This window comes from Epinephelus fuscoguttatus, linkage group LG15, assembly GCF_011397635.1.
Source record: "Epinephelus fuscoguttatus linkage group LG15, E.fuscoguttatus.final_Chr_v1".
Lineage (NCBI taxonomy): Eukaryota > Metazoa > Chordata > Actinopteri > Perciformes > Serranidae > Epinephelus > Epinephelus fuscoguttatus.
In genome coordinates, this window is record NC_064766.1 from 30,392,080 (window position 1) to 30,536,258 (window position 144,179).

The 144,179-nt window shown below is 41.0% G+C and overlaps 7 protein-coding genes across 17 annotated transcripts; 4 read left to right on the plus strand and 3 right to left on the minus strand.

Annotated features, from left to right (window-relative positions):
• Positions 1–220: 220 nt before the first annotated feature.
• Positions 221–4,978, plus strand: LOC125902412 (midnolin-like). The gene is made up of 7 exons (XM_049598730.1): positions 221–667; positions 751–838; positions 930–992; positions 1,996–2,517; positions 2,663–2,771; positions 3,717–3,965; positions 4,304–4,978. The coding sequence occupies exons 1-7, from the start codon at positions 432–434 to the stop codon at positions 4,465–4,467; spliced, it is 1,431 nt and encodes a 476-aa protein (XP_049454687.1). The 5' UTR covers positions 221–431; the 3' UTR covers positions 4,468–4,978.
• Positions 4,979–8,715: 3,737 nt separating this feature from the next.
• Positions 8,716–14,079, plus strand: cirbpa (cold inducible RNA binding protein a). 4 transcript variants are annotated; one of them, XR_007451093.1, is made up of 8 exons: positions 8,716–8,853; positions 9,587–9,698; positions 9,830–9,936; positions 10,429–10,564; positions 10,644–10,779; positions 10,875–10,933; positions 13,511–13,597; positions 13,703–14,079. XR_007451093.1 is itself a non-coding variant. In XM_049598732.1 (7 exons), the coding sequence occupies exons 2-7, from the start codon at positions 9,599–9,601 to the stop codon at positions 11,495–11,497; spliced, it is 552 nt and encodes a 183-aa protein (XP_049454689.1). In that variant the 5' UTR covers positions 8,716–8,853; positions 9,587–9,598; the 3' UTR covers positions 11,498–12,438. The 4 variants fall into 4 exon arrangements, 3 of the variants coding, with proteins under 3 accessions (XP_049454689.1, XP_049454690.1, XP_049454691.1); XM_049598732.1 differs by lacking the exons at positions 13,511–13,597; positions 13,703–14,079 and adding an exon at positions 11,484–12,438; XM_049598733.1 differs by lacking the exons at positions 13,511–13,597; positions 13,703–14,079 and adding an exon at positions 12,156–12,438.
• A 1,293-nt stretch (positions 14,080–15,372) lies between these two features.
• ndufa13 (NADH:ubiquinone oxidoreductase subunit A13) lies at positions 15,373–22,844 on the minus strand. The gene is made up of 5 exons (XM_049598735.1): positions 22,699–22,844; positions 18,036–18,114; positions 17,871–17,942; positions 17,688–17,757; positions 15,373–15,610 (listed from the first exon to the last, which is right to left on the minus strand). The coding sequence occupies exons 1-5, from the start codon at positions 22,790–22,792 to the stop codon at positions 15,491–15,493; spliced, it is 435 nt and encodes a 144-aa protein (XP_049454692.1). The 5' UTR covers positions 22,793–22,844; the 3' UTR covers positions 15,373–15,490.
• Positions 22,845–23,533: 689 nt separating this feature from the next.
• Positions 23,534–53,714, minus strand: LOC125902410 (transcriptional repressor p66-alpha-like). 6 transcript variants are annotated; one of them, XM_049598724.1, is made up of 11 exons: positions 53,533–53,714; positions 37,204–37,736; positions 33,899–34,028; positions 33,381–33,509; positions 33,183–33,260; positions 32,967–33,086; positions 32,467–32,664; positions 27,648–27,909; positions 26,831–27,243; positions 25,240–25,495; positions 23,534–24,786 (listed from the first exon to the last, which is right to left on the minus strand). In XM_049598724.1, the coding sequence occupies exons 2-11, from the start codon at positions 37,731–37,733 to the stop codon at positions 24,647–24,649; spliced, it is 2,256 nt and encodes a 751-aa protein (XP_049454681.1). In that variant the 5' UTR covers positions 37,734–37,736; positions 53,533–53,714; the 3' UTR covers positions 23,534–24,646. The 6 variants fall into 6 exon arrangements, with proteins under 6 accessions (XP_049454681.1, XP_049454684.1, XP_049454683.1 ...); XM_049598727.1 differs by lacking the exon at positions 53,533–53,714 and adding an exon at positions 48,598–48,771 and having other exon boundaries at positions 25,375–25,495; XM_049598726.1 differs by lacking the exon at positions 53,533–53,714 and adding an exon at positions 48,598–48,770 and having other exon boundaries at positions 32,467–32,640.
• A 2,498-nt stretch (positions 53,715–56,212) lies between these two features.
• mau2 (MAU2 sister chromatid cohesion factor) lies at positions 56,213–65,863 on the minus strand. The gene is made up of 19 exons (XM_049598782.1): positions 65,500–65,863; positions 65,325–65,342; positions 65,098–65,163; positions 64,798–64,893; positions 64,333–64,427; positions 64,214–64,241; positions 63,952–64,107; positions 63,554–63,700; positions 63,324–63,414; positions 63,140–63,243; positions 62,817–62,894; positions 62,453–62,518; positions 62,201–62,284; positions 61,787–61,836; positions 61,630–61,707; positions 61,403–61,514; positions 61,217–61,307; positions 59,301–59,428; positions 56,213–59,213 (listed from the first exon to the last, which is right to left on the minus strand). The coding sequence occupies exons 1-19, from the start codon at positions 65,731–65,733 to the stop codon at positions 59,139–59,141; spliced, it is 1,797 nt and encodes a 598-aa protein (XP_049454739.1). The 5' UTR covers positions 65,734–65,863; the 3' UTR covers positions 56,213–59,138.
• A 459-nt stretch (positions 65,864–66,322) lies between these two features.
• On the plus strand, positions 66,323–72,139 carry armc6 (armadillo repeat containing 6). Of its 2 annotated transcripts, XM_049597750.1 has the most exons (8): positions 66,323–66,467; positions 66,712–66,844; positions 68,288–68,373; positions 68,460–69,030; positions 69,126–69,271; positions 69,358–69,489; positions 69,633–69,770; positions 69,872–72,139. In XM_049597750.1, exons 2-8 carry the CDS (start codon positions 66,724–66,726, stop codon positions 70,082–70,084), a joined length of 1,407 nt encoding a protein of 468 aa, XP_049453707.1. In that variant the 5' UTR covers positions 66,323–66,467; positions 66,712–66,723; the 3' UTR covers positions 70,085–72,139. The 2 variants fall into 2 exon arrangements, with proteins under 2 accessions (XP_049453707.1, XP_049453708.1); XM_049597751.1 differs by lacking the exon at positions 66,323–66,467 and having other exon boundaries at positions 66,481–66,844.
• Positions 72,140–72,267: 128 nt separating this feature from the next.
• slc25a42 (solute carrier family 25 member 42) lies at positions 72,268–88,912 on the plus strand. Of its 2 annotated transcripts, none has more exons than XM_049597752.1 (8): positions 72,268–72,708; positions 76,949–77,127; positions 78,224–78,335; positions 78,570–78,595; positions 78,788–78,954; positions 80,098–80,214; positions 80,785–80,936; positions 81,048–88,912. In XM_049597752.1, the coding sequence occupies exons 2-8, from the start codon at positions 77,035–77,037 to the stop codon at positions 81,371–81,373; spliced, it is 993 nt and encodes a 330-aa protein (XP_049453709.1). In that variant the 5' UTR covers positions 72,268–72,708; positions 76,949–77,034; the 3' UTR covers positions 81,374–88,912. The 2 variants fall into 2 exon arrangements, with proteins under 2 accessions (XP_049453709.1, XP_049453710.1); XM_049597753.1 differs by lacking the exon at positions 72,268–72,708 and adding an exon at positions 76,763–76,846.
• Positions 88,913–144,179: the final 55,267 nt, after the last annotated feature.

Below are 144,179 nucleotides of genomic sequence, written 5' to 3' on the forward strand. Positions count from 1 at the left end.
TGACATCCTGTAGATTACAACATGTAGTGCTCTGCAGATTGCATCATTTATGAATGGTGAGTGGGGCACAAAGCAGGGAGGAGCCATTTTGAGAAGCAGGTGTTTCTGATTGGACGGTGCAGGCGGACTGGGCTCGGGGCTCTCGCTGATTGGCTGTGTGTGTGAATGGGGCGGGGCTTTCGCTGAGAGGGTTGGGGTGTTTTACGCTCGGTCGGTGAAGTAGTGCTGCGTCTGTCACAGCCAGAAAGAGGAGCTGTCACGGGCTTCTGTGGTTAAACCGTGCGGTAATTTAGTCTTTTAAATGTTGAAAGCTGCTTCACGTTGTCCGCTGAGGAATGAGGAGCAAGACTGAGAAGAAAAACACTGTCGCATCTTTCTCATTTTAACCGAGCGACTAGAGTCTGGTTTAAATTTCACAGTAGATCAGCTGAATGGAGCAGCAGCAGCAGCAGCGGGGCCTCTGTAGCTTCACACCGGGCGAGCGGGCAGGCTGCGGGGCTGCGGTCTCCACCGGTCAGGCCACCATGCGTTTATCCATCACCTCGACCACCGGCAGCCCGGTGGAGCTCACTGTCCCCAGAGGAGAGACTGTGGAGGGACTGAGAACACACATCTCCCACAAACTCAGGCTGCAAACAGACAGAATCGTCCTCCTGTACAGAGACAGGTGAGCTCCCTGAGACTCAAACACACTTCATCTTTAGTGTAATTTAGTAAATGTATTCTGAGTGTATTATGTGCATGTGGCAGGCAGCTGACTGCAGGCAAACTGGTGGACCTGGGTGTAGCAGATGGGAGCAAGCTGACCCTGGTCCCTGCTATTGAAGCTGGTTTAGTGGTGAGTGAGCTGATGTACATCTAACACTGGGGAGAATGAGATTTAATCACACTTCATGTGGAGATGACATGTTCTATTTTTACCGCCACAGTGCTCCACTGCCAGAGCAGGGAGGACAATGATGGACGTCTTGGAAAGTTTAACAGAAGTCCAGGTAGGTTTAATGTCTTAAGTGTAATGAAATGGACACTTGTTGAATGCATGAATTGGTGAGGGGAAATATCTTGTAAAAATGTTAAACTACGCACTGGTATGTGTTTCCCACTCATTTTGTGGAGTAGGATATAACACATCATCTCACAGCATAGCCCCAGAACCTCACTTTGGTGTCTGTGCAGTGCCGGACATAGCACATTAGGTGCCACTTGCCCCCCCAGCCCTCCACCCCAACATGTAATCTTGTAATCTGTGTAATATAATCTTTAGGGCTGTCAAACAATTAAGAAAAAATAAAATTAATCACATGCTCTGTGATTAATTAATCTAATGAATTTTGGCAAATGTGTTGTATTAAAGCTGCTTGATTTTGGACACACTTGTCCCCCTGTCCTCACTGAAACTGATCTGCAGTCCATTGCAAACCATTTTGTAAGGGAGTTAGTCAGTCACAGGTAGACTCACTCAGTTTGCGTCTGAACACCTGGTTGATTGTGACTTAACGAGGCTGTATGCTAGCACTATCATCAGAGACTGTGCTAGCTGCTAAATGTTTTACATTGAGGTAGGCAGCTAACAGTGGTAGTCCATTGACAGCTCTAAACAATGGAAACAGTGCTGACAGAGCTAATGGTCTTAACCAGGGGGAACCGGAAGGTGGGCGCTATGTTGCTGTGGCTACATTCCCCAAGGCAGCAGTAACCGCTGTATTAGCGCATTGCAAAGTGGCGGCGATGGGCTAGCAAGTGGGATACACACATGTACTAGCATGAACGCACAGCCAGACCATCTCACCACAACAAACCACAGTGAGGCTCAGATTACAACACACACACACACACACACACACACACACACACACACACACACACACAGCGTGACCATGAGGACTCCATCACTCCAGTGTATCTTTTCATAGCTGTAAGTTAATGCTCTGAATGTCGCATCCTTTAAGGAATGTAAATTTAATTCTGAGCGTGTCTTTCCTGACTATCCTGCAGATCAGTGACTTCCTGTCTGGGCGCTCGCCTCTCACCATTAACCTGGGAATTGGTGCCCACATGATGTATGTGCAGCTCCAGCTGTCCGCACAGAACGTGGCGGCGTTGCAGCAGCACCAGGAGCTGAGAGCTGGGAGCAGCAGCGAGCTTCAAACCAGTCTGCCCCCTGCTACCAGGATGAGCCACCCTGACTCCAGGGGATCCACCATTTCCCAAACCTCTACTCCAGCCCCGGACTCATCGGACTGCACACCCTCGATCCGACTGAGCGCTCAAAAGCACAAAACTTCCTTCAACTCAACAGCTTCCACCACCCACTCACACACCTCTGCCCCTCCACACCGACCCCGTCCTCCCCACTCTACGAACACGTCCTCTCCTGTTCTTTCGCCCCCTTCCTTTCCTTCTGGTTGTCCACATCCCAGCTCTCCACCACCAGCAGCCACACCAGTCTGTTCAGCTGCTCCCACCGGCGCCATTCCTGGTCCCCGGAGTCCAGCACCAGCTTCAACCTTCAAAGAGGTTAGCATCACATATTCTACTGCTGTGTTAGTGACTGTATTAGTAACATCACCTGCATAACAAGATTAGAGTTCAACTTGTCCAGTTTTAGCACTTCTATGAGCTTTTATTCCTCTTGAATAATCTTTTCCTTCTTGTTTTACAGAGTAATGTTCATACCTCGTCGTCTACTGCAGGGCTGTGCAAGAAGCCAGGAGCGGTCATAGAGAGTTTTGTGAGCCACTCGCCAGGCATCTTCTCTGGGACTTTTTCTGGTGAGTGTGTGAGCAGCAGAGGCCTGGAGACTAACATAACACAACCAGAATACACTACTTTTCACAAAGAGCTTTAAGATAGATAGATAGATGGATAGATAGATAGATAGATAGACAGATAGATATCTGTTTATATTTACATATGGAGCAGGTCCTCTCTTGTTTCTACAGTAGCTCCAGGGTCTGTATTGGGCCATGTGCATTTTTGTGTCAGCCACTGTAGTTCTCCTACATCCTTGGCACATAGGAGACGTTTCAGTTCTGCAACCGCACCGCCAAGCCACCGCTAAATTCTACGCACTAGACCCATAAGGGGAAATTGTGGTATTACAGTGGCCAAGTCACAAGTAACTGCACGGAGGACCGGTCTTTAAAGGGACAGTAATCGGCCGTAGAGATGTCTGCCTTCTCCCAAATATAACTGAACTAGATTCCACTCGGCTTGTGGTGCTCAAAGCAATGTTTCCTCCCAGAGATCATGACCCGGTTACTCAAGATAATCCACAGACCTTGTTGCGAACATTTTTATGTCAGAACTGTGTTCTCACAACCAAACTACACCTGCTAACCATGTCAGTGGTTGTAATGAATGACAGCAATGAACAGTTATTTTTATTTTTGATGAATCTGCGGATCATTTTCTCAATTAGCTGATAATTCATTTTGTTTATGAAATGTCAGAAAATAGTAAAATGCCTATTACAACTTTGCATAGCCTAAGTGGACGTGTCCTGGTTGCTTGTTTTATTCAACCATCAGTCCAAAACTCAAAGATGCTCAGTTAATTTTTTGCTTTAAAAAAATTATTTAAACCATTTACCGATTATAAAAGTAGCTGGTTTTAAAATAGGTCTCAAATTTTATTGTTGCAGCTCTAATGGCTATTGTCTCAGTTTGTAGTTCTTCCCTCTCTCATTTCCCCCCACTCTCTTCTTATTCCATCAGGCACTCTGGCCCCCTGCAGTCAGAGCGCCATCAGCCATCCTCGACGTGGCATTAGCATCATTCTCCAGATCCTCAACGACCTCCTCAGAGCCGCCTACCACCACCAGGGGGCTCAGCCTACCCCTCCCCATCTCCACTGTCCTGACTCGAACCCTGCAGCCAGCCCACTGCTCACACCAGAGGAGCTGAACAAAGCACAAAGCAAAACTCTTGCGACCCAGAGGCCAGAAAACCTCAGTAAAACTCCAGGTGAACGCATAATATTAGCACTTCAGGGGCAGATGGCATGTGTGGAAGGGGTTTGTGCCTGCTACTCTATGTCCTTTCCTTTATTACATCTGGCATGTGTTTCCATTACTTTGCTTTCTCTTTTGATTTAATCTCACTTTTCCTGTTATCTTGTTTTTCTGGAGTTTCCTGTTTACTAAGACCTTTTGACCGACAATTATAAACTGCATTTCCCATGTGCACTTGCACGAAAAAATCATAAATACGTTGCTTACAACAGAGTTATTAACGACAGAACACAACAAACATTTCACTGTGTGTCGTGTCTAATAAGTTGTTATTCCTCCCCTCTCCTGCAGGTGAGGACAGTCCCCCCATCTGCTCATCCACACAGGAAAATCAAACTTTACACTGTAAGCTAGAGCGCCTGCAGTTTTTGATGCATCAGAGGCGTCTTCGCAGGCGGACTCGCAGGAACTCCCAAACTTCTCACCCCTACCAGCAGCATCACCATCGTCCCTAGTGTCGTGGACACAAAAGATCCGCTCACTGTGACAGCAGTGGCAGCTGTCTGGTGAACAGAAGGAACCATTGTGGAAACCAAAGCTGACCTCTGAACTGCAGAGTGAACTCAGGGCCACTGAAGGTGTCTGAGACGGAGATGTTTTGTTGCTATTGTAGCACTATTTCTGAAGAATGTAAGCTGAAAACGTCAGAGCAGTCTGATTCCTGTGGCTGTCACTGTGCTGAGCATGTTATTACATCTGTCCTTCAGTGACATTGGCTCTCATTTATGTAGCAGAAGGTTCCAATGTACATTTTCATGTTATACATCTTGTTGTGTTGTACAAAGATCTCTTACCGTATGTTTCTGTATTCCAATGCCTTAAATGTACATGTCTTGAATGTAAACCGTATGTTTTGTTCTGTGCAGAGGATGTTCCTCTAAAATATTTAACTTATGCAATATTAAAGTGTAAAAACAAGGAAGAGAAAAAGAATAAAGGGAAACGTTATGAGTCATTCTTCATCTTAAAAACTTCAAGCATGGACTTTAGGTATGGCCATGGGTGATCTGATGAGGAATCTTCATCTCCTTCTGCTGCTGTAGCCATAGTAACACTGCATAAGTACAATAATTGTCTTTCAAATGTAGTGGAGTCAAAGTAATATGTTTCCAAGAAAAAAAGTGCTCAAGTTAAGTACAGAGAGCCAGAAACTGTACTTAAATACAGCACTTAATTAAAAAAAATAAACCACTGTAAATAACAAACAGTCCCTTATCCCACCACTACACCACTGATTGTGACGACATGATCAGTGTTACTCACTTCACCAGCCAGTGGTTTAAATGTCTTGGCTGATTGGTGTACACTGGTCACTGAAGATTCTCAGTCATCCAGGTCATGGTAATCCTAAGTGCTATATCGTAGGCTACTAGACTTGTTTACGTTTCTTGAAGACGTTTCGCCTCTCATCCAAGAAGCTTCTTCAGTTCTAAATGAAACAGAGGAGGGTGGCTTACGACACCACTTATCACCCACCTACTGTACAATGCAGTCTTGGGATCCCTCCCCAGACGACTTCACACCCATTCATCCCTGACCCTAACAACTCACATGGTGCCAGGAGGGTCAACGAATCACATTGTGACCTCAACGACTCTGAAACTAAGAGCTCACATGTGGCCCCTACGACTCTGCAAGGGTTGACACCCATACAGGGTCCAAAGCCTACAACTTCGTACCAGTTATTTAGAACTAAAGAAGCTTCTTGGATGAGAGACGAAACGTCTTCAAGAAACGCAAGCAAGTCCAGTTGCCTACGATATAGCATTTAGGATTGGCTTACACCAAAACACACACCCATTTGTTCTCTCTCTTAATATTTAAACATTCAGATCCAAAATGAGTATATAATATATGACATTAATAATATTCTAATTCACTGGCACCTCTTAGAAAGGAAAAAACAAGTAGTCAAAGTTGTCCTCCTAAGATGAGATAAAACTTTATTAATCCCACACTTGGGAAATTCACGTCACAGCAGCTCAAAGCACAGACAGAAAAAGGAGGGTGGCTATGTTACTTGAATAAAAGAAAATTAAAGATTAAAAAATATAAAATATGTGTTTACAGTATATGAATATATGTAGCCTACATATAGACAAAAATATACATATATATATATATAAAAAGTAAGGCACTAAATTGAATTACTGTACACACAAGACTATTTACAATATATACACAGTATAATACAGATTTACTACCTAAATAGTGAATAAGAGTTTGTTTTTTTTAAAGGCACATTGCTTATAATATAAAAGAGGTACCTATGAAGTACCAGGGCCGATTAACATAATGTGACGAAATCCGCATATTGACCAGTCCACAGTGGTTATTGAACAAGTCCTGGATCTTTAACAGGGTTTTTGGGCTCTTGAGAGTTGGTATATCATATCCATACATACACTGAACAAAAATATAAACGCAACACTTTTGTTTTTGCTCCCATTTTTCATGAGCTGAACTCAAAGATCTAAAACATTTTCTATACATACAAAAGACCATTTCTCACAAATATTGTTCACAAATCTGTCTAAATCTGTGTTAGTGAGCACTTCTCCTTTGCCGAGATAATCCATCCCATCTCACAGGTGTGGCATATCAAGATGCTGATTAGACAGCATGAATATTGCACAGGTGTGCCTTAGGCTGGCCACAATGAAAGGCCACTCTGAAATGTTCAGTTTTATCACACAGCACAATGCCACAGATGTCGCAAGTTCTGAGGGAGCGTGCAGTTGGCATGCTGACTGCAGGAATGTCCACCAGAGCTGTTGCCCATGAACTGAATGTTCATTTCTCTACCATAAGCCATCTCCAAAGACGTTTCAGACAATTTGGCAGTACATCCAAGCGGCCTCACAACCGCAGACCACGTGTAACCACACCGCCCAGGACCTCCACATCCAGCATGTTCACCTCCAAGATCGTCTGAGACCAGCCACCCGGACAGCTGCTGCAACAATCAGTTTGCATAACCAAAGAATTTCTGCACAAACTGTCAGAAACCGTCTCAGGGAAGCTCATCTGCATGCTTGTCATCCTCATCGGGGTCTCGACCTGACTGCAGTTCGTCGTCGTAACCGACTTGAGTGGGCAAATGCTCACATTTGATGGCGTCTGGCATGTTGGAGAGGTGTTCTCTTCACGGATGAATCCCGGTTTTCACTGTTCAGGGCAGATGGCAGACAGCGTGTGTGGCGTCGTGTGGGTGAGTGGTTTGCTGATGTCAACGTTGTGGATCGAGTGGCCCATGGTGGTGGTGGGGTTGTGGTATGGGCAGGCGTATGTTATGGACAACGAACACAGGTGCATTTTATTGATGGCATTTTGAATGCACAGAGATACCGTGACGAGATCCTGAGGCCCATTGTTGTGCCATTCATCCACGACCATCACCTCATGTTGCAGCATGATAATGCACGGCCCCATGTTGCAAGGATCTGTACACAATTCCTGGAAGCTGAAAACATCCCAGTTCTTGCATGGCCAGCATACTCACCGGACATGTCACCCATTGAGCATGTTTGGGATGCTCTGGATTGGCGTATACGACAGCGTGTTCCAGTTCCTGCCAATATCCAGCAACTTGGCACAGCCATTGAAGAGGAGTGGACCAACATTCCACAGGCCACAATCAACAACCTGATCAACTCTATGTGAAGGAGATGTGTTGCACTGTGTGAGGCAAATGGTGGTCACACCAGATACTGACTGGTTTTCTGACCCCCAGACGCCGCCAGTAAAGCAAAACTGCACATTTTAGAGTGGCCTTTTATTGTGGCCAGCCTAAGGCACACCTGTGCAATAATCATGCTGTCTAATCAGCATCTTGGTATGCCACACCTGTGAGGTGGGATGGATGGGATGGATGATCTCTGATCAAGAAGGCCAGCTCTGTTGTGGGATGCTCTCTGGACTCTGTGCAGCCAAGCTGTCATCCCTGAGGACGAATGACTCCCACCCCCTGCAGGAGGAGATAAAAGCTCTGGAGAGCTCCTTCAGCGATAGACTGATTCACCCAAAGTGTGTGAAGGAACGCTATCGCAGGTCCTTCCTGCCTGCTGCTGTCAGGCTACATAACCAGCACTGCTCACAGTAGACTGCACCATGGACACTTTATTGACACTTTATGGACACTTTATGGACACCACAGCTGTCTGCTGTTTTGCAAATACAATCACTTGCACTAGATGTGTTCCCTTTATCCACTGCTCATTTTCATTCACTGCTGCTCATTATTATCCACTTCCTATTATTTTCATTATTATTATTATTGTTATTGTTATTTATCGCTGACTCTTGGATTTTTGTACTTATTTGCATGCCTAGTTATTTAAGTTTTTTAAGTCTAATTTTGAAATCTTTAATCTTACTCTTTTTCCTTGACTGCTGTAACACTGGAATTTCCCAATTATGGGATCAATAAAGGTGTATCTTATCTTATCTTATCTTATCTTATCTTATTATCTTGGCAAAGGAGAAGTACTCACTAACACAGATTTAGACAGATTTGTGGACAATATTTGTGAGAAATGGTCTTTTGTGTATATAGAAAGTGTTTTAGATGTTTGAGTTCAGCTCATGAAAAATGGGAGCAAAAACAAAAGTGTTGGGTTTATATTTTTGTTCAGTGTAAGTCAATAGAATGGACAAGAGCGACCATGGTGTTACAGTAACAGTACACGTGGTGGCGCTGTGGACTCACCATGTCTCTCTGTGACCGTTCATAAAGCAAAAGAAGAAGACGTCACCGCGGTAAAAAGCGTAGCGCTCCTTCTTCACTCCCTCATTCGACCTGCAGCTCCGCGTGTCAGCTTCAGACTCCTGCCAGTGAAGAGGTAATTATTTTCAATACTGTTTTTCATTGTCTTTAATGGTTTATGTTGTTTGAAATACACGTGTTCGCTTACATCTGTATTTACAAGGCATTTTCAACATGTTTGCTGTTTTCCTGACTTTACATTTTTAATGCTACCCTTTAAAAATCAAGTCGCGAACACAATAATGAAACCGTTATACAATGAATTGCATTGTGTTTCTGTTACGATGGAAAAACGTTTAAAACAGAGTGGAGTTTAGCATTGTTGCATTTGTGTATCGTAACAGTTACCGTTATGTAACCAAGATTAAAAGGCACTCAGTCGCGTATGGAGCTGTTGTCGATGTCGATCAGCGAAACAAAAGTGAGCCGAATGAGCTCGGTGCTACAAAATGGCGCCGAAAAGAAAAATGCTAGCTACCTAATCCGTTAGCTAACGGTACCACGTTTGTAGGCCCCAGGCCATAGCTCGATTTGTGTCGACCATTGGCGGCAGTTTGTTGTAAATACATGCAGAAAACACACTTATAACAAAATACCGAGATGTTTCTAAGTTTACGTCTGATTAATTGCATCGCTGAACCACGCGGGGGAGGGGAAACGGTTTTGATCAAAAATAACCATACGCAGGTTGTGATGGCCGCTGACCTACTTTTCGTGTTGCGTGTGCGGACGGTATTTGTTGTTTGTTAACGGGGGCTGTTTTCCGGATGGAATTGTTAATTATTTTTTCTGGTTTTGTTTGTTCCTAGCTATATAAAAAGATGTCGGACGAGGGTAAATTATTCATCGGAGGACTGAGCTTTGAGACCAACGAGGAGTCTCTTGCCGCGGCCTTCGGCAAATATGGAACCATCGAAAAGGGTAAGTCCCTGAACGCATCTGCGTAATTTCGGGGGGCTATAAATTATTGATGTCCTCACACTGATTGTTTTAACCTCTGGAAATGTTTGTAATAAAATTAACTGTTGGCTTTTTTTTTTGTCCTCCACCAGTGGACGTGATCAGAGACAAAGAGACGGGGAGGTCTCGCGGTTTCGGCTTTGTGAAATACGACAACTCCGACGACGCTAAAGACGCACTGGAGGGCATGAACGGCAAGGTAAATCAAAACACGATAAAACATAATTTCGTTTTATTTGAACACTTACGTTTCTAATTTATACCGAAATTGTTCATTTTAATCCATTGCATAAACATTAGGTATTCACATGTGCTCGTCTGTGCACATTAGTATGTATTTGTCCAGGGTGTCTGCAGGTCCTTAAGTCCACTAAATGGTCTTTAACTAGAATTTAAGGGCTTAGTTGCTACATTTCATCTAAATTCATTTATCCTTTTTTTTATTTCTTTTTTTGGAATCGTTAATTGTAGACACCCTGTCATTTTAGTTAGTCCATATTATGTTAAAAGAAGTGGCATATTAATGTTTTGCCTCGGTTTCAATTCTTTCTCTTTAAATTGGCAAGGACTGTATGCACAGGCTAGGTGATCCTTAACCCTCAACCCTTATGATAACTAAGCCATTGTGAGAATCATGTCTGTAAAAGTAAATAACAATGTGGTGTTTTTTTTTTTTTTTTTTTTTTGGAAGACTCTGGATGGACGGGCGATCCGTGTGGATGAAGCAGGCAAGGGAGGGCGGTCCAACAGAGGGTTTGGGTCAGGCCCAAGAGGACAGCGAGGTGGATTCGGCGGGCGTGGGAGAGGTGGACGAGGTTACTCCAGAGGTGGACACTAGTGTCTGCGTTTGCACCATTCCACTGCTTCATATAAATATTTTGCTAAATAATATCTTTGTTGTCTCAGGAGGTGGATACAACGGAGAGAGGAGTTATGACAGGGGTTATGGCGAGAGAAGCTTCGGTAATGAGGGCAGGTTTGGCGGCGGTGGCGGCGGCCAGTACAGGAATAGCGGTGGCTACTCCAACTACAGAGAAAATAGGTAAGGATTTGTGAAGCCACATACAGGACTCCCTGACAATGTTGCTTGCGCGAAATGTGATGCAATTATATTAAATCTTGTTGCACTCTTTCCAGGGGTCAGGGTGGATATAGTGAGCGCTCTGGATCCTACCGAGATGGATACGACAGCTATGGTAAGCATGAATGATATGCATTTGTACTGTGTATGTAGACTTATGTTGGGGCTGTCATTTTCAAATTTTTTAAAAGACATCTAATAAAACTTGCATTCAGATTTTAATGACTTAAAATGCGTTAAACAGACATACCAAAGTACTTGTAACATTACATCTGATTCAGTTAGACATATTGTTGTTTGTGGTACATGTCACACTAGACGTCATACATTAAATTAGAAGAACTTTACAGCCCCAACATACAAAGACTTGTATAATGTATGTCCCTCAGTTTTGTCCCAGAGCCCAACTTGATGCCTCTTTATGCGGTTTCCAAATTTTGCTCCCCCCTCCCCCAGTCCCACTCTGATTAAAGAGGCTGGCAAAACTATTTTAAACAAATGTAACTTAATCTGATGTTGCTTATGTCTCCAGCGGATGGAGCCCCTTGTGCAAAAAAAAAAGAGGGAGGGTTTATGGACTGTCTGGTGGGTTGAGGGGGATGTTGTGAAACTCCAGTGTTGGAACTTTCAGTGTCTTTACCTGTGTGCCCACTTCTTATCCTCAGCTACACACGAGTAAACATCTCCCTGATTCAAGATCATCACTTGGCTGGCTGTATTTCAAAGATGCGCTCCTCAAGAAAAATGTCCACGTGTTATTGCTGACCTTAGTTTTTGTAGTTCTGTTGTAGTAGCTCAAGCATCTTCAAAAAATGTAGCCCTGAGTTTTGGTCATTCCTTAACAAACCATGTTACAAATTATAGTTCAAGACTCTTACCTTGCTGATTGGGCATCTTTATTCCTCAAAGGTCGTTTGTTAACTAAAAAGGCATCTGTGTAATCTGATGAGTACTGTCAAGTCCCACTTTGGGGATTGAACAACGGCTCTCCACATGGCTTTTCGTTGAACAGCTACTACCATCGCTGTAGACTTTTTATCCAGCACGTTAAAGTGTTTCCTGAATTTTTGATTCCTTTAGTTTTTTTTTTTTTTCTTTTATACTGAAATATCCGATGGGGCTTGTTTTGTTGTTTTTTTTTCTTTACTTATTTCCCCTCTCAGTCTCTGTGGCCGACCTACCTCTTGCCAGGTTTTAAACTGAGTGAGGAAAGAGATCCAGTTACTCTTAAAACAGACTTTTGGGGGATTTAATGCTAAATTCCTTTTACTAGTAAAAACTTAGTCTAGCTGAGGCTCCTGTATGTTCAATTTCCCAAAAGAGTGAATTCCTTTCAGACTGGTGAACTACACATCCGAAGTGGCCGGCTGTTCATGAAGTTGCAAATTGCAGCATGCTACAGTCTGTCCAAGGTATCTTCTGTGCTCTGCTCAACATCTGCATTTTCAATGTGCTGTAAAATGGACTAATCTTGTTTAAGTGATCGAAAAATGTAACTTCGTTTCCCCAAAGTAATATCTCAACCGGGAACAGTTTTGTACTTTATGTTCTTTGTATGATCGTTTTTTTTCTTTGTCAGTTTGGCTTCATGGAGCCTATTAAACAGACTGTGGAAAATAATCTTGATTCTTTTGCCTTTCAAAATTACCGCATGGGGGATTTAAGCTGAGAGCTGTAGGCTCATATGTTACTGTAATGCTGCGTGAGAACCACGTCAACTGCTCGAAGCACTGAGATCACACATAGATTTCTGTGGTGGGCAATTATAAATTGGCAGTTTAGTCTAAGATAGCCTGATAAAACAATGGAGGAATAAGCTGTAATTGGGTGTAGTTTAAAGTCCACTTCCAGTCCACAAGCTGCCCTCTAATCTAAGATTTCAGAATTAAAGATGGTTTTTGGCCCAGTGTGATGTACATGTCTAAAAACCATCAACTAGCCAGATGTGTCAGGCATCTTTTTAGTGTATTGAGCTCCAGCCTGTAGTGTCATTTGACTAATGAATCCCTAAAGTGGCACATGGTCATGCTGGGAAAACAACAGCCGGTGTCTGGTCATGTTAATGCTTCATTACGTTCAAGAGGTCAGCTACTTCAAAAACCAACAAGTCCTTGGAGAGTGAAGTGTTGCGCCTTCCAACAAGTGCTCATCAGAGATGAAAGCTGCTCTCTTGCCTAGGTCATATGTGGAGAAAGTAGGCCAATGCACGTGAGGTAAAAATCTCCTTTTGCTTTGCTCACATCCTTCAAACTCAGTTCTCATTGTTTCCATGAATACCTTCAAGTTAGTCGTTGTTTTTAGTCCCCTGCTTCAGATGTCGCCTACAACATGCCATGGCCTCTTCCCCGATTGGAAAGTTCATTGAGAAAATGTTTCTGTGAAGCTCGTCTGGATTGTAGTACTCCACTTCCTGAGTCCACCAAAAAAAAAGCATTGGCCTCTAAGTCATGGGTAGTATTGTGCTCAGTCCACTTCTGTTCACTGCATTAGTCCTCAAATTTGCTCCAGTAATGTCCCACAGCAGTCCTAATTGATGTGTAAGGTGTCTAGACTGTACTCAGTTTTTCTTTGTACCCTTACATATGAATAAGCGGTGAGTTTCAGACTCAAATAGTGTTGCATGCATTTTGTGATTGACTTGTGTCAGATGTTGTTTTCCAGGTTTAACCCACCTCTTTATCTTTTTCTTTAGACTGAACTGGCTGTCTGAGGCGTCGGTTGATCTCACAGCTTAAGTATCCGGCTTTAGATGGCAGATGGGCGCAGATCCAGTGCTCAGGTAAACTCTTATGTAATTATTACAAAACAATGTCGCCTACATGTTTCGTTAACTGGTGCAGTCAAAATTCGCCCAGCTGATTACAATCTCACTGCCTTGTTTCAGGTCCAACGTGGCGCAGCTGTAAGCAGTGGCTACATGGGAGGAACCTGCCACGATCCTGCCAAGTAAAAGTTCATGGCCTTTGAATATCAAACATTAACTTGCCTGTAAAGCATATTTCAAATGTAAGGGCCACAGTATTCAAAGGTCCCAGAGAGGAGGAAAAAACAGGCAAAATGAGAGCTGCACAACCGTGACTGAACATTTCTTGACTGTTCTCTTGTTTGAATGTGACAAGATGTCCTTTTCAAGCAATGGGCCCACATCAAGTGTGTAGCACTGTTAATCATTTTAATGTCATTCAGTTGACACTTCAGTACTACTCTGCTGATTTATCTGTTTGAATTGCAATTTCAAAAATAAAATTTCAGCAATCATAACCCACGTGTTTTTGTTTTTTTTTACTTTTATAATTGTCAGAATATGTGACTTGGGTAATAATTGTTCATGTCTTTAATGCTATTTAATTATTTGGGAATGTTACAAAGTGTTTCACAGATAAAAACAAGGTTGAAGATGTAACGGTGCTTTTAAAACTTCAGTGTGCCTGCTTTGAAACATTTTCAGACACTTACCTCCGGACCAGTGCAAAACACTTAAAAAAACAAACAAAAAAAAGCCTACATTGAGGTTCAATACCAGTTTTGGGGTACTGATACTTGAGATACTAAGGATTAATCTGAAAACTGTTGGATGTGTAAAAGGTGGTTGTAAATTTATAATACAGGCTGGTTTCCTTTGGCACATCTGGCACTTGTGGAGGTCTTTGTAAATTTGAAAGAGAGACACTGGACTTTTCAACATCTTGTTAGTGTATCTGTCAGCCAAAATACAATGTTGATGCATAGTGGATCATGTTGAAGTACTGTTAATATACAGTCTATTTGGGGTAATGGTGTAGAAATAGGGAGCATTCATATACCTATTTGGAAATTGACTGCCATCAAAGCATTCATGTCACCCTTAGAAACATTGTGAAAAACACTTGCGTGCCACATTTCAAATGTTCAGTATCCATCACTAAATTCATTGCAACCAATTTTTCATCATCCCATAATACCTCTAAGCAAAATTACCTTGTATATTTTTCTGAAAAGCCCCTTTATGTGTAATATATAATTACTGCATCCCTATTCCTGACCGTTCATGTTAACAGCATTTTAATACAGCTGGTCAAGGTGGAGCTTGTTTTGTGTGATGTAATTTTGGATAGTTTGAGTTTCCCAACTGGTCCAGATTTCTTCAGTCATCAGTTCATGGTCCACACAGTTTAATAAGTTCAGCGTCATACTTGTATTTGGTCATGTCATTGAGCTAGTTTGCTTTCTGTCATGTATCTGTCTATTAATCACTCTCCCCAACAGGAAACGGTACTTCAAAATAAAAGCTTGTGCTGGAAATTCACTACTTCAAAAATAAGTGTATTTTTACAACTTGACATGTTTGCGAGTCACTTGCGGTCCATTCAGAACACACCTGCGACCCACCAGTTGGGAACCACTGTTACAAGCTCTTTTGTTACAGATGAAAATGTGAACCTGAAAAGTATCTACTAACCATAAACACTATAGCATAAGATGCAACTCTAAAAGTATAAATGTACGTTCAACCACTGGGAGGTAGATGAGCTGTGACATTCAATCCAAAGTGAAACAAAGCCAGAAAAACCAGGATGAGGTACAGAAAAAAAATTACTTTAATATTGAACATTTACAAGCTGAATTGAGCGGGGGCTCAGGTCCACGTGGTGCCGGCTGTGGAAGGTGGTGGAGCTCGGGACGACGTATTTATTTAGACGTACGACAAGAAGCCGTAACGCTTGTGCAGGAGCTCTTCGCGGGGCCGGAGGTTGAACAGCTCCTCTGTCAGAGGGGCGACCCAGCGGTCTGTGTGGAAGGTGCTCTCACCGACCTGCACGGGTGTTAACGAGACAAACGGTTCTTATCAGTACAAAGACAAATGGTGTTGACCAGCATCTGGATCTGATATTTAACTTGAATTATTACTACCAATACATAAAATAGAAATAAGTTCCAAGCGCTCCTGCTGAAATAAAGATTGCATGTGTTATTGCCATTTCAAACTGAGGGGCAGCTTCAGTGTGTAAGGATTGTTTTTATACAGTTATATTCTCCACTCATGGACAAGAAGAGATTATATCGATGGCTAAAGAGTAGTGTTTCAAAATAAATATTGCTACCGTAGAAGTTATCATTTTACAGATTTTAATGCACTCTTATGGCTTCTATCCTGTTTTTTAACATCAGCTGAATCCTAATTTTCAACAGCTCATAGTAAACTATTATGAATTGTTGCGATGTGGTGACTCAAACCTACACTCTTCAGTAAAAGTGGGTTGAAAATGTTCGGATCAGTGCTTTTTGATAATGAGACACGAAATAAACATCCATCAGCCACAATATTAAAACCACTGACAGATGAAGTGAATAACTAATCATCTTGTTACAATGCGATGCTCTGATGGGAGTCTTTGAGTCCTGGGATTCATGTGGATGCCACTAACATGCTTCACCCACCCAAACACAGCTGCAGACCACTACACCCCCTCATAGCAACGGCACTCCCTGATGGAGAAAAATGAGCCATGCCACAGCTCAAAACACTCAAGGCCTCCACCTGGTCTCCAAACACCCCAGATCCCAATCTGATCGAGCATCTATGGGACACTCCCGCACTACTCACAACTGCCAACACTCAAAGGATCAGCTGCCAACGACCCAGTGCCAAGACACTAAAGCAGAGTCAAGTGCGATCCATGGAGGCCTCACCATGGATCAGGGACACCTCTTGGCTACCAGCACGCCCCATGGATGCTCAATCAGACTGGGATCTGGAGAATTTAGAGGTCAAATTGGCACCTTGAGCTCTTTGTCACGTTCCTTGGGCCATTCCTGAGCAGTTTTCATGATGTGGCATGGTGCATTGTCCTGCTGGGGGGCCACTTCCACTGGGGAGTACTGTTGCCATGAGGGAGGGTACTTGTTCTGCAACAGTGGTTTATTGGGTTGTGTGTTTCATGTGGCGTCCACATGAATGCCAGGACCTGAGGTTTCCCTGCAGAACACTGTACTATAACAAGACAATCAATGTTAACCACTTCATCCACCAGTGGTTTTAATATAGTGGCTCGTCAGAGTATCTCAGGGTTCCTGTGGATCCTTAAAAATTCTACAAGGCACTGAATTCATTGAGCTATAAATAAGGCCTTAATTGGTATTAAAATGCCTTAAATCAATGTTTCAAAAGTCTAAAAATGCTAAAATGTCAAAATATTTGTCTGCATCTTTCTTTAAAAGTGTTTGCCAAATGTCTGTTGCACTGACATCACCACATCATGATGGTGGAACCGACAACACTCATATTTTGTTTCTGGCCAGGATGCTCAGAGCAGAGGTTACACTATATGCTAGCTAGCTGTCAATGTGCCCTACATGACATGGGGGAGAAATAATTCACTGAGTACTGGCTATTGAATTTTGGCTGTGCATGCACAAGGCAATGCATATAACGCTTGGCGTACCTGATGCAAAAGGTTTTCAAACTCAGCAAGGTTAGAACCGAGAGGAGTGAGAATCTTAAAAAAAAAAAAAAAAAATCGCTGAGAAAATTTTGCCGTATTCACCAGTTCTGTTCTACCCTCATCACCACCATGCCATGTCCTCCTTTTTTCTTAAATTATATTCCAAGTGGCATTAAAAAAGCCTGTAAAAGTCTTAAATCTAACTCGCCATAAGCTGAAGGAACCCTTCATATGCTGTCCTTAAACTTTAGCTCAAAGCTATTAATTCAATTCCACACGAAAATAAAGTTTGCATTTCTAAGTCATTTAAAAAGCTTAAGGGTGCAAATGAGCAATAACATAAGCAATAGCGGGTGCCTACGAGGCTTTTAAGTAAGCCAAAATAAGCGCGTGATAACAGCAAGTGTGTGATGTTGATGTCAGAGTGTAGTCACAGCTTTTCTTTACCTTCCAGCCGGGAACGTCCTTCATGATGACGGCCTCCTCTTCTAGATTTTCCCTCAGCATACGCAAGGCCCTAGACAGAAGGGAAATTCAACTATTTACATAAAGGCTGGAATGAGGGAGTTACAATAATGTTTAAAAACTAAATATGTTCATGTGTGTAGATTTTTTATTTTTTAATGTTACATTCGGTCATGCTCAGCCTGCAGCAGGGGCATCAGAGCTATCCTGGCCTCCATCTCCTCAATCTGCAAACGCCTGCAAGCACAAACACATCATTGTGAATTATTATTCGGTCTCTGACTGTGACCAACATTTAAACCTAAAGCGCAATAACAAAAATCATCCTACTTCCTCTCTCTGTTCCAGCTAAACAGCCTCCAGTAACCGAACACCATGATGCCGATGCCGATGCCAAACATGCTATATCCTGTTGATTAAAGACGTGATTAGAGACAGTTTAAGCAACATTGTTATTTACAACAGATGAATCAAGTTTAAGTTCTCAAGCATGGGCTCTTCCAAGTTTATTCTTTGATGTTACAAAGCTGGAATAAATCAATCTTTAGTTATCTGTATTTAAAAATGGCTGAATAGCTGAGCCTTGGCTTGCACAGAAAGGCATCCAGATACTGGCAATGGATAAAACCAGCCTGTTACAATATTGACACAAACAAAAATATTTTTCTGGCAGTGCAGCTCAGCTACACACCCATTTATTGACAATGCCAGAACCCGATGCACCAGATGAAGTGCTGAAAAGAATATCGGTTGAAGATTATTGACATTCAACCACTGACAACTTTTTGAACCAGGTAATGAATCCAAACAAATTAGGGGTGTAACGGTACACAAAAATCACGGTTCGGTACGTACCTCGGTACACAAGTCACGGTTTGTTTTTTTTTTTTCTCGGTACAGTAATGAAAAAAAAATAGACAGCTATTAAATATCTTTTACTTATTGGTAACCTTATTAAAACATACCACCACAGCAGTTAACTCTTTTTACACAATTTTTGAATGAAACAAATATATATAAAATCCTGCTTTTTCACATTGTTTGAATGAAAATAGAAATATAAAAGTGAAAAATAAAATCCTGTTTTTTAACACATTTTTTGAATGAAAAATATAAATATACATTTCTGCTTTAACAGTTTTACTCAATTAAAATAAAAAGTATAGTGCAGCTGGTCAGCTTTAAAGCCTGCTCAGATTCAGTTTTATTAGAAACTTACTTAGCTTTCCCACTTTGTTAAAGTGCAGTAAACAAAACACGCTTATATCTAAAGTGCAGCTTAAACAATTTTACTCGGCTCCAATGGCGTTGGTTATTTCTTTAGCGCGATGGTCAGGGAAACGCTCTTTCTTTTTAAACGACGACGATATCGTAGTTTGCACCAGATTGCTTTTTCTAGTCGTGCCGGTTAACGTTCAAACTCGGGTGGTGTCGCTTTAGATGCGTTAGCATGTTAGACGTGTTTCCAAGTACATACCCGACCGCTGTTCTGCAGTGTCGGCACACTGCTTTTGTCTTGTCCACTTGTTTATTTCCATCTTCGTATTTTACCCTGAAACCAAAGTAGGGATGCACCGAAATGAAAATCTGTGGCCAAAGCCGAAGCCGAATATTATTAAACGCTTGGCCGAATACCGAATATCATTGTTTAATTTTTCATTAGTTTTTGCAGATGAACCCCCTCCAGATTAGTGTTGTCACGGTACCATTGGATCCCACTGTACGATACCAATGAAAATATCATGGTTCTGAGTAGTATCAGGATACCACAGCGAAAATGAGGCAGATGTGCCTTTTGTCATTTATAAAAAGATAAATCACTTTTCTATAATACATCAATGATATTTCAATGGAATAAATTACTTATTGACTTATTCATACTTCAAAAACAGCATCAATAAGTGATTAACATAGGGGGGATCAGTGCGGTGAGGTTTGTGGGTCGTTACTGCCGGAAAGAGAGAAATGTGAACGGCTTGTTTCTCCTCTGACACATCACATACCTGTGTTCGGCTGGCTCGGCTGTTCAGGTACTTCTGGGCAGTCATGACACCAAAAAGAGGATATTATTGGAGCTGACTTCTCCGTCGCCCGGTAAGCCAATGGCCGCCGTATTTGACAGGAATACATAACTGTCTCTGTCTGTGACCCCCGTTCAACCCACAACCGATGGGATTCGCCTTTCGTTTCTGCTGCTGGTTGAAATCTGTAGGCTGCTCGCACAGCATGCTGAATGATTTACGCCTATTTTGCTCGCTCAAAACTATTTTTAGTCGCAAATGCGAGTGCGGTAACAGGCGGATCGCCACACTGCCGACATTTTATTCCGCCCGTCACCGCACGCTGTTTGATTGCGTTATCAAAACACGCCACTATTATTCAGCCTTGCTTTTAACTTATTCCACCGAATGTGTGGTTTTTTGCAATATTCGGCCGAATATATTCGGTTACCGGTTAACTAGATATTTTAAATGGTTCGGCTCGCAAAAACGGAATTAAAATAAAACAAAATAAAATAAAATAATATCCTGCGCCCAATAATTCGGTACAGGGTCGTGCCGAACCGAAAGTCGCATACCGAAAGGTTCAACACAAATACATGTACCGTTACGGCCCTAAAACAAATAACTTTAAAAAGCTGGTGACAGCTTCTCGTGTGTAGGATTTGCTGTGTTTCGGTTTCAGGCCTCACATTTTCACACTCACGCATGAACTCTGTGGTCTCTACAGTCTACAGCAGAAAAATGCTCCTGTTTACAAAAGTCTTGAATATTTAATGTTTATAAAAATCTAAAATTTAGAACACATACTGTATATTTACCTTTATATTGCTACTACTTTTTATATACTTTAACACATATACATTTCCTACAATCCTGCTTACATTACACTTTATTCATTTTGCTTTTACTGTCTACTTAACAAATGTAATTTTGTACGTGTAATTTGCACTTTATCAGTCTCAGATTCCCTGTTTTTGCTGGTTTTCTTTCCATACATACTTAGCAGGCATGTGGGAGGGAGCCTTAGATAGACTCAGCGACTGCTGTAATTGTTTTGCATATGACAATAAATTACTTCAAACTTAAAGGCTCAGTATGTCAGATTTAGGGATGTATTCTGGTAGATATGGGATATAATATTCATTGCTATGGTTTTATCAGTGTATAATCACCTAACACTAAGAATTTATGTATTTTCATTACCTTAGACTGAGCCATGTAAATCCACATATGGTGTGGGTCCTCTAAAGAATCCATTATGTTGTTTCTACAGTAGTCTTGAACAGACAAATCAAACACTTGGTGCTTCTCAAAGTCAAGCATGCTTTCTTGATAGGATAGGTCCCGCAGATGTAAGGCAAGACTCCTTCCTAGCATTTAATGAACACACATTGTAACATGCTAGTGAATGCCCAGGTGTGCATCACTGCAGAGGCCCCGCCTTCAATTTTGGCAAATCATGTGCAAAGAATTGTGGGTACACACATGCATCCTTGAAGTTCCTTTGAAGGAAGGACTTGGTCCTTGGTAGAATTTGAGAGGCCATTCACATGCTGTGTCTTAAACCGCCTGGAAAACACGTTTAGTGCTACTCTTGTGCCTTTTCTTTGCCAGCTTTTAGGAGCACAGTGGGAGGTTATGTCTGGGTTGCTAAGCAACTGTCACAAGCGCAGCATCATAACCTGTTTACCTGAAATCATGAGTGCACAACTGATCTTCTTACAGGTGCTTTTGAGTGTAGGCCTAATGTCTGTGGGACGGATGTGAAGCTCTGGTAGCGCTGCACTTAAATGATTAACTTCTCCTTCATATCTACCACAGACTGGTATTTACAGAAGAAGGGAATATCTGTTGGCTGTGAGTGTTTGTTCCTCGTCACATGACATGCTGTGAGCGCTGCTGCATTTAAACAATGGATTTGAGGGTGCCGAAAACGCTACAAGTGTACAGCCCCTGAAGGATCCTTGACATTGGAACAGTCGTTCAGCCAGAGTTGATGATATATCCTCCTAAAAAATTCAGCCGTTTCAGGATCCTTCCTTGACTTTGAGAAGCACCAACAGGCTCTAGATAAAGACATTTGCATTTTCACCTTGGCCACCGTAATTCTCATACACGTTGGCACACAAGACATATTTCATGACCTCACCGCTAGATGCCACAAAGTCTTACACACTACACCTTTAAATGTTTGACTGCAGAAGCAATAACCTGCCTCTGACAGGTTTGATCACTGTTAGTGACAAGCCCTGTTCACTAGCTCCAAGATCTAATCCAGCTCTTTGTTGACTTACAGACTGGCTAAGTTACAATTTGATTTTTCTTTCCCTACAACATTTTGTCATTAATATACTTCCATATCGGAGGCAGTGAGTACCAGTGCAGACCTGGTGCGTATCAACTTTGCAAAAAATATCAGTAGAAAAAAGTAATGTGTTCATCTTTGGTCAGCACCAGCACAACATTTGATGGAGCAGATTTGGGTGCAACACCAGTTCCAGCCAAAACAATAAGTTTAACAATAAGTCTCAAGAATATCACGCAACAACTACGTTGTATGCTTTAGTAAAGATGTGGAATTAACTGCATTACATCAAATATAAAGCTAATTCCCCTTTAGAACAAAGTAACATAGTTTGACCGACCCTGTCATAAACAAGGTAACCATGATAGCTAGTTAGCATGTAGCTAACATCACTGCCGACAATTTGTACGAAAATGATGTTTAGCCACTTAAACATTTCCTGACTGCCATGTAATACTGTCAAACGACACATATATTGTTCCATCATATCACAGACACGACTAAGGAGACTCCAAAAACATTAATATTTACATTTTAGTAGATTAGCTTTTGTGTCTAACTGACGCTAACCTGTTAGCATTAGCCTCCGTTTACCTAGTACTAAATGTCATTCAGCCTGTGCGTATTTAACAGCTAGTGCGTGGATTTGCGTGTGTGTCGCTAGCTGTATGTGTAATGTGAGTACCAGAGAGTCCCCGTTTCGGCAGATTTCTCTTATAATCAAACGCAGCATAGCCTCCCGGAGGAGGCATGTCCTGCTTCACCTTGGACCCCGCCATCTTCCTCCGGCTTTCTCCCAAACACGCTGGTGACGTCACTGTAGAACGCTTCTTCTCGCGTGCGGAAAAGCCTGTGTTGCTCTCTACTGCCCCCACATGTCCGGACGACGACTGCTTAATTTTTTTTTTATACATTTTATGGCACTTGACAGTTTATTTTAAAGAAATTTACTACCTTTTATATTATATTAATAAAACCAACTTTCAAGATTTTATGTATGTGAATAAACACCACAGGGTCAAAATACTCGGTTACATTTTAAAGTCCTGCATCTAAAATTCTAAACAGAAGTACAGAAGTATTGCACAGTTGAAAAAAGATGGAAACATCAAAGTGCATGTACCCCGTTTCCAAATTGTACTTGAGCAAATGTAATTAGTTGCATTCTACCACATTCATTTTTATACTTTAATGTTTAAAGGACATGACTACTTGTGAGACAGAGGTTTGCCTTCTGGCAGATACACATCGTCTCATCCGTGCACTGTGTGTTCTTTACTATTTATCTGTGATCTCAGCAACCTGTCTTTCCTGTTTTCACCTCACTTCCCAGCTGTTATCTGATCCACCTTTATGATACATTTTTGCTTACTTAAATTTTTATTTTGCCAGGGGGAAGACTCAACAACCCATGCCCTGATCATGAGGACGGACAGCACTGAATAATGGCATCCCATAAAGTTTTGTTTCAACACAATCACACAATCCACACACAATAAATAAATAAAAAAAACAAGTCTTTAAAATGTATATTTTTTATTATTTCTTTAGGAGCTAGGAAAAAAAGTAAACCAAATAAATTTTAACATGTTTGTACAATGCAGTTAAGATCAGGAAGCAGAGAAATTATGTAATATGGTGAGGGGTAAAAGATAAAGATATCTTGTGTATTCCAGGCTCTGGGTAGCTGGGAGATAGTCCCTTTAACAACTGATTCAGGGCTACATGTACGTCGCGTAATGTATGGATTATAGTTGAATAAATCTGAGGCAAGTTCTCTGGCTCCAGTGTGGCAAGTTCAGCTCCTTCAGAGTTTGCATTTTCTCAGCAATGACATAACACTCAAAATAATCTTACAATGTTGACATTGATATAAAATAAGCAAATTACGGATGGTACTTACAGATGAATTAAGCAATGACACCATGCTTCATCAGCTAAGGTGCAAAATGAACAGAGGGGTTACGGGAAGGCATGCTGTTAAACTGGGAGAAAGAAAGCGAGAATAAAGTCTTCATTTGTGGAGACCACAATATACTGAAATATAACAAAAAAGAAACAAAATAACTTATTGTAAATACAAAATAAATTCAAAACCTTTAACTACAGGAGTGATGTACTGAACATTTTACAACTCAGTTATTCTTGTTTTTGCTTAAAATAAATGTGTATTTTGTTGAATGTGAACTCTTGGGTATGACTATAACCATTCAAGTGTCAAAAGGTTGGGTCAGTTTGACCCACATCATGGCAGATAAAAGGCTCACAAGCCCAGAACAGAGTACTTATCTTTATCAAAGTGCTCTATACACACATAACCCTCCTTACACCATCATTTAACCACCCAGTCTAGAGGACAGAAGTACCCCGGGGGAAGCCCTTCAAGTATTCGTTTTTTCTTAACCCCGATCAAAATGGTTTCTGCACAATTACCAAAAAAACAACAGCGATTCTCAAAATAAACGACAGAAAATAAGAAAACTAAAACAATCATACAAAGGTAAGGAAGGAACATTTCTTCACTTTGAGAGATTGTATTTGCTGAACAGTCCTCCAGGGGTTGCTGTTGACCATATTGTTGGAGCTGAGGAACTTGAACGAAAAAACTAAGACGTACTAGAGTACTGTTGAAATTATTTCCATGTGTTTGCAGTCTGCGAGATCGACGAGCGCGAGGGGATCATGTCCAGCAGGTACTCCCTCTGACGAGCGTCGACGGTGGCTGACGTCTTGTGACCTGTCAGGCTGGGGTTCACGTAGGCCATAGTGACTCCTGCAAACATGCAACAGAGCAGCAGGTCAAGGTGTGGAGCGAGCTGAATGCTGGCAGTTTTGAGATAAATAAGAAAAAAGCGATATGATTGGACAAAGCACCTGAGTATAAAGCCACCCGTGTCCCCACAACACACAGACACACAAAGGAAAAACAACAGAATTTCTACTCCAAGGTTTAGAAGTGACACCCAGGGAAAATAATAAACCACCAAACTGAGGGACTAAAGCAGGAAGACTGAGATCACTGGCAGAGGGAGAACTGGAGAGTGGGATTGCCTTGTCCGAAAACATTTCCTCCTGTGTTTTATTTTCAACTAGTGTATAAGAAGGTATTTTTTGTAAAACACTGGAACAATTTGGACGTAGGATGTTGAAGGATTGCTTTTGGACCAGACAGAAATTTGAAAGAGAGCAGATGTCAGTCGGCAGACTGGTATTAATGTGAGTCTACCTGTGTTGCTGTTGCTCTGCTTCTTCCATGCAGTGGATGAGTCACTACCTCCGCTGATATTCCTGCGGCCGCCGATTCCACTGCTGCTCACCTTTGAACTCTGGACAGAGCGATGGGAATGGTGGGCATGCTTACCTGGTCGGCTGACCAAAGCTGCAGCCGCCACTGCACTCTGCAGCTGGGAGGAGGAGGAGAAGGAGTGGGGGACGCCCCTCACACCCAATGAGACACCATGGGACAGCTGGCCTTGGGAGCTCTGAGGGGAGTTAAGAGTTACAGAGAGGGACCTTGAGTTACAGTTGCATGGACTGCACAAACGCTTCCATTTACAGGATTCATATGGTCATGAGAAACCTTGAAAAATTTTATAATAGCAATTTCCAGGCCTGTTGTGGAAAAATAAACCCCATAATGTTTGGAAAAGTCATGGAAATTTGCTTCACAAATACCTGTATAAAACATATATTTTAATGTTCAGACAGATCAGTCAAGTCGCTTGATGTTATGTTGTTCTCTGCGTGGGTAAAGGTCTTTGCACACTGAGTCAGTTGTTTTCATCCAAAATTGTCACACATCTAAAAATAAACACGACCTAATGTGTCACTCACAATTTACACACTGACTCTGAAACTTTCCTTCGTCATTCAGATAGTAATACTCAGGTGGATGACAAAGAGGAGGATGTGGGCCGCACACAGACAGAGAGAGATGACAGTGTGGAGGCAGAGGGAGGACAGCTCAGCCCCTTCAGCCACAGCGCCTAATGCAAGATGCCAGCAGAGAGTAGTGACAGACAGGAAGGAATTCCAGTGGATAGAAGCATGGGAGCAAATGTGTCTAAAAAATTTGTCTTACATTGCAATTTTTTGCAAAGAATAGAACAATAAAACCCACTGGAGTCAGTGTGCAAGGTTCCTGTGTGTCTCTGGCCTGAGCTGCAGCTTGTTCTCTAACAAGAACTAAGTCTGTGCAATGACAGGAAAATGCTGATTTATTAATGTCTGACTTTACTGGGACAAGTATAACGCATGGCTTGAGGAAGACATGAACACAAGAAGTGCAAAATGTGGACTGTGTATTAAAGGTTCCACATTTCAAACATGGGACCGGCTTTTTCACCCTGGTGACCAATGTGACACCTGCTGCCAGCTGCAGTGCTTCTCTCTTGTCCACCATCAAACAGGGGACCATGTTGGATGCTGTGTCCACAATGAAACCCTAACTCCAGAGGTACTCTGGGCTCAAAATGTGGGCAATGCTAACTGTTCCTACCTGTGATATGTAGATACAAGCCAGTTTTTTCAGATCATGTTCCCTGACAGCCAGATAGCTGCAGGATTTGCATGTGGTGAACACAAGTGCTCAAATACAGTGTATGTACTTTTGGACTGGCTACTTACTTTTAGAAACTGACTGGTAATTATGACACTGATTTCTAATCTTATTTTTCATGTATACACGGACATTGCAGAAAATGTACGGTCATAAAAATTTCCCTCAAAGGCATGGAAAAATCCTGGAAAAGTTATGGAAATTTATTGGCAAAATAAAATGTATAAACCCTGTCTTTGAAAGAGAAACTGATTCCAACCTGCTTGATGGAGTGATGGTGAATCATGTTGGCTCCTCGGCTGGCCTGGTGGAGGTGCTGGAGGGAGGACGCTCTGGCGTGAGCCTGCTTCAGCTGCTGAGACACCAGCTGCTCTGCTTTCATCGACGAAGAGGATGAGGAGCTACTGTGGGAGACTGGTGAGGACGTCTGCTGAAAAATGCGCTGCTCGATTTCCTGCTCTTGTTGCAGAGCTTTGACGAACGCAGCTTTCAGCCTATTGGTATGCTCGGCTTTCAAAACCTTTTTTTGATTGGATGACATGCACTGTTCGCAGAGGATTGCTCCACCTTTTGTCTTGTCATGCCTCCAGCGGCAGGTGAAGTCAGTGCTGCACTGGGTGCAGGAGAAGGGGTCTCTGGATATGGTCTTGGATAGTCCTACACCTGTCTTTCCTGGATGGAGAAAGATGGCAGTTTGAATGATTGAAAACGGACAGGGGTGCTTGTATAGTGTCAAAGAAGTAATCAGAAACAAACAGACAGATTAATAGTTGTTAACAGATTAGTTGTATTTGTTGCGTAAAGTGCACATCAAAATTTACAACAGCCCAAGGAGATATTACATAATGTCTTGTTTTGTCCAACCAGCAGTCCAAACCTGAAGATATTCAGTTAACTGATCATATATACCAAAGTAAAGCAGAAAAACTTCACAATTTAGAAGCTGGAACCAGAGGATGTTTGGCATTTTTACTTGTAAGTACTGGCAACTATTTTTCTGTTCAACTGTTTTATTAACTAATCATTTGACCTCTACAACATGTAAACAAAAACCATAAAAAAGAAAAGGAACACACCTCTGTGGAAGGTATCCAGCAGATTCTGTACCACTTCTTCCAGTCCCACCAGGTAGATGAACTCATTATTGGCTGCAGAGGGCAGGAAGTTAAACTCCGGGGCAGGGGGCTTGGGTGGGGGGATCTCCAGTAGGGTCTTCTCCAGTTGTTTCCGCAGGGCGAGCTTAGCTGCAGCTTGGCGGCTGGCTGGAGAGTCATTTATGCTAACCACGGACACGCCGCTGCTTCCTGAGGAAGAGCCCTTCAAACTGGATGTCGAGGCCTAAACAAAGAAGCAAAGATGGGAGGACACAAGACAGGTGTAAACATCCGGTCAGGCTCAGATTAATCTGTGGCTTGTCTGAGAGATACAGAAGTATCCAAAGGGCTGGTAGTGTTTGATGTTGCAAGGTAAACAACACTGATCAGACAGTTAGAGCCCTGTGCAAAGCTTCTGTGACCAGTGCATATATTTAAGACACTTCTAGACTGTACACGTGTAAAATTCATTGGCTACTAAATGATTATTAAAGCTCGTAACACATTTGATCAGTTTACTTTGTTTTTCCACTGTTATAGGGGTTTGTTACAGCTTCTAGTCGTGCAATGCGATGCGTTTTCAAGGTCAACGTAAAGTAATAGCCTCCAATGATTTTAAAGGCAACTATTTAGAGGAAAGCATGCATTTATTTCTCAAGTCAGCTGTTGATTTTATGCACAGGCATGCACCTACCTGCCGAGTGATCGTCTTTAGCTAAACCACATGCTCAGTAGACCAGCATCAAGCTAGCAAAGTCAAATCTGAACTCACTAAGGTTGGCTAGCTGCTTTATTTCACACATTACCTTAGATTCAGTTCTCCGAAAAAAGTTGGTTATGGGTAACTGCCATGTTTACCTCTAGATTAGTTCATTTGTAGCGTGAGTCTTTAAGCTATATTTAAATAGGTATCAACCGCGCTGGGCGTGAAGATAACGCCCTTGAAATGTTTCGTTTCTGATTGGCTGGCGTGTACCAGCTGATCCACAGTCTAGCCCACAAGCTAACGTTAGCATTACGAACTACATAAACTAGTAATTAACATTATATTTAACTAAATTTGCAACGTCGCCTTACGTTTGTTTGGTGCTAGTTACAGACAGTTTAAGCCCCTTTTTTAATAGTAAACGGAAACAAATGTCATTGTCACAGCTTCAGTGATTTCTAAAGTTAGCAGCACATCACAATGCTAACCCTGGTTAGATTAACGTTACTGTTAGCTAGCTGAATGCAAGCAAAATATTGCTAATAGTTTTATCATGGGTAAAATGACTTGGTGTCTATTGTTTTCTTGTCGAGTTAAATATTTTCATGACCCAAAATGATGCACCAGTTAATGTATTATATAATATAATGTTATATATGTGTATAATCGTGCACCTGAACAGTGGTGTGACCGCTCGAGCGGCGGACGTTAGGCGCTCTCTGTCCTTGCCTCCAGCGCCAATATAAAAGTAGAAGAGCCACAACTTTCCTTCTTCTGTAATCCATTTCTCCAGTGTATTAAGTCTGCTTTCGCTTTTTATGCTGACAGTGTATGTACTATGCTAAATCTCCCATGGTACATTTAGGTTCAGCCCCGTCAAAAACGTAGCGAACACCTACCTGTATTTAAACGGACACGGTGATGCGCTGATCACTTTGTCGAGTTACGCATGCGCACTAAGCCTTCATGAGATTCACCACACAGCTGTCTCTATTACATAAAAAGCTCAATGTCCCCAAACTTATAGTAATTTAGGTTCACTCTGACAAGAAAGAAGTTCTCATTATCGGCCCACTCTCAACATAAAATCAGCTACAAAAATATCTGGGTATTATCCAGGATAGTAACTTAACCCTGGAGCAACATTGGCAATTGCTGTTTTTATTAACTGAGGATTATCTCCATAATTAGATCACTTCTGTCCTTAAGAAATACAGAAAATTATACCTGCTCTTACAGTACATCCCCCTGCCTCGATTACTGTAACCATTGTCGACTTGCCCAAATAAATTCAACAAAATTGTTCAAAATTCAGCAGCTAAATTATTCACCAAATCAAAGCTATTCTCACACATCACACCAATGTGGCTTCACTGTACTGGCTTTCAGTTTTTAGAATTCACAGTCACACACAAGGCTCTGAAATCGGGCATGTCCAAAATACGGTGGCCCATGGACCAATTTTAAACGCAATATTGGTTAATCACAAGTTCACTTCACTTTCTTTTCTTCCCTTTACCCCATAATGGCAGGACTATCATACAGTTTGTAGAAATGCACCAAGTAGGAAGGCGGCACTGATGTGTTTTTATAAACAGACAGTAAACAAGCAAATGAACGGTTACCTAGCAGCAGACATTTAGAATAGAATAGAATAGAAAACTTTATTGTCTGGAACCAAAAGGCAACAGAAATTTGTCTTCCTGCATTTGTCTCATTTGTATGCAATTATTTATTTATTTTTTAATAACTCATATGATGCAAGAAGCTACTGGCCCACATGATCTAATCTGGTCCCCATTCAAAAAAGTTTGGTCACTCCTGCTTCGAATGATCTCGCGCCGCAGTAAATGACTGAGCTCAAGGCCCCTCAGGTCTGCCAGTCTGGGTCTTGGAACTATTCCAGAGTCCAGGTTACAATCAAAGGGTGATTGAGCTTTTGCAGTACTGGCTCCTCCTCAGCTCTGGAACAACCTTCCACTGAGCATCAGATCAGCTGACTCTGTTAGTGCTTTAGTCTCAAAACTTACTTTTATAGAAAGACTAACAGACTACTACTACTGTGGTCATGAGGTCTTGGTTTGATAGTTTTTTCATTGAGTTATTTTGTGTGTGTGTGTGTGTGTGTGTGTGTGTGTGTGTGTGTGTGTGTGTGGTTCAACTGCCTGCCACTGTGGTAGGAATATTTCATATTTTAAGATCACTTAAAACCACAGACTGTATATAAAGATGGACGACATGACACCTCCCATAAAGTGAAGCCGAAACATCTTGATCGCCCCCTGGTGGCTGGCTGCAGTACAGGTCGTAAAGTCAATCCACTTCATGTTAGTGGATGGGACATGGGCCAAACTAATAACTAAAAGTACACATCAAGTACATTTATCCCAAAAAAGGTTTCAGTCATTTCAGGTGGTTTTTAAAGCACTGCTTCATTTTCAAGTGTTCGTTTTTCGGATTAGTTTGGTTTTAATTAGTTATTCAATGCTATAAAACAGGGATTTTACAACATGATTGACAACTGTGTGAGCCAATTGGTGGGCTAATATTTAGTGGTGCTGCTCGTGACTGGTCAGATGGGTGTAAGGGTGGGAAACTTGTAACCACGGAGATTGCTACTGTGCAGATTCTGGCTCCAAATGGTGTCACCAGAGCAAGATAGCAGCGGCCGTATCCAGGATATTTTAGCTTACCTTCTATACAGTTGAGGCAAGTGGAGACGGGTCGTCCATCTTTACATACAGTCTACATTAATGTAATATTTTGAGGTCACTGTGCTCTTTAGTTTCACCTCAATTTTGTAGAATTCATAAAGGACATTGAAATTGCAAAATGGTGATCAAGGATTTGGACTTGTTCGTATAATTTCTGCAATTGTACTTCAAAATTATGACTGAAATGTAGTCAGTTAACTGAAAATGCTTTTTGTACATTTTCTCAGTCTGACTATCAGTACAATTAACTGTATACAAATACAGACAAATTAAAAACACCTCTTCTTGAGCAGGATATTTTAGTATGTCTTCCACCCTGGATGTAAAACATAGGGACGCACCGAAATGAAAATTTGTGGCTGAAGCCGAAACCGAATAATATTAAACGCTTGGCCGAATACCGAGTACCGAATACCGAATATTGTTGTTTAGTTTTTCATTAGTTTTTGCAGATGAACCCCCTCCAGATTAGTGTTGTCAGGGTACCAATGTTGGATCCCACTGTACGATACCAATGAAAATATCATGGTTCTGAGTAGAATCACGATACCACAGCAAAAATGAGGCAGATGTGCCTTTTGTCATTTATAAAAAGAAAAATCACTTTTCTATAATACATCAATGATATTTCAGTGGAATAAATTACTTATTGACTTATTCATACTTCAAAAACAGCATCAATCAGTGATGAACATAGGGGGATCAAAATAAAATAAATAAATAAAATAAGAATCAACCAGCCACCCTCCTCCCCTGACAAGTCCCTTCATAAGTAAGGAATAGTCCCTAAAGTGCGGTGAGGTTTGTGGGCCGTGAACGGCTCATTCCTCCTCTGACACATCACATACCTGTGTTCGGCTGGCTCGGCTGTTCAGGTACCTCTGGGCAGTCATGACGCCAAGAAGAGGATATTATTGGAGCTGACTTGTCCGTTGCCGGTAAGCCGATGGCCGCCGTATTTTAACGTTACTGTCTGTGTCTGTGACCCCTGTTCAACCCACAACCGATGGGATTCGCCTTTCGTTTCTGCTGCTGGTTGAAATCTGTAGGCTACTCGCACAGCGTGATGAATGATTTAAGCCTATTTTACTCGCTCAAAACTATTCTTAGTCGCAAATGCGAGTGCGTTGACGGGCGGATCGCCACACTGCCGACATTTTACTCCACCTGTCACGGCACGCTGTATGATTGCGTTATCAAAACATGCCACTATTATTCGGCCTTGCTTTTAACTTATTCCACCGAATACCGAATGTGTGTTTTTTTGCAATATTCTGCCAAATATATTCGGTTACCGAATATTCGGTGCATCCCTAGTAAAACACAATTGTCCATATTCTCCTCTTCTTATTAAACTTAAAAGCACCCCTGCGATACTGACCACTGTGTTAGCACTGGTGCCAATTCTGATGAGGCCTGACTGGATCATGCCTCTCTGGCTGTGGGTTGCAGGGGCTGAGGTCCTGGGGCCCAGTAGCAGAGGAGGGGGTCCTGAGCCTGAGCCTCCAGAGGCGGCCAACTGCTGCTGCTGCTGCTGCTGGCGGAGAGCCTGGATCTGCTGTGGAGATACAGAGATGGGCTAACCAGGACAATGAGAGGGATGACACGGAGGGACATCACAGATGAGGGTAGTGGAAGACAAGGGAGGGGGCATCAAAAGCACCGAGGCAAAGGGCACACACACAGAGAGAAAGGCGCAAAGAGAGATCATAAGTCCTGCATTAAGTTGAAGTGTAATTGTTTCCCTGCAGTTTGTCTCCGAGAGTGAAACAGCAGTAAGATGGTACAACTCAGGCTATCATTGCCCAGACAAAGAAGTTCAAAATAACATTTTAATATCTTAGCATGGTATAGTATTGTTAACATTTCCCCATGACTCACCTGTGCCCCTCTGACCAGAGGTGGCATTATGATCTGGGAGCCATGTTTAGACGACACCTGCTGCCCTCCTCTCACCAGCGGCGGAGGGATGACCGTGCCTGAACTCCTGCCTGTCAAAATCTGGCCAGGGAAAAAACACCAGGTGTCAACTACAACATGAAGATGCTGCCACGCAGATATGCTGCCTGAGTGCATGTGTCATAGTGGAGCATTAACCTGCTGAGAGCCTTTATTGCTTGTAATTGTTCCTCGAATTAGAGGAGGAGGAGCAGAGGAGCCGGACAGACCTGAGGGCTGAGGAGGAAACACGGAGAGATATTAAACAACAAACACAATGCTTGAAGCGAAGCCTGTGTTGTGGGGATGTGTGTCTCTTTGCGTGACCCAGTGTTGGTGTGTGTAATGACTGTTTACCTTCTGGAGAGTGTCCTTCTGTATCTGGCTCTGTCGAAGTTTCTTCAGCAGCACCAGCTTGGCCTCCTCCAGTCTCAGCTCCTCCTTCAGCTGCTTAATGATGCGCTCCCTCTCCGCTGGGCTGCTCTTCTACACTCGACAGAAAACAACATCCTTTACACCACTTGCTTTACAGGAGACAAAGACCCTTTCCAGTAAATAAAACGTTCGATGCTGGAGCCCAAACTGTCCACTTATAGTCATGCGTCCTGTGGGACACTGAACCCCCATCTGCTCATTTTCAGTCCTGAGCTCTCAGCATCAATGAAATGCCCGGAGTGAAACTTAAATCTTTGAGGCTAGAAAATAATTCACACCAAGGACCAACTGTACCAAGCTGCCATGCCCACATTTAAAAATAATCTCAAAAAGCTAAGAGTGAAGGTCTTGGTCATGATTTAAATGTATCTAAGGATCCATCTCAGTAGTAATAAGAGCATGAGATGCATGACCTCTAGCTTTGTGTCCGTGTGTCTCACCATGAGCAGATCTGTGTCCAGCTCCTTAAAGTGGCTCAAACCATTCATCGGTGGACTGGGGGAGTCGTTATCTGACAAGATGATGACATCATCATCTTCAGGGGACGGAGGGCGCTTCTCCCTTTTTATGCTGTTGGAAATAAACAAGACAATGACATTCAAATAAGTATTTTCGTATATTATAAATCAAGCACTAATACTGTATATAATGACCAGAAAACAGAACCATATCAGTCATGTCAAAATCGTTACTCCAATAAATTGTAATAAACTGACATTTTTTCATTGTGACAAACAGTTATTTTAAGAAGTATCTCACTACTGCACTGCACTGGACTAATAAATGCTCCCGCTGCTGGGTGATGTAATGCCTGCTCATCAGTTTTGACACAGGAAGCAATATGGCGGCTGGCTGTGACAATCAATCTCGTATGGCAGTTAAACAGTATGCTAGAATATGATTCTGAATACATTTTAGGCAAGAAATAGGCAAAGCTTGTAAGATGAAAGTAAGTTTACTCTAGTTCATTTACACATACTACCCACATTGATATAATACAAAGCTGGTTAAAAATCAGAAAGTATCCCTTTCATCTATTTTCAGCCTCTTGACATCCTGTATTCCCCTTTTATTTTCCTTTAGATAGATATCAAGGTTGTCAAAATCATGTAATTCTCCGCTATCTGACAGTATCAAAATATATTAATTCATCTTGTTCCAGCTCTTTACTGAAGCTTTATGATGTGAAATATTTCAAATCCAGAGCTTCGAGCTTTTTTTATTGCTGTACCATTATATCAAATTAGGTTCTTCTACATGCCCTGTGCGTCATTTTATTAAAAAAAAAAAAAAAAAATATCCAAACACTTTTAAAAACACTGGCATCTCCACTAAAGTTTAAAATGATGTTACTTGGGTTGAAATAATGTTAAGCTGCACAGTTTGAGTCTGTACAAACTGATCCAGTGGGATTGAGGTTAAGAACATTTTATGGCTATTTGAGGCAAGATGAAGAAGTACACCTCAACTGGCTCAAATATTAGCATCCATTAGCAACATTCTGTATTCATGGAGATCTGCTTCTCAACCACAATAAACATTTGGGCTCATTTGCTCCCATCGAAATAAAATGGACAGAAAGGGCATTCCCATTCAAATCAAAGTAGCAGGATGGCCAGGGCTTCAGTCACTTTTATGTGAGTGGGTAATGTGTATAAACTTCCGTAGAAACAAACTGACTAGCAGCAAGTTGCAAACTCAGTGAAGTGAGGTTTTGTCATAAGGACCAAACGAGCAGTGGAGTAGTGAGTTGTCAAGTATGCAATGAGTCACTTTAAAATGTTACTGTATTTTCCAGTTTCTTTTGTTGCCATTAATTGGATGTTTTCTGGAACATGATGTACTGTGGCTGCCCCCCAAAAATAAAGCCCACACTTCACATCTAATGCTTAAAACACATCAAGCCATGGTGAAGTGCTGCTTGGGTGAGCTGCCATGCAATGTCTATGGAAAGCTGCAGGCATTGATTCTACGGCAAAGTGTGGCCAAACTAGAAGTTGGGAATAGTTTATCTTTCAGCAGCGAAATGTCAGGGAATACCCGCAGCAGTAAACAGAGTCCTGTGATGCCTGTGACCTTCTGACCTATGTGGCAAAGAATTTCTACCTGCCTGAAACACATGAACACACCTCCCGACCAAAGAGCTGCACTTCACCGCTGCTTGGTGTGTTTTTGGCATAACTCTGGGAAATACGTTTGGGTTTTTTTCAGCCAAACCACAGTGATTATTATCATTATTATCGGTGGTGAGTGAAACTAACTAACTTGAGGACTAACTCGGGTGACAAGGATGGTTTTGGTGAGTTTTAGTTTTTTTCTGTCAAGTGTGAATGAAGTGTGTTTTAGGATAAATTAACAAGGCAATTAATCTACCCTTAGTTCAAAGGGAGGTGTAACGGTCCAGTTGTATTTTTCTGTTTAATAAGGAAAAGAGGTGTAAGAATAGGCCAAAACTCAGTTTTGTTCTAAAGTTGGCGAATGTGACACTTTACTGACCCAGTGATGTGTGTTGTCACCTTATCAACTATCAACAATCACCATTTTCTTTTTGCACTAGTCAAATGACCACGCCAAACAGTTCAATGTCCTGTCCATTTTCTTTCTATGTCCGCTCCACTAAAACCTAAAAGGTCCAGACATCTCTTCACACAGCTTCTCTTCATGTTGACACTATTCCAACAGCAGACCAGTCCTTAAATTCCAAGGAGGGGCAAGGTGGGACTCAAAGCTCCAGTAAAGGTCTTTAAGTCACAATGCGACGGCTGTTTGAGAGCACGCATTTCCTGTTGAAACAGGATATTGTGGCGGCACATTATGGGCGTGTGAGGCATTTAGGGGTGACCTGCATTGGGCTGCATATGTCATTCAAAGCATGCTAAGGAAATTAAAGCACATGGGAATCTTGAAAGCAACATCAAGATCAACCCTCACCTCTGTCTACACAAATCATATGATTATGCATATTACACACACCCAACACATATAGCTTCTACTGCACAGCGACTGGTTCAACTGCAGACCATATGTGAGAGCGGATGACCTAAATTCTTTAACTAGTGGCACTCAAAAACTGAAGTTGATGAGTATTGCTCCTCTAATAAACAAGTACAGTATTGTGATTACACAGATTATGTATTCCTCTGAAAGCGTTGAAGTCTACACATGAGAATGTGAGGCCTGTCTCTCCTCGCCGTCCTCCTTATATGTGTGTGTGAGTGTCTCCTCAGAGCTTAGCGCCATCATCACTTCCTGTGGATTAATCACTACTCTTCCAAAGAAGTCACATGACCTCAAAGTCATCATCACGTGACACACTCACTTTTCCTCCTCCCCCCTGCCCTCACTGTTCCTTCCACTGTGGAAACCATGGCAACAACCGGCTGGAACCGGTTTGTGACACACGGCTTCATTTTGTGTGAGGGGAGTTTTTAGGGTTCAGGTGGCGAGTGGGGGGAAAATGGAGGTAGACCAAAAGATAAAGTTAAACATCACCTCAGAGGACAGCAGCACCCCCCACCCCCCACCTCACCCCCTCTACCCTACACAGCATTATTAAAGAACATCAGGACCATAAAAGTAACATTTTCAGTCTTTTCTGATTAAAATAAAGTGTCATTTATCCCTTTGTTCACTCTCAGAAGTGACTTTCTTGCACTTTTCTGCACATTCAGATCATTTCAATTTCTGACAGGCACTTCACATGGTTGCAACAGCTGAAGAGAGTTAACTATAAACCGTATCTCACCCTCTGGAGGTGCTCATGTCCACGGGCTGCTCTCCAGTCTGAACTTCCACTTTAATGGTGGCCTTCACCTCTCTTGCAGCCATCATGCCGCCAGACACCTTTGGCTCCGTCAGTCGGGCCGTGCTCCTTGTATCCATACCTGGCTCTGTCCTCACCTTGCTGGCTCTGTCATTGCCAGTCCGATTGTCTGAGCTGGGTTTAACCGTGGTCTGTTGTCTCTGGGTCCGCTCCTCATCGTCCTTCACTGGCTGAGAGGCCAAAGGTAACGCTAAAGATAATGGCGACCGGCTCTGCTCTCGCTCCTGCCCTCTCTCAAGCTCTGTTCTGACCATAGTCCGGCTCTGATTGTCCTGTGCCAGTACAGGGTCAGGTTCATGGTCAGTGTTTGCCTGTGTTGTGGGTTCAGATGGGTCCAACTTAGGCCTTTTGCTCTCATTGTCAGCATCAGAGGGTTCTATAGACTGGGGAGTGGCATCCCTCTCCAGCGCCCTCTTCTGGCTGCGTGTCTGGCGGACAGCCTCTTCAGACATCCCCTGCAAAAAAAGGAAAACATAACTGTATTATCTGCGTTCACTCATTCATTCATTCCTTCGTTCAGTATCCGTAACTGCTTATCCTATTCGGGGTTGTGGTAGTAACTAGTACGGGCACTTTCTGGAAAAAAATATGTTAGGTGTGCTCACTTGTGCTAAAAATAGCAGGAGTAAACGAAGTGGATGGGGCTTACTCAAAAGTGCCAAAAACAGTTCCTCAAATGGCCACTTGAGGCTGGCTCTCAGAGTGAGTCGAACCCCATAGACCCCCATATTAAAATGCCCAACTTCACAGCAGAAATAAACATGTTCACAGCCTGGTACAAAAAACGATTTAGTCTCTATAGCTACACTGGGAGTTCATTATATATAACAACCATTTACATTTTAGGCCTTGAAGTTATGTTTAATTAAAGGCGTGGCTGCTTGGAGTGACAGGCTGTCTGTTTGGCGTCACACAGTCTGTGAGTCAGACCCACACATCACTCCTCCACTGCTCTACCCTCAATTAAATTTGATCACTTTTGGCAGCAAAAATCCAACATGGTACTACAATGCCAAACTCCAGGCCTCAAAACAGGAGTCCACAAAACAGTGGGTGATGTTACGATGACTATGTTCTTTATGTCTTGTGTTGATGTAGAAGCTGACCAGAGTTAAATGGGTCAAGTATAGGAAACATGGTCAACACATAATCAAAGGTCTTTTCATTTAGCTCAGCAAATAAGGAACCTCCAGCAATGTGTAGATAAGTATTGTCAGTGGATAAATTTGGTTAAAGTTGAAAATAAAGTTGATTACAGCTGTTTAAAAACATCAGCAGTACTGCACAAAGATTAAAAAGGCAATTTAAGCTCTGATTGAATGTAACACTTTACTCCTGTGACGATGATATAATCTGAGAAACACACAGTACAGAGCGATTATAATAATATATTAAGTTATCCATTTTACTGAAAGTCTGGTTGTGATTGTAGGCCTATAATTCAGAACTTAAGGGACAAAACTGACCTTGAATGAGCTGTAGGGGACACACAGTGACTAAAATGTCCCCCAGACAAAACATGTGGGATCAGCAAGGTCACATGACCAAGATGTTGACTCAAGTATTATTCCAAAACATCCAATTATCCAAATGTCAGTCTAAACCAAAAACCAAAAGAAGGATAGGAGTACTCAGTAAGTTCTCGATGTTCAGTGCAAAGCAAAAGAAGAAAAAAAAAAGCACTTGACTTCAACAGGGTCTTCTGGAAGAGAGGTGACAACAAAAAATGCTGCAGTGAGACATGAAACAGCTGGAAGAACATGACAACATCGTAATCAAATCTGAGTTAAACAGGGACTTGGGGAATATCTAAAATTAACTGGAGCATAAATTCTGTTCAAATATTCATGAAGACCCATGGATCCAAGTATTTTAGTCATTTATGTGTCAGTGAAATAATTTTTTAAATTTATTTCAAAGAGCTTGAGTATAACATTTCTGGCCTTGAGTCAGGCACCAAGACGTTCCAGATCTGTTACCTTTACAGTGGCTGCTCTGCGACCACATGGGTCAATACATGTTTACTTTTACGTTTTTTGTTTATAATGGCCTATTACATTGTTCTGAGTGTATAAAGACCCATTTATGTATAATAGACACCCTATTTTTATCTGCACATTAACAAAAGAAATGTGTACTGTGTTATAGGAGAATCAGTCCTACAATTAATAGATCTGTGGAATTAGAGTTGAAATAGGCTATGTAATCCCTCCAGCGTGTTCTGGGTCTACGCCAGGGCCTCCTACCAGTGGGACGTGCCTGGAGCAGAGTCCTGCACTGGGTCGGGTACCCGCAAAAAACAGCTGATTTGCAGGTGGTTTTTAAAAAAGCATTTTTTCCCAGGTTTGGATCTGGGTGGAAAAAACAACATGCGGGTCGGATCGCGGGTTTTAGATAAACACATCAGTCATTAGTTCAGTAAACTACAGATAACTATCTTGGTCATTATTTACTCTCTGAGGATCGCCTCCGCTATTTCACAACAGTCATTGGTTCAGCTGTTTACACGCATTTCACCATCTAATAACACAATTTGTGAATGGACGACAGAATCAACATGGTTGCCACCGTCTAACCTGCGCCGCTTCCAAAACAGTAAATAATTATTTAGGTATTTGAGAAATAAGTGGATAAAACGTACAACTATCACTTTATAATGTTTCTGAAGTGTTTCCCTGATGGATTACTTCTCTCATTGATGGATTCTAAAAACACATGACGGCTCGTAACTGCTGAACGTCACTCTGGACAGAAAGTAAGTCTATTATTACACATGTAAAGTTCCTTTACATAGATTAAAAGTTTAAAAGCATTAAACGTAACAAACGAGTGCTTTTACACTCGTATGGGAGAAGAACACAGGGGGCTGATGATGGAGCTGAAGTCAGGTTTTTATTGTGAGAGCTGCTTCATTCAGGTCATTGTTTACTTACTGGCACCTTAACTGTGGCGATATGCTGTTCAATATTCAGCCAATATGACCCAAAATGATTACCGTAAGTCCGGGTTACAGGTCGGGCTGCGGGTTGTGTTTCAACAGGTCAGACCGGGTTGCGGTACTAATTGGCCTGATGCGCGGGTTTGCGGTTCGGGTGTGGGTTTGTACGTCGCCGGGTCGGGTCGGGGGGGATCTTGAAAACTGGACCCGTGCAGGACTCTGGCCTGGAGCATCTTCAATGGGAGGTGCCCGAGAGGCATCCTGATCAGATGCCTGAACCACCTCAACTGACCCCTTTTGACATGAAGGAGCAGCGGCTCTACTCTGAGCTCCCTCTGGATGTCCGAGCTCCTCACCCTATCTCTAAGGCTGAGCCCAGCCACCCCACGGAGGAAACTCATTTCAACCGCTTGTATCTGCAATCTCATTCTCTTGGTCACTACCCAGAGCTCATGACCATATGTGAGGGTTGGGACATAGATGGGATAGCTCTCTTCACCATGATGATCCATCACAGCCCCCGCATCACTGCAGAAGCGACACCAAACCACCGATCCATCTCACGCTCCACTGTACCCTCACTCGTGAACAAGACACTGAGATACCTGAACGCTTATTATTGGTGCTTTTGCAAAATATTTACACATGAGATTTTTGATAAATAATCAACATAACTGTAGATATAATGACTAAGTACATTAACTCAAATGATCAAACAGCTGGAACAGTCCGGTTAAGATCAAAACATTACATCACTTTACTGGATGTAAAGCATGGATGTATAAAGAGAAATGGATACAGTGTTGGAGGCAGGGCCCAATTTCTATGAAATCTGATCAGTAGCGCATGAAGCCAAAAATTTAGGCTTTCACATGTAAACTTTTCTGCATCAATGAGCCTACAGAGCAGGTGCACTAGAGACGTGGCCAGCTGAGGGGCTTCCTTTAGGTTTAGCCCTCACACTAACTTGAATGGGGATAAAATGATTTAATTGTGCAGCTTCTAGACTTTCCAGATGTTATCAGACTGAATGGATCATATTCCGATGTGAAATGTATTATGTCCAGGGTGTTGTAACGCTCAAAAAATGTATCCACTGATTTATAGAAGCCTCATTCCCAATATAAGCCTTTGGGAAAAAGTTCGGGGCAAATGGCATCACGTGACAGACCCGAAGTTGTAGATATGTGATTCTGCCACTTTGTTAAATTGGCATCAAAGCCTGGCACATTTCTGTGGACTGTTTAAAACCAGGGAAAGACAACACTTACAATATTACAGTATCCAAAATCTAAGATGATTTCCAGTCTCATGTCCCAACTTTTACCTAGTCATGAGTTCAAAGTAGTTCTTAACATAACCCTACACTTAAACATGAACAGAAAAGAAAGTGACTGACCGATCCAGAATTGAGTATGTTAATATGTGTGCTAACTCAATTATCCTCGTTATGCACTGCGCATGTTAACCAGTGTTGTAGTCGAGACCACCTAAACTGAGACCAAATCATGACCATAACCAGGTTGTATCAAGTCCAAGACAGGACCAGTGCAAATCCCAAACTGTATGACTCACAATAAAATGAGGAACATGCAAACCACAGACACTCCACAAAGTGAAAACAAATGAAGACGCCTCTTCATTATTTGTTGATGTATAATGTACATGTGTGTATGTCTAAGTGTTCCACGAAAAATGTCTTCTGATGAGGTGGGTTTTATGTGTGGGAATTTTGAGGGGCTAAAGTCAACTTAACCATCTTTATTCAACACTCCTTTTTTGAGCAGTCAGTTTAGTGATAATTCCACAGTTGTGGTCTTGAAATAAAATCCTGAGTCCTTCTCTGAGACCAAGACAAGGGTAAAAATGTGGTCGATATCAAGACGAGACAGAGACCTTCAAAAAGTGGTCTCAAGACCAAGACTGATTTAAACTACTGCAAGACTAATGTTAACATCATGTTCCTTCAGAAATGTGGATGAATGCTTGTCCCTAGCTGGGGTACACTGAAAAAAACTGTGATACAACGGCATGTGAACACTTTATCCAGGCTTCCTGTTACCTTGGAGTAAGTCAAAAAAAAAAAAAAAAAAGAAAAACATGATGGTAAATGATGTAACAATGGTCAACATGCTGAAATAAAGGGAAAGTATGCCTGTGTTTATCCTAAGCTGCTGAGGTAACTCAGACGGTAAAGACATGACACAAAGTGGTTCAGACGTTGAAGGATGGAGACACACCTGCACAGAGATGGTCAGGTCTTTAATGTTCTGTATAAACTTCACATCCAGAATAAGATCAAACCAGGATATCTCCACGTGCTCACTGACATGACTGTGGCTATTATGAAATGTGCAAAAGGCAAACACGTGCCGGCCCATATGGCATGCTGCAGGAGACGACCTGTGCTCAAAGTTCAGGATCTCAAACAGAAAGTGAGATTCAGAGGCCAACTCAGTCGCTTGCTATTTACTTGGCGACCACAAAGACGTCACAGCGTTACGTCCTGAATCATATTTATGCATGTATGTTACAAAATCGAGACCCCGTCCTGCCAAGTCTGCTGAGGCCCTCGGTCTGCCCAGCGACGCACTACAGGAAGCTATGCTTTTTTAGGGGAGGAAAAAAAAGGACTACAATTAACCCTTACAACCTAGTACTTCTCACACTGTACAAACTCCTACCCTCTCCCCTTCCTGTTCTCTGAATAGTTATGGCGGTGAGCACAAAGCACACTGTATCCATGATGTACCTATGTACAATATACATACAGTCACAATGCAGCACGCAGAGCGATCATCTGATAACAGAGAGCTGACTAAGTTTTTTTTTTTTTTAAAATACTCTGACATCACTGAGACACACATGACATGACCCTTCCCAGGATTCAGTGGGACACAAAGCACTTTTCCTGAGAACCGGTTTAAACCGGTTGGCTAGTGTGTGTGACTCTGTGTGTGTGTGTGTGTGTGTGTGTGTGTGTGTGTGTGTGTGTGTGTATGACTGAGAGAGAAGCTGAAGCTGGTTTTAACCCTTCAGGTGCCGGAGCAGACGTCGAGCTCCCACAGTGACGGCCATTATACAATGTGTGAGTGCACGTACGTGTATGTGTATGTGTGTGCTGGCATTATTAATTCTGATGTGTACTGCTGTGAAATGATGCTGGGGGGAGAAGTTAAGACACGTCAACCCAGGATCTGTAACAGGGGATCTGAATGGCAGACAGGTTTCACATTTCATCTCCATGGCAGTTTACACACACTTCCATCAAGCCCACACACACACACACACACACACACACACACACACACACAGGGTGGATCAAACCCCCACCCACCCAAGACACTGACATCACGTGCAACCAGCACAAAGTCTCTGAAGGCAACTAAAACTGAAAGGAAAACTCAACTTCACACTTCAACTTCATGCTACATCCACAAAGTTTACATACAAGTAAACTGTTCACTAACACACACATTGGGATAAAGCGGCCACACTGTCTATTTAAATATCATCCTAGTTTTATCAGACAGTATGCATGGTTATGAAAGTTTCATGGTACGATCATCAGAACTATCTCGCTACACAACATTATCCTAATGAATATTCAAATAAGATGGAAATCCTCAAACAGCATTTAACGACACTGTAAAGACGCCATTGTACGCTGTGTGGTTTTGGTGGTGGTCATGCTGATGTGTCCTTAAGTTTGTTAAGCTGCTGCGTTTGGCTGTCACTCTTTTAATACACTTGAAAATTCCTGGCAAAACACATTATTTCTCCGCATTTCCCAAGCATGCTATTGCATCTGCCATTGCAGGAGAGGGTGATATACAGGTATAAACTGCACAGTAGTGGAGATATGTGCCACAATATGAACTTTAAATGCAACAATGCAAGAAATATTTTTAAGCTGCTGCTGCTCTGTTAAGACCCAGACATACCGACACAGACTGTGTCTTGGCCAAAAAGTTGCTCTTGAACACACATCAAAGGCTACAGCCAATAGGCAACTTACACGTACATTCTGCGCATGCATGAGAGGAAATAACTCTCCATAGCAGCAGGTGGCGGTAGTGTGCATTCATCATTCATGACAGGAACCGGAAGACTAACAGGACGGATTCAAGATGCCAGTTAGCACATTAACAACACATACCAGTGTTGAAAGAACAAAGGATATTTTCCTTATGCTGGTGAACAATAACACCAACAATGAAAATCCATTTCAGCTAAACAGTTCAATACCTAAAAAACACTCTTAACAAATATAACAAGTTCGTTTTGATCACAAACCCTCTTGACTTTAGCTGTTTGTTTGCTTTCCTCACTTCCGTTTCTCTTCTTGTGCACTGAGCTGAACTGCCAATCAGTGATTTCACTCACTGCTGGGTCCTACGTCAATTCAACATGCTGAATCAGCCGAAAAAACAGCCATCAAGAGCCGACAATTGCCAACTGTCCAAGACACACCACTAAAACTAAGGCAGCAGATGCTCACCAACACCCTGACACTGACCGACTACAGCCCATCAGTGTGCCAGGGCCCTGCAGTAACTAGAGCAAAACAAAGTTTATGTCAAGGTGCAAAGTTGCATGAACAAATAATTGGCTATTACATATAAATAAATAATCATAGTTCCTTATTTATATCATCTTTGCAGTCATCTTGCAGCCCTCGTGTCTTTAAGCATTAATTAATCAGACCGCATGTTTGAAGACTTTTTAAAAGTTTTATCTAATCAAACCTGATCCTCCAACTAACAATTGTAGTGTAATTAAATCACAATAATCTCTACTTATATTATCATATTGCACTGTGCAGGTATTTGACTCTTTGCGAGTGTGGCTTTCACCGGCGCACAGTACTCGTACTTTAATCTGGTATCATGTTGCCACCACTATCAGGGTGCCGTTCATCCGAATCTACAGTTTATCCACACCTGTCTTATTTTCTGCTGAGTGTCTTTTCTTCCTGCCCTGAGGTGGATATTTATCTAGTCACTCATGGATCATGTCAACCATCAGTCACTCAATCACCCTTCATTCAGGCTGGCAGACTCACTCTCAGCCATCAGCGGAATCTGGCTGCACATATAGTATGTGTTCAGCGTTTTATTTACCCACTGACAGACCTTTAAACTGTGAAAACATATTTCTACACCGCACTGCTTTTTCAGGACACTTTGCACCCACGCAGTCGCACTACCTTGTAGAAGTGCTGCACCGGCAAAATATTCTTATCAATTATCTGGTTTCATCTGTCAGAATAACAAGTGATAGCGAGAATGGTCTCCAAGCATCAACTAGAAAATAAAACCTACACAATAAAAGAGTTTAATCCGAGTTGGTATAATAGAAAAATGTAACTTTGGTGCTGCTCACTGGTTTGTTCGATGATATAACTCTTGACAAGTTAGTGATTTATGCAGCAACTAACACCTCTGTCTACTCAAAAGAGGCAGAAAAGGGCAATTACAGAGCAAATTGCTGCCTATATATTTGATGAAATCATGGAGGCTTGACTAAACAACTGCCCTGTGACCCCTGCAGTCATGTGCAGCAGCTTAAAATGTGGCCAGCAGACGACCCTTTCCAGAACAGTGGCTGATTACACAACTGCTCTGGATTGGTCTTGTGTGTGATCACTGGAAGAGTGATTTCTGGAAAACTACAAGGCTGAAACTTTTGAACACTTTCTGACTCACTCGGTCTTGTAATTTCATCACTATAAACACAGTCACCCTGGACGACCGGCAGATGTACAACTTAAACACTGTGTGTCCTAACAGGTAACTCAGCAGAGCCAGTGTCACAGCAAAGTGTTCTCCTCTCTTCTGAGCAGTGTTAGTCAACCCCCTCTCTAAAGGCAACCTGTATTTTGTTTGCAGTGACAGGTCATAAACAATGCAACCACACAACAAACTGTTAACATGCAAGTAACACTTCACGTGGCCTTTGTTCGCGTAAACAACTGACCGTTTATTCCAGATCTCCACAGAGAGGCAATAAAGTCTAATGAAAGCAGAACACTTCACACCATACCAGCCTCAGTCCACATGCATGCACAGTACTTGGGGGATCTGTTGTGCACAGGGTTAATTAATTAATTAATTAATTAAACACTAATTACTGATAAGGATATTACACATATTTGACAAAAAATAGAGCTGCGATAGTTAGTCAACTGACAGAAAATTAATCAGCACCAAAGTTAAAGTAACGTTTCTGTGGATTCTGCACTGTTTTGTCACACAAGACACTTAAGACATTTCCTTGGACTTGAAATAGACCATAGTTTGCTATAATTTTATAAACCAATCCGATTCAAAAAAACAAAAAACAAACAGCAGATTAAAGGTCTAGTGTATAGGATTTAGTGGCATCTAGCGGTGAGGTTGCAGAATTTAAACATCTTCTATTTGCCAAGCATGTAGGAAAACTACAATGGCACCAGTGTTGGATATTACTTTTCTGTCCACCTGCAAATGTGGCTGGTGGATTCCAAAATCTAAAAGCCACTCAATAGAATACCATTGGGTTTTTTTGGCTGGGGAGTGGCTGGAGAGTGAAGAAGATCAAGCAGTCACTTGCATATTTTACCAGCATTTGGCTGGTTGCTTGTGCTTGTTTCCAACCCAGGCTGACGCAAAAACACAATTGGCCCTTGTCCATTCTGGGCTACTGTGGAAAAACATGGCGGACTCCATGGAAGAGGAGCTGCTCTTAATTTAGTTATAAAAAGCTCATTCTAAGGTTACAAAAACACAATAATTGTTATTTTCAGGTGATTATAAACTAAAGAAAACATACTTATTGTATTTCAATTCAATATTTCAATACATGCTCCCCTAAATCCTACACACTGAACCTTTAAAGCCATGAATTTATTCATCTACTAACTCCTTTTTTATTAGTCTGATTATGCTCATGCTTAAATTCAAAATTATACAATAGATTGTTATTATTGTCGCTTAGAAAACTGGTGATTTAAGTATCTAATGACAGTACAGATATTATATAATAAGACCTTAATAAAGCTCAATAAAAACCAGATTATCATTAAAAATGCAGGTGAGCTTTAAGGTCTTTCACTAGCACAAATAAAGTTAGCAGCAGTAGCCTGTGCCTTCATAACGCGATGTGTGGCTTTGTCAACACATCGGCTTCCGTCGTATTTAAGCACTGAATATGAAAAGCTTTCAAATGCATCCACACAAATCACCAGACAATAAATAGTATGAACTGGTTTGATGACAAAAATCCGGAGCCACAGCTTTGTCCCGAAGCGCTGTAAACTGGTATGGCTGTGCTGGCTGGGAATGTGTGTGTGCGCGCGTGTGCGTGTGTGTGTGGCTGTCTGGGTGAGACAGAGAGGGAGTGTGTGCGGTGTGTGTGTGTGTCAGAGTGTGTGTGTGTGTTCAGCTTTAAGAGGAGGAAGACTACGGTTGTCACAGAGAGAAGTAGGAAGATTAGCTACCAGATAGCAGAACCAACACTGGTGCCAAGGGGCTTAAAGCGAGCAGCAGCGTCCACCATTAACGTTACACCACCCAGTACACCATCCAAAGCAAACTCAGCCCTTTAAAAACTAAACCCAGCCCACACTACATGTGCAACTACCCGGCTTTTTTATTATTGACACCGCCTCAGAGGAGGGGAGCGTGTTATTTAGTTAGCGAGCTAACATTAGCTAACATCGACACACAAACAAAAACACGAAGCCACTTTAGCTAAGATATAAACGGTTAACGTTCACACGTCAACGGCCGTTGGAGACTTGACGTCAAAGTAAGCTAGTAAAAGTCCTCGCGCCGGGCTCACCAACATGACCCACACAACCAGAACCGAGCCCGAATCGGTGACCTGGCTGCACCCCGATGCGGGACAACCGTCGGCTCAAAAAGCGGGCTCAAACTTTTACCCACTGCCCTAAAAAGTGAGGCTGTACGAGGCACACCGGGACTGTTTACCTGGGTGTCCCCTCCCGGAGAGAAAACCGAGTCGGAACTCATAAATTTCATCGACCGGCCCAAGGACTGAGCGTGCCACCGAGGAGCCGCTGGCGATGTAACGTTATAATCCTTACCTCATTTAACGACTTCTACCGCACAAAATCAAGCCCAGGGATCATAGTTACCGGCTGGCACCGGCTGGAAACCGTAAAATAAAATAATCTTTGCCTGGCTGAGCCCCCCCTCTCCTCCCCAGTGCTCAACCTTTGGCTCTGCGGAGAAGTGTTACTTTTCAACAGCCCATCAGCTTCTTTATCGTCACAGATAGGTGGAGGAAAACCTGGCTCCTCTCGACGACTCCGAATAAAAGGCTCCTCTCGATCCACTTACTAAAAAACTTCGGCTTCACCTCAGTCAACTTACTCGGTCGCTTTGTCGCCCGTTCTTCGCCGATGGTCGACCAATGAATGTTTAATCTGCAGTTAACCTCGATAAATCGTTGCTTTTTTTAAATCCAGGGGATATCCTCTTTTTTTTCGGCCCTCCCCACTGCCGCGTCTGTTGCCAAATAATGCGCCTCAACACACATGGAGCCGCTGCGTCCTCTTAGTGGGCATGCGCACCTCGGCATACCAGGGCGACCAGATCACATCATGTAAGCCACTGACCACCAAGGGCCAAAGCAGGACGAGCATGCCAGGGGCCCCGGGCTCCCAGCAAGCACAGAGATCCCCTCCAACACACACTCACTCACTTACACACTCACACTCACACACCATGTAACAATGAGACCCTATAAAAAAAATCACATCACACATTTCCCTCAAATCCCCCACCAGCATCACAATAACTTCAGAACATACAATAAAGATAGTGATGTGGTGGAAGCTGATGTGGTGGGTGCACTGTTAGGTAGGTGTGTACTTCCCTATATATTCTAATGGCTTTTGGTTGAAAAGGAGGTGGGTACACTCTGTATACCTGCGAATACCCTCCACTACACCACTGAGTAAAGCCCTTCACCAGCAACCTCAGGTCAGGACTCACAATCACTACGACTCACTATGATGAGCACACTGGTTCTGGTTATATCAGATATACTGAACACAAGACAACTGCGAAACATGCAACACAGAACAAAATCAATGTACATCGTACTGGTAAACAGAAGGCAAAAAGCACAGTGGTGTAGTGGAGCATACACAGGTGTATATATACACAAGCACACAGGGCATTCCCACCTCTTTCTCTGGCTGTTCACAGTATACCCATCTATCAGCCATTGGAATAAATAGGAGAGTATTCCCACTTGCCCCTCTGTAACCTACCCATCTACCTAGTAGTACACCCACCTCATCAAATACCACTACACCACTGACTTTGCAACACACCCAGGAACCAAGACTGGTTTGCCACCCAAGCACATGTGGCAGTCCAATTGCCTTGGGGGCCCCGGTCACCCAGGGGCCCCTAAAAAGTCCCAGGTGTGTTTTGGTAATCTGATTAACTGCAAATTTGTAGGGGAACTTGCATCACCAAAGTGCAATATACACTTTAAGATAACGTGGAATCTTGCAGAGGGGCCTTGTGTTTGAATCTAGCTGTGTAGGATTTAGGGTGATACATTGGAAGAAATTGAATTTAAGTATGTTTTCTTTAAGGTATAATCAATCACCTGAAAGTATGAATCGTGTTTTCGTTATCGAAGAATGCAGCAGTTTATATCCACATAGGAAATGGGTCCTCATTACAGGGTCCGCCACCATGTTTCTACAGTAGCCCACAATGGACAAACCAAATACTGGCTCTAGATAGGGACATTTGCATTTTCATGTTGTAGCATTTTAGCATCGGCTGCTGTAGTTAGCAGCCCCTCTGTGGCAAGCCAAAAAGCATCAGAAAAACACTTTCTTTTAAACGTGAAATGGCTTTATTCAGTGTTTTTACCAATTTAAATCACGGGGTCCATTTGTCTTTTTTAGAGGAATAGACATCTGTGGATAATTTGGCTCCTGGTAAAATCTCCTGGATGTCTGGATCTTAAGTTATCAGAGAAAAAAGGTGAGCACACATTAGCAAGTGCCGAGTTAGCATTCTGTCTGGGACAAGCTGAACAGCTTTATATAAACACTGATTTGTAACATGAAACTGCGTTAGTCAACGTTTTTGCCCGTTTTAATCACCTGCTCTATTTATTTTGTAGAGGAAAAGACTTCTATGGATAACTCATCTCCTGATAAAAACCTCCAAAACAATGAACGCTAAGGGAATCCTAACCAGAAGTTCACACTTGGCACATACGCAATTTGCAATCCTCACCACTAGATGCCACTAAATCCTACATACTGCTCCTTTAAGACCCAAGGATTTTAGTTTAATTGTGTTTAATCAAATGACCATCAATAAATGAACAACTGAAATGAGTTGTATACCTGAGGCCATGTATAGTCTACTGTGTGCATTATACTGGATGGAAACTTTGAGGTGGCACTGAGTGTGTACACTGAGGGTGGGAGGTGGGAGTTTTTGGCCCTGGAGCATACTAATAGGTCAATCAGGCCACGCCAGGAAGTTTAACCACACATCATCCATTCACATGGCTACTGTATTATATAAATATGCAGAATGGTGAATGTTTCTCCCTACATATAAAGTCTGGAAACTCTGGCATCATATTACCCCCCAAATTCAAACTTTGGTCTTACACCAGCAACCTCAGCTTCATCTTTACAGACTCTCAACAGGGACCTGCATCAGCATCACATTTGGATCCTTATCCCAACCTCAGCATCTCATAATTAGCTCCTGTCTCTTTAGGACCCATGCTAGTATATATGACTCCCTGACCCCACATAAAAATCCAAACCCCAACACAGTCTCACTTTATCGTAGCAATTAAAAGGAGGGTTGTATTAATAACCAGCCAACCAGGCTTGCAGTTACAGTCAACTCCATACGTTCAAGTCCAGAGCACAAGCGGCAGGGTTGCTATGTCAGAAGTTGCAGAATCGCCTCCATAAAGAATCCAGCTGGCTTCCTCTTTCATGGCATCCCTTCAAAGCATCCCTGTGAACTGAACTAATCCTCTGTCATGCACAAACACCCATAGAAATGGACATACACACATGTGCACACACATGTGCGTTTGATACCGTGATCTAAGTAATAGAAGTAGACTGAAGTGGGTGGGGGGCTGCTGCTCTCTAACAGGTGGGGGGTTGGGGGGGTTTCTAGTGCTTTGTCAGCGTTCTTTGCCGCTGTTCTTTAAATGACAAAAAAAAGGCTCTCTCTAGATGATGCTGTGTCATCAGGTCTGATTGTTTCCGTGCTCTCATCCTGCCACACCATCTCCTGAGGCTACAGATTGTCTCGTGTAAATGCAATCAGATCTGTACCAAGGGGCCATCTTCTCATAATCACCCCGCCCAAGGCAAAAATTAAACAACACTCTGGAGTTTATAGGTAACGATGAATCTTTCTGTCAATATTGTCACTGTTCCTGTGGACCCAGGGACAAGTAGATGTTACCTCAGCCGGAAATAACTGTAGGAGGAAACAATCCGCTTGACTGGAGTACACTCAGGTCATGTTCTCTGTATATTTTTGGGATTTTGGTCATTTTCAGTGGAGAGTGGAGAGTTTCTGGCACAACCTCAAAGTGTTGCATGATGACTCTCAGGAAGGCCACAAGCTGAAACATGTCACAAAGACAGTAAACATCTGCACCAAATTGCGTGGCAATCCATCCAACATTGTGTCGAGACATTTCGCTCTGAAACAGATCAGTTGTGGTGCCGAAGGAAAAGTCAGGGGATTACCAGAATCATCAGGATTCCTCTTTTTGGGGAACAGAAGTCTCTGTGCCAAACTTTGTGCCAATCGGTGTTGTAAAGACATTTCATAGGATATGTCAAGAGTTCTGTCTGCTGTTGGCATCCCATATGAATTCATTGGGATCTATCCTCTGGGGAACATGCATATCTGCACTAAACTTTTTCTAGTAGTCCACCCAGTGGCTGTCAAAACGTTTCACCCATGGACAAAAATCTCAATTATGTGGTTGCGCTGCAGGACAGGGAATCCCCAAAGTCACTGGGATTAATCCTCTGGTGACCACGAATAGGTGTGTTTCCATCCACCTCTTTTTGTGTACATTTTCAATTTGCCCATTACCATTGAAAAGAAATCCATTGCAAAGAAGTTTTTACACTTGGGGAAGGTGGAAGAGTTGGTCTTGATAAAGGTTAATGTGACGAATGGAAACAGATTAAGCGAATACATGCTGATGTACAGTCATGCCATCATTGCATCAACCACTGCAGTCTCTGTTCACTGTTGCTGAATGGCTTTATGCACACAGAGCTGTTACCAGAACTCTCCCAAGAGCACATATCTGTTATATTAGTCATTACAAACTCTATATTTCTATTGTCCAGTGTGCTCTCCATTATTATTCATCCATTGTTTTCCTTTGTTTGAGGTTTGACTGGTGCTCTTTCTCATTACATCATCTCCTTGTGCCCTCTTCTTCTGCTTTGGCATCTGACTGGAGAATTAGCGCCACCTAAGCATATCTCCTAAACCAGCTCACAGTATTCGCATCAAAGCACATAAATAAGCATTTCCTTTGCCAGATGTCTAAAAATTCAGTTAACATTTGCACTACAGTTGGATGGGAACCATACTAATCTCTACAAAATATCAGATTGTACAAATAACTATTTCCCCACTTGATCATGATTCTAGGCTTTGACGAGATGGCTCTAAAAAATGTCGAGCAATATTTACAGATATAAAGGGCAAAATTTAAGCAAGTGATAAAGGCCTACCTAAAAACCTAAACAATTAAAAGCAGTTTTAGAGAGCTCCTTTTGGTGTCTGGTCAGATTTTATCAGGGGATGTGGCGTTGAACTGGGGGACTCTGACTCATGACCTCAGTATTTATAAAATCCTGGCTATGGCCCTGCAAACATTCGTAAATGAAAGGTCAATTTGTCTTTTAATAAACGTACAAAGGTGGAAAAAGTGTGGAAACGCCTGGAAATATAGTAGCCTACAATGAAACATTCCTACAATAATTAACCTACAGTATGCAGAGTTTGAAATAAAGGCCATGTCACAATCTTAGAAGTATTTTCTGAGGCTGAACTGGACTGGTGATCCTCTTCCTTAGTCCACATCTATTTTGTTTATTCATTGTTCATGACTATTACATAACAATGATGATGTGAGGATTTTTAAAAATTGCTTTACACTAGTGTTATTATATCTCAAATTAATTCATATGTTGTAGGAATGCACCTAAAAGTTGCTGATTTAATAAAGGTCTCCATATGAGTATATAGGTCTACACGTACATTTCAGCAGGACAGAGTCAGTGAGCAGGTCCTGACCAGGTGAAGGGATCAGCTCTGATATCAAGCATGGAGAAGATCAGCCTGCAGTGTCTCTCCTCTCCCCGCGTGGAGGAGGCCTAATGGCCGCCCGTTACAGCATGACAGCTTCAACTTAATCCTCATTAAGTAATGTAACAATGCAGGAAGTAGCTGCTGCAGTCACGATTAGACGGGCTCACTATTTGGCAGGAAATGGCTCCTTTCAGCTGCGTCCAAGACACCTAGAGCGTCCCAAAAGTTTCCACTTCTCACTGAACCTTTTCCTCTGGTGAAAATAGTTTCCCGTCAGCAGCGGACAGGAGGAAACACGACAGGAGAGGAGAGATATTAAAACTTGATGATATAGTGTTTTCAAATATTTATTTGTATGGGAGAAAAAAAGGATGAGCTCTCAGAGGAGGTCTCCGTTAAATACCGATGTATATGATGAGCTGCAGAACCTCATGTTCACACTTGAAAAAAATATGACGCCTACGTCTTGGATTTCAAAATAAGATGCTTTTTAAAATATGACTCAAGACAACCAACCCTTTCAGGGTATATTCCGTACTGAGTTTACTTTCATACCACAGCAATTATATTGTCAAAATCGGGGCTCATTTGGTGGATATTTTCAGTTTGATAATTCATTCAGAAAAGCTGAACAATTAAAGACATCACATCTTTTTTATAGGACAAATAAATTTAATATCAAGCAAAAATAATACCTGTTCTGAACAATGTAATGAGAGACTTAGAGTCAGTAAACTAGCACAAATAATCTTGATTTCTTCACTTAAATAATTTTGCCTCCACAAAGTCCAATAATAGACTATACAGGTAGTCTTGTTTTTTCAGTGTGGGCAGTTTTATTATTACTGTAAATATCTTTTTTTTATGTAAATGTCATAGACAAGCAAATATATCACCCTGAGTGATCTGTAACATTTGACCTGATGGGTCTTCTTGTGTTCAAACAGCAAACATCATGTTTTCCATTGATGATATTAAGGTTTGTATAAACTGTGATAAACTCCACATCATTTTATGTATTTATTCATTTAACCTTTATTTAACCAGGAAGTCCCACTGAGTTGAAAATCTCTTTTACAAGAGAGACCTGGCCGAGGTAGCAGCCAATCAGAACATATTTAAAATGCAACAAATACAACATACAATAGAAAAATCCACAATAAAACACACATCTCTGTCACCACATTCTTTATGGTGCCCTTAAATTCATCAATGGATATTAGTGTTTCTAATTTTACATTCATGTCAGAGGTGCAGATTAGGACAATGCGGTGTTCCCCAGATCTGTTAAAACACAGGGTACATTAAAAAGCAACCACCTGGAGGAGCATAGCTGGAAACTACCAGAGCTGACACACAGAAGGGTGCAGACGGAGGCTGAAGTTTGCCCAATATTGCTTTATAGATAAAAAATATAGCCTACCAGTGCTGCTGTCTGCAAATGGTCAGTAATGTCCAACCCATCAAATCATAAAGAATGCATTTGTGATAAAACATATGGTGCATGGTACACTGAATCAAGGCTGCAATATTTTACCGAAATCAATCACAGACAGCAAAGTAGTACTGGAAGTAAAACTTACACTTATTTCTAAAATAAAAGCCAATCTTCACTTTAAGCTTCCTAACTAGATTAGCAGTATGTAGGACATGTACATCATCTCCCTTATTCCCCTAACATGTGCTGCTTTTCTCTGTATCTCTTTCACTCAGATAGCACTCATGTTAACTCCCATTTTTAAAGCTTGGAAACATGTATAGAGACCAATGGTTACGATCTGACACATTAGGACTTTTGATAACCTTTTTCTACAGCGGTGACCTGATCCTCCTCCCCCTTGCGGTCTTGTTAGCCTTTGCATTGGACTCAAAGGTCATGTGCTTCACAGTTTACTCAGTTGTTCCTCGGAGGTCAGCCACCTTATTCAGGGCAACAATGTCCACATCAGTCTGAGAGCATTTACGGTGACACGTCTCTGTAGCACACTATGTAGTCTGTATTTGTTCAATATCATGACAACTGTGGCCAATTCATGGATGTTAAGTATCAGCAGATGGTCACATTTTCTAGTTTTCTTTTGAACCTGATAATGTTAAAGAGGACCTGACTAAGCTCTTGTGGTTTTCTTAATAAGGATTTCATTATAAAACTTCTAGGTGTGGCCATAAAGGACTTTTCCAGTACACTTGCAAGTTTTAGTTCTTTTTACTTCTTGAATTGTTCCAAGCATCCAATAATTTCTGTGTGCCATAATAATTAACATGCAGACACATGAAACTTGACTGAGTTGTGCTGAGGGCTAATTTAGTGTGTAAGTGCAGATGGACCTGAGAAGTCTGCACTGCATTATCCTGAGACAACACGGCCACTTTGACATATATTAATGCAGACTTCACAGTGACAACTTAACCGAGTGTCACAGTCTGTGTACAGACTTTCATAATGTATGGAAAATAAGTGGAAATATCTAAAAAATAGAAACACAGTTTGTAAAATGGCTGGCTATAATATAAAGTACACTGTGTGTGTTCTGCACTGAATCGGCCATAACAAGAAACCCCCTGATTGTTTTAGTCAGCATTAGTTTTAGTCATTATTAGAGAATAATCAAGAATAATCACGTCACTCTACTTTTGAATTTTTATTTATAAAAAGTCATAGATGTGTTGAGATTAAAATGACAAGTGAGAGAACACAAATTAAACATTCTGCTTTCTAACATACAGTAAAATGCTGATACAATAAATGGCATCCATATTGTAGTTTTTATTGCAGTAATTACTTTGATGACCAAACCCTGTAGTTTATGTGACGAGTGTCTTTACTAGATACAACTAAAAATGTACCATTCCTACATTAGTGTCCTAAATCAACAGTCCTACCAGTTATTTGATAATATATCAAACGGTAATCAGCATTAATGGCAAACAACAACTGCATCAGGTGTAATGATGAACAAAATAAAATAACTATTTAAATACAGATTTATGCCGCCATCATCTGGAAGAAATGAGTAAAACAGGCAAAGAGAAAAAAAAACTTATACTCCAAAATGTGTCAGTGGAAAAGATAAAAATGTGAGTTTCATCATGAAACATTATGTGCAAACAGGTAACAGTCATATCATTGTTATTATTGTTGTCTTATTATTACTGGTTCCTTGACTCCCTGCTAAATGTGCACAGCATATAAACATACAGCACAGTGAGAGTGAAAGGGCCAGGCAGCGAGTCCAGTGAACTGCAGTGTCAAAAATGATCCAAATACTTTTTTCTTTGCTGCATCACAGTCTTAAAACATGTTTAAAGTACATTTCATACCTTCAAAACATTAATTAATACTACTGGGTGTGAAGCAAGCCAGTCTTTGCCTTTATATAAAATGGTTAGCTGGTTTCTGGGTCTAGTAAATCTAATATATTAAATTGTCTTTAATATAATTAATGCTCGTCAGTGGATAAACTACATGTGCAGCTGTCAACTGAACCACCAAGTACATATCAGACATACCACTACACTACATTAAGATCATTACAGATATATAGTAAACCGTATATCCAAATGTATCCTAACTAATACTGTGTATCAGAACGTGCCAACCAGTGTTTTAAAAAGACAAGTGTTCATGCATTGCATCATAATTGAGTCATATTTGACTGTTTTTTTTCCCAATGGATGGTTTAAATTCAACACTAATTTAAGCTTCTTTAATGTTCTTCCAAAATAAAAATATCTCCATGATAATTGTGCTGTAAAGAGTTAAAAGGGGAGCTGAATGAGCGGGACAAATCGCTTGAATTTAAAGGTTCCCTGTGGAGTGTCTGACCTCTTGTTGTGCTACAGAGGTGTTTTTCTCTTGTTTATCTCATGCATGCAGGCGCACATGTGATACACAGTCCTACCAGTGGTGTCACACTGATCAACAGGTGGTGGTAACATGCCAAGATACGCTGCAATCCAGCGGCAACGGCAGATATGATGACTGCTTTCTTGCCAAGAGTTAGATGAGAATGTAGACACCCCTCTCATGTTTGTACGGTAAATATGTTACTGTCAGTAGCTGACTAGCTTAGCTTAGCACAATGACTGGAAATAGAGTTGTCCAGGAATGAGCCCTAAAACCCAAAAATGAGTTAGCATTTCTGCACTCCTGGTTTTCTCATTTCAAAGTCATGGGTTTTTGTTAGATGCCTGAACTAAGCTCTGTGGTTAAAACAAGCTTTAGAGACTTTCATGTTTTGTTCTACGACATTAAATACATCACGAAATCCCCCACTTTGAAGCTTTAAAGTGTCTTAAAAAAGGCGGTTAAATGAAACTGCAGAACGTCAACACGCCACACGCTGCTTTACAGCCTCATTGTGGTAGGGATGTTAAGTCATGTGACTATGGCGTAGTTCATTTATATCTATAACATTAGCTTTTTACTCCGGAGATTGCATTTAGGCTTCAAAAATCATAAAAGTGGTGTTCATTTGTGAAGATTATCTCGCTGAACAAAAAAAAAAAGTATCATAAAAGTTTGGTTGCCATGGAGCTTATTTTCTACAATAATCCAAAACTAAATGGAAAAAATCTCACAGACCTTTTGGGGATGGAACAAGGGTGACGATTACTTCCGCAAGAGGCTACAGGAAAATGTCACCCCTGGAACACTCTACAGGTGTAAGAGCTAGACTGGATCCGTCCACAGGTAATAAAATCCACCAACCAGCCAGGCACAGTGCTGTAGGGGGGCTAGAGGTTGCTATAGCCACATCACAAATTTGTGTAGCCCTAATTAAGCACCCTGAAGTCATTTTTTATAAGGGCAGCGTGGTGGTGCGGTGGTTAGCAATGTCGCCTCACAGCGACAGGGTCCCTGGTTCCTGGTTTGAACCCCTCTGTGCAGAGCCTGCATGTGTGCGTGGGTTTTCTCTGGGTACTCCAGCTTCCTCCCACAGGCCAAAGACATGCAGGCTAGGCTTAATTGGTGATGCTAAATTGGCTGTAGGTGTGAATGTGAGCGTGAATGGTTGTCTGTCTCTATGTGTATGTAACTCATGTACTGGTCAAGCTCCCCCTTAGCACCAGGATGGAAAAAACCCAGACGCTGGCCATGTTACCAGCACCTACAAAGCTTATTAAAACTCACACCAGCTGTTTCCTCCTGTTTGGAGAGTCTCTGTGGTAAGCTAAGCGAACTGGCCGCTGGCAGACACTTCATATTTACAAGTGGTATCAATCTTCTCATATAACCTTTCCTCCAATTTGTTTTTGATCTAGTAGAACAAACTATTACAACCACTTCAAACTGTGTCAGCGTGATACAAATGTGCCCTTGACACCTTTTACTTTCCAAAAACATTAAATTTCCATGATGCCCCAGTGCCCCAAATAGTTGAAGGAATGCACTGAGTGGAAGCCTGCCAAATGACACTGTTCATTATCGTGCCTCCTCTTCCTCTTACCCCTTCATCAGCTGCTTCTTGTTTTTTCTGTTCATCTGTTTTATGTAATTTCCCTGCAGTTGCTCCTCTGTGTCTCCTTTTCTTAGTCAGCGTGGGATTTTGTTCTCAGAGCAGGGAGGCCAGGCTGGTAGCAGGTCCGTTCTGAGGCTGGAACTGGACGGGGGGGAGGCCGTCTGTCCACTGGAACATAACACATCACAGTTTCCTTCAAAATCCAGGCAGGTGTAATTGACTCACTGTTTATAGGCAGACTGAAGTTATGCTTACACTGATGAGGTTGTGCTCAGGGAGGCTACAGGCTGCGATGTGGTCCTGCAGGAGCTGCTGGGAAAAGTTCTGGTGCATCTGAGCTGCCTCGTGTGCATCTATTGTGTTTCCACAAGCCTTGTTCAGATCTGCAGGGAGAGGATGAACGTGAATACTGGCGACCACAGCTGCAGTTTTATGTTTAACGATTTTGGATCCTAATGTCAGATGAATACACTTAGACTTTATCAGGTTACTGCAGAGTGATTAAGAGCTTCTTCAGTTTCTTTGTTGTTTTCCCGAAGTCACGTCCACTTCTAATTCAGTTGTGGCTTTATTACTCTGTGGTGTATTGATGCTATTACTGAATGAGAAGAGGGCATCTCTGCCTCCTCTGTAAGGGATCTCTCCATGTATGACTGCTGATCATTGAAGCACCATCTCACCTTCCAGCCAATCACCTGCCCCCTGCCTGTTAAGACATCTAGCAAGCTAAACAGCTGCAGGGGTTAGCTTGTTAGCTCCTGTTAGCTAGAGCAAAAACAATGTCAAAGTAGTTCTGAATCAGCTGCTGCTGTAAATAAACACAGTACACTGAAACTAAACCTCTTTAAGCTGCTCATGCCACCTACCTTCCTGGCCCATTAGCTAAACCAGCTTGTGAGTTTATATTGTTACTCAGCAGTGTAGCAGAGTCACTGTTTGCATTGTTGGCTAGCTCCTGCTAACTTGAGTGACCAGTGAGAAAGACCTGATCTTCAGAGTTGTGTGTCTTTGTCCAGGAACAGATTCCTCAAATATGGCACAAGTAACCCGTAATTAACCAGCTAATGTTAGCTGGTGCTGCTAACACTGGCTCTTTCCTAATAAACACAACTCTATCTAGGTAGTTAACTAGTTAGGTAGGTAGCATGTGTATCCTTGTTGAGCTAAAAAAAAAACCATAATGACATTTTATTTTTGTGTTAATTTGCAACAGCAGTCTGATAGTTGATTTAGAATAACGCTGGCATTGTTGTTGCTCTGGCTAACTGGTGCTAACTTGTTAATTCTGGTTGTTGATTGGTTGTAGGTGTAAAGGTGCTGACAACCCAACTGCTGCACATCAGACCAGCAAAAAGTCTTTTAAAGTAGTAAATATATTTTTCCAGATAAGCAATATCCTGCCACTGTGTTGTGTCGTTTATCTACTTGGATGGGGTAAGACCGCAAAGACATGACATTATCAAGGTATCTTGAATGCTGAGGTTCAGACACAGTCGCAAAACAATTATAAGACATGTCTATAAAACAAATATTTGTTTAGTAAAAAATAAATGCATACAGGTGTGTCAAAACTGTAATCAAAACGCACGTAAAATTGTGTTGACATCAATAGAATCTTTGGCTTTCTAGCCCCCAAAAGTATCTGTATGTGTCAGTCTGATATATGAAAAGTGATATTATGAGTTAAAAAAATTAAACATTTCATAATAATTTCTTCAACCATTTCACAAAATATTGTCTAATTTCCTTGTTTTACATACTAATGTATATCGTAATTGTTAACGTTTAGTTAATATTGAACACTGTGAGGCTCCATACCTATGAGATGTGATGTGGATATTAATCACAACCAGATGATGAACCCTAATGCTTCTGATGACCCCCTCACATTTGCCAACATTAGATCGAAATGTCCAGTTGCACACAAGAAAAATTTAAAATGAATGGACAGACTACACTTACATTTACTGAGCACATATATTTAACAGAGCCATTCCATGTTGGGACACTCCATAAGTTTTCCTCTTGCGCCTCCATCAGGTCAAAATGAAAACTTATCTTCTTTTACTTCTCTCAACAGGTAAATATTTCCTGTTTTCATTTTTATTTCCTGTAACATAATATCACCATGAAACTTCAGTGTGTGTATTAAGACTGAGTGGCTGCTGTACCTTTGAGGAGTGCAGAGGACCAAAGCTGCACAGACATGTCTGGGATCTTGCTGGCCAGCTGCATCGCAGGAACCACCATATTGTTACTTTCCTGGAGAAAATACGGACCCAGACAAGGAGTCAAGATTAAATCTGTAGCCTAAACGTGGAGTCTAATAGAGCAGTCATATAGTGTTGTAGACTCACCCTATGGTTGCCCAGGACAAAGAAGATGTGACCCAGCAGGACCAGCGAGCAGGCAGTCAGCCTGTTTAGATCCTCAGCATTAGACATCTTCAGGGTCTCCCTGAGAAATCTTCTGGTGATGCAAGTTTACATGTTAGGCTCTCTTGCTATAAACATAAGGGCAGAACAGAGGACTAAATGTACTGTTTATAGTGCACATGTGAAAATGAAAAGAAAGGTGTTCTTACTTGGCCTCATTGTAACGACCCTGGAAGAAAGACAGTAGCCCTCTGATGTAAAACGCTGCAGCTCGCAGGCAATGAGAGCTAAAGAAGTCAAAGTTATATCACTTTAAAATTCAGCAAAAAAAGCAGCATGAAACAAACTTACATGATGTGTAGTTACCTGACGGGAAAGTTGTGATCAGGATTAATTCTCTCTAGAAGGCTGTACAGCTGTTGATTCAAAAAAATAAGTTTGAGGAAAAAACATATAGATAAAAACGTTTTAAGGTCAAGTGTGCAGGATTTAGTGGCATCTAGTGGTGAAGTTGCAGACTGCAAAAATGCAAATGGCCCTATCTAGAGTCAGTGTTTGGTTTGTCTGTCCTGGGGCTACTGTAGTAACAACATGGCGATCACTGCTCGATATGTAGATATAGCTCATTCTAAGGTAACAAAAACACAACTGGTAGTTTCAGAGGATTATATACTAATAAAAAACATAGTTATGAACATTATATTTCATTTCTGCCCATATATCCCCCTAAATCCTACACACTAGACCTTTAAAAGCTGGAGGAGGGAGCAGCTGCCTGACCTCTTGATGTCTGTTGCCTTCCCGAATGTAGACACTGGCCAGGTTGGTCACAATAAAAGTCCACAGTTCCTGGTGCGTTGTCATCTAACAGAAGAAGAAAAATGGAGACACAGAGTCATTTAAGAGTCACATAGTCATGGCTTTAAACTTTTCTACTGGGTTTCAAATACTGGATAAGCACAGGAGGTCGGAGAGAGTTCACCGTCCACAAGGACCTTGTGATGTGCCAGTTATGACAGGAAACTCACTCACCTGTAGAGCAGCTGTGAACTGAGCCTCAGCATTATCCATGCAGTTCACTGAGATACAGTAGAGTCCCTGATACAAAAAAAAAGAGGAAACAGATGTGAATGGTTCATATTATCTGGGACAGATGCATCTTGTAAAGCTTGTAAGCTACTTTTAACTAAAACAAAACCATGAACAAAAAAGAAAATGTCCAGTAACATGTTGGTAGAATATCAAGTGTGGTATTTTTACTGTATATTTCATTGGAATCTAGATTATAAGCGAACATAGACGTTATTCTCACAAATATATCTTCCATTTTTTTCATCATAAGCATGTCTGTGTTTCCTTTAACATAAAAGTGTGTTTTCATTGCATGTAGACTTACCAGTAGTGTGTGAAGCTGAGCAGCATGATTTGTAAACAGCCTGGGAGACTGTTGGCAAAGCTGACAAACCTGAGAAATCTAAACACACACCGAGAGCATTCATCACAATTTTAAAATACAATCTGGACAAACTTCAGAGTAAACTGGTGTTATGGAATCTGTGCTTTTCATAAACATAAAATGAGAGTTGAGCATATCATCTAACAACAACAACCATTTTCTTCTTCACAATATACTTCTACTGTCTATTTCTATGGTGCTTCTATTCGTAATTAGCAACAGCCTGACAGCACACAGATGAACTTCTGCTGCAGATGGCGTACCTCTTGTAAGGCTGTGGCCTTGTGTCCGGTGACCAGCCGGCACATAATGATGTGCTCCAGCAGAATGACTTGGAACGTAGACAGGATGGGATTGCTGTCCAGCACTTTGAACACACACAGATGGATCAGAGTCGAGTTGTCATCAAGGGGGAGATAAGCACTGAGCGTATTCCAACAAACTTACTCTTCAGCTTCTCCAGCTGCATGAGAGCTTTGTCTGTGTACTTCTGTGCCTTCTCCAAGTAGCCTGCTTGCATGGAGTGCATCACTGTCACCTTTGAACCAAAAAAAAAAAAAAAAAAAAAGGCAAATCATGTGGCTGCAGGATCACACTGAATATGTCTTTTGGAGTTTATGATTATATTTTAAGGATGGCGACATCTGTGTGTGTGTGTGTGTGCGACAATATCTCACCAGGTACACAAGCACACACATGTGCTCTTTTGGCAGCCAGTGGAAAAGAGCTGCTGGATTAGTGGGAAGGATCTCATCATCGTGGAGAGTAGAGATGGTCTGGATACACTGCTGGAGCTGCTTCAGACACGGCTTCACACTCTTTACCTAAACCCAACATACAGATAAAGACTCTGACTTTGTTTCTTTGGCTATCATAAATCATCTAAAAGGATCAACATATAAACATAAAACTGAAAAAAATGCATATTACGTAGAGCTGCAACGATTGATTGATTAGCTTTTAAATGATTGTTTGAAAAATACAAAAAGAAATGTAATATTTTACTTTTAAATGCAGCTCCTGATGTGGGATTTTAGTGATTTTCCAGTAGTGAGACATGTGGATACAGCTGTACCTGTCCAGCATCCAGGTAGTGTGTAACCTGCAGCACCAGGAAAAAGACCCTGAGGGATTCCTTCTGAATGGGGTTTCCCTGCCAGTTTTCTACAATGGTCCCACACAGCGTCAGCAGAGGGTGCACCTCGCTCAGCTTCCGCTCCATCAGTAGCAGCTGGAGAGCCACAAATGCATGTGCGGTTTACAGGAGTGCACGGTGAGAAAGCAACACAAATAATATGTAAAGTGCCTTTAATTAACAGAGTATGATCTATGCTTACCATTCCTTTACTGAGCAAAAACAGAGCTCTGCGTGAAAAGAAAAGAATAGATCTAATGTTAGATAATGAGCATTAAGCCACAGATCAAAGTGTGTTCAAACAAAATCTAATTTGTTTACCTTGTATACTCTGAGCCCATGACTCTTGCGTATTCTGCTCCGACTCCGAGGAGATCACAGGCAGATACCAAGTCCTTCTCTAGTGCGTGTAGTTGCTGAGAGAGAAGAGCACAACACACATAAATGAAACATGCTTCAAGTCTGAAATAGGGTTGAGCTGAATACTCAGATGAAATGAGTATTTCTTACAAGTATTATCCAAGCAAAATGTTTTGCTTTCTTTCTAATTAATAACAAATACAGCAACTTCTGATCAACCCATATCAATTTTAGGCTTAAAATGATTACTTCTGGTTACTTCCTACCCATTTCTGGCTCCTCTTAACCACTTCAGGTTTAAACTCTTGCACATTGCGATTACAAATATGGATACAGATGATTAAGTTGGTTGAATAGACACACATGCAGATACAATTAAAGGTGTACTAGCTCATCTCTAGTTTGTAATGCATAATATCTTCTTACTGCCAGCTGAAACAGTAGTCTGCAGTGCCAGTAGGGAGTTTGCTGTGAGATCTGGATGGCCTTCCGCAACACTGGTTTTGCAGAGTCCACCAAGTTCTTGAAAACAGAAGCCAATAGGTGAGTTATTACAACAAAGAAAACAGCTGAGTAATATCTAAAACAGAAAGTACAATAGTTTATTACAGTCTATTACATATTTCAACATGATAAAACTTTATACTTAAGTTTACCAACCACTGTTTCTCACATTATATTATTATTATTACAGGATAACTGGATACAAAAGATGTATGCATGTACCTGTTGACAGTAGAACTCTGATAGGATACTTGCTGCTTCAAACTTCACATCTTCAAATTGGGAGATCTGATATATAAATCATGAAGGGGTTTTATTGTACTATTATCAGATAAGTTAGTGTCAATATATATCTCTTTTGTATGCTGTCTAAGAGTTGTATTAATGCTGAAGTAACACACCTTGTATCAGTTTGTGTGCAATTTCATATTTTACACAAAAAAGGATACATGTTGTGATATGAACCACTGCAGGGAGAAAATGAGAAAGGAAAACATTAATGTCAGCAACACTGAGAATAGATTTTGGCAGTGAGATGGTGCAATTAAAGGAAAATCATCACACACTGGTAAACATGTTTCTAGTGGAGTTCACTGGACCACAGACACTGTGGCTGCTGCTCACCGCTTTCTCCAGGTGACTCTGGGCCAGCTCGCTGTTCTTTGTGTGCCGGTACAGCACCGAGCCCAGCTGCAGGTGAGTCCGGGCCTCGACCCTCGGAGGCGGCTTGAACTGAAACACTGCCTGCAGACAGTGGACGCACAGACGGATCTTCGGCGGACTCGATGTGCGGAAATGTTCTGCAAAGCCCAGCAGGGCTAGATACCAGGGCTCCGGGGCTTCTGTGCTCGCTGCCATCTTGTGTCGCCCAAAGACAGACAAAATGTAACAAAATACCCCGATTTTGCCCCTGGCTGAGGCTAGCCGCTCATGTTTTCTACCTGAAATTGAGTACTAGCGCTAAGCTAGCAAGAGGGATAAAAACTTCCGGTCTTTTTTCTTCAAAATAAAAACACACGACTAACCGTTTGCCAAACATAGCACACAGTTCCGAGTATTTTGTGTTACTGTTGTGACATAACGGCAACAAAAACACTGTATTAACATCTAAAAAATGGTATTTCACTAGACATGTGAGTTTACCACGGGGATTTTATAGAATACTAAAATGCTTCTTTTATTTTGAAGGGAATGTCGTCGGAACAAAACTTTCAATTAAAAGTGTCCCTTTGTGTCTCATATACCGGATACTCGCGTAACGCTTCTCTCGTCTTGATTAAAAACATACTAGCTTCTTGAGTTGTATTTTTCTTGTCTTAACTCCGGAGATAAACAGATATTATAAAGTAGTTGTCTTCGGGAATAACGCTCTACTAGTGGAACTAATGTTTCGCAGTCTGTCCCAACCGAGAATATGTATGAGTGGGACCATTTGCGGGAAATTGCTATTCACTAAAATAGTTACATACAATTCACGCCCCGCGCTCGAGCTGCAGGTACTGAACACAACGGCTACGGAAAGTACGTAAATCGACAGCGGTTGTCTCATTCATACAGTTCAGCAGGTTGTCTGTCACTGGGCGGTGGAAACAGTTACGTACTTTGACTTGTGTCTTTTGTGACTATATTTTTCTTAAGTGGGATAAACATTAAAATTACAATTACAATCTTTTGTAACGGTAGCTTTGTGAATTTCAACGGTCGTAGTCGGCAACAATAGCAGGGACACAGCATCAGCTAGCTAATAGTAGCTGTTACTAGCTATCTGTGATAAAACTGAATAAACGCGATTGATGTTTCTCATCTTTTGACATCACCGTTATTTCACCGTTATAGACTGTGGCGAAAATGGCGAGGCGGAGGATCACACAGGAAACCTTCGATGCTGCTGTGAGGGAGAACATGGAGGAGTTTGAGATGGATCCTGATGAGGCGTTGAGGGAGGCTGTGGAGCAGTTTGAGTCTCAAGGTATGTTAACGTCGCTAGAAAGGACAAAGAACTCTGTGGGAATGATGCCAAATATGTCATAAACTTAAGAATACAGGTCAAACATAGCTAATGCAAAACATCAGTGTATTAATCTATGCTGTGCACTTTAAATGGAGTGATGTCATTGATGACCAAACTGCAGATGGTTATGTCAGTAAAACCTACTAAATTATTGATCATGGCAGAGGGATGACACATCTCACTGGAGCCATAAGGCCTTGTGATTAATGTCCATATTGGAATCATGCTCAGAGAATATGTGATCATTTCAGATAATGTTGTAATTTTTTCTTTGTATCCCAAAATTACAGACTGCCATATATCACCACCTCTGTACCTTTAGGGGGAGTTTAAGATGATGAAGTATTAAATAACAACTTCCCTTCACCCCCCTCAAAAACTGGATGCTTTTATCTTTAAAACTGGTCAACTACCCCACACACAGAGTTAGCCTGCAGCATGACTGGAGCTAAAGGCGATATATGCTCCTCACATTGTTGAATTTTGTCAGCCCCTTCAAAATGTGTAGTTGTGAAGAAGACAACACACTCATACACACCTGCCCTGCTGCCCCCAAACTTTTTCATGCTGACTGTACACTTGCTTGCCCGGGGGCCACTTGCAAAATGTCAGGAGACTAGGGGGTAGTTAATAAGCAAACACTGAAAATATTTATCATAATGTAAAAGCCTTATGTATAAGAAATTAATTACCTCTTTCCAACCTTCTGACAATTGTTGTCCTCACTCATCTTTGCCAAGAGGCAAATTCAGTCACAGCAGCCCTGCACAGCTCAGGTGTACATGGGTGTTACTAGGATTTGAAGACATTCAGGACTTACCCCAGACCTCTGTCAGGTGGTCTCCTCCCCGGTACATTTTTAGCTCTATTTGATGCTTTTTAATGCACTCTGGCACCTTATTTTTCAGAGTACACACCAAAAAATGTACAAGCATAAATCAATTTATTTTCATTGTGAATTACAAAGTGGGGTAGCACGGTGGTGTGGTGGTTCGCACTCCGGCTTCCTCCCACAGTCCAAAGACATGCACGTTAATTGATAACTCTAAATTGTCCGTAGGTGTGAATGTGAGCGTGAACGGTTGTCTGTCTCTATGTGTCAGCCATGTGATAGTCTGGCGACCTGTCCAGGGTGTACCCTGCCTCTCACCCAATGTCAGCTGGGATAGGCTCCAGCCCCCCCGCGACCCTCAAGAGGATAAAGCGGTTAGAAGATGAATGAATGAATGAATGAATTACAAAATGGTCGGTGTGCTATAAATTGAGTATTACTGCTGTACACTCTTGAGTTGTCAGTAGGTTCACCTGTATAGATTATGTTTATCTACAGTCTTTCCTGTTTTGTGCTTGATATTTTGTTGTGTGTCAAAGCTTTGATCCTAGTCTTATGTGTGGATACAGGTGTGGACCTCAGCTGCATTGTAAAAGCTGTACCAGCTGTATCAACTGATGACAAACAAGAGGAGCAAACACATGAGGTCTTACAGGTAAGACTCTTTTGTGAAAAGGTTCTGTTGACAGCAACGGTATCAGAAATTTGCTCCAGTCTGCACACTTCTTTTTTCACGTGCAGGCTTTGGACACCCTGCGCATTGGACAAGACTCTGCAGGTGTTAAGGATGTGACTGCAGATATAAAGCGCTTCACTGAGCACTGCTCACTTGGATTCGCCCAGAGGTACCTGGCTGCCCAGAAAGACGCCTACCCTGTCATCCTCTCTTACTGCAAAAAGAGCATAGAGGAGCAGGAAGCTGTGTTGACCGCCCTGTCCGCCCTGGCTGCACTCACGGATGGACAGCCAGACTTGCTGGATGCAGAGGGCCAGCAGTTCCTTCTAAATGTCCTTAATAAGTACAAGGCAGATTCCTCTGTGACACGTGTAGCCATCTGCGTTGTGCGTCACTGCTGTTTGAAACATGAACAGAACAGGCAGGATTTGGTAAAAGGTGGCGTCCTGCCTCTGCTGACCGGTGCCATAACACAACACAGTGGATGTGCTGAGTTGGTCAAGGAAGGCTCTGCAGCTCTCAGGGTCATGACCTTTGACGATGATGTCCGAGTTACATTTGGGCATGCTCACGAACATGCCAAAATGATTGTTCTTGAGCACAATGGACTGAAAGTTTTAATTAAGGCTGCGCAAGGTAAGGCAAACTGATGTCAACTATTTCAATGTTTTCAAGTCAGATTCTGATTTCATTGATGTAATTCCTGTATCTGTTGTGTTCCTTTGTCACAGCTCACCTTGATAATACTTCTGTTCTGAGTGAGCTGTGTGCAACTTTGTCCCGTCTGGCTGTGAGGAACGAGTTCTGTCAAGACATCTGTGATCTGGGAGGACTGAAACTCATGATGACACTGCTTGCAGACAGCTATGAGACAGCGGTAGAAACAAGGCATTGTGATACAAACTGATACATGATTCTACTTCTGTGTTTGATCCACTCACATAACCGGTTTTCTCTCTGCAGGAGTTGGTCCGGCAGGTCCTCAGTGCAATTCGAGCCATAGCAGGAAATGATGATGTGAAAGATGCAGTTGTTAATGCTGGTGGAGTACAGCTCATTGTCATCGCCATGAACAGACACATGAGCAACTCTGCTGTGAGTCAAGTGTCTTACCTATTACATTTACCACCAATTTTAGTATAGAAATGTTGCTATACATTGCTTTTTGTGAGACAAAAATACATTTGATTTATGAATAGATTCTGCAAATGTCCTATTATGTTAACATTCTGCTGTAGGTGTGTGAGCAGGGCTGTGCATGCCTCTCTGTCCTTGCTTTACGTAAACCCAACAACTGCAAAGTCATCATGGACAATGGAGGAGCCCTGGCCGCGGTGCAGGCTATGAAAGCACATAGTGATTCGGTCAATGTTCAGGTAATATGAGGTCATTAATTATTAATATGCTCACTTAAACAAACAGGCCCCGTGACAGTCTGCTAACTCTCTATGTCTCTGTTTTTTGTCTTTATAAACAGAAACAAGCTTGTATGCTGATGAGAAACCTGGTTGCACGTATGCGTAACTTAAGCCAACCAATCCTGGACATGGGCGCAGAGGCCCTGATAAACCAGGCACTGCAGACCCATCAAGACTGTGGTGATTTGGGTAAAGCAGCCCTCAGAGATCTGGGATGCAAGGTGGAGCTCCGAGAGCTGTGGACAGGCAAACATGGCAGCCTCACCCGCTGAAAATAGAGCGGAGCATTGCTGTACACCCTAACTGTGATTTCACCTGAAATGCAGTTCTAGGCAAGATGATATGTTATGCTGGTATACATAGCCAAGAGTTTAAGCAGATCCACATAACGCCTTTGAAAGGTTGAATATGTTTTCCAGTTCTTTTTTTCTGGTTTTGACAAGTATGAAAGGTCATTGTAGTCCTGTTGTACATTTTGTTGCTATCGATATTTTCTTTCGCAAATTTTCTGATGACCGATTTTATATCTGTACCACGTTAATATTAAAGGAGCAGTGTGTAAGATTTAGGGGGATTAGTGGGATCTAACAGTGAGGATTGCAGATTGCAACTAGCTGAATCTTCTTACATGCGCCAAGTATAAACTCCAGGTTAGAGTTCCCTCCGTGTTCATTGTTCAGGAGGTTTTTACAGGTTGCTGTTTTATCTACAGAGGTCTCTTCCTCTCCAAAACAAACAGACCAGGTGATTAAAACCAGGAAAAACACTTAATAAAGCAGTTTCACATAACAAATCAGTGTTACTCCAACGCTGTCTGGCTCTTCACTGACAGGCCACTAGCCCAGCACCTGCCAAAAACATGAATGACCCTATCAGAGCCATTGTTTGGTTAGTCTGTTCTGGGCTACTGTTGAAATATGGTGGTGCAACATGGTGGACTCTGTTAACAAGGACCATGAATATAATAAGAGACCTGGATACAGCATTGGAGACGGGGCATGTTCATTCCAACAAAAATTGCTCAGTGGCGCGTGAAGCCAGAAAAGCTCAATATCTGTGGTATTAAATTGCCTGGATGATCGGCACTGCTTTCGCATCATTTGGCCCATAGAACAAATACACTAGAGACCTCCACCAGCCAAGCTGAAAACTTCCGGTTTAGAGCTCCGCTTACTTGGAACAGGGATAAAATTATTTAATCTCATGGCTCCTCTAGACTTACGCAATGTTATCAGACCAAATGGATCCAATTCTGATCGTGAAACGAGTCATTTCACGGGGGTTGTGACGATCAAAAACATGTATCCACTGATAGACAGAAGTCTCTCTCCTAGTGTAAGTCTATGGTAAAGACTTTTTAGGCCCAATGTCATCACATGACAGACCCTGAAAATTGCAGTATCACTGTTTGGCCACGACAAAAATTGGCTTCAAAGCCTGGCTCACTTCCTGAGCAAGCGCTAGGCTTTGAAGCCAATTTTACATAGTGGCCAAAAGTGCAAAAGTGGAATTACAGCGACCAAGTCTGTCACATGATGCCATGGGGCCTTAAAATACTTTTTCCCCATAGACTTACATTGGGAAAGAGATCAGTGGGTGCATTTTTGTAAGTGTCACAACCCCTGCAGAATGACTTGTTCCACAACTGATATTTAAGCCATTCAGTCCAGTAACACTTGTTAAGTCTAGAAGAGCAAGATTAAATCATTTTGTCCCAGTTAAAGTCAGCAGAGTGCTAAACTAGATGTCAGCCACTCGGCTATACTTGGTGGATTTAAGTGTCTAGTGCCCTTACTCTATGGGCCCCACAATGCAGAAGATCCAGGTACTTTCATACCGCGATTGAGCTTTTTGGATTAATGTGCCACTGAGCAACATCTATAGGAATGAACAGGTTCATTGTGCAGATATAAACGCTCATTCTAAGATAACAAAAACACTCCGGTTCTTATTTTCAGGTGATTATACACTAAATAAAACATATTTATTATATTCAATTTCTGTCAATATAGCCCCCTAAATCCTACTCACTGGACTTTTAATAAAATGTTGGATTTAATTTCTGTTCTTGGTGCCATTGGTCAACATTAAGTATTTGCTGCTATGCAAATAGTTTTAACTGCACTGTTTTATGCAATTTTTTTTAGTATTGAATGCCTTATACTTTCACTAGCGCTAATCAAGTCCTTTTTTAAAAACAAAAAATAGTCTGTTAGCACATTATTACAGTGTAAAGCTGACATCTCTTATACTAAGACCTACCACTGACACATTACAGTGTGTATTCTGCATGATTGTGATAAACTCACTGTTGGTGCTTCACCTTTATCTCGCTGTGTGGCTGTGTGTAGTTGTCATCTGTGAGTACTTCATGGACAAGAAAAAACCCAGGAGAAACTACAGTAAGTGAAGAGGGCCTCCTGCTCACGCCCCTCTAACCGACCTATCCAAACATGCCCCTCCTCAGTCAGACTCCATTTCCCACAATGCCACTGCGCTCGTCCTTGTCAAACCTCACTGTGGTCAAGCTAACGTTAACTAACTGCCTCGGTCGCTCACAGGAGCAGTAACGGCAGAAATAACAGCATGGGCGACGCTCGTCACTTCAAGTCCCTGCAGAGCTAATTAATATGTGAGTGTGTGGAAGACAGTGCCTTCAACACCTGGGGACATTTTTACTTAGACGCAAGGTGATTATTAAAAAACCCACAAGGCTGTCGACGAGAGTAACATTAACGTTAATGAAGCAGCAAGCTAACAGCTAGCTAACGTTACTTGACCTGCTGTTTGGCTAACTTGGAAACAGTTTCCCAACAACCTGCTAGCGACTCGAAATAACGCAGCAATTGAAGGATATCAAAAACAGAAGTCTTCGTGCTGGTGTCAGATTTATAAGGTAAGAAATGAAGTGTTTGTGAGTACTGACAGCTAGCTGGCTGTGTTTTTGTTAGTGGGCAAGTTTCAACAAGACTGGTGAGAGCAGCAACCACAGAGACAAGCAGAGGTATGGAGGTTAGTGTATGAATGAAAGTTTAATTCTAGACTAACATTGCTGGATGTAATCACGCCCTGTTTGTGGTTATGCAGTGCCATCGTTAGCACAAATAATCAGAATAACAATAATATTAATTGCTCAGGAAAATGGTAGCATATGTACTGTGACAAAAGTATTGCACTGACGTAACAGAAAAGGCACCAGGAGGATAAAACAACATGATTGCAATTTAATGCAGCCCTCTGCTGAAACACCACCAACTTTAGGATTCTGCTAAAATTGACAGATTTTATTTTGATAATCGTTTGATCATTTAAGTCAGTTGTTAAGCATAAATGGAAAATGTGAGGATTTGCTTCCTTTCTTTATTTTTTATCCAATACATGTCTGGATTTTGAGCTGTTGGTCTGATGAAATAAGCACCTCTACTCAGGAAAATAGAAGCACTATTTGCTGACATGTAAACCAAACAATTAAAAAAAAATCCATACATTTCATTTTATTTAATTAATTTATGCATTTGCATAATAAAACAAAACAACAGGAATACAAAAAGAAAACTGTGCAGGTTGATATGTAAAAACAAACAAACCTGGAGGCTTATTTAAGGAGTCTCGCCTCAGTAAACAAACAAGTAAACATAGAATCAAAAAGCAAACACAAAATAATTAACATAAAACAAGCAAAAGCATAAAATATTGGTGTGTGTATGTAATCAGTAATAAAATTATTGGCTGCACGGATAATCAAAATATTATGGAAGTTACAATATGGCCAGTGATGAAGCTAAAATGCCTCACAACATACAATTATTAATGAAGCATTGTGATGCTACAGAGAAACCCTGCCTTCAAATGGTATTTAAGACGTAAGAGAACATACTTGTTTGGTACAGACCCCAGCAAAAATCACATTATCATGACTTTAATATTGCTTTAAGTGAAAATGAAATGCAAAATCTACCATTCCCACTAAAATCTTGACTCATATCGCAAATGCAGGACTTGTCAAAATTGTTGTGTTGCTGCTGTTGTGGAATGAATTGGATGAAGTGCTCTTATTATCTCGTCCATCTCCACCTCTAACTTTCAGACAGTCATTGTTATCTTGACACAGTCTGAAACACTACAGTTCACAGATACATTGATATTTTACCGATGACTCATGTAAGTAACTCAGCTGAAAATGCAGGTTGTATGGTCATTGGATCCAAGACACACAGAGCAGACATAGCTCGCTGTCAGGAACAAGGAACTGTAAAATGATCTTCATGGGGAAGGAGGCTGCTGGGAGGGGTGAGGGACGTCCCCTAAGTAAGGACAGTGGGTGAGGTGAAAGGGTACGCATTAGGGGTTTAAGTGCTCATTTGAGGATCTGGCATGAAGCCCTGTTGTACTGGTGCCAATACGAGTTGCCCATGACTACCCAGCTTTTCAGCAGACCCTCTGTTTGCTCTCTTGTCTCATGGCTTCCCCTCTCCATCTTGTTTTGCTTGATTCTCCTCACTGCTACTAAATGCCATGAACCCTGATGTTTTAAGTGAAACTTCTCCGAAGAATGTGAATAAATATTCAGAATAATACTGGCCCTTTTTTGAAGCTGGATAAAGGTTATATTTGGTGAAGTTTTAAAGCTGAAGCTGCCATTTTTTCAGGGCTGCCCTGTAACATCCAGTGGAATAATCTAGCACAGAACAAAATCAGAGTAGGGTAATAATTTATTTATACATTCAGTACAGCAAAATGTTCTTTTTAAAGCGGAAACAGCTGTGTCTACAACAGCAAGTTTACTTTTTAAACTAGGTCTGCAATTGGCAGTTACTGTCCATCAATCTGTCGACCATTTTCTCAATTAATCAATCAGTTTTTTGGTCTATAAAATGTCATGAAATGGCGAAAAATGTCTGTAGTTGTTTCCCAAAGCTCAAGATTACATCTGTGTCTTGTTTTGTACACAACCGAAAGATATCCATTTTCCTGGCTTAGAGGAGTAAAGAAATTAGAAAATATTCACATTTAGGAAGCTGAAATCAGAGAATTATGACTTAATTGATTATCAAAACAGTAGCAATTAATTTAAAGTGTCAGTGTGTAAAATGGGTTGAAAACAGTGACATCAGTGGTCAAATTCTAGATTGTGGGGCTCACTCGCTCACCCCTCCCGTCGGGTAAATGATGGTGGCCTCGTAGGGACAAAAAGCCTTGCGCACGAGTTTTTCAGGAGTAGGTCTATCTAGCGACGAGGTGAATGTTTATTTAGAAATCTAAACCATGTTACGATATTGTAATGAATCCCTCACGAGCAGGAGACCAGAGGAGTATTCGGGAAAAAGGCCCGTTTATTTGAGCACTCCAAAAACTCCAGTAACACTCCAGGGGGTAAAAGACTCCGTCCCAAACTCTGACTCTTCTGGCATAACAGACACACTTCATAACTTTACACACATACTCGTTTACCATACCGAGTGGGGACCCCCCTCCCCTCTGTGCTCCGCCAATCTCCAGCCCGCACACTGACTGACAGTGTAGCTGGTAAACAGAGCTTAGCTGTTTATTTGGCCTAGCAATATCTCCGGACTATAGTAGCTGCAATGGACGACTTTGAACGCGATTTTGAAGAGTTTCTTGTAGCGGACACAGACTCAGAGCCATACCTGTTTGAGCCGGAGCATACAGATGAGGAACTCCATGTGTTTGATGCTGAGCGGGCGAGAAGAGAGGCTGAATGCACAGTATTCGGTGCTACCATCGTTGGGGACATATATCATAAGGAGGGAAAGCGCCGCAGAGAGTGCATCACAAGGAGTGAAGTTGCGTCTTCTTTTCCTCGCAGATGACGGTTCGGGTTCATTCTCTCCTGTTGCGTGGTAGGTGTGGTCCATTCGCAAACTTTATAACTAAAAAAACTTTTCACTACTCTCTATCAGCGAACTACTAACACTCTCTGCTGTTTCCTCCTCCTTCCTTCCTTCCTTCCGCTGTTATAAGTCTACGAAAACCAAACAAATTTTATTTTATAGCGATTATACACTTGTATAACATATTAATGGGTAGAATATTCAGATTCAGATTCAGATTGACAATAAACCATGCCAAATATTACACACTGGCCCTTTAATAGTAGACAACTTATCGATTAATTGTTGTCGCTCTAATATAAACTTTATATCTCTAGAAACAAATCTAAACCCTAAATAACCTTAATAATACTCCTGTCATCAAAACACAGACTGAAGATTCATTAAGTGTGTATAACATAGAACTCTATTTTTTGCTGTTGTGGAAAATATACATATGTTCCAATGTGAATTATTAAAAACGGTAGGTCATTCATTAAACAGTAACCTGAAAGGAATTATTGCAGCCCTGCAAAAATAAAAATGCCAGCCGTATATGCATTTTCTTGCAGTTCAAGTTTTAATATTTGAAAATGTTTCAATGGTGTTTTAAAGTGAAGTTGGTATAAGCGGTGCTTGGCTGTAAAATACATGTAGTAGTGACCCTGTGTGGGTTGAAGGTTGCATGAATCAGTGATTTGTCCAGTAAAAGGATTAGCTCATTGCAGAACGTGCAGATGTCTTTGTTTGTTAATGTAGTAATCGCCCCAGATAATGTTCTTCCTCTAAAGTTCATCATGTTATTCTCCACTAAGTACATAGGCGAGTATGTCCTGCATGGGCTTCAGTTGTGCTCTTTTTTTAATTTTATTTTGCTGTTTTGCTCAGACAGACACCTTTGACCTGCAAGTCATAAACTCTGTCCTAACTTATTGTAGTTCTAGTTTGCTTAGTGCTGTTATATAGCCTTGAGAGATGTGGCAGTTGGTTAAAGGTAATTGGATTGTTTCAGTAACTTATTTACTTGAGGTGGGTGTTGTATTTACAGTTTCTTGTTTAAAGACAAACACTGTCTGTTAGTCATCACATGCTTACAGGGCATTTCTCTAGTCAGAAGGGGGAGTGTGGTAGAATGACAGCACTACACAAGAATAGATTCCTCTGCCTGCAGGTCATGCTTGTCACTTGATCCTGACACAGAAGGTTAGCCACGGAAATGTCTTGTCAATCGTTTTATATTGAGGCTAAATTTCAACCTAACACTGACCTCTGTCTTCCTCTCTGACCTCTCCCTCTCCTCTGTAGCTCTCAGCTCCTGGTGTTGCTGCTCCCCTCTGCCAGTGCTTGAATTCATGAGCACGCTCAGTGACAGCCGCACGTAGTCCTCGGGGATGGGGAGAGGAGTACAGGAACAACGGGCATCACACGCGCAGGGAGAAGTGCTGACGCTGGCTTCCTCCAGTCAGTCAGAAGTGCGCTATGGGGTAAAATACGATCCTTCCTTCAACACCTAAAGTGACAGTTAACCCCTGGATCAAAAATACACATTTTCCTCTTAGCTTTAGTGTTACTTATCAGTCTAGATTTATTGGTGTGAGTTGATGAATGTTAGAGATATCAGTTGTAGAGATGTCTATCTTGAGTAATCGGGTCATGATTTCTGGAAAGAGACATTGCTGTTGAGTTTTTCACATGTATTTTTTTGGCACTTTCAGCACCACAAGCAGAGTGCCATCTAGATCCGTTATATCAGAGAGAAGTCAGACATCACTATAGTTGATATATGCAACACTCTGCAACTCACACCAAAACAATCTAGATTGATAAATAGCACCACAGGTGAAAGGAAAAATATGTATTTTTGATTGTCGGGATGAACTGTCACTATAAAAGAAAAAAATACACTCAAAAATTAAGTCCAGGTTTTATTTATATCGTTTTTTGCAGGTCAGTTTGAATTAGAAAATAATATAGCTGCTTAATTGTGAGTGAATACTGGAGCATCTGGAGTTTTTCTAGTGTGAATGAATGATCCCAAACAATACATGTAAGCATCTATAAGGCCAAAGAGTCACTAGTGCAATGTCACGCCACTGAGCTGACTGTCAGAAATCACATGATAATAATCACAATGCAAATTCTGTTTCAGATTTCCCTTCCCTTTTACGATACTCTTGATGCTAACATAGCTGTCATTTTTTTTTTTTTTTTATTAACTCCTGTCAAGGGAATGTGACACATTGCTCAATGTGAGCGATGACTGTATTGTGTAGAATAAAGAGATTGTGATTATGTGGTGATCTTCAGTGGTAGAACTGTATCGGCATCCTGAGGTTATTTCAGTGTCTGTGTATTATCTGTACTTTCTATATTTGAAGGAAGTCATATGAGGTCATCTGATCTCCTTTATAATGTTTTATGAACTGGTCAGTCAGACGTCATCTAATATACTCACATAACTCCAGTTTAATGATCAACAGCATCTCAAACATGACTTTGCTCACATGAGGAGGCAGTTTTTACAGGATTCACCATGTTGGTGTTGGTAACCCTAAATGTCATTCCTCCATCACTCTGCAGGGCCCGAAGCTCACGCGCTCTGTCCTCAACTCGCTCTTCTCTGGGGCTTTAGCAGGCGCTGTGGCCAAGACAGCTGTCGCCCCTCTGGACAGGACTAAAATCATTTTCCAAGGCAAGTTGGATTCTCTGCTGACCTAAAAGTGGAAACAGATTTTAAATTAGAAATGACCCACATGGAAGCCATGGAGTTATATCGAGAACCAGTGTGTTGTTTTTTTTTTTGTTTTTTTTTTAGCTGTGTTGCTCTGTCAGTCATATAAATAAGAATATTAGTAAATGTATGATGACCTACAGAAACACTGGACACATACATGTTATTTATATTGCACATATGTTTTGTTTTTAGTGTCTTCAGCAAGATTCTCTGCTAAGGTAAGTTTGATCACATAGTTAATGTCAGTTTCTTAGTTATTCAATAGATTCTCATTCATAAGAAGAGATTGATTCACATCAATTGCAGTTAATATAAGCAGAAAGATGTTCAAAGACAAAAATCTATTAAAAAAATATATAATCAATCAATCAGGAACTTGTATGTGTTTATGTGTGCACACCACATTACAGGAGGCCTACAGATTGATCTACCGGACCTATCTGAAGGATGGCCTCCTCAGTCTGTGGAGGGGGAACTCTGCCACCATGGTGCGAGTCATCCCGTATGCCGCCATCCAGTTCTGTGCACACGAGCAGTACAAGGGGCTGTTGGGAGGCTACTACGGCTTTCAGGGGAAGTAAGTGTCACTTTATACTAGAGGTGTAGCAGTACATAGGAGTTACAGTTTGCTTCATACCTCGGTTTAGGACTCAAGGTTTGGTGAGAGTTCAGAACATTGTAATAAAACAGATGCATAAGGATACATTTCTTGTCATTTATTTTGGGCAGCCAAAGTCTCCTATCTGGGGATGTAACTTTTTGCGTACTGACAAGTTTGTTGAACTTAAATTATCATAAAAATAAGGAACACTTCAAACATATCTGCGTTACACTGTACCAACACTTAACAAACACTTTTCCAAAAGGCAACTGGACACAACAGGCTATAAAACTGAAAAGTGTCTGTTATGCTATAAAATTGAAAATACTAAATAAATAGAATAATATAGAATAATCTTCCAGGAAGAGCTGTAAAGCATCGCTGGGGAGAGGGGCGTCTGGAATACTTTGCTCAGCCTACTGCCCCCACGACCTGACTTCAGATAAGCGGTTGAAAATGGATTGATGGAAGGATGGAAAAATAAAACTTGTGCATTAGGAGGAGTGTTTCAATTAGCATTAGTTACACCGTGGCTATATTTACATATTTAAAGCACCCAAACATTTATCATCCCAGTGATCCGCACATCTGGGTGATAACGTTGAATGTGCTTTACCATGTTGGATATGTTTCTGTTTACATCCCCTACAACCACAGAGCAACGCCGACGCCATCCTCGTCCCCTGTAGCTGAACAGGAACCTGCAGGCTGGCCTTCCAGCTCCTCAGTTGCGCTCGCCATAGTGTGACTGTCTCGCATGTTACAGCCTGACAATCAGCTTGTTGTGCTAATCTCAGCATGTGTTGCCAGAAGCTTACAGCTGAAAGTGTTTGATTGGAGCTCACGCTTGTGAACTTTGTTCTGCATACCATGTGCTCTGCGTGCAGCTGCATGCACCACACTGTAAACCTTGTATGGTGATGGTACAGTACAGCATGAATACGCATACCATTACGGCCCCAGTTTACACAAGTAGACCTACTACTCAGGTCTGTTGGCTCATCTATTGACCTTTATCTTTACATTTGAATTTAAAGCTCATTTAGGATTGTCTTTGTCTTGTGGAGTAATACAAAATCTGAAAGGCTGATGTATACAATTGTTTTCTCTGTGTTCCAGAGCCCTTCCTCTAATTCCCAGATTTCTTGCCGGGTCTATGGCTGGTTTGACAGCAGCCATGCTGACCTATCCTCTGGACATGGTGCGAGCTAGGATGGCTGTAACACCAAAGGAAATGTAAGGCCATCTTTAATTGCCAATACACAGTCATCAATGGGTGTTTAACACACACATATACACACTGATAATAGCACTACAGCAAAACAACATAAGGGGCTACATTGATATGAGTGTTGCTGTGAATAAAATATGGAAAATTTGAAGGCTTTTCAAGAGCCATGACACTACACAGCAATGCATGATAAATTTAAATAGCACAACATTGTGGAGGTCTCGGATCTGTCAGGCATGATGCTCTAAATCATTCGCTAAGTCCTGCAGAGCGCTCATTACTGGCCAAAACTTATTACTAATGACTTGAAAATACGTCAGAAAAAAACAGAGTAGGTGACACAACAAACTGTTGTGTCACTGCACTGGCTTCAGAAGTAGTTGAGTTCCTGTTTTGCTTCAAATGAAATTCACATAGTGCTGTTTAGTGATGTCGAGCTTCTTCTAAATGAAAACAGACTTAGATTTTTTTTTTCTGCCAGGATGCCAGAGTCAAATTCTGAGCAGGAGCATTTTGCTGTACAATTAAGCATCCAATTTGATGTTTATTGTGTTTGTGGTACCTCCTCTGTTTAGGTACAGTAACATCCTGCACGTGTTTATGCGAATAACCCGAGAAGAGGGCCCGAAGACATTGTATCGAGGCTTCACTCCCACCATGCTGGGTGTTATTCCCTACGCTGGTCTCAGCTTTTTTACCTATGACACATTGAAGAAAATACATGCAGGTAACGCACCACTGCCAATGCATCTATTTACCTGCAACATGTTCTTTCACACCTAATGTTAATGTTGCATATATAAAATGGCACTCCTTTATATCCTTCTGTCCCATGCAGAGCACAGCGGGCGCTCACAGCCCTACACACATGAACGTCTAGCATTTGGAGCCTGTGCTGGTCTTATTGGCCAGTCAGCGTCTTACCCTCTGGATGTGGTGCGACGCCGCATGCAGACTGCGGGAGTCACGGGTCACACTTACGGCACCATCCTGGGCACCATGAGGGAGATTGTGTCTGAAGAAGGGATCGTCCGTGGACTCTACAAAGGTCTCAGTATGAACTGGGTGAAAGGGCCCATGGCGGTGGGCATCAGCTTCACCACCTTTGACCTTACTCAGATCCTCCTGAGGAAGCTGGAGCAAATGGGTTATACGGCACGATAATAATGATAGAGGTAGAGGAAAATGGGGGGTAACAGGAAGAGAAGCTCCCCATACATACACCCTGTGAAGAGAAAAGAAGTGAGAGAGTGACGAGTTTGTTTCGTTGCATAAAAGCGAAACACACACTCGCTCAGGATGCGTGATATTAATGTATTCTCTCGCTTTATCTGTGTGCAGCGGGGAATGCACAGTCCCTACAGGCATGAGGTATGTTGGACGGTACAGAGTACCTGTACACACTGTTGTCCTGTACAGCTAAGTGCAATATGCTCAGTGATTTTATGTGTTTGTGCGTACACATAAATTATAACGCTCCTGCCGTCGTGGACCAGGCCTGCAAGTGTATTTGCCAGTCTAAGAGCTTCACACACACACACACACTGAAGCCTCCCAACTGCCTTGTGTGTCTGCTTAAAACTGACACCTTCCAATGCAATGCTGGTTGCCATTCATTTATTAACTTTTTAAGATGCATTTGATTTAATAACGGTAAAATTTGCCCCCTTGAGATTGGTTTTATTGTGAGTGCGTTTGTTTTAAGGAATTATACCAAAGGTTATGATATGAGTTAATCGTAGATGATATGATGTTAGTGGTGTTTGTATATTTAAGCACAAAAGTTCTCAGAGTACAACTACATAGCAAAAATCTTGCCTAGCAGAGAGGTAACAGCATTGTTACTGCCGTCATATGGTCCGTTTTTCTTTGAGTTGAATATATTGAAATCACTATGACTCCAGTTTCTGAGTGGAGCACTCCAAGACTGACTTTTATTTGTACAGCAGATAAATGAGCTGGATTTTATGCCAGTGCCAACAGATGTGAAGTACAAAGAGTGCCCATATGATTTTATTTGTTTTCACTGTGATCATGTCATGTGTTTTTTGTTTTTGTTTTGTTTTTTATTTTGTCAATTGTGATAGAGAGTTTTGTTATTTGAATTATTAATACACATGATTAGACAGATTTCAGCGCTAGTTGGGAATGCTAGCTGAAAGTAACTGACATTTAGTCGCATGTAACGCACATCAAGCAATGTAACAGGTTATTTTCCAAATGTGAAATCATAAACACTGAATTAACAGTTTAGTAGCAACTAATGTTTTAAATTTGAAACAGTACTAGTGTAAAAAAAAAACAATCCTTGATACATCTGACACCACCGCTAAAAGGAGAAATAAAACTAGGTACACAAAATATTATATTTTTTCTTTTTTAAAATAACAACCATCACACTGCTGGTACAGCCTGATCTCAGAATTGCGTGAAATGGACACGAAGCCTTAACAACGCATTATATGGTGATGGGCGCACAATATGTTAAAGTCACGTGCTGGTGACACAAAAACGATGCTAATGCAAAGTCAGTTAAGATCTTTTGTCATGGTGGACACATGGATTCAGTATCGAGCGAGAAAGTCTGCGTAGGGCAGGCCCACGGGAAGTGTGTCTGGCTTTGAAGCCAGTTTTTGTAGTGGCCAAACAGTGGAATTACAACTCCAGAGTCTGCACATAATGCAGTTGGCCACTAAGACTTGCCCACATACTAACATTGGGAAAGAGACGTCTATTTATCAGTGGATACATTTTTTGTAGCGTCACAACCCTCGTGAAATGACTCCTTTCAACGTCAGGATTTAATCCATTCAGTCAGATAACATTTGGCAAGTCTAGCAGAGCCGTTTGATTAATTCATTTTATTTCCATTCCAGTTAGTGGTGCACTAAATCAGAAGTGGCTGGTTCGGCCAGCAGAAGTCTGGTGCGCTTGGTTTATGGGCCCAGTGATGCATACGTGCCGATCATTCAGGTGATTTCATACCACGGGAATAGGGCTTTTTTGGCTTCATGCGCCACTGAGCAACTTTCATATCTCTTAATACATGCATAGCAAAGGGTGGGTAGGAGCAGCGGTGGATGGGTCAAACAAACATGGACTTTCAACCAGGAGACTGCTGTTTGTGCCCAGTTTGAAACCAAAAGTCAGCGTAGTGACTGGAATTTACAGATTTAACAGAACTACACAAAGTACTTTATATTGGTACTTTACACAGGTACTGCTTTATGTAACTATTCAAAGTACATAACTTGACATCACCTACGCCCTGTACAAAGTTATTTCAACCAAAACCTCGATCTTTTCCGTAACCAAGTATTCCTTTGGTTCTCTAAACCTAACCAAGCTTTTTCCTTTCCCTTAACCTAACCAAACTGCAGCTGCTTTTTTGCATTGGCATTGTTTTCATGTTGCCAGCACGCAACTTTAACACATTTGGTGCCCACCACCACTTTCAGTTTAGTTTATTAGTTTATTTACAGTAACAGGGACCATGCATAATACAATTGTCAAGCCAGAGTTAGCTATATAGCTAATTAGCATCTTCAGTTCCTGGACAGGAAAATATTAAAAGACAATACAGATAAAGATTAAAAGTTTGCAAATTTATAAACAGTACATCACATATAAAATGTATATATGTTATATAGTCTTGGAAAACAGTTTATTCCATTCACAGGTTCAGATCAGTGATCACATGATTGATTTGTCTTGAACAATGGTTTGAATGTCGTTTTAAAAATACTCAAACTTGTCCATTCTCTGATTTAGATGGGAATTAAGTTCCATTTATCTTCTGCACTAACTAAAAATGCTAAATGTCTGAAAGCAGTTTTCCTAAATTTAGCCGAGCAGTCCCCTCTGGCTGATGCTCTGATGTCCCTAGCATTGTCCCTGCAGAATGACACACATTAACAGTGTAGTGCGTTGTTTAGAAGGTCATGTCCATTTCATGTATCTCTAACAGACTGTGTTGGCTGGTTGTAGATCTGTTTTGTTTTTATGTTCTTTAATAGCTTCAGAATTTTTGATATTATCGGATGTTTAATTGACAGAGATCGAATCATTTTAAACAAGCGGTTTTCAAAAATTATCAAGGTATCATTACTTTTGACAGCCTCAGTAGGAACACATGTAACATCTAAATCAATACAACAACCGTGCAGTGAGTACTACCTGTATGAAGTGTACAATATTCTGTGGTTGATGCTGTGCGAGAGGTGTCGCTTTAGTCGTGTTGTTTTGGATATCGATATGTTGAGAGGTGTTTATAATATTATGTCCCATATGTCACTGATACAGATGCGCACAGCGTCACATCGAGTACACAAATGTTGTCTTCCATTTGCTGTTGGTTCAGCAGCTGCAGGGGGTTTGCTCGGCACATGTCATAGAGCTGTAGCAGTATTTGCTAATGGATTAGCTTGACTGGAATTATGCACACACATAGTGAAGAAATCGCTTGAGCTCTGTGTTACAGGCATGATCGAGTATATTTTAGTGTTTGCAGTGTTGTACATTACCTCAAAACGTAAATCAAACGCTCATGAAATCCTCACATATCTGTGTGTTATGTTGAGCAGTGCTAAGAATGGAAATAGCTGCTCGGTTGTCATTTGTATGTGAGACAGTTTGAACAGTATTGATGCAGGTTCACAGGTGTTGAAGAGTGTCAATAGTTTCTATACTTAGAGCGCACATGCTGAGGGAGCAGCTGAGTGCAGAGCCAGGTGGGGCAGAGGGCAGGAGAGTGTCATCCTCACCAGAATAAAGCATGATGTTTTCTCCACTACACAAGCTCAAGTTAGTTTAAACCCACCCTGAAGGAACTCAAAAAACAATAGTGCAATATTAAAGGTAAACTATGCAGGAAATGCCGGTTACTTTTTGTAAACTGAGCCCCTCCTCAATAAACTGCTAGTACACACACTGCAAGCTACTACTCTAAGAACGTCATATTTGTTGTGCTAATAGAAAGCTAACTAAACTAACCGCCAACACCTACCTGTCCAGCAGAAAACAGGCAAACCCTGTGTTGCTCTGCGTCCCCATTATTTCCTTCAGTGCTCATCAGCCAAAGTCAAAGCCAACCCCAGACTCAGTCATTTTGCAGCAAGCTCTGTCTGCGATCTCTCTTAACCGTCTTTTGAATTTGTGCTGCTGCTACGTGGTCGCTACCTTTTTTATAAAGTCCAGACCAAAGCAACAGGACGTCGCAGACATGAGAAAATATGGACGGGGCGCAGGGTCACCACCACATACTTCTAATGGGTCATAAGTGATGGTTGCAGCGGACTATTTTTGTATGAGCCTCTACATTGTTTATTAGGAAAACCCTGCATAGTATACCTTTAATGATATTGTTATATTATATTAAAAAAACTCTACTAGGGCTTCACTACTGAGCTTTAAATACAGATTAATCTATACATTATTTTAATTATCAAAGTGTCCGTTAACATTGCTTACTGTCTGTGTTCTGACCAGCAGACAAACAACTCAAACTATTCAGTGCTGTAGAAAAGGAGCATTTTAAATGTGTGAATCTTGAATCATTTAATATCTTTGCTATTTAGAAGATTAATTGATTATTAAATTGGAATTGATACATTTATTTGTCCATTAAAGGAGCTGTATGCGACATTCAGAGCATATATATGCTTCAGAGTCTGGGGCGAGATTGTCTGCACAGGGCTCTCGGATTTGATTTTTCCCTAACCAATCAGTAGAGATCAACGACTCACCCAGAATCTGACGTCATTAGTATCCATGCCTCGGGGGTGCCGAAAACAAGCGAGCATTGCCACATTAAAATATCTCCGTCGTCGTGCACACCCAGCTGCATCACCGTTAAATCCAGTTTAGCAGCTTCCTTAATTTGGTCCTCCATTAACGCGAGTAGTGGCGAAATACCTCGACAGCATCGTTAATGTGGTCTGTAGGATCTGTAGCGGTCGCCATTGTTGCTATCCTCACCAGTTACCCACCGGCGTACAGCTTGACATCAGCATGGCGCTGATTGGCTAATCGCTAGACCTGCCCCTACCCCCGGCGTTCATTGGTCCGTCCATCGTTTGGACGAGATAAATCGCAATTTCATTGCAGTATGCCAGACCAGAGATGCAAGCCTACTGAGTTGAGTGGGCGGGGTCTATGGTCTGGAACCAGGCTAGGGGGAACTGGAAGGTGAGCACTTTGCTTCGGCAATGACACTGCTGTAACCGACGTAAGAGGGCAGTTCGGAGTGGCGGTGATGAGCTAGTCAGTGTCATGCAGGACTGTCTTCCACAAAAAGCCGAGAAGCTGGGATTACAACACACACAGAGGGAGTGTGACTTAATTCTCTGCTCAGGACTCTATTACCTCACTATATCTTTACATAGCAATTAGTTTTTTGCTGAAATATTAATTCTCTGAATGTCGTATACAGCTCCTTAAGCAATCATTTTATCGACTGATTATTTCTGTTCTAGGACTTGGTATATAATGTTAATCATTGTTGCACTAATACCACAACAATACTTTTTTGATATGTTACTTAGAGGAATGCAAATATTTTTTCAAACTTTTTTTGTTTGTTTAACAAAGGGCCAAACTTCTCAAATGTCAAATATGTTTAAAAACAAGCAGCATAGGAAACATAGTCTGAATAAACTAGTTTAAAATTGGTAAATTAATTATTGAAGTAAGAAAATATCCCATCATATATGAGTGAAGAATACCATTTGGGTCAGCCCCAAAAAAGTTTTGAGATTCGATACTCAGCCCAGTAGGCAACTGGTTCCCAAGCAGGGGTCCTGACCCCCACTAGGGGTCGCCAAAAGCTTCACGGGAGCGTCGAGAAGCCTTGATAAAATCATACAGTAGGCCTGTATCTCAGCATTTAATTCATCTCTCTGATGCAAACCAAATGAAATCATTTCAAAGTTTAGATTATTATTCAAGATATAAATAGAGCCGTCAGTCTCTGCCGAACAGCCTCATCCTGCTTTAGAAACGTATGCAGTTAAAACAACCAAAGAGCTGATAGAACAATGGCCAAGCAAAAGGAGAAGAAAACAGTTAGTTTGTCTAAAAAGAAGCCTATTAAGTATGTATGTCAAAAAAGTAGAGTATTATAAAAGAGTAAAAAGAGTATTATATTAAAAGTTTCTACAAATATTAGGAAGACTCATCTGTGATATTTGCAGGAAAAATTCTGCTCGAAATTCATCCAAATTGCTCGAGTTACACAAACGTCCTGCAGTTATTCTATTCAATATTTGGGTTAACTGTACAGTTTATCAGTTGTTCTGCACTGTTATTGTTCTGTATTTAATAGAATATGAAATATCTGTAAGATACGTCCTTGAGTCAGGGGTCGTCAGTTTACTGAGTGATAGAAAAAGGGCTTCTTAAGCAAGAAGTTTAGGGACTACCGCAGCTACTTCACTAAACTCTGCTCTCCCCTGACGGGCCTGTCTGACCATCATCAATTTGTTTGATGTTTTTATTGTTTTCTTCTTCTTCAGTGAATCAGGAGGATTGTAGCAGTGCTCTGATGACACACACATAAACACATATATTATTCTAATCAGCAAACAGTGGTGATGCATTCATGTTAACAACAGATGCAAGTCTAGTCTTTTAATATCAGTGTGTAATCTTTACGTCTTGCCTTTGTTAATAGTTTGAAAATATGTGTAGCTGAGTTTTGATCAATGACAGCTTGAAACCTGCACATGCTCTGAGCTGAAGCGTGCACGAATGCTGCATAGCAGAAAGTACACAGTAACCGAAAGCTGAGTGAAGGGTAGTTACTGACTCAAGTGCCTGGCGAGGAATAGTAACGTTTCTACTATGACTGAGCTACTTCTACTAACCTTTTTGAAGGTTGCTTCCATTTTCTAGCCTTTGCTTCGGTCTTGAAGTTCCGAGTATTTGAGGGACAGCAGTGGGGGGTTTGAAGTTTGGGATTGTGAGACCTCTGTGACTGAATGTATAACTTCAGCTCCAGTTTTTGTATGTGAATTTTGTAAAGCTATAAAACTGCCTTGCAGGGTTTTGCTGTCTAGGGTGAAATGCATGACCCTTGGCTCCCTAGCAGACTCCAACCCATCCATTCCAACCAGACTAGGACTAATTTGAAAGTTAATGGTTATTTGAACCCTGATTTCAATTGGAAGAGCTTTGTAATCTTATCATCCACCTATTGATCCAACTATAGATCAAAGGAGATGGATAAATACATGATGAAATACACAACCCAGACAATCATGAAATGCCAAAAAAGTACATATTTAGTTGTGAACCTGACAGTGGCTTAATAATGAGGAATACTGACACACTACAGAAACAAAACTTGGAAAAAAACAGATTTTATTTGCTCTCTTAAAAGCAAATTTAGTTGTTTTAACCTTATTTGTAGGTAAGTGACGTGCAAACAAACGATGCTACTGTGTTTGCATGTTTCAACGGATCACCTTGTGTCGTTTTTGTTTCAGTGCAGCAGTGATGCAGCGGCTGTTTTGTCAATCCCAGTGATTTGTGCCAACTGAATGTAACCGTACCTACACCCTGTGTCCGGTCTCTAGTGATGATGGTGTATCTGTAGGAAAGTTTTCAAATAAAACTGGATGTTAACAACACATTGATGCTCGTTTTTTTCTATTCTACTGTTCTGATCCTGTCCTTGAATGTTTGTACTTATGGAGTTTCTTTTGGCCATGGATTAAAACTTAAGTTTAAATAAAATATGTTCAGTGTGGTTTTTGAGGACACGGCATGAACACATAATAACTGGAATCACCAAATTGACCACCTCAGAATTTTAAAAGCATAATTATATGTATACATTTCCTATTAATTACCCCATTTAGTGGACTGCTAATAGTAATGGCCCAAAGAATAGTAATAAATGCATAAATTGGTAATAAATATATCACCTAATTACATATAAATACATACTAAATGCAATTTAAAAAAAATTGTGGCGATAAGTATGAATAGTACATTTGGAAATAAAGAAATACATATGGAAATATAAATGAGTGAATTAATTACTAGGGAAATGAACAAAGTTATACCAAATATATTTAGATTTATAAATATAAATCAATTATGAAATAAATACTAATATATATGTACACAAATCTTTATTTTTTTTGGATTTTTATCATGCTCATTTATTTATTTATTTATTTATTATTTCCTGTGTCACTTTTGGGCCCCATACATAGGACGTTTTTTATGCTTTTTTTAAAAAAAAAAAAAAAAAAAAAAGAAAAGAAAATTTAATTTAATTTAAATTTTTTTGCTGACAAAATGTGGTATGTAATGACATCTACACAAAAATATAGCATTATTCACTCATTCATATACATTTATTTATGTCTGTTTTTCTTTTATTCTTATCGTGGTCATTAATTAATAATCAATTTATTTATTTCCCGTTTATATATATATTATTTCCCCCTCACATAACAAGGAGTCTTTGTTCAGACTGAGGACACATGGTAGGCTATGTAATGACCTGCAGTGACCAATGGGGGTCGCTCCATCCCCATGAATGAGTGACCTTCTCGGGCTGTAGCTCCACAGATGGCCGGTAGGTGGCGGTGCAGCCCGGCGCCGTGAGCTGAGGGAAGGTGAGCTGGGTCAGACGGTGCTGCTGCTGCCTGAGGCCGTGCTGAAGCTTTGAACTTGACCGTGAACGCAACACGGCAACATTGGAACCCGCGCCGAAAACGGTCCTAATTAATTTAAAATATCATCTGATATCATTCAAATATATTGGGTGTTTGAGACTAGATTTAGATGTATGGTGTTTTTTTATTTTTAGAAAGAAAGAAAAGAAATACATATTTTATTTAGGCTATTTGTGGGTATTTTACTGCGTGTTTGTGGCTGTTTAAATGAGGTGAAATATTTGGTTTTCTTCTTGAACCGGACAGAGAGCTCAGAGTCTTTGTGTACAGATTTCTGGGAACGTGGGAGAAAAAAAGCACCAGAAGAAAAGAGCTATAGGGAAGATAGAGGACTAATTAGAGAGTGAAGGAGGGAGGGATGGACGGAGGCTGTCAGAGGATGTGGTTGCTATAGATACTTGGCACGATGCCAGGTGGAGGCAGACCCAATTTGCATTTATTCAGATGATGGCTGCTCTCTCCCTCTCTCTCCCCCCCCCCTCTCTCTCCTTTCTTTCTTTCTTTCTTTCTTTCTGAAATAAAAGAAGCAAAAAACACTAATTTCCTGCCATTTCAAATGTATTCTTAATAACTCAATTTTCCTTTTCATTTTAATGCAGAACCCAGGGAACACTGAATTAAATATATATAAATATATATATAAGTTGATGAAAAATACATGTGCCATTCTGATTGTGCCACAAGATAAAATTTTGTTTGTTCTTTCTTCTTATTTTTTGCTATGTTAGATTGTGTTTGATTTTGAAGTTGAACGCTGTAAAACCACATTGATGCTACTTTTTAAACAATACCTACAATTCCTCTCTTTTTTTTTTAATTAAAAGACAAAGACAAAAATCTGCACTGTACTCTAGGCCTGCGGATAATGTCATGTAGGCCTGAATTCGTTCCTCAAGTTAAGCTTCGAAAAGAAAATGCTGCCTTTGTTTTAGATTTTTTAAAATAATAATGAAAAAATAACTAAAATAATAACAGAGCAGGGTTTTTACTGCAGTTTCCATTTTAAAATAGTCTATTCAATATTAAAACTGTAAGATTAGCAGACATTTTCTATTAATTAGCCTTCATTTAAGAGTCTGGCCTGTACTGTAGCTTAGTTAGCTTCTGTTGGGCCTGTGCACTAATAGATAATTGTTTCTTTATTTTTATGAATTAAAAGGAAAGCACATAAAAATCTCCGAGTCACTTAAAGTCCTGTTAAAGCAGCAAAATCTGTAGAAAAAAGTCTATATGTTATACAAACCTCAGTGGTTTATTTTTACATAATTAAAAATATAAGTCCCCCTTTTACAATTTCCTCCTCTGACACTACCAGACTGATATTAATTCAATTAAAGCAACTCGTGTAAATGTCTAAAAACAGGATAAAACATGTGTCTTGTTTTAATTATATACATGTCTGAGCATTGTGTCAAAGTTAAGAGCTTTTACTGAAAATATAAGTATAAAAACAGAATAATTTCACTGGAGGCATATGTGAAGTCACTGTTCTCTTTATTGACCACATATATATTTACACAATGTACACACACAAAGTTTTACAGCATCAAATGACACCTAAGGGTATTTATCAACCTACTCAGCCTTTACATCGAGACACAGTATGGTGGGATAGCTCTGACTTTTAATATAATAAAAACAAAAAAAGAAAAACCATGACACCAATTTGTTTATACAAGAAAGCCCAACAGGATCAATTACAGTCAACCTGGGTGTATTTATTTTGAGTCACATATCAGTTTGCATCAATTAGCATCATTATTTATTTATTTATTTTTTAAAAAAAATCACTTAAATTCTTGATATATTTAATACATTAATAATTAACTCACAAAACACACAAGCTGTTTTACAGTGAAAATTTGAAAACACATCTTAAAAAAAAATCTCAGTCTGTCTTTATCATTGTCTTTTCTTTGGATTCGAAGATGATCACCTTTACATGTGTTTGTGAAACTTCAGAAGCAATATAGGAGCTGTCCTTTACAAAAAAATGACTGAATGAAAATAAAAAAAATAACAAAAATGGTGAAATTGGTCCAATCTGAGCCCGAGTCAAAAGTTGTTCAGCTGATCAGGGATTTTCCACAACCACCAATCTGCAGTGAGACAAGAGCACAGAAGAAATTAGTGACAGAAAACAAAGCAAACACACAAACAACAAAAACAAAATCAGCTAAATTGTCATATTTCTTACAGCCAGGATCATAAAAGCCAGTGAGACTGTCTCAGACACACCAACGCTCGAGCTCTCACAGTGAATAATCATGACTATGTGTCACGTCATGGGACTGACACAGCAGTTTTGGACTCAGATAGAAAAAAAGGGGGGTTGACTGTGGAGCAGAGATACAAAAGGGACTCCCTCCTCATGACTACCAATATCTGTCTGTGTTTGAGTCTACACTTGCCCACCTCTGACCTCTGACGTCTAGAGAGGACACGTCGTCAGCAGGGAACCCCACAATTATGCCTGAGGGGAAACACACACACACTAAACACACTTCTGCTGTCTGGTTTTGCAATGTCACAACTGAAGATAAGGATCCCACCAGCAGCAGAGATAAGGGATTTAATCCTAATTTGACTTTAACCGTGATTATAAATGAAAACCTGCTGCTTTGCATTTGGACTTCTATCAGCTCTGAAATGACTTCAGGTACATTTTCTTCTGTCTGTGAATGCCTCATACAGAACAGACTGATGGACAGTAAAAATGAAGGTGTGTGTGGGTTGTGAGGAGGAAGAAGAGGGTTAGTTATGATTGAGGAGATCAGAGCTGGACCACAGTCCCTGGATAGATAGCAGTGTTTCAGACACTGGGCAATTATGAGGGGCCTGTAGGGCTCTCCAGGGCTCCTCTACTGCCCACGCTGTCCCAACAACCTGCTAATATATGCAGACTGCAGTCCTGTCTCCACACCACACACACTCTCTTTACCACACAGAGAGCAACTTGCAAAGAATGTAATATGATCAAATACATACATTTGACTCTTTACTCAATAAAAGCAGGAGTGAGGGGAGTAACAAGATTACTGCATCCCTAAAAATGACATAACACTGGGAGACGAAAATAAGACAGATACAAGAGGTCAGAGGAAGTGGATGGACCATTTCCAAACATGACTTATGTTCGCATTCCTTCTCTGCCTCCGCTGTGCACTGCCACAAAGTCCTAAAATAACAGAACTTTTATCTTTGTGAGAAAAAAGGGATCTTTGTCTCCTCCACGCAAAAAAATCTGTTGTCCCTAATTTAACTTTTCTTTAACATGGAGAACACACACGCAGCGAGGTGCTCCATCACAATTTAAACCTCTCCGTTCTTTATTCATCAAACATGTTCAACTGTTTGCCTCCATTATTATAACATGACGATGCAGTTGTGGTGATTTATAAGTCACATAAGGACGTGTTAGCTGAAAAAAAAAATGTGTAGGTTTGATTTCAACACGGGCAGGAGGACACATACAGGGGTGTGGGGTCCTCCACCAGAAAATTTTAGCATCAAACACTGAATTTTCTGCATTCTAGATAATTCTTATGCACCAATTTGTGCTTTTTATGCATCAATTCAATTGTGTAAAATGTCTTAAATTTTGTCAAAACTAAAAGTCCTCTGCTCCTGCCATGTTGTAAAAACTGAGAGTGATGTGTCCTCTGCATCTCCGCCGAAATCTACACCAATGAATCCATGAATATGAGGATAAAATAGGGAGTGCTGCTCTGAGTTAAAGCTCTGTGTAGTTAGTTGTACAATGGACTTTTACACTGAGTGAGCTTGTTGTGTTTTATCTGTATGAATCCATGAATATGTTGAGTTGTGTGACACGTTCTTATTTTGTTGTCCTCGCTGCTACGAGCCACCAAGTGACTAAATTTGGGGGCCACAGAAAACTGAGGTGGGCCAAATGTAAACTAATGTAAAACAATACATTTAAGGTAATTTAATTTATAAGAAGATATTAACAGAATGAAAATATGTAATTATTTCTTTAAATTGAATACACAGTCTGTTCAAATCAGGATGTTTGTGGAGCTGTAATGTTACATTGGTGAAGGCTTGCAGTATGGGGAATTTTTTTTTAAATTTAACCTATGTTTAGACAGGAAACTCACCGACTACGTATCCATACACTCTAATATTCCACCATTCTTAATATGGCACTAATATGAATTTGATAGGAGTCATGTAACCACATATTCTGCTCTCTAGCATTTTCTCATTTTTAAGATTATTTTGGCCTTTATTTGATAGGATGGTGTGAGTGTGAAAGGGGTAGACAGAGGGGATGACATGCAGCAAACGGTTGTAGGTCAGAATCGCATCTATGGCCGCTGAGGCCATAGGTGTACCTGGGTGGCTGCTCCACCAGGTGAGCTACCCAAAATGTATGATTTTCTGATTAAAGTGTGAGCGATATGCTGATATTATTCAGGATTTAGGAGCATTCTTTGGACGTGCATACAGCCCATTTGGAATTAGTGTCTGAACACACGGCCCCTTGCCTGTTTACTGTCTGTTCTTTGTGCTGTCATGGATGAGTCGACACAAACCAACTCGGATCAAGGCTGGGGTCGAGATGCATGCCCAAAATAAGAGCCGACATTTCTGGTCGGAGGCAGAAACACACCTACTTTTAAATATTATGAAAGACTTGGATATCAACAGGTTTTTGGATGTGCTAAAATATCACAATGCTGAGCTTATGAAGAAGGTGGTTGAAGGAATAAAGGAAGGAGGATGTGTTTGCACGAACAAGAAAACTAAAAAAATCCTATAATGATGCAAAGACAAAAAATGACACAGCTGTTCCACTTTTTCATGTTTTGACTTGATAACCGACATGTTAGGGCACGTTAATCTGAGTTTGAATGGCTGCATGTATATGGTTTAATTAGTTGAATATAAATTTGTATTGGTCATATAAACACCTTAGTAGGAATATTTATCTGAATCAGGACAGAAAACCCATGTACACGTAGTCATTGAGATGCACGCTAATTCTCCAGGGAGACATGATAACTCTGTGGCCACCTACAGGGGATATTTGGTGGCCACAGAGTAACTTTTGTGGCCACGGCCCAAATGTTGAACCCTTCAATGTGTTTCAATCAGAGACTAGAGGCTGGATTTACTTGACGCCTACCTCCCTAAAGTTTTGGCTTGACTTAAAACTTCACAATAAAAGCACCTAAGTCTCCAGTTTTGACAGGTTTGACAGGAAAACGTTCAAATGCTGTGTCATTTCTAACAGTCAGCAGTAAGAGACCTGAAAGACGAGCATCCTGACCCATCAATTTTTCAATTTTCTGCAAATACTTGAAACTTCACTTTGACCTTAACTCGTCCCGCACAGCTCTGCCTTTAAACTATTTCTCCAACACAGAGAACAGACTTGTCCACCAAATTCTTCTTCTCTCCCGCTCAACAAGGTCGGCCTTTAGATGATATTCTCATGGTAACGAGGTAAATCTTTTCCACGGATCAAGAAGGCAAGACAGAGAAAGTGTGTGAAAGAGTTGGAGAAGTGGAGAGGTGTAAATGGATGCAGAAAAAACTGAATTTGTATCCGTGAGGAGGGTGTGTGTGTGGAGGGGGGGTCTCCCGGACTTTAACCCCCCCTACACAACACACACACACACACACACACACACACACACACACACTCTTATGCTGACATTGTGTCCGTCCAACAAAGACGTCCTCACAGCCCCCTCATTATAAATACATGTCATTGGATCACAGCTCGTCTGAATCCCTGAGTCTGCTGCGCTCTAAGTGGCCGTGACTGAGCCCTGAATGGGTGGCCGAGCAACAGCTATACCAATAGAGCCAACAGTGTGTGTGCGTGTGTGTGTGTGTGAGCAGAGACGACCACAGCCCCCCAGCCTATGGGAATGAAAGCTTCTCAGCAGGACAAGGTCAGAGGTCAGGCTGTCTGTTACATACACATATGTACATACACACACGCAGCTTACTGGATATTTGACGTGATGCAGAGAAGAATAAAAAAGGATAAAATTATGATTTAAAAAAGCTGAATCCAGTTGAAATGTTGTAACAGTTTACTGCTGCATGTGTGAAGCAGGTTCGCTTAAATCTGGGGCAATAAGTTTCCTGCTGCCTCAACAACAAAGCCGCATGAATCTAGTCCTGGCTCACTTAGAAGGAGGGAACAAGGTGTGTATATTTGTGTGTGTGTGTGTGTGTGTGTGTGTGTGTGTGTGTGTGTGTGTGTGTTAAAAGAGCTCATCCTATCTCGTTTTGCAGGGGAAATGCAAAAGTGTCTCTATCCCTCTGGAACCACAAACCAGGCCACAGTATTGTACTCTCATTCCTCCGTCTCTGTCAGCCTCTTTCTCTCCCTCCCTCTTTCTCACTGTCAAGGCTTCTATTTCTGAGTCAAAACTTGCATTTCTCTCCGGGTATAACAAACTTTTCTACACTCTACTTTCGCCGGAGTTTTGAACCCCCAGAGGTGTGACCCGGACTCGACTGGAAATCAATAATTAAAACCAGCAGGTGCGTTAAATATCCACATGAATTTACCTCTCACTTGATTGGACCAAATAATTGTATGCTGCTGACTGGGTGAGTGATGTGAATAAAAGGATGGCTTACACTGTTTAACTCTACCACTGTGTGTTCAGTATGTGAAACCATGATGTGTGTATCATGAGCAGATTGCCTGGCCTCATTAATGCAGAGCTGCAACAATGAGCGGAGCACGCGATGGCGGCTGCCCATGCTAATCATCTCTGCTAGCCCGCCACTTTGCAGCACCTTTGCCTATATATGTGTCTCCTCCCCCCCACTAGACGAGGACCCTGAATAGCTGCCCGCACACAGTGCCTGATGGGAAAGAGAGGCAGGAGGAATAGTCTCCCGTCTTCTCTGTGGTATCTCTGTGTTTCTATTTCATTTACATCAAGCTGTCCACTATATTTAAACGATAGATAGAGATGTGCATCTGTCTTAAAACAACATAATGAGGTAAATGATTTAGCTGTATCAGATTTGGTCTGTTACAGGGAACAGGTTTTGAGGACCTTTTTAATACCACTTTAAATTTAATTTAAGACTAAACTTAGGATGTGAATACACACTAAAAGTGGAGATTACAGTAAGGTAAAAAGCTAAAATGACAGGGGTGATACTTAGTGCTCACTGCACAGAAAAGATAAACTATTGATCAGGCTGCTAAGGCCTTATTTAACAGTAGATTCATTGCGTGATTAAACGTAAAGACGGGCCGAAAACAAGAGCATTGCATGCGTTCAAACATTTTGAAGAGCTTCCTTTGTGCTCAAATTATGTTTCCAGCAGCACAAATGATATGACAAAAAACATTTAAGATCCATCCAATCTGAATTGGACACCATCTTTGAAACTAAAGGCTATAAACGCTTCACACTAACCACAAAACCTGACGACAACCCAACAAAACATTTTACATCTCTTGCAAAAGCAAACAATTTTTGCAGGACTCTTCAAATTCGTTTAAAAAGGATTGTTTTGTTGCATCAATACAGTGCACACAAACCATCATTTCAGTAACAGCACCAATATGCACTGATGGTATAAATGAAAAACACTTGTACAGGTAGGGTATAACGTTAGCAGCTTGCAGGTGTCCAAATGTTATATTATATAATATTCTGAACACCATCAATACAAATACAGTAAGGGGGAATTTTTTCCCTCAAATGTTCATACCTACTCTCCTCAAACAACAAAAGCACAGCGGAAGAAAACAAAAGAAAGAAAAGGGAAAACAGCTAAATCTTGGCATCCTTCTGGGTCTGGCTAAAAGACTTCATCCTCATCTCTCTGCCCAGTACTGGCCTACATTGTTGTCCAAAGCAAACGTTTACCTGTGGCCTAGTTATAGTGAGAAGGTAGCTCTGATTTGTAGGTGAACTCATTATGTAAAATTGTTTTCTCATGTCGAAAGGAAGTTGGCAAAATAGTGTTGCAATGTTGAGACAAGTGTTTACAGTTTTCCAAGAAGGGTGTTATTAAATTACAGACTGAGTGTAAAGCAGAGGATGTGCACTCAGTTTGGCACACCTGGTACATGCACTGACCACAGGTGCGCTTCAAGAATCACTGTCAGTTTGTAAGCATTAAGACAATGACTGATTATTCATTCTGAGGTAAATGGTGTAATTGAATCAGATTTGGTTGGTTACAGGAGAATAATGTTTTTAGACTTATTCTCACCATGGAGAGTGACCTTAGAGCTGCATGATATGACAGAGAATCTAATGCAAGCAAGAGCATGCACTGAATTTATGTCCTCAGTTATCATAAAAATTCAGAGTTATCTTCTTTGAAAAACTGCACGTCCTGAGCTCAGAGTTAAAGTCAAAGTTCTGATGAGTAATCATTGCAAATACAGTTATAGGTCGGTTTTTCATGATGCAGAAATGGTAGTTTAAATAGCAATTAAAGTCTTTTCTTTTTTCTTTTTTTGTCTTTTGCCTTGATTTACTGGATAGACTTTAAGGTAAAGGTGGGAGGGGATGCAGCATGCACATGCAGCTGCAGCAAAGGGCAGCAGGCTGGAACTGAACCCATGGCTGCTGTGGCCAGGACATTGCCTTTGCACATGGGACACCCACTCTGACCACTGAGCTACTAGATGCCCTGAAACCTTTTTTTGAGGTGCAAATTATAGTTTTTCTCCATTTTATACACACAAAAATGAAACACAATGCACACGATTCTGAAAACTTGAAGCTCATGTATCAACACGACTCAAGACTGCTGAACTGTAAGCACAGTTTTTTCACTCAGATTTAAAATCTAAACCACAATTTTTTGCAAAGCTCAAAGCAAAAATCATATAATTTAGCACACTTTGTTCACCTGGAAAACACTGGCCTTCAATATGCCACACCCTAATTACCAGCTGGTCTCACTCATGTCTCACGTGTTCAAACTCAATCAGCAAAACACTCAAATTATATGTCAGAGCATGAAAGAGGCCCCAGGTGACTTCTACAGTTTCGGGTAAAAATGGAGCAGCATGGAGAGCAGAGAGAAGGGCCTACCAAAAAACATTTCTTTCTGTAGTCAGTTCATTTAGCTGAACATTTTACTGTATTACTGTAACAAATATTTGCTTTGTTACCTTGTCGTATTTCAGCACTGATTCCATCATTACATCCCCAGAAAGACGAAACATTTTCTTACTCTAGTGTTTCTGATTTTACTGAAAATATCAGTTCAATTTTTGTGAGTTTTGCAAAAATAGGTAACGACAAATGGAGCTCATTGGATAGACAAATCTGTATTGTATCCTGTGCTGATACAATGATTGTGTCAATACTATATTCATATGATACAGTCACAGTATTGTATTACAATATGCAACAGTCTTAGAACTGTATGAACCAAAAACGCAGCCTATTTTGGGACAAAAAGCTAAAGATTACTGTAAAACGGGGAAAAGTTAACATTTTCTATGCAATTTTTACACACTCGAAAATGTAGCATGGCCTTCTAAAGCCAAAACATACAGTAGTACATAAGCAGTATTTTCATGGTAGTGTTTTAAATCGATCACACCAGTGTCAAATTGATCATCTGTAGATATTCATATGACAGCTGTGTGTAACATTTTGGTGGACAGAATCAGTTTTGAGAAGAGAGAACGTGCTTTTGACCGCAGTGTTTCATTTTTAAAAGAGCTTTGTGGCAAAATTCCCAACTCTTTTTACTGTTGTATTTTTTTTAATTGAGCTACAGTTTCAGGAAATGTGTTTAAATGATTGGGAAAAGCTAAAAAAAAAAAAAAAGTCTAAAAAATCTGCTGCTGAGTACAACAGTCTGAGCCCTGTACAGCATATGGTTCTTTACTGAATGTCCAGTTGTGTGAGAGATCTGAGACATAAAGAGATAAAGCGACTGAGAGCGAAAACACAATGAGGAAAAATTGTGAAATGGAGAATAATGGAAAGCATGTGGGACAAAGAGAGTGCGAGAGAGATGTGAGTCTCAAAAAAGTGTCAATGCCAGGCTTCCTTTAGGCATGAGTGAGAAACTATGAGGCCTGGTGGTGTGTGAATGGCTCGGGAACACACATGCAAACACGCACGCATACCGCAGGCACAAACACACACACACACACACACACACACACACACACACACACACACACACACACACACACACACACACACACACTCCCCACTGAGCCAGAGCCTGTGCCAGTCAGACAGGTCTATGGGTCTATTGAGGGGACTGGGAGGGAGCTGTCCCTTTCTGTAGAGCTAATGAAGCCTGCACCCACAGGCATAAAGGAGTGGAGAGAGTTAGCACTGCGCTCCTTCACCCATTCACTCACTTCCTTCCTTTACACCGCTCCTGATGAGGTAATGCTTTCTCTCTTAAAGGGACACCATAAGTAATGCACCTTTACGCATGCAGCTCTTTACGACTACGGGACGTGTCGAAGACAAACTGTTTGCATGCACAATGCTACAGAGGAAACGATGAAATGGTCAGCCTGGCAATAGAAAAAGAAAAATCTATTTAAACACTGTATCTTTGAAGTGTAAGGCTGGATTTATTCTCAGCCTAATCGCCAGAGGAAAATCTGCATGGTCTTTTTCCCGCAAACACAAATGACATTTGTACGTTTCATACGTATCATATCAACATTTGTTAAGTGACGTAATACATGAGCTGACTTTGTCACTAAGAGGAGGAGGGGATGGTGGATGGCGTGTCACCTAGGCGAGGTGCTTTCTAAGCTGCAGACCATATTTGAGACCAAGAAACTACAAAACTGGATGTAATTTAGCGAGTCATTGCTGTGTTCCCAGCTGCTTTCTAGGCAACAAATGTGGGTCTTTTTTAGTGACTCATTACTGTTTTTCCAGAGGCTTTTCAGGCACAAAAAATTGGTTGTTTTTTAAAGAGACAGTGCTACTTTTCCTGCAGGGATTGTGGGCCGAGCAGCTTTGTTTTTTTACCAACACATCCCTGCTTTTCCTGTTGGGATCGTGCCCTCCAGATGGGGTGACTCAATTAGTGCCTGTTTTTACCGACACATCGCTGCATTTCCTGCTGGTACTGTGCCTCCAAACGGGGTGTTTTAAGCCAAAGCAATCTTTGCCTCACCATAACTAAGTATTTTTTTGCGCCTAACTTAAACACACATTAACCACGTTTCAGATAGTTTCAACCTATCTGCTACATAATGACCTACAAATGTAGACATCTTTGTTTAGCAGAAACCTTCAGTGCCAACATTTTTTCTGGCAATTATTTTGATTATTCTAGATTTTTCTAATTATCAACAAATCCCATAAAAAACTCAAACCAACAGTGTGTTAGCTGGATTCTGGCTTCCGTATCAAGTGAATTTGTTCATCCTGAAGATACAAATCTTTAAAGAATAAGTCACAAACATATCACTTTATTTTAAAATAAAATCAGAGTAATTTTCTAGGACATCTGGGCACTGTAGTTTTTAGCAAACAATACTCCAACAGGAGTAAACTGAGCATTTGTGGGGGACTATTTTCAGTTGCGTATTGATACACATTTAATGTCTCATAAGCTTTTACAGCAGCAGGACAGTGTACGTAACAACTGAATGTAAACCACAGTGCCCAGGTTCTTTGCAATGAAGGAACACACCACCCAATGTGACTCATATTGCTGTTTTTAATAGTTTCGTGACAGCAGTGCAAAAAACACTTGGGTAACATTTTACTTTTTTGCTAGTACTTGTCACATTTCAACAGCTTATTAGTCGAGAATCAGCGATTCAAGTGTTTCTCTTTTTCTGAAGTTGTTTAACAGATTATCTTTAGACGTGACAATCCATGAACACACCTCGATAATCTAAGGATTTAGGTGAATTTAAACAATCCAAATTAAGTGTTAACAGTGCTAGTTACTAGGATGTTGGTCATGTTTTTTTTTGCAGGATTTGTCGACATGTCTAAAATATAACACATCACCAGATTTAAGATGAAAGACACTTTGACAAACCCATTAATGATGTTTCCAAGTTTGATTCAGAGAAATCATGATTTATAAATATATAAATATGACATTTGACTACAGGCTCTAAAACTGCACTCTTGACGATTTCCATCGTGGAGACATGTAGTCCCGGTACAAAGCTGCCATCAGTCTGGAGAGAAACAAAGACAGGCACCACGCTGGAGAGCCTGAGACCAATGTGTCACTCAGAGAAGAAATGTCACAGAAAGCAGAGATGTGGGGAGAAAAGGCTTCCAGACAACACAATCGCACTTTCAGCAGGGGAGGTCTGACTTTACACTGCCTGTCTATCTGCTTGTCTGCTACTCCGCTGCGACTACAAGATGATGAAGGAGCTCTTGTCCAAGTCTACACCCAGTCTAGTCCTCTGTGAACAAACCAGACTGAGCTAACAATAGACGGCCATGCTTATCAAACAGCCTGGCAACTTCATTAGCATCCTGCATGACCCAGACGACAACCAAAGTGGCCCTACACACACACACACAGACCCACACACACACACTCATGCGCCAGACAACCCCTTCACTGGCCTTGACCCATGAACTCTAGGGTCCTCTTTCACCTGCTGCAGCAGCATTCATGCTAGCAGGGCTGTCTCGCCAGCGTCCGACTGTTCTGCATATGTTCTCCTCACATTCCCACGCTCCAAGCTCAGACCTCCAGCTCAGTAGACGATCACACTTTAAGCAGTATTCATACGGGACATTATGGAGATCAGCATTGTGTCTGACTTTTTCAGGCCTCATGACGACCACCCGTCTTCAGGACTTTTCAGACGAGGGAAGGCTTTTCTTTCCCTTCTTCCCCCTCAAATTGATGTGTTAATATTCTACAATGCCATGTCTGACTGGCGCACAAAGAAAATGCAACACATTCATCATTTTTGTTTTTTCTTGTTTGTGCTTTATGTTTGGGAAGCCATGTCTGCAAAATAACGCTCTCATGTCGTTCCTCCCCTTCTCACTATCCTTTGCTTCCCTCTCTTCGATTCCTTCTCGCTAAAGCTGTGTTGTTGATTCTCTTTCCTCGGCACATCAAGGGTAAACTCTCCTCGCCTTTTCCTTCCTCTTCCTGATTCTTTACCATATCTCATTGGCCAAAAGCATCTTCGCGTCTCCTCATTGGCTGCCATGACGGACAGAAACAGTGATGCGGCCAACATGAGGCTTCAGTATAGTAGGAGCGTTTAAGTGTTATTGTGAGAAATGGGGTAGAGCGTGTTCCTGCTCTCCAACAGATAATGTGACAGTCAGATGTGGAAGGGTGCGACGCTCGGCGGGGTTTTTGCGCTCAGATCATGTGAGAGAGACCTTGAGAGGCGTGCAAAAGCCTGTGACTGAATTTGCCTCGCCGCACAGCATATGGACGCCCCTCATCGCTCTATGCAAATGGCCGAGACACAGACACATGTTCACAAATGCAGACAAACTACCCCCCTCCCCTCCCGTCCCTCATTAATTGTTCCTCCTAAAACCAGACACCCCCCCCTTCTCAAATAATAACCTCTCCACTAACACCCCCACTCCATCTTCCCCTTATGAGCGACCCCCCACCCCACAGTCTAGACCCCGCAACCCTCTCTCACTCTTGAACCAGACGCCCCAAAAATCCCCCCTCCTCCTCCTCTCTCTCCTCTCCTCAGCTCCCACGACCAGCAGACAGACCCTATGATTCGCGTGACCGCCATTTTGCTGCCCACAGTAGAGCTAACTGTACAGCAGCTGCCTTGATGGGCGAATGCAAATACAAACGCTGCTTTGTTGCTCAGCCGCTCAGACGACTCTCATCGCATGAATTAACGCCCCCCAAAAACAAGACCTGCTCAATCAAATGCGACCATAAAACAACGCACTGCCGAAATGCAGAAACGTGAGATATTCATTTATACAACACTTCAATCCTCTGACTGCATAAACGGCTCCGAACGTCACCACGAGATCTGCATGTTCAATATATTTGAGGTTATTTCAAAGTCTCGAAGAGATGACAAGCAGCTCAGGCGTCCCTCATTTTCCTTTAACTGGTTCATTCTTGGAAAAAAAAAGCATCGATATGATACTTCAAAGCTCCACTGTTCTTCAGGCGGCAATTTGTGTTACACCGCCTATTTATATGTTTCATATGCAGCCCTTTTTTAGCAAAATCAGTCACCCCATGATTTGTTTAGTGCCATGGAAACCAGACACCCATGTGCATGAAAATGAGACTATTATGGTCTGTCTGTCTGGAGTTTGTTGGGCCTATGGATCCCTTTTTAATTAGAGTCTGTGTGCATGTCTGAGCTTCTCTGTTTGCTTAATGCTTTCATCGGTGCATTATGTATGTCCGTGTGTAAAAAAAAAAAGCATGCGTGACAGAGCACTATCTGATTAAAAAAAAAAAAAACGGCTCGACTTAATCTTTTGTACAGTGTCACATTTGCATCCGAGGGAATCACATGCAAACACCATATGGTGCAGTAGGACCAGACTCTTGATCTCGCATGCACCCAACATCTATCAGACACATTTCAGGGTGCAAATACCCCAAGAGGAAAAACAAACGACACCAGATACACTTTAAAAAACATCGCTTCACTCCTTGCACGCTCGCCACTACGGCGCGTTCACTGCAGCAATTATCAGCGCACGCCAACAACATGATGGTTGGAGGTTATGCAAATGCAATTAGCCTCGATTTGCATTCGACAACAGCTAACGGATGCACAGATGGCAGACAACAGAGATGCGCCCACCATCTTTGGCAGAGGGGAGAGAGTGGCGGCCATTTTGTCTGAAGCTGTGCCCATCTGGATGGAGACAACCACGCTGCATTGCTGTGACGACGGCAGCAGTTTGGGAGCTGTGGGTGCACACTGCTGCTGCTCGCTGGCTTTCAAGGCCAAGCATATACAGTCCATTCATACACAGAAACAGAGCTCTCTGCTGTGGGAAATGTAAAGAGACTAGTTCTCTCACATGATTCTAAATGTTCAGATCTGAGTGGCATCTTTTCAAAACATCTTAGTTAACCTGTTAACTTCCAAACACTTCCTGGTAACATCTTTTACAGTTGTAATCAGCATCCTAAAATGATCCCCTCTGATCGAAGCAAGGTGCAAAGTTACACACACACATGCACACTGTTTTCGGCAGGTGATGAGAGCACACTGAGAGTCGTTCACAGAGTGGAAAATGTGGAGTGCTAAAGAGAGATACTTGCCTTTTTACCATCTCCACTACAAGGTGGGAAGGTCTCTTTGCTCTGTGATCTTCTGCCCTCTGTGCTGTTCAGTGTTTTTAAACAGTCTGGAATTGAATAACAGGCATCACGAAGGTAAAAAAAAAAAGATCATGCTTCATGTGCCAGTGTTTCTGGTTTTAACAGACAGCTCACCATAGTAACAGCAAGCCAAGAGTGGAGGAGAAAATAAAGATCGTACTGTCTCTTTGTCAAATGTAAAAACTGTTTGGGGAATAAACAACGGGCGAGTCGAGGATGGAGAGCCAGTCAAAAGCAGAACTCCCAAACTGGTTTTTAAACAGCCAGAGGCAGAAGGTGGGGGATATGTCAATCTTATGAAGGGGAGAAAAAATCAAGAGAAAGGAATATCCCTCTTGGCGGTCTCTCAGCATTCTGGGTATTATTTGGGGAGTGATCCCCTTCAGCAGAACCACACACAGCCAGTGGAGTTCGGGACTGAGGTCCAGTCTAAGGAGTCGGGGCTGCAGCTGAGAGGGCCACGCAGGGCCTGTCCTTTGGAGGTCTGCGGGCCCCTAGGCCACAGACTAACACAGGAAACCCCACTCAGAGCTGTGCAGGCTCTGTGTTTGGTATTGATTTCTCCTGCATGCTGGTAGCTCCAGAGGTGCTTCTCGCCTTCGGGGACCTTCTCCATCCTTCCCAGCCCACTCACTAGCTCCCCGCTTGGGCTTCGCTGGCTCTGCTGGACCCCTGGATGGAGGTACGGGGCCACAGGAGGAGAGGAGGAAGACGAGAGCCCGTGGCAATGATGATGAGCTGCGCCGGGTCTCTGAGTTCAGTCATCTACCAGCCTTTATCCAGCCTTCCAACCACCCACCCTTGTTTCCATCTGAAAAAGGGAAAATAGAGTGTTTTTCAAAATCTCACCTTTGGCATTCAGCATCCCTCTGCTCAATGCAAATGCAAATGTAAACACTAACACTTTGATTAAAAATATGTGGGAAGAAAACGCCAACTTGCTCTTTTGTAACCTGCCCCAAGGCGCTCGCTGCTATACAGAAACAAATAAAAAATGCTCAGCATGCTGTATGAAACAGACACATCCATCTCTGTTCATATTCTAAAATGTTTTTTTCTGGAAATCATTCACATTAAAATCATTACACATAACACTGTTTGCTATTAACATTCATTATGTTTAGTCATTTCTGCATGTCTTATGACGGACACAAATGAAAACAGCGAGCATGATGAAGGTTTTGATACAAAACAAATAATTTGCATGGATTCCTTTACTGCAGAGAAATTTTCTGAAAGCATTCTGAATCCTGTTATCATGCTAATACAACATAGTCCTTTATGTGTCGCTTTGTTCTTTTCTATAAGAAAAACGAATTGCAGGGGCCTCCTTCAGTAACCGTGCACCCACTGGCCCCCATTTCTGTAAAAAAAAACAGCAGCAAAGACACATTCAGCCCAGTGTGGTTTGCTGGAAAATTAATAGGACATGGAAGGCAACGGGTTAAAGCGGCCGAGGTCAGTTATGGGATGGTTTGTTTGGGAGTTGGCTGTTATGTGCATGTTTTCATCATATAATGGGGGAGCGCCCAGAGTAGCCCCTGGCTTGGCCTATGCAGGGGAGTGACGTGGGGTGAGATTGGGTGAGCCGGAGGAAGATTCAGACACAATGCCCCCATTGAGAGGGTTCAGACATGGGTGTTAACTCCCCATTCCTTCACACACAATAGGGCCCCCCACTAGAGCCGGCGTAGGGGACAATGTTGGTTCAGGGCAGCCCTCCACCCAGCAAGAAAGAAAAGAGCTGCATTATCAAGATGGGAGGAGAGGGAAGGATGGATGGGGGGCAGGAGGAGAGGGACGGGACAGGAGATAGAGGGATATGTTTGTGTATGAGGAGGGGAGCAGAAAGGAGCCCTGTCTGTGACCCATGGCTTTGGACTTGAGGAACAAAACAGAGACTAACACGTCGTAGCAGCATCGGACATCCTTAAATACCAAACGTTAAGCACTAGGTCTACTCAGTATCATCATTACTCTAACATTAACAAGATAGTCATCATCAGCCTGTGCAGTACATATGGTCAGTCTAGATTTCGTCTGCTTTGTCTCGGCTCATGTTACTCATCTTACTATTTCTGAGGGATAATTCAACATTAAGCCAAAAGGACAACAGTTGGAAATCAGCCATGTCACATATAGCCAACACAGATAACATTTTCAAGAAAGCAATGCAGCGCTTTCATCCAATCAGGAAATTTCTTTCATATAACATAAGCAAGACCATTTTAAGGACTGATCACAAAAGTCTTGTTAAAAGTGTTTTAACTTTCAACATGTGTACAATGTACGAGCACTCCAAGGCTAAGAACAAAAACAGATTGTCCAGTAAAGAGCAGAAACAACTGGGATGTGAAAATAAAATGCAAGTGGAACTAAATTCCTGGAAAGAATTGTCTCTGATCCTGTTTAAAGAATTTATAAATTTCTCACACTGGAAATATGTCTGTTATTGTTGTCTGTACCTACTGTGCATGTTATGTTATTTATTGTATGTATTGTGAATTGATTATGATGTGTTCAGGTGAAGCTGGAGGCAAATGTCCATATTTGTGGACAATAAAGAATTTTATTGTAATTATATTATACCGGCATATTTACTAGGGGTGGAGGAAAAATGGATACAGTATAGTGTCCCGACATTTTTGTGTGGCAATATCGTATTGATACACTGACGCCAAGTCTCAACATTTTTGTTATAGAAATTATTATTCGACCAAATACAAATTCAACTTTTGGTTGCCTTCTAGAATAATATATTCAATTGCTTTATCAGTCCACTACATACATTTTGATGCAATAAAAATAACTGTAGTGAGATGAGCAGACTGAAAATCTTATTTGATGAAACAGATGACGACAAAGTTTTCCTTTAAGAACATAATTTGCAGTTTAATCATTTTTGGGTTTAAGTCTTTTTAATAACTGGGAAATTAAAAACAGTGTAAATAAATAATTACCCATATAAATTAAGAATTATACTTGATATTTATGTTTCCAAACTATGAGACCAACACATGGGTTTGTACAGTGTGTGCAGCCTGGAGAGCATCCTCCACATGCTTATTGTTTTTAATATGTTTTGCTAAAGTTAAAAATTGAGATGAAGAACGTGAACTACAGAGTTTTTATTGAAGCACACCTCAGCCATATACATGGACTCTGCATCTTAAACATACAGTATGTAATTTGCCACCAGGCGGGCTCTCAATCAAAACAGTAACAAGAGATGGACTTTGATTATGTTGTGAATTCGTGTGGAATCATGGGAGTTGTTGTCTTTGCTGTTTTTGTGTTTGGTATTGTTTTTTAGCTCGCCAACACCCCCTTTTTCTGAGGTTTACATTCGCCTTGTTTTTATTCTTATTAATTTATTCTTACCAATAGCCAACGAGGGAAAATAAAATGATAATTCAAATAATTATAGTCATAAACAAACTAGGAACTAGGAAATGTACTCAAGAGTACAGAAGGACACACATATGTGAGCTACAGCAACAACGAGTCCTGTGTGTTTTTTCTAGTGTCTAGGTGTGTAAGCTGAGGTATGGGTCAGGGGTTGGCTTGTAATATGAAGATGACTGTAGTGACGGGGCAGTGTTTAGCTCATCTGCAGATTGAGAGCCAGACTGGAGTCAGATATGAGAAACGTTGATTAAAGTCCATGATTTGATTGTTTTGTTTGGCCAAGATTTGCTGTATTGAAATATGTTCAGTTGTTCATTGTTTTATGGAGAGGAGGTGCCCTTGTCTTCATTGTTACAAAACCACCATTGCCGATGAAAATCCTCATGTTCACGGACGAGTTTATGTAACAAAGTTTCTAACGTAACATTAACTTGGTATCCTCCTTCCTCACATCCTTCCTCCTCATATCCTCTGGTCAGGAGTGTAGGTTTCCCTGTCTTTGTCTGGTTACTTGCTTCCCAGGACATCTTGGTGTGCTTATTTGTGGCAAATAACCCTGCACGGATCAAACTCTACAATGTCTCTCTATGATTTGTCTTTGTGTCATCGCCAGTTTTCTGCTTTTCCAGTAGATCTTGAGGTTCCTACTGTAGTCAGAACAAACTAAGTCACTTTCATAAGTTGGCGAGCCCCAAGGTTACAGCCTAATACGATGAAAAGGATACATATGAAAAGGAGTTTATGGTCCTCCCCCATAAAACACCTAATTTCCTGCATTTGTATCTCAGTGTTTGGTGTAAATGTCTTAAATTTAGTCAGAATAGAAGTCATCTGCTACTTCAGTGTTTCTATTGTTGGGGGTGGGGGCATATATTGCAGGGGATGTGTCCCCTGTGTCTCCCTGGAAACCTACGTTCATGTATCTGGTGTTGTTTAGAGCAACTAGATGGTTGAAAAGGAATGAGGCCACAGACAGGCGACCAGATAAAATGCATCTTTACCTTGAATAAAATTACAGATGTCTCTGGGTTTAAACATTGTTGGAAAATTCGGAATCATGTAAGTAGAAGAAAGCCTTCATTGTCATTGTACAAGTACGACAAAATTAGGAGCGCTACTTCTGGTCAGTGCAATTTATGCACGTAATAAGACAAATCAGACAACAAACACTCATTCAATACAGCTCAACAAAATATATACCATAGGTGTAATTGTTTTTAGACATTTTAATGTGACCATGTTACATAGTATACTTTTAAGTGAGCATTTTCTAGAAACAGACGATGACCACAGACCATATAAAAAAAATAGTAAATAGTTTGTATCATCATATAAAACTTGAGGATGTCAGAGCATCTCTACACCATCCACATCAGTGATCTGTTGGTTAGAGCTACAATGATTATTCAATTTTTGATTAATTGTCAACTATTAAATTAATCACAAACTCATTCAATAGTCCATTAATCAGTTTGAGGATTTTTTAAAGAAATAAATGAAAAAGAAATTCTGATTTCAGCTCCTTAAATGTGAATATTTTCTGGTTTCTTCATTCTCTGTGACAATAAACTGAATATATTTGGGTTGTAGACATGACAAGACATTTGAGGATGTCATTTTGGGCTTTGGGAGACATTGATCAAGATTTTCTGACATTTTATAGACCAAACAACTAATCAATTAATCATGAAAATAACCAACAGATTAATAGACAGTAAAAATAACCATTAGTTGCAGCCTCACTGCTGTGAGATGTTGCTGCCTATTTTACAAAATAACCCTGAGCACCAGTTTCAGTGCTTGCTGCACATACCTGCAATGTTCTTGGTTTGATTTCCACCAGTGACCTTTTTTTTGCACGTCATACCCCTCTCTCTTTCACAGTTTCCTGTCTGCCAAAAAATAAATCTAAAAAAGAAAAAAGCTTGGTGCATGTTGTGCTGACTGACACGCAGGGATGAAGAGAGTGATGTATTGGCAACAGTTTGTAAAAGCAGCAGTATTTTCTTACGCCAGCAGCTCCACAATCGTGAACAACTTTTCCTCTTAAGGATGAAGCACGATTTGAAATGAAACACCAACATGTATTTTGTACATTTCAAAGGTTTCACTGAAGCACACACCCCAGTTGTGAGGTTTGATACACTGTCTGTGAATGAAATGACAGATTGGGGAGTTTATCTGCAGCCTTTAATGGCATCATGTTTGCAGCACGGAGCAGGAATCGCATCCTCCAATGACTTCAGCATTTTTTTTTAAAAACATCTTAAGCGTTCCTCCAAAGACCGTATAACAAGCATTTGCTTGTTCGCAGTTGCTTGTTATATACTCTGCGGTTGTAAAGGAACACTGTTTTGGGAGTCAGTTTGGGAGTGAAGCTGACAGCGTTAACAAGCCATTGGTAATGTAAGCGTATAAGCTTTTATTCCACCTTCCTTCTCCAGACAGGTAAAATCTCCTCTGGCTAAACAAAGAGGGGGTTCTGCTTAAAATATATAAAGGAAGCTATCAGTTTGCTTGACGCCATGAGGCGGTATAGGTGGCGAGGGGAGGAGGGGGACTGTAAGGGTAGCTGGAAAATGTTTATGGAGATCTTGTGTCTCTCTGGGAGTCTAATAGAATCCTGTGGCTGGAGTGAGAGCTCATTGTGCCGGTGTAAAGGATTACACTGGTAAACTGGTAAAACAGGGGAAAGAGCCCAAACACTCTCTGCCTCCTATGGAGAGGCAACGAACCATCGAACAATGAGAGAGGGGAGAGTATACTGCAAGCTGACTCATTTCATCAACGGAGAAAAAAAAAAGAAGAGAGCGACCCAGAGAAAGTAGTGCGAGAGCAGAGATAGAGGAAATAGATTAGGCAGTTCATATTCATGCATGTGCACAGAGAGAAAAATCACCTGGAAGTGGAGCGAAGGATGGGGAAAGAAGGGGAGCAGAAGGGGCTGCACGGACGACAGTTTCAGTAGTAGAAGGTAATATGGGGAAATGATGTCTGTCTTGCTTGTCTGTCTGCATCCTGAGTGACAGTTTACAATCTCTGAGGCAGCAGGCAGGCCCAGCAGGTCGGCTCTTTGGCTCCATACAATCCCTCATTTCTCAACCTATTTTTTTTTTTCTCTTTCTCTCCCTCCACCTCTGGCTCTCATCTGTTTCCAGCCATCTCTAATCTCCACCACCACCACCACCAGCTGTCCTCTGCATTTTGTCTCCATCTTAAAATAATGTTTCCTTGCACTGTTCACAGTTGATCACCTGTTTATTTAACCATCATCTACATAATCCATGTGCTGTCACAACATGTGAGTCTGGATTTTTTGGACATGAAAAATGCCTAGCAAGCATGGGCGGATTATGAAACAACAGGCCACTGGGCACAGATATGCAAAGGGCCCCACCACCTCTCCTACACAGGAGGAAGGCAGACAGACCAGTGTTGGATTGGCATCTCTTTGGTGAAATATTGTGTCTTTTTTTGTCATTTTGTGTCTCCTTGTGGTTGTTTTGGATCTCCTTTGAAGTAATTTAGTATCTTTTCTTGGCCATTCTGTCGCCTTGAAGTCATTTTGCATCTCCTTGTTTTGTGTCTCTTTGTAGTCAATATGTGTCTTTTTGTGGTTGTCTCACCTGTGTTTGTAGTTATTTTGTGTCTCTTTGCAGTTCCTTTGCATCTCTTTGTGGTCATTTCAAGTCTCTTCGTACTCATTACGTGTTAATGTGACATTTGACATTTTGCAGGTGAAAGCCCGGGCCCCCCCTGACAGTTTGGGTTCCTGGGCTCGTGCCAGTAGGCTCGTTCAGTAATCCATCCAAGCTAATAAGTTTTAGGTTTCCTCATACTGAAGCTGCACAATAATGATTTCTGCCAGGCCCCCTGCTCTTCTTTAGTGAGCTGGCTTTGACTCGTAACCACAAATGATGAGCTGAATGACTCTCTCTCTCTCTGCACCCGGCCACCCGTTCATCAGAAAACTGTTAACCGAGTCTCCAAAAATGTGCCCTTCTTTCATGCTTAAGCAGTGGATATGTTTTGAGCTAATATTTGAAAGAAAACAGCATCCAGGTTCTCTACCTTAGCACCTGTTGTAATGTTGTCAAAAGCAAATCTATACATCTTGATTTTGAACACTTGAAATGGTTTCAGTACTCATTTTCCGCATTATTGATACACCGGTACCAGCTGCACTTTGTCGCTTTCTTTAAATGTTGTTTACCACAGTCATTCTGCTGTTTTCTGCTAAAGCTGCTTTCCTGTTATAGCCAAAAAAGTTGGGACACTTTGTAAAACGTAAATAAATACAGAATACAATGATCTGCAAACCCTTCACGACACATATTCACTTGAATATTAGCAACACTCAGTAAGCGTAAATGAGGACACTAATTGTTGAGGTTTTGAAAATCAAATTTTTTTGTCAAGATTTATTAATGGCACCCCTGAAATATTTAAAACTGTGTGGAAGAATTGGCTGAAATCCCATCTAAACACTGTGAGAGATTAGTTTCTTTACGCAGGACTTTATATCGATTTAAATGTTAAAATTTCTTTATCAGCGTAGTTTAATGGAGTTAATACCAATGTCTGGTTTTATATGAATAGCTGCATTGGAAAATTGTGTATTGGGAAAAAATTGACATGTCGAATACTTCGAATCGGGGTTATATTTATTGTTTAGCAAAAATTTTAAATTTCATGCCCTCAAGGTCAGATTTTCCCAGTGATATTAGACATGCAACCCTGTCTCCTAGAAATTACATTTGTACGTTACTAAAATCCTTTTAATTACGTTGTTGTGGCAACGTAATAACGTTTCTTTCAGGAAATGAGTGTAGCCCCCAGAAGGAGGTGTTTGGGGAGGATGGCAGGCGTACAAAGTGCAAGACCTTGAAACCAGAACTTAAAACTCCTGTCTTAGGCGACAAAAGCACTTTGGTAAAGGTTAGGTAAAGATTGTGATTTCAGTTAAATGTTGATTAAAAAAATAGGTAAAAAAAATAAATAAATAATGCTGTCACTACGGGTGGATACTGTGCTGCAAGATGGCTTATTTTGGTGGACAACAACTGACATTTGCACAGAGGGATCACTGAATAGGGTCTAGCCTAAGGCCCACCTGGCCTCCACCCGCAAAATGTCCCTCAGAGAGACATGTATTGACCAGGAAGAGACTCAAGATAACCACAAAGGACTACAAAGAGACACAAGTTATTATAAAGAGATGAAAAACACCTGCAAAGACACACAAAGAGACTTGAAACAACTATGGACAGGGGCAAAACAACCACAAAGAGACACAACGTAACACAAAAGGGGCAAAATAACCACAGAAAAAATAACTATAAAAACACAAAAAACAAAGGGACATGAAGTCACAGAGAGACAGATGTGTAATGACTACAAAGAGATGCGAAACAACAACAACAAAAAGAGGCTAAACAACTATAAAGCCTGTGTGTCTTGCTCCTATGTAGGAATGGTGGTGAGGCCTTTTGCATGTCTGTGCCCAGGGTCTCATGATCAGCCCATGGAAATACATTGTCAGTAAACATTTTGCTGATGTGTTCAGTATCAACATTTTAGTGCGTTCTAGGAGACAGGAATGTGAAAATGGTATCGAGTAACGATATTTTTTGAGGTGTTGTATCAACGTTAGAAATTCCAGAATCATGACATCACTAATCTGTTGAGAACAAACCCACAGGGGTTTCACTGGAGTTAACACAAATTTCAGAGGCTAAGGAAAATCCCCTCCAGCTTTTGATGAGCACGATGACCCCCGTTTATTTCCCACAGTTTACACGGACAACACGCAAGTAAAGCGTTATTCTCCTCTCATCTGCGGCTCAAATGGAAATCACACTGAGCATAATGCATCATCTGCATTCTGCAACCTGCCACGCTGAAAGACTCCTCTCTCCTCCGCGCTCTCTTCATCTCTGTTCCTTCAAAGGCTGCCGAGGGTGCATTCAAACAGCAGGATACACACTCAGCTAACAAACCTCATTAAGGGCCCATACACACTTTCTCAATGCTAACACTAGCTGTCACACATCCCCTCTCAATGCACACACTGGTGGCCACACTGGCCACGACAAAGCATCTTTACAGAGCTAATTAGAAGGGTCCCCCTCTCTATTTGAAACTCATCTGAATAGGAGGGAAGATGATAACGAGGAGGGGAGAAGGAGATAGAGATGGAGGGACAGGCAGGAGAAAGGGAGAGAAAGAAGAGAGGATGCTTGCTAATGTAGTCAAAGAGGTAGCAGTCTTTCACAGGGTGGAATTAAAGCAAGGAGCTCAGGCAGGCAGGGGGACCTGAATTAGTGTGACACCGCTCTGTGTAGGTCTGGTGCAGCGGGGAGGGAACGGAGTGCTGCACCGATTTGATTGGTGTGCCAGTATCTGGAGAGAGATAGAGGGAAGGAATGGGTGTGACACCAGCTTCATGGGGAAGGCAGCAAAAGAGCAGCTGGGCGGCATTTCAGAAAAGCTGCGTGAGAGATGCTGCTCTTAAACATGAAGCGATTAAATGAACTGGGACGAGCAGAACGCAAAGAAAAGCAAAGCAGCAAATAAACTAAATAACTGTGTGACGCTTTGCTTTGCTTTTTGTTTGCGTGCTGGTTATTGTTGCAAAAAGCACTCGTTTTTTTTTCTGATAAAAGAGATGGTGATCAGTATTCTCCGACTCTGAAACATCGCCGTTGTCTTTCAGCTGCTTATTTAGAGAAGGACAGAAGGTCACACTGAGAGTTCAGCTCCAAAAACATTCCTCCAGAGTTGCCATATCTTCCTCCAACCCTCCTCCATTTCATGTTTAAATTTTTCTTTTGTGTGTCCTTGAAGCAAGCTGTGTGTGTGTGCGTGTGAGTGTGTGCGGGCAGACAATGCCAAGTTGACAGTTAGGGTCTCGGATCAAGCACAAGGCCAAGTTTGTGTCCACAGACTGAGTGAGAGGACTCGTCAGCAATTACAGAGGTAAAATATATCGCATGATTTCATCAACAAAGCCTCAAAATTTTTGCATCAAAGCATAAAAAATAAACAGTTAGTATGTTTTAAAAAATCAACAAATGACACTATTTTAAAAGTGATTGTTTTTAAATGTAACAAGAACAAAATACATGATGTAGGCTATTTCAAAATTCACCCCCAAAAAAATCATATCCAGTCTCTTTTCATTCCTCGACAAAATTTTAAGTTCAAGTTGAAGTTATGACCTAATTGTTGTCCCATCAAGCCCAGTGGCCCCTGATGAGAGTGCAAAGCATTCTGGGAGGATAGCAGGTGTCCCCCCCCCCTCATGTCACAGAGCTTCCCAGACAGCTTGTTAATTTGCACAACTTTTACACACACATCTCTCCCTCTATGTGTGTATGTATGCGTGTGTATATATTAGCGATGGGACTTGACCCTAGCGAGCTGTGGCAGTGTTTCGCGTCTTGCTGGGCGTGGGAAAAAGACGGGACCCCTTTTCACAGCTGCCTCGGCCTCGGCCTGGGCTGCTGGGGGCCCCCTGTACCCCCTCTACACACACCACCCCGTTCCCCCTTGTCTGACTACTCCCCCCACCACACACCCTCCTCCTCCTTCCATCCCATTCAGGCTCCGGCCTACTGGCTTTCAAAAGCAGGACCCCCTTCCCAGCCCTTCATAAATACATCTCATTATTCAAGCCCTAGTTTGCATAGGGATTCCAAAGAGATCTCCACTCTGCTCGTGAGGCCTGAAGCCCCTCAGCCTTTTGGACCGCACAAGTGCAAATTTCGACTTAGTAATCTCCCTGTGTTAATATTTGTTTTAAAACGGTGTGTGCACACTTGCAAAACTATTAAACCAACATCGCAACTGTCTTAAAATTTCTGTCCCTCTGTCTCTGCCTTTTAAAATATCTCCTTTTTTTTCTAGAGATGTGGCAAAAAAATCTGAAGAAACTAAACCCAGTGAAAAGAGAGTTTAGCATGACTATTAGCAAGTGCTTTGCTAGTCTGTATTCCATCTGCCACCGGCTATTGTACAGTACCTCACACACACGCACACACACACACACACACACACACACACGCACTTCAACCCCCTCCACAGCACCCCCTCCCCACCCCACCTCCCCATTCGCTGCAATGCATTACTGCAGAGATTTATCTCCTATCAGCCTGTATAATACTGAGGTTATAATTTACATCCACTTTAGAAAACAGCAGCACAGGCCGGCCCTTGCATATGCTAATATAAAGCTTGGGAAAATCTGGGCGACTCAAAGAACTCCACACTAAATTTGAATAACTGAGCTTTATATTGAGCCTCAAGGTTGTGGAACCATGAAGATTTGACCTTGCTAACAATATGTACTTATTGTTTAATTCCTAATGCTCGACTATTAAAGGAGGAATTGGAGGGAACGTACTGACAGCCTTAAAGCTGGGAATGCTTCTCTCTTGACCGAACTGAAATAACATCTTCCGGGCTCGGGTTTTTATTTCTTAGAAGCCTTAAATTTGGGGATTTTAATTTTAATGTGCGGGTGAAACATAAGTATCTCACCACAGTAGCTTTCCTTTGCAATTTAACGGTATTCTCAAGCGTTTTGACTCAACGTTACCGTTGCTAAATTATGCATGTGCTATATCTTTATGCATACTTTGCCCACAGTAATCAGGAAACTCTGGACAAGGGGAGGGTGGCTCGTCAAGGCATTAGGGCCGAAAAGGACAGAGCCACCCAAACGCTCTTTCCACATGAGCAGGTCCAAACCTTGCCCGTGCTCTCCTAACGGGATAAAGAACCGCAGCAAAGATTACACGGCCACCTCCCCTGCACCTACCACACACTCTACCTGACAAATAGGATCATAGTGTTTAAAGGGATAAAACGCTGAATGTATGTGAATGAAAGAGAGAGGTGTGTGTGTGTGTGTGTGTGTGTGTGTGTGTGTGAGGAGGATGGGGGGGAGGTGATGTGCAATGTAAAAAATGTTAATACTTCAAAGGAATGATGGAATTCAACATGGAGGTCTTACTTCACTCGCTCAAATCACACCGTTTACACTCTGTTGCTGTAGGCTACTGCAGCTCCACACTGTATGTATGTATTCTGATATATACATGAATGATATAAAACTGACATTTACACTGTGCGCAAATAAAAGCGGCAGTAAATGTCCCTCTTAATGCCCCTTTTCTTTTGAATAAGACGGGGAGGGTTACTGCAGGGCTGCACACTTTAAAAATCATTCTTGATGCAAGACAAAAAATCCTCACTATTTCAAAATTCCGGCTCAGCCTGTCTTTTTCACACCCACACACACACAAGCATCCTCACAGCTCTACAAAACATGGACAACAATCAACCAACATCGCTGCACCATTGTTCACTTGTTCACTCAACATGAAACTATCTTCAAGCCTCCAGCATCTTAAGGTTTGACCTGAACCTGCCTCTTAACACCGTGGACTCGTGGTTATATCCAAAATATGAAAGGCAGAATGAGCAAACTGCTGGTGCATTTGGCAGCATCATGGACTGTTGCTCATGTGGAAGTAGCAGCTGAACCGCTTTCCTACATGCATGTGTTTTTACTTAAAATATTTACCTGCAAGCTGCTCCTCATCTTGTCTGGTGGCACTCTGTCTTCACTGAAAGTTGATGCAAACTTCAGGGCTGACGTTGTCGGCATTTTCCTTTTAAGACAAAAGACAAGAGAATGTGTGAAATCACCGCTGGAGCTCTCATTTTTAATAAAGCCACACATTTCAGGAATAAATAAGTGGCTTGCGAGGCAGTGGAGGGAAATATAAAGGGGGGAAATAAATGCAGCGTTGTTGACCTTGCAGCTAACAGCACTCCACCAAACTTGCCGGGTGTTTTTCACCCACGCACTTCTCATTATTTTGCTTCTTTCCGAGGTTAAATATATTTTCTGTTGCATGAACAATAAGTCAAGCTTGATAAAAGTGTTAGCGGAAAGCCAAAATTGCAAAATGTGATGGAAAAGCAACACTAAGTTGGAAACTATACCACAAAGCATAGCATAGAGTGTGCTTCGTCTCAGTTGCTATGCTACTAACATCCAAGATTGAACAGGAAAAATGTTGTATACAAAATAAAGTGGTGTATAAATTCTACAAATCACTGCTGCTGTGACCGTGGAATTAAACAGAAAGACAGAGATTACACAATCACAATATTTTAATCCGTGATTTGCTTTGTGTCACTACAAGATGGAGGACGTGGAGGTCAAATCGTGCATACTGGCTCAAACTGCACACCTGCTCTCATTTGCAAACTTCACACACACAGTCACACATGATCCGAGCTCTCTTGTTTAACGGTGCACATCAAATATTGTCAGTCATGGTCTAAATAGAGCATGCTGGGACTTCAGGGATATTCAGTCATCTCCAAGGCTTGCTGATTCCGCTCTAAGAATAGATCAAACTCGGAGCCGATGTCCTATTTTGTTCTTATCTAGCAGGCAAACACAAAAATAATCCACCCGGCGAAAACACAAATTTGAGCATATCTGCCATGTCTGACTCGGATTCAATGATGAAAGCATGTTCGAAACAGGCTGAAGATGATCGTGTGCAGACTCTTTTGCTCTAAACGACTGATGCAGTGTGATTTTGATGTGTTGTTACCCTGCAGGTTCTGGTTGGGGAGCAAAGACCCAAACTAGCTGATGGTGAAATGATGCAAAAGCGGTGTTGTTAACAGGCATGTTGGCACACAGTAGTCCAGACCTATCCTCTCTGTTCAGGCTCTAATAAGGCTTCATCTTGCATCAAGTGATGTGCATGTGCATCCAATTATACATCACACTCCTAATGTCAAGTAAATTACAGCCAGGGGACATCACTTAAAGCCTACACCACTCATAAAGGAAAAACACTCAGTGTCAGAGGAGTCAGGGAGTCTGCACATGCACTGGATGCAGCTCTGCAGAGTAATTATTGGCTCAAATGAAGGCAACTTCCAGGCCTGCAAAAATCACCAACATGTGAGATCTTAAAAGCGATCTGACGCTGCTGCTGCTGCCAACACCGTCACGTGAGCCCTGGATGGACCAATCGCACGAGTCCTTTAACTATTTCTGTCTCTAACCCCTCCAGATATTAATGTTATAGCACCCACACAGTTATGACAACTGCACAACAGCACGCGCTGTGTTTTTTAAGTATGTTTTCCCACATGCACCACCAGCTTGTGTCCTAAAGTTCAAGCCTATTGATTCTCAACAGGCCCCAGCATCAGCACCGCGATGCCCAAAACACGAAGCAGCAACATTCACGCCCTCACAGACACGCAGGTGGCTCCACTGAACGTGCCAGCACCTGTCCAGAAGAGGTGGACAACCAGCACTAAAATCACGCTTTCGAGGCTCAGAGGTGTCCCCCCTCTTCCCCCTCCCCAACACCATCACTCCTCCTCATCGGCAGCCGCGGCGTGCAGCCTCCCTCAGCATCCGTCCCTCCTGCTTCTTCCTCCCGCTGCTGCTGCTGCTGCTGCCCGCCCCGGCATCATCTCCTCCTCCTTCTCCTCCATGCCGAAACGAGAGGGAGGAAGCCCCCGGATCCGAAGTGCTCGGCGTCAGTTCGTACTTTCGGTTCTCTAGCTTTATGAAATTAAAACTCATACAGCTAGATAACCAAAGACACAAACTAACCCGTCGTCTCTTAAAGGGGCCGCCTCTCCGGTACAAACAGAGAGAGGAGAGGAGAGAGGATAGAGGAGAGAGAGAGAGTGAGAGCCTGCCTGTGGTCACATTGCACTGAGAGCCCCTCACACACACACACACACACACACACACACACACACACACACACACACTGGAAGAGAGATAGATAAAGAGAAAGAGCAGCAACAAAGCTGCTCAGCATGATCAGCTTTTATACATCATGAAATTGAGGTGAAATAAAGTTAACCACGCAGGCTGTGTTGGCTCCCATGACTAGTTACACACACACACACACACACACACACACACACACACACACACACACACACACACACTATTATCTCCATCACCATCAACTTTGCCTCACTGGCATCACCACATCTCAACATGCTGTACCAACATCACCATGACTTCTTTGGTGCCAAAGCAGCATCTTGTTTCGCCAAGCATCACAAGTGTATGCAGCCAAAGGCCCAACCTCGTCTTTTTACAACCCTTAAAGCCATTTAGAAATACAGAAAGGCAATTTTAGGAGTCCAGATTGCCATTAGTCAACACTGTGGCCCCACACTGATACATTAGAGCCATTATTCCACCGCATCAGGCCTAGGAGACGCGCAAAGTTCCCACAGAACAGCCTCAATTAATGCCACAGCTGTGGTTTCAATTTCTGTGAAAACCACAACCAGTGTGATGAAACTCACACAACATACCTCTTATTTAGAATTTAAGGATATTCCCACATCAGCTGCACCAGACATATAAAGCCAGCATCCCACTTACTTGCACATCAGGCTAACTCCACTCCACTACAGTCGATATCCTCCAGCAATTTCAAATCCCGCCTCGGATTTTCCGCTTAATTAGAGCCTGTGGTCTGATCGCACCCGATTAAAGGGAATAGTGCATATTAAAAAAAAAAAAAAGAAATAGCAGAGTATTATTGGAGCTACAAAGTGTCCTACGCCTCAATAGACTTGCATGTGTCCTCTCCCTCACACACGCAAGCTGCGACTGACAAGTGCGGAGAGTCCACACGGTGAGCAGAGGGGATAAACTCCGCCTCAGAGAGAGGGAGGGCGGCAGAGGGAGAGACAGAGAGAGGCGGGAATCTGAAATCATTAAAGCCAATTTGAAAATGAATGCAGGTGTGTTTCATTTGGGACTTTATTCCCCCAGTTAGCCCACATTAGTGAGAGACAGAGGCGTGCGTAAAATGCTGCGCAAAAAGAGCAGGGACGCGCATGGTGTTATGATAGTAATAGTTGGGTTTTTTTTTAAGAAATTAATTAGACATTTTAAAACTTTTAGATTTTGGAAAATATGAGCTCTGTGGGTGTCCTCTGCTTTCTTTCTTTTTTATTATTATTTTTTTTATAAGCTCTGCTCCTTATACTCCTGCACAGTCAGTGTGACAGGAGCACAGACTTCGTATTAATATTCTACAAAAACACATACTTCTCTAACCTTTTGATCAGAGCTCAAATGGTATCACTTAGAAATCATAAAGCCACAAAAGCTTTATTTTATTTTCATATTGGAGAGGCTATATTTACTGCAATTTTATAATTTAAAGAAGCAAACAAAATGCCAAAAAACACAATTCTTACAAAGCTAAAATTTTGCAGCTATGAGCTATTTCAGTCAGTCAGCTCCCCTCTGTTGTGCACGTGTTATAAAATGCTGATTAAATGCATTTTATGGGAACAGTAGCAAAATAAGGCTGCCCCATATTCTCCTTACGTGTTCATGCACCCTGATTATGGTTGCTAAGGATTATTGTTGCCATAATTATTCCATTATTACCAATTATACCTTCCGTAGCCATTTAATAACAGTCTTAAAGTATGTCCTCTAATCAGTGTTTTAATCAGGATGCAGAGACACAGTAAAAGGTGAGAACGTGATGCTGTGTTTTTTATTTTAGTTTTACGTATATAAAAAGTCCCTGCACCGAGCAGAGGAATTCAGGGCTTCTGTCCTTGGTGCAGAAAAGGCCCACGCCTAAAGCCAAACCCCTGATAGCATATTCAGGCAATATGCAGCCTTATCGATTGCGATATTATGATATGAATGATATCTGGGCTGAGGAGATGAGATAGTGCGCGCGATAACAATCACACCCTTTGATAAAAGGAGCCAGTGGCAGAGACAAGACCCGAATAGCAACTTGCAATATCTCTCAAAGTTTGAAAGGATATTTAAAAAGGTGCTGGGATCAGTGTGTGTGTGTGTGTGTGTGTGTGTGTGTGAGAGAGAGAGAGAGAGAGAGAGAGAGCAGGTATAAACCAATAAAAGAGGCAGCGAGCTACAGCCTGGGTTTCCAAACGAAGCTTGCATCAGATAGCAGTTACATATCTGATTATTGCGCATGGGCAATCTGTTAGTATCATGGAGGTGCAGCTCTCCTGTCAGCCTGCTGCTGCTGCTGCTGCTGCTGCTGCACACACACACACACACACACACACACACACACACACACACACACACACACACACACACACAGGTCCTGCTCTACTGTATGAATCCTATTCTACTCTGCATCATTTATAAGTAGATGTAATCAGCCGTGGTCTCTGCTGCTGTCATCCTGTAATTGAACTTACACCACGTTGTGCTGTTGCCACGGTTTAAGAGGAGCGGGAAAGGGCCACACAGCTCTTTAAAAAAAACAAAATCATTGTTGCTATATTAGCATGAGAGCGGTGCTCATTTTGATTGGATGCACAATCCTTATTGCTCCTGAGCATGCGCGACCAGGGCGGTAGAGTGCACGTGCATCCCAGTATTGTAGCCTACTTGCTTGCAAACCATCATATGCATTGCATCTTCAAATTAAGTGATGCAGTAAATGGTCCTGCAAAGCATCACACCTACTATCAGTGTTTTTAAAATTCTACAGTGTATTTTAAAATAGGATATTTTGTCTCCTACATTTATAACCAATTAAATAAAATCCTGACACCCCAGAGCAGCCAAATGAAATATCCTGGACGAGTTTCGTGAAACTATTTTAAATGTAAAATGCTTTGCTAAACTATTTGCTGCGATATTACACTAAATTCACATTCTATAAACGGCATCCAGTCACTGCACTGAAGCTTTAAAAAAGATCTATTGAACAAGGTGTCCCTGTGTGTGTGTCCTTAGATGGATTTTCCCACAAACAAGTGACAGGGAAAATTTAACCCCCCACCTCCCCCCATCTCCCCCCTTTCTCACCCTCCTCCCAAAAAAAAAAGAGAAAGAAAAAAAAAAGAAGAAGAAAGAAGTCAACATCAAGTTCAACAACGTGCCGGAGAGACATTTACATGACAATCAGGTCTGGGATCCTCGAGGTCCCCCCACCCTGCACAACAGAGTCTGGCGTCAGCCCCGCTACACTTTCCCAGGCTCACAACAATATCTCCCTGCTGAACTCTGCACTGCAGCGCTGCCTGGGGCCTCCTCCTCCTTCACCTCCTCCTTCTCCACCACCATCCCCACCACCACCACCACCACCACCTCCTTCTCTACTACATGAATACTTCTCACATGAGCACATGGCAGCCTCATTAAATATGACGGAGTTTGCATGAAGTTTAATTCAGGACAATTGACATGCATGATACGTACGATTTCAGTGGTGCTCAAGAGGCCCCATCCTACTTCATCGTATTTTAAATATGCTATGTGACTATATTATTACACTTACAATTTGCTTAGAGTTCTGACATAATATTACAAGCAATATTTTAGCATAGATAATTTTTTTATGAGAATTTTTATGCTTTGCAATTTTCTTTAAGCTGTTTTTCTGGATTTTAAGATAACACACACACACACACACACACACACACACACACACACACACACACTATTGCAATATAATCAAATATCTGTGAAATTAAAAGCAAACGTCAGTAAACCCCAAATGAACATGCTGCACATTTGCGTCAAAATATACTCACATTTTACTTGACTTCAATCCAAAATTAAATCCACATAGATTCTCTTGATTTTCAAAATGTATATATAATAAACTTTTATAATTTGTGCCAAAACACGTCCTTCCTGCACTCCATCCACATAACCTGGGCTCGATATTCACAGAGTGATCTACCTCCTGTTTCCTGAAACGCACCTGAACGCCTGCTGTTTGGAGCAAATCTTCCCTTTAAGTCTTAAATATATTTCACCTGCTGCATTAACAGAGAGCTGTCTGCCATATTATGTAGGAAAAACCCTCTCTTACCGGATAAAGCAGGTCAGACAGGAGTGTGAGAGCAGCGGCTGCAGGCGGCGAGAGAGGCGAGGGGAGGGATGAGGATGATGATGGTGATGATGGGGAGGAGGAGGAGGAGGAGGGAGCAGAGCCGGCTCAGGGCCTATCAAATGTGTCAAACAGGCCTTATGATATTTGGGGGGAATAAACGGGGATATAAAACAGCCTGAACGTAGGTTGCTGCTGCTGGTTTTTGTTTTGAAATCAGAATCACATCGACGAAATCCTGCTGCTGTTCTTATTAAACACACACATCTGGTGATGAGGTGGTTAATAATTATATAATGTGTAACCTTGAGGTCAACATTAGAGACAAATAAGCTCCAGTTTAAAGCATAGTCGTATTTTATTTCGTATATTCTTTGTGTTACTTTTCTTATTTTTGTATATTTATGATTTAAAATTATTGCTTTTTATTTTTTTATTTTTACAGAACTGAAACTTATCTATTATTGCCTTAACACACTGTACAGTAGGATTTATAATTAACATAGTAGTGATTTTTACACGTCTTTACACAGGAGGTCCCACTCCTAAGGTTGGGCTGATGTCCTCTGTTACAGGATCAGTCGTTTTATTCCCACATTCACAAACCAATACAGTGCAGGTAAGTAAAGACTTTACATCACATATTGCTGGCTTGTTTCAGTGTTACACGTGGGACTAAGATGCTAACCTGCTATACAAATAAAATACATTAAAAATAATAATGTAATAAGGAACTTTATGACAGGCTTTACTACATGTGGCCGATTTACAATAATGCACGCTGGGTGTTTACAGCCTGTTTATGATCGACCTGTACCTGACAAGCCTGTTATTTACATTAAAATAATAATAATTAATGCATTTACAGATATTCTTTTTAGCTTCTTACCTGCACACCAACAGATTCAGTTTGTTTCAGGAGCAGGAGAAATTCATTTTAAAGGTTAAGATCCTAAAAAGCCTCGTTTCTACATGGCACATGCTTGAGGAAATACAGTGTACAGTAGAGATGCATTTACAGGACGAAACAGCGACACACCTCGGTGAGAAGCAGCAGGACAGTTTACAGTTACAGTGACACTATGGTTTTGTTTTATAAGGATATTTTTTATTGCACAAAGCTTGTATGTTTGCACAGAGATATAAAAAAAAGAAAAGAAAAAAGGACACCTTAAATTTATTCTGAGTTTTTCAAAGTTTAGTACATACAGTATATTTAAATGAAACTGTACTATAAGCTATTTAAGTGTGGAATTTAAGAGCTGATCATCCCCCTTCATTGATTAGAAATATATATCTTTATTATAAGAAAAGGCTACTTATGAAAACTTTATGAACTCTCATGGAAACACTGGTGTTGAGAAATTAAAGCAATAATCAGAAGCTTTACTGTATTAATGCAATATATTAATAGTCCATATAAAAACATGGGGAACAGTGTTGGATAAGTTTTAATTTATTAACATTACTTTAGTCTTTGTTTAAGTTTTTATTAGGGGTTCACCTGTTGAAACTAAGAGCCAAATAAAAGGTAGAAAGATTAAAAGATTAAAAGAAAGACTGACCGCAGCAAAGGCTGAAATTCTTTAGACTTTAAATGCTGTATTATTATTATTATTATTATTATTATAACAATTACTATTATTATTTCAGATCATGAACATACAGCACAGACTAGAGGTTGAGAAAAAACTTAGATGATTAAGTGTGATGATGTTTCATTCACACAGCTGCAAAAATATATATTTGTAATCTTTTTTGTGATTATTCTTCACCGAGCAGATAACAATAAATCTGCACTTGAGTGTGTTCATTTAAAAAAGCTAGATTCATATAATCATAATAATAATTTTTCAATGCTTTTGAGGCTGACATTGTATTATTTTAGATTAACTGTATTTTTTACATATAGTTTTTAAAAAGTGCTTACTTTATTTCCATTATTACAAAATGTTGGTCTAAATGTTCTTTAGTATCTTCTATAAAATTTTAAATTTTGGCTGAATCAGTGGCATACTTATCTATTCAACACAGTCTACCTATTTCATTTAAAAGCATGCCACTATTGTGGTAATTAAGCTGATACTGTAAATTAGAAGTTGTTTAGCACTGTATGTGTGAATTGTTATTTTCCTTTATACTATATATTACTTGGAAATAAATATTTTGATAATAATCAATGGAATTTCATGTTTCCTAACAGAACCTACAGAATCTTTACATGCTCTGATTTATTTTGCACTTATATCTTACGATACAGTTTATCCCTGATACAGGATCAGGCATGTTTTCCACACTGTTTAGTAGCACAATATTATTTAGTGCAGATGGAAGGAATTGAAGAATATCTGACAGTGTGTGGAGTTTATGTTTCTAGTTTTATATGTTTTCTGTGAGGTTGCAGGATTGTGCACAGCTGATCTATAATGAGAAAATAAGACACTTTGTGAGTTTTTTCTTCATGATTGTAACGTTGTCTTTCACAAATACCAAAAATGAATGTACAGATTTTTTTTCCAACTTTTAAATGTGTGAAATAAATGTGATGGTTGTTTTAAAACACTATTGTGATCATTGTGGCCTTAAGTAATTAAATACTGAGCACTATATTATTTTCTCTTCTCTCATTTTTTTCCTATTTCACAGTTTGTCTGCTGTTTGAATTAACTGCAGCAAAAAGGTAACTGTGACAGAAATATCTAAATGTTTTACTTCTTTATGTTCTCACGCACCTTGTCTGTTTTATAAACTGCCTGCCAACAAAACGTGTGTTCATGTCTCATGTTAAAGCTCAAAGGCCTCAAATTAAACTGCACTCTGCCAAGTCAAGACACAGCAGCAGGCTCATGTCTGGCCTGTGTGAGAAGAATTCATTTAAGCCATTTAAGATACAGACATGAATGTGCAGGTTTTGCATTTCTTTAATTACTATTTTATCCTGTTGTGAGACTATGAGCATTTTCCAATTAAAACCTTATTTGTACATTTATTGTAGACTGAATGCTGCAGTGACACAGATTCATTTCCACATAAATAAGGTTGTACTGTTGGATTTTTGAAAGACGGAGACAGAAACTTGGTTCATACAAGATTATGAGTAGATTAATAAAGTATTTCTGAACACAGCCTATGATGTGTATAATTTACAATAATTAAAATATTGTAAATTATAAACAGTATTGTCTTTGAAATGCATTTAAAAAGAAAAACTGTTATTTTATAATTCACTATTTCTCAATTTTGTGCATTGCCAACACTGAGAGGAGAAATATAGCCTTTATGTAAAAGATAAATAATTAAATAAAAGTTATGGCCTATGAGGTTGAGATATTCACACAATTACACTGTAAAGTCATCCTTTCAGCAAAGAGACAATATAACCAATACAAAGCTTAATGCTGTGTGCATTCATAAGGTAGGCTATGTTAAAGTTATCTGAATCAGGCAGACAATGAAACAAAATTAGACAAAAATAAATATGCAAAATAAATAAATAAACTAAACAAGACAGTTTTTTACTCTCATTGGCCATCTTGTTTTAGCCAATAGATATAAAAAAGACTTTCCAACTAAACACATGAGTTACATATATTTGTAAAGATGAAAATTAATCTACTTTTTAAAATTATGCAAAGAAGTGGAAATAAATATGAAATATATAATAAGAGATGACTGCACTCACACAACTTTAACTTTCCCAACAAACACAGTGTTGCAAACTTCACACAGTGAAATTATATTTTGTATAAATGTTTAAGTATCTTTGGAGAGGATATGAGTGTGATGAAATGATAGCTAAACTTTTTAGTTTAAACCCAGTAAAGAGAGTGAACTTCTTACCGCGGCAGGCTCGTGCAGAGACCTGTTAATTCCTCCTCTGCCTGGTGTGAAAGAGGGAGAGCCAGCCCGAGCCCTCGTGCCTTAATTTGAAGCAGGCTGGGTTTTATGATAATCAGAGCTGACACCGACCTGTGCGCCATGAATAGAGGAGGGCACCCTCGAGCCTGCGTTCCCACGAGCCGCATTCCTCCGGTCAAGTTCAAGCTCAAAAGCGCGAGCCACCATTACTATGCAAGGCGTGCCGCGTGGCTAATTCCAAAAAGGCGCGCACTCCCCGCCGTGGGAGAGTTCGTCACCTTGTATTCAAATGCAGCAGCAGATAGATAGATAGGCCCACTGTGAGGCTGTCATCAACACTCAAACAAACAGCACACACAAAGAAAAAAGCTCCTGCGTTTGGCACCTCTTCTAAACCAGTAAATAAGTAAACAAAAAACATTTATTTCATTTTTAAATTGTTGGCAAAAACGAAAAACTACAGTGTTTCTTAAACAGCAATAAGGATGTCTCTTATTGTGTCTTCATTTGAGGATTTATTACATGTATTTCATCACTGTTTCCTAGTATAATAACCTTTATTGTAGCACTTTGGCTTACTGTGTCACAGTGGGCCCAGATATGAACAAAAACAGCCCAGCCATGCTCATATAAAGCCATTTTTAGCTTCTTTAAATGGTGACTCACTGCAGCCAGCATCAATGAGCATGTGAAATCTTCACAGCAATTAAATTTAAATTCACTCTCTTCAAATAATAATAATATTCATCAAGAGTTTTACATAAACACTAAGGAAAAACTAAGAATAATTATGTTAATGTTGCATATTTTGGCAGCAACTGCACAATCTTTTAAATGGTTTTTTATCCACACGGAAACAAATTCCTGAAAATGTTTTAATGACTTGAGAAGCAGAGAAAAGCTCTTCTTTGGGCAGTTAATTACTGCAGTACTCTGTGTGGACAAATTCTGATACTAATATGCAGTAATGTGTTTGCATGTGTGGACTGACATCAGTTCTGGGTACATATTTTTGCTCTGTATTGCTGCCTGTCCTGCAGGAGATGTTTCTGGTCAAATAACGCTTAGATAAAAATAAATAATAAATAAAAAATATTCTTTTACCTCCAGTGACAAAAACAAAATACAAATTTGATCACAAAACAACTAAGCACAGTATCTCTGGTGTAGTTACAACATTTACTTCATGTGAGCTGATGTGACATATATTGTTCTACATGTTTATAATTGTTTGTATTTTATGTATCTTATGTCCAAGGTACATTTAGTTTCAACATGGGGGCACACATATGAAACGGGGGGGTTGGGGGTTCACTGCCAGAAAGTTTTGACAATCAAACATTTCATTTTCTGCATTGTAGTGAATTTTTTAGGCACCAATTTATGCCTTTTCTGCAACAGTTTATGCTATAAATGTTCTTAAGGGTTGTCAAAATAAAGTTCTTTGCAACTTGTTTTTATTGAGGGGAGAGAAATGTATGCTCTAAATGTTGAGGCGGACGTGTCCTCTGCATCTTCCCCTAAAATCTACACCTGTGTCCAAGTTTGTGAATGTTTTTTAGATTCATGGTTGCAAGAAAAAAATTCTCTTTGCAGACAGAGAAGTTAAGAAGAGATTTGTTTGGCAGGAGCACCATCTGAGGAAAGTTTAAGCTGAGGATAAATAGCAAAAATGTTCAGTATTATATGAGTGATGAAAAAGAAATCAGGACAGCAGATAAGTAACTGTTTGAACAATCAGGGGCTATTAAAGATGTCTCAGGGGCTTATTCATTTCTAAAATATAACTTTTAGATACATATTAATAATAATAGCTGGCTGCATTATGAGGACTGTATAATTCAATCATACAAAAACAAGAAATAAAAACTTTAATTTGTCTTAAAAAAGCTTCTCTCAGACTTCTCTCAGTGTCTTTTTTTCTTTAGAACAAATAAACAAACAAACAAACAAACAAACAAAAAAAAACATTTTAATGATGCTAATTTATCATCCTGCATAGGGTCAGTAGCTGAAGCTATATGTTCTTTTAGCACATGTTCACAAAAAAGTCTGCAGTGTTCAAACTGTCCCTCTATTGGGTACATTTTTATTGAAATCACATTGCTGTAAAGAGTAACACTTTTGTGCATTTAGTAAATCAGAGAACAAGAGGAAAACAGATTATGAAACATTAAAAGGTTCTTCGGATTATTGAAAATGTTGCAAGATGTGACTTTAAGGACTTTGTTTTTATGCATGCAGCTCTTCGAAGAACCTCAAAAGGCAAGACAATGTTCTCAAGCATAAAAAGGTTCTCCAGAGCACTTGTCAAGAACCAGTTTTTTTGCAGGAAGACACAGCATATCTGTGTTGTAGTTAAACCTCTCGCTAAGCTTTGCATTTCTACCAACTAGTATATCATTTCTGTATTTATATTTCACACCAGTCAAATAAAACTGTGTGAATCAGCTTTTGTAATTTTCTCTGGTTATTTCAGGCCCAACATGAGCAGGAGCAGGAGCTCAGTGTGATGTCAGAAGATTCCCACATGTATGAGGCATGTAAGTGTGATGTGTCTAGCCAGAGTATAATTGGCCGGCTCGGTCCCAGACAGCCCTGTCCCACCTCCCTGTGTTCCTGCATTTGAGGTCCCCATAAAACGGTGTCTGGCTCGCTGATCCCACGACCCCTGAGGGAATAAACCCCTCACTCATGATTTGGACGGTGTAGATCTGTCTGTGATCATGAAGTGGAGAGTTTAACATATCAGGAAGTTACTCCACTATCATCTTGATACTTACATTTCATGATGGTACTTTAAAATGTTCTTTGAGAAATATAAATTGTAATCTTCCATCATTTTAAATTCACATCTGCAGTTTAAGCCAGTACAGCTGGGGTCATGAAGCTCCTGCAGCTAATAACAAAACTAAATTTGACTAAACCTCTGAAACAGCATGCAGCTTTACTGTTGTTCCACTTTTACGAGCCCATATACCTTTTCACTAGCCTCCTTTTTTACAGACCTCTTCAGTTCAGCTTTTAAAGGCTGAACAACCTCGTAAAGCATTTATTTTACATACAATTCTCAGTGGTCCTGCAAAAAGAGAAAGAAACAGATTCATCAGCGTGGAGGGAAACATCTTATTATGTAATGACGACAAGGAGGGCTGGCCAGGTCAGAGGTGAAATGACCCCCTGACCCCCTCTGAGCCCGTGGAGCGTGCCGGTGACCACAGGGCCGATGATGAACTCGTGGACTTGCGGACAGTGCATTGGGTGACCTTTGGTGTCACTCGCCGGACAGCAGACGGATGTGTCTTTAACCCAATCAACACTGATGATCAGTTGACCTGTGGACGCAGGGAGCCGCAGGGAGGGACGATGTTGTCTCAGAGGATCATTGAATCTGATCAAAGTGGGGTCAGTAAAACCAGCTGGACATTTCCTGTTTATAATCACTTCAAGCACATACTGAAGCACTTCACTTAAACCAGCCATTCAGCACTTGTAAACAGAGTATGCACACTTCATTAATAACTTACTATTATTCAAAATTTCACATTATTATTTGTCACATATCTCTGTAGTGTGCAGTGAAATAATTTGTTACCTCCTCTAGTGCCATAAGCTTGACATAATAAATAGTAAAATAGAAAAAGAAAAATGTACAGTCAAGATATGTGTAAACATAGAATGATAAATATAGTGCAGTTATTAAGTACAATAAAAATAAAGGGATGCATCATGCAGTGAAATGTATTGTCAGCAAATGTATAAGGACATCTCTGACTATTATTTTATCTGCTTATAACTATGACTCCTCCTATGAAGCTTTCATAACTGGTGCATAAACACTAACCACATTATTGATAACACAGCATAACACAGCTGTAATCTTAATAACAAATCCTTACACTGTGTTATAAAGCAGTAACTGTTTATATACTAGTACAAATAAATATAAGGCAGGTTTAAAAGTGTTTATAAATGAAGAAGTGTAGTACTGTAGTGTCTTGAACAAACTAAAACCCAAAAAACAAAAAAACCCCTTTAACTCAAGGTCCACTTTCTAGACATCTTCCAGAGCTTTCAGCCACATTCCATGGCCTTCATAATCAAATAGAGTTTGTTCAGTTGTCCCCGAGAGTGGGGATGTTTTTGAAGATGAATAATTAGGAAAGACGACATATTTTACATGTTTATGTGTTGGGAATGTTTTCGAATGTACTAGGTCACAGCTTACTAGTTACCCTGTTTGAAATGTAATATATAGTGTAACAAATTAAATGACTGCATCAATGGATGTAACTTATTACATTTGATTTTAACAAATGTTGGTTAAACAACTGTTTAAAATGTCTGTAAATCAGCTCTGCCTGTAGAAGACATTCCTGAATGGAGAAAAGATTCAAAGCACGGAATGAATGTTTTATTCACATATGAACTTTTCACTTTAAAGAACATATTCTCATGTAGCCCCTTTGTAATCACCAACATTTTGACTAGTAGTTGTAATTTAGTGACACATTTTTTTCAAAGTAACTATAACAGATCCCAAGTACTATTATTTTGTAAGTTATTACATGTAACTAGTCATCCCCCAAAACTGATTATAACTGTGTTATTTGGTTGCATGTTGGTGAAGAGTCTCAGTCATCCAGGTCATGGTAATGTCTTCAAGAAACTGAAGCAAGTCCAGCTGCCTACGATATAGCACTTAAGTGTATCATATTGTTGTTCACTCATTATCTGTTAGACACTAGTTAGTGATGCTCCAGTTGAAGATTAAAAAATACAATCATGAAAATGCCTTTATGTCTTTTAACTGTATTATAATGTGTTGTAAACCTTTAATTAATAGTGTATATGCTGCTTCTAAATGCTAAATACAAGGGGTCATAATAAGTTTTTAACATGTATGGATGGGTGATATGTTTTTTTGCTATAATGAATCTCGATCAAAACGTTGGCAAAATGATGAATGTCTAAAGGTGTGATATGTGTTTCCAAGGTCTGGTTGTTTCAGTGCTTATGGAGATTTCTGATTTGGTGCCTCCACATGTTTAGGTTGGACGTATGAGAGGACGAGACACAATCTCATCCTCAGCCAACCGTGTAAGCCAGACACCCAGTCAGTCAGTGTCACCCAGAGCATCGGCTTAACATATATTCAGTGGAGTACAACAAGGTGGCTTCACAAATTATTTAAGATAATTTTATATGAGCGTCACTGATGAAAATGTATTTTTGTACATGTTTAGAGCTGCTTTGTTTCAGTTTGACTTCCACATGAATTACACATTTTCAGATGTGTCTTTTTGATAAAGATGTTCATGAATATAAAATCCTTTTTATATTTTGCCACTGCAGGATGCTCAGACCTGAGCAGGACTGGGCAGATACTGGTGGGCAGTCATTACCCACCCCCAACCCACCACACACACACACACACACACACACCCTCACAGACACACCGCAGGGCAGTCATTTTTCACCCAGCCCTGTGGGCCTCTGACAGGTCTGGGAGAGGGTCTGCCTCCATGCAAGGCAGACTGGCAGGACTGACACCTCCGTATAGCAACGTTAATTATGGGCATCTGCTTGGACGCCCCAGTCTGGGGGTCTTCCAGGGTCCTTGGCTGTTGCCATAGGGACAGTGGAGAACCGTTGGTGGTTTGGGGGGCAGACAGAGACCCCGTTATTCTCCTGAGGGGTGGCCAGACATGACCCCCCACGACTCGCCCCTTTTGATTTGGGTGGGAAACAGCGAGCAGCCAGCCAGGAGAGAGACAGATCATTTCAGGTTCATTTTGCGGGCTGTGGGTGCGGATCCTGTGAGACTGACAAGAATGGCAGGAAGCAAAAACTGTTTAGATTTTGGTGCAAGAATACTGTATCACTGCATGTGTGTGTGCTGGCCCCTGTTTTATTGGTCCCCAATACCTCTGTAAGGACAAATGTTTTTTAAAAAAATCCTAACTGTCTTAATGTTATAAGTGTGTGAAATGTTTAGAATAATTTGCATTATATTTGCACAGATGCAAAAAATACAAAAAAGGGGGCAAGAAAATTATAAATACTAACCCACTAATTCACACACACACACACACACACACACACACACACACACACACTGAGCGCCTGGACTTGCTTTATTCCCACTTTGCATATATTAGCTAAGTGTCTGTGTTCTGAAATGCATTGTTGTGTTTTCCCACACCTCCCTATTTGATGTCTCTTTTGTCACTGTGAATAAAAGAAGATTGATGAATGGGAGGGGGCCTGCAGCTCCATCTGAGGAGAGAGACCCTCATGAAGAGGCAGCTTCAGGGCAGCAGCTGACCTCTGCTGGACGAGATGTGAACAGCAGAAAATAAAACTGCTCCTGATGACATACACTTTAACTGGAATCTTCTATTTGTGACTTTCAGACATGTACAGAGGATTATTATGAAATCTTTAGGAGAAATAATATAATAAATATATGAATAAAAGCAGTGTAGTAAAAACAAAAAACCCTCTTCAGATTAATTGTATTGTTACATCATAATCATATCATAATGTTGGTTTGTTTTCATTGATTGTAAACAACATTTTATTGCTGTAGAGCAGGGATGCTCAACTTGATTTAAACAGAAGCCACTTTTGCAAAATGTCTAGGGGCTAGATAATAAACAAACGTTAATAATCTTTATTAGATTACATAAATAAATAGGCAAATCCAGTTGCAGCAGTCCTGCACAGGTCAGGTGTATGCAGGGTTGTTTCTAGGATTTGAGGACATTTGGGCTTTGCCTGAATCCTGTCAGGGGGTGCACTGGCATTTAAAAATATATATATAAAAACCAGCTCTATTTTGATGCTTGTTATGTTCTTTGGCAACTTAGTTACATTCAAATTACAATATAAATGAATAAATAAATAAATTCCAGTGTGAATCATTCGATTTTCTGTGTAAATTAGAAAATGGTTGTTGGGCCTCCAGGCACCCTACTTGGGCCAAATTTGGCTACAACTGTTAGTTGAGTATCGCTGCTGTAGATACTCAAGAGGGATTAAAATTCAACCACTTAACTTAGTATTTTCATGTACAATATTGTCCACCATAGGCAATGGTAACAGTAACACACTGTAAAAAATACTCACTTAAAAGTAAAAGACCTGTAATTCACTTAACTAGTTACAGTTATGGTAAAATGTTTCATGACCAAAAATACTGATAATACAGAAAATACCCCCTGCAAGTGTTATACTATTTTATTATATTCTTTATATAACGTATTAGCAGCATATTGTTGCAGTTGGCCAAGGTGGAGACTATTTAGACCACTTCTATTTCTTAGTTTAATCTATAACATATATTATATGCATAATATTATATATATCTATCTTGTGTTTTGGATGGAACAATACAATATTTTATCTGAGATGTAATGGAGTAGAAATAAATATTACTAGTAAGTAAAAGTAAAATAAAAACACCTTAAATTTCTGCTGCAGTGCAGTATTTGAGCAAAAGTTACTTCAGTGTCAAATTGTTGAAGAAATCTGAAGCACTCAAGAGGGTTCAGATTTAAAGAGGCTGTAATACCTCATGGCTATTCAGTAGTTAAAAACACACCTATGTGTTCCAGCCATTAAGGCCTTTATCAGGGCAAATACAAAATGGTTGCCTCTGGGCTGTTTCTTATACATGCTGGCAAGAAGTCACATGATTAGTGTGGACAGGTAGAGCCACATGACAGACTGTGCTCAGCAAAGGAAACCACACATAATAAAATCACATGTCAGGGCAAAACAACAAAAACACATAAACGATTAAATACAAGACATCTTTGAGCTTCTTAATATTTAAGTTTTCAGTACAAACAAAGAAGACAACACGTGGCGTTCCTTAAAGGACCCAGATGCCTAACAAGAAGAGATAATTGCAGCAACGGAGCAAAGTAATGTTCCCCATTCAAATCAGGGTACTGCATAACTCTCATTGTATATATCTACAATGACTGTCTTTGTAAGAGCCTTTATAATCTGTCTCCACCACTTACTGAGTTATCTGCTCGATCTATGTCTGATATTTTTAACAAACTACTTACAGTGTCATTTTGGTTATGCATGTTCTGCTTGGTACAGTGGTATCTCCTCAAACTCATGTTGGCAGTGATGACTTTGGAAGGGTAGGGCTGCTGTCAGTACAGCTCACATTAGAACAGAAGCTGCATCATATGTACAATCTCATCAATGCTCCTCAATATTTGTGCTCTCACTGATAACAGTGGCCAATACTCAGCATAACTATAAAACCAGGGCCAGTGTGCATTAATGGGAAGTGCCTCGAGGGAATAATGTAGCCAGAAGTCTTTAAATTTGAGAGGAGCATATAAAAGTCAGACTTTTTTTATGGAACAGGGTAACAGATTTACAATTAAAAATTTGCAATGACATTGTTATTTTAGGGGCACTCTGTGGCTTAGTGATTGGGCAGACATCCTATATGCAAAGGCAGTGTCCTTGCTGCAGCGGCCACAGGCTCAATTCCAGCGTGTGGCCCCTTGCTGCATGTCATCCCCCCTTCACACTTACTAGACTGTCCTGACAAATAAAGGCAATATCACATGGGAGTTACTTTTTTATTTTCTTAAAGGTCCAGTGTGAAGGATTTAGGGGCATCTATTGATAGAAATTAAACATAATATTCACATATTCACAACTAGGTTTGTATTCATTAATAATCCCCTGAAAATATGAGTTGTTGTTTTCGTTACCTTGGAATGAGCTGTTTAAGTCTACATGCAGTGCGGGTCTTTATCCACGAAGATCACCATGTTGTTCTACAGTAGCCCAGAACGGACAAACCAAATACTAGCTCTAAATGGGACCATTCACATTTTCACGTTGGCCACCGTAGTACTACATGCTTCAAACATGTTGATGTTTCAGTTCTGCAACCTCAACACTAGATGCTACTAAACCCTACACACTGGACCTTTAAATTGTGGTGATGTGTTTTTGGATTTCAAGCTTGTGTTTGTTTAGTTTTTAAGTTAAATGTTGTAAGCTTCGTTATGTTTTCTTTGTCTTCTAACTTTTTGGATCAGTGTTGGAAAGAAGTGTTTTCACCTTAAATGGGAGCACTAACTAAATTAAGAATTTCAATGTGTTATTTTCCAATTTCCCATCGTCTGGGGAAGACAAAACAATATTTGTGAACATGAGCTTTCCCTCTCTCGAAGCCAGAAACAAGAGAAGTAAGTCTCCAACTTGTGATGTCATTTAGTATCAAGTCTGGAGCTGCTCCATAGACTTAAAATGGGAGCCTGATTTTGTGGACACAGAATGTTTGTTTTCTTTTCTTATACCCAGATGAGCTTTATGCTGTTGTAGTGTTCTTAGCTCTGTAACAGAAAATGTTCCCATATACTCAGAACATTTCCCTGGGTGCCCTCAGTGTATCTAAAATATATTTTCCAGTTCATTGTCAATAGAGCAGCTCCAGACTTTATACCCATGACATCGCAAATTTTAGTTTTAGGTCTCTTGTTTTTAGATTTGGGATAGAGTTGCTCATGTTTAGTACTATCTTAATGGTCTTAGTCCATTGGAATGACATGCATGAATTTATAAAATGGGATTAGTTCCCCTTTAACATGTTATCCTTTGGAGTTTTGGTTTCTGTATCTGATAATCCATAAATAAAACTCAATTAAAAGCATACTGGCATCTTACTGGATACCGTAAATAAGCTACATATTTCAAACTGAAATGAAATATCATCTCTGTTCATTGCTCAAACTTCTGTTTTAGCATATGTAGAAAGGTTTGGTTATTTGCTTTATCAAGTACCATGTGACACCGTTTGTATCCACTAGATGGCCCTAAAACATCATAATCTGAGCTGCTCCAACCTCATCCTGAGTTTGTCCCCTTGTCTTGTCACTCCATGTGAGGGATCAAATATATTAAAACACCTCTGCTTTGTCAAGTGAGGAAGGAAAGAGCACCAAAAGAAGCTTTTAACAGCTGGACAGCATATGGGAAATTTCTCCTGATTTATTTCACACATTTAATTCAATCTGCCCCGGTGACATCGAGGCGTCTTCAGTGTCAGAGGTGTTCCAAAAGTTTGAGGAGCCTTGCTCATCACTTTCTGTCAGTGGAGTCAAACTGACCCTGAGGTGTAATTTACTGGAGCTCAGAGGACAAGCAGTGGCAACTCTGTGTCCTTCAAGAAAGTTCCTCGAAACATTTATTAGCACAGAAGTGACAGCGGAGACCAAGAAAGGGAGCCGTGGATGTTAGAAACAGTGGTTGCATTGCAGAGATGGGACCATTAGTGGCACAGTGCTGCGGAGGGAGGAGACAGAGGGCGAAAGGAGGCGACCTGAAATCAGGACTCAGTGAATGTCACAGTTCAGCTCTCCTGAGGCTGCTGAGGTTTCAATTAGACTGACCTTTTTTTACCCAGGAGGTTAAAGACCAGTCATCAATGGGAATGTTAGCCAGCTGGCCAGGTGTGTGTGTGTGTGTGTGTGTGTGTGTGTGTGTGTGTATATGCTAGCCTTAAACCTAAAAATCAATAAAATGTAGGGTATCTGAGTGCTCAGTGAAGGGCGATGTGATGGTGCTGTGATTTGCAGCTGTGTGAAACATGAATATTTCTGCTGCTAAAGGATTTACAGGCCTGTCTGTGTAATCCTCACACAACATGTCCCCCCTCACCTCGCCAGGCAGACGGCAGCGACACAGCAGAGACAGAGGAGAAAGATGTTCTAGTGGACAAATGAAGGACGACCAGGTCCCTCAGAATGACAATGAGCCATGAAGGGCAAATTTTAGGATTAATGGTGTGTGAGTGTGAAGGGCGGAGGATCTGAGTAACAGCGCTGTTTATACTCTGACCGCTCACCCTCAACAATAAAGTTGCAAGAAGTTGTATTTTGGGAATTTTACTTCTTGCTGTGATGTTACTTGTTTATCCTTTTTTCCTAAACCCAACCACTTTCTTTTGTTGCCTACGCCAAACCATGTGTGTTTGTTGTTGACAGAAAAAAAACATCAATTTGCGGTGTTGTACCGACGTAACGTTAGTGTATCTTGAAAGAAGACAATGCATATAACAGGCAGAACTTGACACGGTGTCTGAGATAATTATTTAGCTTTAGAGGTACTGGTTAACCTTTGGACAAAACCAGGCTAGCTGTTTGCTCCTGTTGTCAGTCACTGTGCTAAACTAAGCTAAGCTAAGCAGCTGCCCACAGTAGCCTCATGTTTACTGTGCAAACATGTGTGGTATCAATCTACTCATCTAACCAACAAGTCTTCCAAATTAAACGAGATTCAGCATTTATCCATGCCTCATGGAACGAGACTATTAAATTTTTCAATTGAGATTTTCAAACCATAAAATGTAGATTTTTTTAGTTTTGTTAATAACAAATTTTGAATGTTCACTTTCATAATAAAAGTGACAGTCACATATCCAAACCAGACTCATCACAAAGTGCAGAAACAGAATAAAAAACAGCCATCAATGCACAGAATCTATCATACCATAAGCTCATTGTTTCTCTGTACCAGTATGCCCCTGCCCCCAGTTGGTAAAATATATGATTGGTGGTGTCACTATACCAATTAACACATTGGTGCATATGTAGCTCAACAGAGATGAGAGGGATGTGAGATGTCTCACTCCGAAGCTATTTCCAGAGACCATATGTAGTTTATATATTTATATATAGTATATCAGAGTTATGTATGCTGAGCCACTTGGAGGTTGCTTCGGGGCCGGTTGTTGGCCACAATACCATGGGTAAAGTTTGCAAACAGCTTATCAGAGCCCATATTTAAATTTAGGGTAGGTGGTGATCTACAGTAATTATGACAGGAGCAAACAAGGAAGTCAAGTGACACACTTACAAGAGCGATAACATCCCTGTAGGGAGAAAGTCGGGGTGGATGGATGGGTCAAAAAAGACAGGACTTTGACCCAGGAGACTGCTGTCCTCTACGAAACCAAAAGTCAGTGTCGAGTTATTTTAAGTTACATAAATACGTAACAGCATGCCAACACATTATGTTAAATATGTAACATTATGTTTAGTACATAATGTGATGATACCCAACCATAATTCTGATCCTAAATCTAACCTAACCTGTAGGGGTGCTGATTTGGGAAACATTCCTCTGGGTCATATTAGAGGGTAGGAACAAACGACATGTGTGGTCGTATGGGTTGGAGGGCTCGTTGCTGTCTGTGCCCAACAAAACTGTTACAAATCACTGTTGAAAAATCAGTTAGTTTTATGATCTGACAACTATAGTAAGGGTTTGGTTAGCTTTAGGGAAAGCTTCTGGTTTGTGATAAAACAAGACATTCTCACTCCGACCTCGTCACATATCAACATTTGGTCATGGACTTTCCACGACCAGATATGACATGAAACGTACCCTGGGTGCATTGGTTGTTTACGTTCTGGGACACCGTGTCAAGTTATGAATAAACTAATCTACATTAGTACAGCAACGCAAATTTCTTTCCTCCAACAACAAATGCACGTGATTGGGTTTAGGCAATGAAAATGTGGTTAGGTTGAGAAAAAGTGAACAGGGTTTGGCTTTATAATCTTATAGGACACAAACACCACTCTCCCAGGTGAAAGTCCACACCTCCTGTCCACCTTAGTCAGACTTTTGCCGCCTTAACGTTGGCTTTTGTCCCGCTGTGTTTCCCCTGATGTTGCCAAGTGCCGTTAAACTATAACAGTGACCGGCTGCATATCATGCCGATGTTATAAGATGGCTTTTTTGGTCAATGTCTGATGCTGCAAACCACCACCTAAGCACGAAGACGGGGTTGGTTAAAACAGCTAGTACTGCATTTTGGTGAGAGGTGCTCTGCCATCATGGCTACAATAATAATATGTGTTTAAGGTCTGAAACAATTGTGATCATGAAACAGTTAACAACTGTGGTCTTCCATGTTAAATTCTAATTCTTTAGTCCTTTGGTCCAGCCACCCTATGCGTCACTACACGGACTTTGCCGCTCTATAACACCTGACCTCCTCCTCTATTGTAACTCCTACAAACAGATGTAATTTTTGGCCACTTGCTGAAACCACTGATGCTGTCATTCTCCCTGGGAGGACAGTCAGGAAATTAGTATTATTTTTAAAAAAATGTTTAACTACTCCTTTAAGGATACTCCCAGTTATCCTGTTACATCAACCTGAATATGTAGTTAGCGTCGGTGTGGGATTGCATGGCTCTAATTGGTGCTTTAACAGACGTGTGCCTAAAAGACGCACAATATTTCTAGTGGAGTTATGTGCTTTAAAGAATATGTTAGATTCACGCTGTGTTAATGTTCTGACAAGCCAAATGTGTTGTAATTAGGAAAAACAAACAGATGGGCATTTTCATTAGAGGCGTTTAACGTGGGTGTGTGTGTGAGAGAGAGGGAGAGAGGACGAAAGAGAACCTGAGAGAGGGAGTTCATTTAAGTTTTCAGAGTTAATTTGCAGGTTCGGTAAAAAAAAAAAAATCTAATCAACATCAACAACAAAAACAGGTTTTAAAGCTTTTTTTTGTTATCCCACAACATTTTTATAGAAAGTGGCTTATTTCTCAGTGCTAAATACTGTGAAATTTTCCTTTATATCCAATTTATTTCGGCATTAATCCCCATGTCGATAGGTCTGCTGAGCAGGATAATTTAGCCTCTAGAAGCAATCTGTTCTGGCCTTTATCATTATAATTTGATCTGATTTGCTTTTTCACTCATGGGCTAAAGCTAACACCCCCTTACCTGAACAGTGAATTACATGCAATTCTGTGCAAAGCATCCTGTGTTTGCAGTAATTGGAAATAGCTGAGCTTCATGTTTTTCATTTCAATAGGAAGCAGAGGAGAGAAGGCTGATAACAGACAGGGAAAGGACGTTATGAAAGGCTTCATGAGAGGTGTTTACTCTGTTATGAAATATAGTCCTTGAAAATACTGAGACGTCATTGGTCGGCACAGAGAGAAAGTGGAGCATGTTTTTTAGAAACTTGCTTTCAAACAGAATGAGGCTGGAACAAAAAAACCCCAAAAAACACAGATTGAAGACCTGGGTGATGAAACAGGGTTAAAACCAGAGTAAAGTAGGTTAAGGAGTGAGTGTGCAGATCTATGTGATCATTTAGTCAGATTCTCCTCAGTGTCAGGGAGGCGGAGTGAGGCAATAAGACTGAAACACACTTTATTATCAGGCCAACTAGGGCAAGTCTTACCTGCAGCGATGGAGAAATAAAGAGCTCACCTACTTCTTTCATTCTTTCATTTTGTTACAGTTTCCATCACTGTGTGGAGTTGAGATAAAATACACCTGAGTTACAGGAGACAGGAGTGATAATGAGTAGAGTAAAGGAGAGTTACAGCTGAATGGAGTAGAGCACAGGGGAGTTACAGCTGAGCAGAGTGAAAGCAGACTGGAGTTAAAGGGGAATTCAACCCATTTTACACATTTTACAAGTTCACTTCACACAAGAAGTGCTATTCAGAAAACATGTACATCACATCTTTGTGGTTCTGAAGGAGCTGCCCAAAGTTAGCAAAACTGGACATGCACTGTATAATTTTAGAAATTTCTGTTTTTAATTCCAAATCCATCTGTACAAGTAAAGTATCTGCCATGTAAAACCAAAGCTCACAATTTATGTGTTTAATCTGTACTGTCCGATCATCAAGCCACGAACTGAGTACACACTGTATGTTTGAAATAGAAACTAAAACGGTAAAGATGTTATAAAATGTTTGCCAGAGATGTTGGAATATATCCAGAGGACTTCATTCACACATCAAAACAGACTCTCCAAGCCAGGGGAGCTATTGCACCATGTTGGAAGAGTATGGACGTCCCATCATTGAGAATGTGGATAAAGTAGCTATCGGAGTGTATAGGTCTGGAGAGACTAACTTACATTTCTAAGTAGAAAGACTTTTTTTCCCCAAACTTCTGTGGCAGTTTCACAATAATGTATGTCATGTAAATGCTGGTTTGGTGTCTGGGCTTTAAGCACCACATATTCTGTTGCCACATCTCGACCACCCTGGCTTCCATAATTTCCACTTCGCATAGGTGCAGTAAGGGAAAACAAGATGCTGACCTTGGGGAATCAATTTATGGCTCTGTATAAAGTGTGCCAGAAATTAATCAGAATGTGCGATGGCCGGTTGGGAGCAGTTGATAGGGCCATAATCAATCCTCACTCCCCCTCTAAACACTGCACGGCAAACAATGAGTGACGAAGCTGAAATTTGGTTCAACTGTCAATAGAGTCATGTCGCTCAATGATTGTAAAAAGGCTTAAATCGTAACGTCTATGCCCAGCTTAACTCTGATGATGTCATCAAGGTCATCTTGGACTGGGCTTGAGATTCAGTTTATTTATCGGCTGATTTATCAGTTTGGCTGATTAATCAGCAGCAATAACTACTGGAACTTTGCTCCAATACAGTGCTCCAGGGAAGATGTTTTTCTGTAGGCTGACACAGAAGTTAGCATCACACTGGTTTCCCTCATCAAAAGCCTACAGGATTTTTCCATTGGATTTTATCTGTGGCAAACAAACATTTATGATACTTGTTTTGTTTTCAAGATCATCTTCACAAATCAACACCATTTTCATGATTTCTGAAGCCTAAATTCAATCATCACAAGTAAAAAGCTAATGTCAGGCTATAAATGAGCTACGCTATGGTTATATGACCTAACGTCAAAATTATAGCAAGACTGTAAAGCTGTCCTCGGTGCAACTCAGTGTGATGACAT

Coding starts and splice junctions, on each gene's coding strand:
- LOC125902412 (XM_049598730.1), top strand. CDS start 432: ATGGAGCAGCAGCAGCAGCAGCGGGGCCTCTGTAGCTTCACACCGGGC. Junction 2,772..3,716: donor CTTCTCTGGGACTTTTTCTG/GTGAGTGTGTGA, acceptor TTATTCCATCAG/GCACTCTGGCCCCCTGCAGT. Junction 3,966..4,303: donor AAACCTCAGTAAAACTCCAG/GTGAACGCATAA, acceptor CCTCTCCTGCAG/GTGAGGACAGTCCCCCCATC.
- cirbpa (XM_049598732.1), top strand. CDS start 9,599: ATGTCGGACGAGGGTAAATTATTCATCGGAGGACTGAGCTTTGAGACC. Junction 9,699..9,829: donor ATATGGAACCATCGAAAAGG/GTAAGTCCCTGA, acceptor GTCCTCCACCAG/TGGACGTGATCAGAGACAAA. Junction 9,937..10,428: donor TGGAGGGCATGAACGGCAAG/GTAAATCAAAAC, acceptor TTTTTTTGGAAG/ACTCTGGATGGACGGGCGAT.
- ndufa13 (XM_049598735.1), bottom strand. CDS start 22,792: ATGGCGGGGTCCAAGGTGAAGCAGGACATGCCTCCTCCGGGAGGCTAT. Junction 18,115..22,698: donor GCCGAAACGGGGACTCTCTG/GTACTCACATTA, acceptor TTTAATCAACAG/GATATAGCATGTTTGGCATC. Junction 15,611..17,687: donor AGGACGTTCCCGGCTGGAAG/GTAAAGAAAAGC, acceptor ACACCCGTGCAG/GTCGGTGAGAGCACCTTCCA.
- LOC125902410 (XM_049598724.1), bottom strand. CDS start 37,733: ATGTCTGAAGAGGCTGTCCGCCAGACACGCAGCCAGAAGAGGGCGCTG. Junction 33,261..33,380: donor AGAAGGACACTCTCCAGAAG/GTAAACAGTCAT, acceptor TTTCCTCCTCAG/CCCTCAGGTCTGTCCGGCTC. Junction 27,910..32,466: donor GCACCAGTGCTAACACAGTG/GTCAGTATCGCA, acceptor TTCTTTGTTTAG/GCCTCGACATCCAGTTTGAA.
- mau2 (XM_049598782.1), bottom strand. CDS start 65,733: ATGGCAGCGAGCACAGAAGCCCCGGAGCCCTGGTATCTAGCCCTGCTG. Junction 62,285..62,452: donor AGTTCACAGCTGCTCTACAG/GTGAGTGAGTTT, acceptor TTCTTCTGTTAG/ATGACAACGCACCAGGAACT. Junction 61,515..61,629: donor GGTCGTTACAATGAGGCCAA/GTAAGAACACCT, acceptor TTGCATCACCAG/AAGATTTCTCAGGGAGACCC.
- armc6 (XM_049597750.1), top strand. CDS start 66,724: ATGGCGAGGCGGAGGATCACACAGGAAACCTTCGATGCTGCTGTGAGG. Junction 66,845..68,287: donor GGAGCAGTTTGAGTCTCAAG/GTATGTTAACGT, acceptor GTGTGGATACAG/GTGTGGACCTCAGCTGCATT. Junction 69,771..69,871: donor GTGATTCGGTCAATGTTCAG/GTAATATGAGGT, acceptor CTTTATAAACAG/AAACAAGCTTGTATGCTGAT.
- slc25a42 (XM_049597752.1), top strand. CDS start 77,035: ATGGGGAGAGGAGTACAGGAACAACGGGCATCACACGCGCAGGGAGAA. Junction 77,128..78,223: donor AGTCAGAAGTGCGCTATGGG/GTAAAATACGAT, acceptor ATCACTCTGCAG/GGCCCGAAGCTCACGCGCTC. Junction 78,955..80,097: donor TACTACGGCTTTCAGGGGAA/GTAAGTGTCACT, acceptor TCTGTGTTCCAG/AGCCCTTCCTCTAATTCCCA.